The sequence below is a fragment of the Paralichthys olivaceus genome, chromosome 6 (genome assembly GCF_024713975.1).
Source record: "Paralichthys olivaceus isolate ysfri-2021 chromosome 6, ASM2471397v2, whole genome shotgun sequence".
NCBI lineage: Eukaryota > Metazoa > Chordata > Actinopteri > Pleuronectiformes > Paralichthyidae > Paralichthys > Paralichthys olivaceus.
In genome coordinates this window covers 7,161,064-7,263,099 of record NC_091098.1, presented here as the reverse complement: position 1 = coordinate 7,263,099, position 102,036 = coordinate 7,161,064, and the positions used below count along the sequence as shown (strand labels likewise).

The following is a 102,036-nucleotide window of genomic DNA, read 5'->3' as shown; positions in this document are numbered from 1 at the left end:
GGCTGTAGAGTGGGTTTTTGTGAGGTGCTCTCGCGCTCTTGTATGTTGTCTAAGTCATCCACATTCTTGAATCCTGTCCAAAAAAAATGTTTTTGTTGTATTCCCTCCTCCAGGAACACATATTGGGCAGAAAAGCTGAGTCGAAGATTGTGATACCAAATTTTGAATTGCCTTCAATTTCATGTACCTATATCACCAACTTCTGTCTGTATGTGGAATGCTTATCTCGTGAATCAGTCATCTTATCAGCTTCTCACTTGGCATGTGTATTAATGGCCCAGGGAAGTGATGATTTTGGTGCGATTTGGACAAATGATATGTTCAATATTAATAAAAATTAAAATAATAAACAGGCGACCAGTACTCAGTGGGGATGAGGCAGTGTGCCTTTAGTCTGTGGACTGTGTTGAGCGTATCTTCACCTACAACCTTGGTAAACTACAGCAGTGGTGGCCGCCAGATCATTTTGATAATTTTGATAATTAATCACAGTAGAGAAATTAAATGCACCAACTGCTTCATGTGAGTTTTGATCAAAAGGCCCAATGTCAGTGAAAACAACATATAGTATTTCATGATTTACTTATTCCATGTTCCAGTTTTGCTCAGCTATCAATTCCCTGTCTGATTGGAAAGAATGCAGCGACTTTGTTGTGAATATGGGTCGAGTTTATTAATGTTGGAAGCTGTCAGTGACATTGTCAGGGAGTTGGAGGACGAGGCAGAGTGGAGGAGCGTACTACACATTTGAAATGGGGACAGAGGAAAGGCCTGGTTGTTACCGAGGCAGCGGCCTCCCTGGACTGTGTGATCCTCTGTGTGGACGTAAGCTGCCCAAAATGCCGCTGCGAGACTTGTGGCATGAGGATGACACCGCTACCAATCTCCTTGACGCACACTCCAAAGTGGATCAAACAGTGTGTTTGCCAACTGCTGCAGCATTCCTTTAGGTTTGTGCAATTGCACTGTTCCTTGTGCGTTTTTGACTGCAGCTGAGAAGCCAGTGTGAGGACTGCATTCATCCAAGTAAAGGTCCAGTCATTTGTGAGAGCCAGCGGGCCAGGGCTCGGCCTGCTTGTGACTATTTGCTTTTCCAGCTGTTTCCTAGGCTCGCCCTGCGAGTGGGAGAGAAAGTCTGGTGTGTGTATGTTTGTGTGTCTGTGTGTGTGTGTTTGTGTGTTGGTTATGAGATGGGGGCGATGGAGAGATTCCTAGCTCTAGGAAGGAAGATAGTGAGGAAGAGAGAGCTACAGAGAGTGTGTGTGTGTGTGTGTGTCTGTGTTTGTACAGTTTAAGTGAGAGTGTCTCCTCTTCCTGTTATGCCGTAGTGCGTCTGCACAGTGGAAACACCCCAGATAACTCAAGCACCTCATACAGAATATGTTCTCACTCCCTCTCTCTCTCTCTCTCACACATACTGTACATACACACAAACACACACACACAGACACACACACACACAGTTGGTGGATGAGATCCTGTGTGCGCATGTGCTCACACAAACACGCCCATATGCCTGGCTGCCCCTCATATAGACTGATCCGCCTCTCAGACACAAAGCCACAAGGGATGGCCTAGATTCCAGCACATGCACACACAGGCAGGCTGAAACTGACACTTAGATATGTGAATGTCAAGCATATAGATTGTATTTATGTACACACCCCTTTAGTTTACCTCAGTATATTCAGTCTATAGTAACCCAGAGAACGGATTTATTAGTTTGTTTGTGTTTGATGTTCATCAACTGGAGCCAGTGTTTTTCCTATAATCTAGACAGGACAGGCTGGTGTGAGCTGTGCAGAGCCACATTGATTTAAAAGGGATTCAATCCATTTATTGCTGCTAAAAAGTTTTTCAATTTGACTTTTTGTCTTCAATTTATCTTGTAGTGAAACAATTTATTTACCACTGTATGACTATTTGTGCATTATACATTTAGGGTGTGACATTTACACAAGGCACCTAGCAGATAGTCCTAAAAGATTAACGTCATAAGTATGGCAGCGGTTCAATTAGCCGAAAGGAAGTTATCATTAGAGCCAAAGAGCTCTGGCACAGTCCCTGTAATGCAAGTACAAGATTAAAAACAAAAAAAATAGGAAGAAAACATTATTTCACTCAAATCTTTCATACACACATTTGAACTTCCCACTTTTCCACTGGTATCTAGTCATGCAGACTGTTTTACTTTCTGTTGCCCGGGGTTGCCAGCCTTGCCCAGATTTTGCAATCACAATGCAGTTGACATAAAAAAAAATGGGTTTTTATGATTTCAGTAAACAGATTTATACAATATCATAGTAAGAAGTGCATACACTGGGGAAGCCATAATAAGTTATACTAAATTATAGTATAGTATAGCATAATATAGTTTTATATAGTATAGTATAGGATGGTATAGTATAAGGTATACACACTCCTGTATATAATATTGTAATATACTGCACTGTTGTATAGTATAGTATAGCACAGCATTGTATATTGTAAATCACTACATCGTTGTATAGTATAGTGAAGTCTGATATATACTATAGTATAATAGCACATAGTATACTAAAGTGTAGTGGGACATATAGTATAGTACAGTACAGTATAATACAGTAGGGTGTATCCAATAGTATAGTATAGTAGGGTATATACACTGTTATATAGTAGGTTATAGTATTTTACAGTGCTGTAGAGTATATACTATAGTATAGAAGGGTATAGTATAGTACAGTGCATTAGAGTATAAAGTGTAGCTCAGTATAACAAAGGTATAAACTATAGTAGGGTATTTTATTGTATAGTATTGATACATACAGGATAACAGCAGCTGTAAGCAGAGAGGACATTCCATACATTCAACTGTGATCATTTCGATGATGTAACTGTAACAACATCAAACTCCATATGGGATAGATACATCTCCACTTCTTTACAACAGTCAGAGAAGTCAGCAAATCGTATTCTTAGACAGGCAGCAGTATAAGTTGCATGTGGAACTCATTCACACTGCTTTTAGAAAGGCAGGAGCTAGTCTTCACATGACGACACAGTTGTTTATAACATGTAATAACAGCACGCCACATATCACATAATGAATGAGGAGGTTGTTTGTCTCTTTAAAGCCTTCTTTCACACAGCACAGAAAGTAAGCTTTAAAGAAAACCCCTAATCCTTTCACAGAGAACTCAAAGCCTCCAATAAACAGGCTTCGAGTTGCCTTTTTTCCATCTGTGAAGAAAGGGGGTAATGTTGCCGGTCTAATTTGTGTTGTCTGAAATGTAGGAAAGTTTTGGATAATTCATTGACATGTTGCCAACATGGCCATTCTTGCACTGAATCTTTGTAACAGCCAAGTCCAGTTTCCTTGATAACAAAAAAATCCATCTCTTCCAGGCAGGACCATCCTTAGAGATAACGAGAGATGTTTTTTAGAAGAGAATAACTTCTAATTAAAGACTGGATAATGTGCTGATAAAAAAAACCCTCCCAGGGGGTGACACACTATAGCAACAGCGCAGTACAGCCCTATTTCGTTGCCTCTAAATTCTTCCACCGAGCAGAGAAATGATCTCTGCTGTGTCCCCATATAGATGCTGTGGACACACATGTTCTTGGTATGTGTAAACTATCAGTTACCACCAGTTTCCAGGACAGAGAGATCTGAGGGGAGAAGAGGATGGTGGAACTTTCATATATTATGTATAGGTAAATCATCAATAATTCATGTCAAGAAATAACTTTCAACATTCAAAAGTATTGCAGCATTCCATAAAACGCATATTTAGTCATATAGATGTGTGATAACAGTGACATTTCTCACTGTGACATTTCATATGTTTTCTATGGGAAAACAGTCAATAATTCATGATGAGAAATAACTTTAAACATTAAAGATCATCAGACAACATTCCTAAAGAATATATTTTCACACGTAAATGTGTTAAAAAAAAAGTAATAATAGTGAGATTTCTCACCAGTGCCATTTCAGATGTAACACATAGATAAGTAAGCAACTATTAATGATGAAACATAACTTTGACATTCAAAGGTATTGCAGTATTCCTAAAACACAACTTTTATACATAATAATAATGGCATTTATCACTGTGACATTTCATATGTTTTGAATGTGTAAATAATCAATGATGACGATGAAAAAATAGTTTAACATTTAAAAGTTTGCAGCATTCCTAAAACCCAAATGCATACACTCAATGTGTGTGTGATATTAGTGACAATTCTCAACATGTCACTGTCACTTACTCAAGCACAAAAAAGTTGATAAAAGTAATAATAGGGACATTTTATACATCATGCATAGATAAATCATTCACAGAAAATCAAAACGGGTTTATTGCCAAGTAGGTTTACACTTGTGGGAGTGGTGTGTTTGTGTAATTATAAATATAGAAAATATTAAAAAAATAGGAAACAAAATTACATCGAAGAATAAAAGAAATTAGAACTCAATATTGCAATGACGTTTCTCAACATCTCGCACTCTATATGAAGGAAGACAAACGACTGCACTGAGCCCCACACGCTGCAGATCTGCATCTTGTCGACGTTTTCTTCCTTTATTTTTTTTTCTTCCACTTATTTCTGTGACAACTCTAATCAAATTGTTTACTACCTTACCCAGGCCGCCTGCTACGTCACGACACACCCCTATATGGTAGGCAGGCAGCTGGAGACTGATCAGCTGCTGGACCAATGGGCGCGGACTGGAGCCCCGCACTCGGCCGCTGTGATTGGTCGGCGGGGCTGGATTATATATATATGTATAGATATGAGTGCCTGGTAAAGCAAGGGGGGGGCGGGGATTAGGGAGAAGTGCGGTCCTGCTGCTGTGTTGATTCAGATCTAAAAAAACTGGACTAACAGGGAGTCGCGTCGGTCGCTGCTCGCGTGGATTAATGTGAGTGAATTTGCACTTTGCTGTGTCCGTGGGGGCGTCGGGTGTAGGGACGTGTCCAGTTCGTGTCTTCGTGTGCTCTTTCTCGCGTGGGTTCTTACTGAGAAGTGCTTTTCCAGGTCGATACGCACGCACGCACGCACACACGCGCTGATTTAGGCCAGCAAAGTGAGCCGCTGGTATCGTAGCTAGCTGATGTTAACGCAGTCTCGTGGTGCTGCAGATATTTTGACATGACTGGAACAATGTACCCAGTCAGCCCGGCCCTAATGCCACTGTGGAGAGGCCATTTCCCCGCAGCCTCCCGTCACACAGTTATAATCACCGTGATGATAGTAATTCACCGTGTGTGAATATTCAAACGTTTTCGTGGCGTTTTCTCCTTTTTCCGTCTACGTTGCGTCCGCTCACGTGCGGAGGAAAAAGAAACTGCGGGACCGCGGAACTCCCTTCAGAAATGTGGCAATTGAATATGGCCGTGTTGTGTTGGCATACGAGCGAACTAAAGTGGCAGGACCTGAGACGTGTAGCAGATATTCAGCAGGCTTCGTTCAGAAGGACGCCCGCGAGCGAGCACACGCTAACTTTAAAGCTGCACTTCTGCTCCCGTCGGCTCCGCACATTGTCCGAACATTTAAACTTGAAAGTTGCGTTGCGTCAAGTGTTGCATCATGTGTAGATCATGCGCCGAACGTCCCGCAAGTGTGTGAGTGGTTCGTCGAGGGTCTAAAGTCCGACTCCCGGAGGTGTTTATCTGAGCCCGAGCGAGGCCGCTTCTGAAAAGCCAGATTTCTTGAATGGCGTTTGGCGTGACAGTGTTTGTCCAGGCAGCTGCGAGGGATAACGGGACCTCTCCGGGGCTCTTGTCATTACCCAGCTCCCAGACTGAGCGTTACACGGCCCTGCCTAATCACCCACTCCCCTCTCTTCTTCTTCTTCTCCTCTCTTGACAGTTTTGTTTTATAGGGGAAAAGTTTTTTCAGCGTGGTGGGAAATTGTTTTAAAAACCTGCCTTCAACTCCACCGGCTCGAGGGGGAAACGTTCGGCGACCCTGGCTGCGACAACACTCGGGCCCCCTCCCCTCCGCTGCTGCACAAAGTGACGGTTGATATGCCACATCAGGTAAGACCATCCGCCGGTGATGTTCCTGTGACAGAATAAGCAACCGGTTAGCAGGTCCCGAGCTAGCTGCTGCACAGTAGCCCAAATGCATCCTGCAGCTTTCCTCTTTGTTTCCACGCTGCACTCGTGTTTACGTGCGTGCAGGCCTCATGGCATTTCACGTTGCATATCCATCTCGCATATCAGCAAACTTCCACTGCAGCCCGGCTGTGTTTTGTGTGTGTGGTGTTATTGTTATAGGCGGGTGCTTCCCTCCACATTCCACATGTGTATGTCTGCCTGCTGCAGGGCCAGTGCGCAAATCCCTGCCAACCCTAAAGCACCTATCGAGAACGACGGTGTTCTGGTGGTTCATATGAAGCTGGATGCTTTTTTGATGTGTTTATTTGGAGAGTACGGCGGTGCTGCCTGTCATTCTCCCTGGAGAGGCGGTCAGCTGCTGATCAGGAGGGAGGCTGCTCCTCTTTAAGCGGGGAGGACAAAGGAAGCGATTAGCATGGAGCTGAGTGGAGCAGAATGGACACGGGTTGACTCCAGTCACTTGCTACATAGTTCCTCAATAGTCCAATAATGTAGTGAAACATCAGCATCTAATGCTGCTGAGTTTTGATAATAATCATAATAATCTGCCATATTTGATCACAAAACATTACACCACTCACAGGAGGATTTGTGGCAGGGCTGTTGTATAATGCTGCATTATTTTAATTTAGTTGTGCCTAATAAATTAGCTAATGAGTGTAGATTAATTTATTCACTGCGTGTGATAACATAGTCCTTTCCCATAACTGGATAATCTGTGTTTATACTGAAGAACTTGATTTAGAATTTAAGATTGGTAGGACATGGGTGGATTTCAAGTAAAATGTTTGACACAAATTACAGTCTGTATTAGATATTTTTTTATTTTGCTAACTCACACATGGATGTTAAAGGTACAGTGGGTAGAATTTTGTGATATCTCGTGTTGAAATTGCATTTTGCAGCTGAACACCCCTCACCTCACCCTCTCCTTCCAAACATGAACAAGAACCTGTGGAAGCCTTCAATTGTCATTAAAAACTCAAAAGGTGTTTAGTTTGTCCAGTCTGGACTAATGTAAAAAACATGGCGGCCTCCATAGAGAGCACCCCTCGATGTAAATATAAAGTTTTTAAATATAAAGGGACTTTTCTGGGGTAAAGAAAACTACAATTCATACAATTTAGATGAAACGAACTAGTGAAAACATCACGAAGATTATTCTACATTAAATATTTGCCAATAGTTCCCTTTCACCTAAATCTTACACACTGGACCTTGAAGAGAAACATATATATATATATGTTCATATATACATAATGGCTGAATAGAAGCGTTGGATGATGCATGGTGCCATGCTACATTACCATAACAGCAGTCAGGCGAAAATGACATGATAATAATTGTAATATGTAATGCTCGGTGGGTACGACGAGTAAACACAACTGTGCCCTCTTGCTGTTGCTTCGTCTAGAAGCGCTTATGCTTCATGTGACCGTGCATAGATGTTGTACCTCAGTGATGAGCCATTTCCATGTTGCAGATTATTGGCTTTTGTCTCAGATACTCCCAACAACAGGGGATCCAGTGCAAGGTTTTGTAGCTGCAGCTTGCTTTGATGGTGGGCAGCCATCGTTGTGACATGCTGTTGTCACAATCAATGATATCAGTTTTGTGGATTGCGTTGCCTCTGCACTAACTGTCCTTTTTTAAAAATCTCTTGAGCTGCTTACCCGAAAAACTTTAGTCAATTATATACCCGCAAAGTTTGTATGAATCTTAGGAACCATGGACAAGAGTGGACAGTACAGTTGTGGCCAAGTTCAACTTATTTTATTCTATTCTGCATCTTATGATTCATATCCTACATTTGTACCAGATAAAAGCAATTATCAGTCAGGATTATTTTTTCTTTTTTATTGTTCATACTATCTCGATTGCATTTGTAGAGTTTAAATGTCATGATCTCAAATCATGATCTCAGTGGCTAATGCCCCTGATCAAATTATTTTCATATGAAATTGTCATTCAAGTTGAGGCTTGAATCTAAACAAAATCATCAGTCTTTGAATAAGAAATAATATTTAGTTAAATCCTGTTGCACAGTATTACTATCTTTAAATAATAATGGAGATTAAGGGAAAAGCAGGTTTCCCCCTTTTTTTCCAGCATAGTATGTAAAAACACTGCTTTGTTTGTGGTGACTTAAATGGACTGTTCCAGCCTTCTTTTTTGTAGTGTTAGCTCCACTGAATTGATGAAAGAAAATACACCTTTTTAAGATTTGACACAACGGTGAGATTATAAAGTTAATGTCTTTGAGGGTCATGTTGTTTTGCCTCATTGTGGTTTTGTTACACTATTTGAATGTTTGCTTGGTTTAGCACGTTGTGATTTTACGTGGTAGCTGGCCTCCTACATTTAGTAAATACACAAAAACACTACAACCTGCAATAACATGATTCACTGACCACTTACCTCCCACTGCTTCTGGGCCAAAAGCTTCTATTTCCAGGACTGGATGGTTTCATGTTTCCGGCTAAAAGGCATACAGTGCAACATGCACTGGATCTTTGGAGTCAGCATGCTGTTGATCACACTCCTATGAGTCTGGAAAATGCTGGAAAGGGACAATCACACTGTCACACAGGACAAAAAAACTCACTAAAGTCTTGCTTTTGTCTACAGTGGGAAGGGTACAATCGGCATTCTTTTCCATGTTAAATTACTCTGTTGTAGCCACGGGTATTTATCGGCTCTATAGTTCCGATTGTCAGTGATTAAAGCCTGGCACCCAGGTGGACACCTTACTCTTTGCTTTTGGTAACTTCTTTGTCTCTGGTACAAATGCCATCTGTCTCCATCCAAGCAAAGCTACAATATCATTCAGTCGGTACTGACTGTTTTAAAGTTAAGCTAAAAGGTAAAGGAGTAAAAATAGTTTTCTGACGCATTTGTGACTGAATGTTTCACAAAAAAAAGAAAGCTTGTAGTAGTCAATTGCGTTTTAGCAGGTTTTCCTTGTTAAAAACCCTCACACATACGTGCTAAATTTGGTGTAATCTGTCACTGTGTTGACTCCTTCATCTTAAGCCTCCCTCCAGTATAAAGGGCCTTTTTCTGTAATGAGGTGCTCAGTGGAGCACATTATGCTCGGGAGGTTTGTATTCTGCTGAGTTACAGGCAGGTTGTAAAATGATAACAGATGCACGGGGCCTCAAGGTGCAGCACACTTTTTAAAAACATAAGCGAATTCCCGATAATATGGAATGCTTGAGTGCAGTTGTTCATGAACACTCAAAACACATTCACACATTTGCACCAACAGGTCTGCACACTTACACATGTGAGTTAAAAGTTTCCAGTGTCTTTGTTCGGTTTATCGGGTTTAAAGTCAGTGCTGCTTCTTTTTTGCTTTTAAAGTCGTTTTTGTAGTGATGTGTCATTGCAATGCAAATAGAAAGCTTGTTTGTCAGCTAAGACTGTTCATTCAGTTTGTTTAAGTGGATCTTAGAGGCAGACATTTAAAATAAGTAGCGTTGACATACGCAAGGTGGGTTTTATCCTGATATGGCAGGATCACACTGAGTTTGAATCTAACCTGTAGCTGCGGGGCGAGGTTGTGATGAGTTCTGTCTGCCTGTTGAGAACTGCATGGCTGTCGCGGGAACATGCACAGCTTAAGCAGTATCTATCGGTGTAATGTTGAGTTCTGGCGGTCAAGCGGGCCATTGATGTGGCAGGATTCCTCCCAGTACTCATAATGACTAGTCCAACTATAAGAGAAAGGTCTATTATCAATGTATTTGTGAGAGAGAGAGAGAGAGATAGCAGGACAACAAAGGACTGAGCAAAGTGTTTGCACTGCACACAGCTTTACAATGAAGCTACAGTACAAAATGCTACATTAGACATCTTTTTATGCTTTTATGAGAAGTGTAAACACCTTTACTTTTCATTAAGAAACTGTAGCAGACAAAGTGCACTGGGCTGGATTCCCACTTTCTAACCCTTGGCTTTTAATACAATAATTAATGGTCTATAAAAATATCTTGTAGTCCAAAACAACAGTTAACTGTTAAAGAAGATAAAATTAAGCAACATTGTCAATTAAACCAGAGAAACAAATATAGATAGAAGATAAGACACAATTATTTATCTTTATTAGAATTTTTTTATTTACATTCAAGTAAATATCTATTAATAATCCGAAATACGGAGATCTACAGTCATTTAAGATAGTATGGCAGAATATAATATGTTATGTTGTCTCACTTTATTTCAATATTGGTCACCCCAACCTAAAATATGCTGGTATCATTGTTGGCTATAGCTACTGTTAAAGAAGACAGTTCTGACAGTACGTATTTGTGGTGACATGCTGGATTCATGCAGATACTGTTATTTGACAACTGTGTTTAATCAGTTGGTTATTACTTGGGGGTATGTTGCTCTCAGTGTTTTTTATTTATCTTTGGAAAGCTGTGTTAGTTGTTTGTCTTGGTCTTGTCCAGAGTCAACGCTGTGGTTATAGGTCTTCAAAGTTCAGGCAAATATTTGTATACTGATTCCAGTTTAATCTGCATTTATCATCTGAGATTTAGATAATCCCCTGTAGCAATATGTTGTCAAAGATAGAGGATCAGGCTCAGCGTGGGATGCAACTGGTGATGTGTAAGGAAGTTTTTGTTTTGTTTTGGCCTAAATCCCGATCTAAATTTTTTAATATTGGGCATATCCAATTCTGAGTCCTATCTATACCTCTCTTCAACCAACTGTTGATTAATCTTCACACATTGAAATATCAGCTGTAGCTACTGAACCTGACAGACCTTATTTTTCACATTTCTACCTGCTACAAGCTGTAGAACTCATCTGGTTCTCTTATTATTTGTGTGATTTGTGCATGTTTATTTGTTTGGTGTTTTCATGTTTCTATAATTAAAGGAAAAATATAATATAATCTCATCAGGACAATGATAGGACCATAGATTTTTGACTTTATGCGCTTGCAACAGAGGATATGACCCATATAATACACATAAAGATTTGAAGTAGTCATTCAAACCGCTCTGTATGCTGTTGTCTCTTCTCTTGAATTTTTTTCTTTGTCTGTTCAACCATGGTATTCACACTGACCAGTTTCTCCTCTGCCACAGTCTTTTTTTTTTTTTGCCCAGGAAAGACCTACCAGACACCAGGTGCCTGCTATAGCAGAATATAAAAGCTTTCCTGAACTGGTCAAAGGTTGAATCATTTATGTGGAATAACTCAGCAGTAGAGAGGCGAGAAAAAGGACGTTTGGTTTGTCTGCTTTATGACATTCACATGTAACACATTATTCCTTTTTTTGTTATTCCTTTATTCCTACAGTCACAGTCTCCTTCTCGCCTCCTCCCTCCTTAATGTGAATGTGCTAAATGGGGGCTAATGGATTCCTTATGAGAGGTAGTTGTGTAGGTACAACATAGATGCAGAGGCTCTGGTGTTGTGGCTGGGGTGATTAGGGCTTGTTTGAAGTCCCTAAGGGGCTTGGCGAGATAAACGTCAATAGCGGCTCACCTCACTGTTTAAGGTCACAAGACACCATAAGAGTTGTGCTGACAGAATTGGAAGTTCTCAGGCCTCAACAACTGAAAATCATGGTGGTGGTAAATCTAGGCATAGACCATAGCGATCACAGTGTTCATGCAGCATGTGGTTAATGGTAGCTAAACATACCCCAAACACTGAGAGGGTTAAGTTCCCATGAAACAAAAATGTATTCACCATTGGAAGTGAAAGGCTATTTAGATAATAGCTTCCCGATCAAGATGCAGTGCATTGCCCTCGTTGTTTTGCCTACAGAGACATGGCGTTTTTGGCAGTTTGATTCTTGTTGAAATCCATCCCCTGATTGTGGAGTGTTTCTCCAAGAGCCATTTTTATTTCATGCAGCTTTCAAGAATGCATGATGGGATGGGTTGAATATGGGATAAGCCTCTGTGTAGTACAGTGCAGCTTGGCTTTGAAAAATACATCAATTCAAGGATTGCATTTATGTGCCTAGAGATAGTGAAACTTTGAAATACATGGATTTCTTATTCCCCTACTCCTGAATTCTACTAAATTGGCTGTAAGTGTGTTGAGCATTTGCCATGGCAATCAAGCCATCCCTTCAGGTGCAGACCAGAGACCCGTTAGTGATTCAAAAAATGTTCATAAGCACACATTTTACCTGTCAGACTGACTGAAGATAAAGCATAGGCCCACTTTTCCTTTAGCAGGGTCATGTGGGGCTTAACGTGGCCAGAGAACAGCTTAAATGCTTAACAAGAGACTAAAATCACCATCAGTCTGACTTTGCAAAGGTGACTCAGATAACAAATCTTAGTTGTCGTTCAAGCGACTGCTACATATTGAACTTCTGGTCCGAAATTCATAAATTGATGTGGCACATCAAAGGTAAATACAGACGATGCAAAGACTGAAGCAGTGCAAACATGTTTGTCTGAGTTACTGAAAATTACACATTAAGCTTTTAGAAGTTCATTACTTTAAAGGAATGTAATCAAGGTATTTAAATTGTCATGGATTCGGCCTGTTGCTGTGGAAGTAAAAAAAAAGGTATTCAAAGTTCTGTAAATGTCAGGAAAGTTTGTTTGTCACCTTTGTCTCACAGTGAGAGAAATGCAGGGAGAAATTTGGCCACAGTTTGGTCAGAGTTTATTCATGAAACTTGTATGACATGATGGGAAAAGCCTTAAATTTTCCTCTTTAAAAAACATGTCACACAAACAGCAGGCCTTTGAACAAGAAGCAATCAAAGTCTCCCTGCATTTTGATTTGGTTTAATTGGAATCAGACTAGCAAACTGCAGGCTAAAGCTATTTCCCTTATAACCATCACTGCCTTCTGTGTGGATAAATGGACTCTGTTTCCATTGATTTAAATGGAGGCTTTTTAATTAGACTGATGTGAGACTCAGGTTGCATGTGTTTTACTGCCACACTAAAAGCACAGCTTGCTCATTAGTGCAGCCACTCATTAAACCTGGAAGTGTGTGTTTGGACACATATGAAGTTGCCTGAGACTTGGAGTGGAGAGTGACAAGCCCCTTTTTAAATGGTCTGTTCAAGGTGGTGATGTTGTCCCCTAATTCCACTACGTCGTTCTGAGTTAAAGGTACAAACACGTAGGGATGAAAAGGTTTCTGGCTTTACGATTAACCACGGTAAAATTCCCGATGATTAGTATAACCGTGTGAAATTTAAACAATTTACCATGGTGTTAAAGCTGGTAAAAACCGTCCAACAACAACCACAGTGAACAACGGTGTCCCACACACAGGCGCACTGATGCTGCCTGCGACACGTGTTTGTTATGTGCGAGGTTTACTTTGTGTTTGTTTGATTCAGATTCATGATCTGACATCATCGATTAATAACTTAATACATGTTTATACATGTACATCAGTTTGACTCAGAGACACACACAAACACTCCTGTAGATGGGGGAGAAGTTCTTAATATAATTATAAAGATCAGTTCTAGGTGATTAGAAAAGGAGAGGAGCAGAGTCTCTTGCTGACCGGCGCAGAGTCATTTGCATCAATGCTGTGGTTCTACCAAGGGTGGCCCGCGGGGGCCAGGCCTACAATGAAACATTAGTGAATCTACACTATAGATTTTATTATTTATTATCAATAAACACATTTATTTAATTTTTTGGTGGACTGCTCCTGATGCTAAAAAAAACAATCCCATGATAATACTGATAATCCTGATCATTTTGGTCACTATAACAGTGACACAAACTTGTCATACCGTTTTCATCAACACATAATGCAGGGGGTTATTCAACCTTCATGTTGACGATGCCGGTGGTCACTGAGCAGAATACGTCACAGTGGGATAGATGTAAACACTGTTGTGTAGCATGTCCCATGATTCTGGATGGCTGACATACTGTGTAAAATCAGTTACTGCAGTGACAATATGCAGGCTGGTTTGGTTGAGGATTAACAAGCAACATGTCTTCTTAACAGCAGTATCACCGGAATATCGATAAACCTCTTGAGAAAGGTTGCGTTGTTTTCGGGTGGAGTCTCAAAAATAATTGTAATTTCACCACAATTGATTATCTGTTAAGTGTCATCATAACACATAAATACATTTCAAAACATTTTCAAAAGTTACAGGGTAGATTCCAGTCAGACCACGACTTGTTTTTATATCTTTGCTTGTATACAGATTGAACATGACACATCTTTTTAATTTGGGAGCTTTTCAGAGAGAACTAGCAGCTGCTCTCACACTTGAAATAAACACACTCGGAAATAAAACCTTCTTGTGACGGTCATTTTTTAATATCTTTCACCATAAAAAGGGGCTCTGACATTTCTGGATGTTTTTTCGGGAATTGCCACGGAGTGACGAGGAAACATTTGTCTCCTTGTTGCTCGCTCTTTCTGTGTCTGTCTGTTGAGGCCCCAGTATAAGGGGCTTTCAGCGAGCTGCTAACCCTCATTCTCAACCTTTTTTTCCCCCCTCCGTTCCTCATTTTGTCTTTCCTGATGTTACTGTAGCACAGAAAGGGAGAGACCACCCCCAAGGGCGATTGGTTGTAGCTCAACAGGCCCCCCACAGCAGGCTCCACCCCTCTCGTCCTGTTTGTGGGACATGGTGAATCTAAAAGTGTTGTGGATGACCAGGCACGAGGCTGTACACACACACACACCCACAGTTCATGTCAATATCTTGTCACTATATAAATATTTAACACCTCACTGTGTTTCTTTGACATCTTTTTGCCTGCATCTTTTTACACGTGTACATTTATACATACACACACCATGAATCCAGTCCGATTCTAGAACAGCAGGCCAAAGCCGACAAAGCATGTTGTAGCTCACAGATCTAACGCTTTAACTCTCACTCTTTCCCACTTACATAGAGTTTCTGATGTTTGAATTGTTAGAATGTAACTGTAAGATCTACAATGGCTTTTTAGGATTGGATTTAGTACCTCCCATCTTTTTGTCGAACAAGATTTGACATCTGGTGTTCAATTTATTATTGGTTTTAAAGTCAGGTGTTAGAAGGGCTAAACATGAAATCTGGGTTTGTCCTCTTGTTTTTTTGGAACTTCCAGTCAGCATGAGCATAATATGATTGAAATACTGAACCAGCGTTAATGTCAGATGATTGTGCCTGAATTGACTTTGGTGGAATTTAAATGGGTTAATATCATTCTAGAGGTAAAAATCCCAATGAATCAATTTCAATTTTGTTTTACACATTTCTTTGTCTTTCATCCGTTTTTTAACTTCGACCGCTTTATTAAATTGCACTTCAACAATTTGTGTACTCTTTCCCTTCGCTTTTCTTCACCTCCTTTCTCTTCTCTTCATCTAGCTCTTGTACATTTAGTGCAGCCTGCTGCTCTTCTTTATTTTAATCTGTAATGTCCTCCTCAGGAGCGTCAATTACCCCCTTCATGTTTTATTATGAGGTCCCATAAAGCTTTTCATATCTGATATTCCCGCAAAAAGTTTTATTTCCCTGTTGAGTCAGAGGGTTGGTGCTCATATCCAGGATGAGTTGGAATGGAAAACAATCTGTACCTGCTGTGCATAGTGGTGTTACATAAAGATGGATCTCAAAAATATGTTCCATATTTATCTAAATCCACAAAGTTATATTAAAACACTGATTCTAATTTAAGTCAATATTATTGAGTAAACTATTTCATCACACCAAAACAATTTATAACAGCAGCATAAATTAGTAAAGCCATCTGGCAGATAAGTCTTTTTTATCTTTAGGGCAATTTAAGTTTTTAATCTCACCTTAATTTACCTCCAGCTTTATTTGTTTTAATTAATTAGTTTGCTTTAATTTTAAGTTTATGTATTATATTTATTCCTAAGGCTTTTACTTTTTCTATAAACTTTGCTATTTTTCAAACTTTACTGTTTCTTATTTCTGTTTTCTTGGAATGTTTTCTGGACTCTGCTCATTGTAAATTATGTCTCTGCCTCAATGTATTTCCGAGTTAAGATAACGGTTGAATTCATTTTTAGTGTCATCTTGATAGAAATATATATCATCAAAATGTGGGGCTATTTATTAAGATTTTTAAGCAAGCAAACAAACAGAAAGAAGCGGACATGCAGAAATGTTTGTCTTTATTGCTTCACCTCAGGTGGTCAAAGTAAGTTTTATTTGCATAGTTGTTCACTGTTAAATGAAAACAGGATGGGTTTAATGCAACACAGATTTCTCTGTTTTTTTGTTTTGGTTACAAAATTGGTCTTAAATCAAATTCCTGGTAGCAGTAAAGTCTTAATTTGCCTTTAAACTTGTTCCTCTTACAGTCCGTCTCTGCCTCATTTCTATCTGTTGTCGTTTTCTCTCCTCCCTCCCCTGCACCGCCAGCATTTTACGCTTGTTATTGTCTTCTCTCTGAACCACTGTCTCCCTCTCTCTGTCCTTACTTTTGCATACTGCATTTTTTCCCTTGTTATGGGTTTTCTTTCTTTTTTTTTTGCCTCTGTTCCGTTCCCTGTTTTCTCTCCTGCTGTGTGCTGTATTATGTAGCATTTAAGACTCTATTTGCTTTTGGCAGGAGCTGTAGTCTGCTTGGGTCAGATTTGTTTTACTGCTGCGCTGAATGTAGCTTGTAGTATATGCCCTAAAGTATGCAGCAGAAAACACACACACACACACACACACACACACATACATATACATATTTCTCTAATATACTGCATTCTGCAGTGCCCCTCTTTTTTGAGTTTGTTGTGACTGTTTTTTCAAAGGGGGATTGAAATGATTTAAATCTTAGAGTGAGTTGCTTAAAAGCATATTTTGTGTGCTCCTGTTTTCCAGACATTTTTAAAAGAGTTATGAAACAGTTTAAATAAAAGGTGGCTTATACTATGATCTCACTTTCAAATTGTACATTTACTTATTTAGTTACTTTCTTTATGAAATTTGAAAGATTATTTCATGTTCACCGCATGCTATAAAATCATGAAACCTGAAACAAATTAAAGTGTTACAAGGTAACTATTGATTGCTTAAAGGTACAGTGTGTATAATTTAGTGACATCTAGTGGTGAAATTGCATTTGGGAGCTGAATACCCCTCACCTCACCCTCCCCTTCCAAACATGACAGAGAACCTATAGAAGCCTTCAGGTGTCATAAAAACTCAAAAGGTTTTTCCAGTCTGGACTAATGTAAAAAAAACAAACATGGCAGCCTCCGTAGAGAGGACCCCCTTGATGTAAATATAAAGTATTTAAATACAAAGGGTCCCTTCTAGGGTACAGAAAAAACAATTCATACAATTTTGATGAAACACTATGAAAACATCACTCTGGTTATTTTATATTCACTTTGTGCCAATAGATTATTTTCTCCTAAATCTTACACACTGAACCTTTAAGTGCAGCTATTTTGATAAATCACTATGGTAATGCTTGGAGCAGAAATGCCAGCTTTCTCTCTCAGCCTCTTAAATGTCTGAATTTTCAACTTTTGTTGGTCTTGTATAAACTGAAAACTGGGTTTTGGGCTCCTTGGGCTGCAAGGAATTTTAATAGGCATTTTTCATTTAATCATCAAAATATTTAAGTAAATGAATAGATAATTTTGTCAAAATGACAAAGGGATAACAAAGTATTTGATGTGCAGATTTATTGAAAATAATGAAAAAAATCTAAGGCTGCAGCTGTAGCTCAGAACAAGGGGGTTAAAAAAAATGAATCATCAGAATATGTGAAGCAAGAGGAGCGCTGCTTTATTTATTAAGCTATTTGGGCTGTTAAACAAGGTTGGAGAGAGAACACAGCCCCACACAAGTGGCACACACACACACACACACACACACACACACACACACACACACACACACACACACACACACACAGACAGTTGGCAGGGAGCGGTGCACACCAGTGTTAAAAACATAAAGAGTGAGAGAAAGCGAAGGCCACCAAGGCTGATCTCATGAACTAAACCTCGCACTGACCATCACCTTATAACTGAGCACTCTATGAGATGTTCCGTTTGCAGATGAGCCCGCTGGGCTGTGTAATTGGAATTGTTGTGACTGCAGCCACACCAAAAGGAAAAAAACAGGTTTTATACTGATATATTAAATTATTCTATATATATATATATTTGTATCTTCTAAGCCAGACAACTTTAACCAAGCACACTGTGAAGTGATCCTCCTATTACTTTGTTTGGCACATATAGTGGAAATACTGGTTTAAATTTTAGGCCCCAAGGCAGTAAAATCAGAAACAATTTGAAAGGTGTTCAGACAATTGTTGTGTTGATATTTATAGCAGCGTGTTGACAGTGACATTTACTGTCCCCTCTCACAGTAGCTCGTTCTCTGGCTTTTGAAACAGACCAGTGCTGTTGGTCTGTTTACCAGGCCGGCTCTCACTGCACTCTCACTTTCACTTATCCACCATCTATCCTTTGTTTACATGGCACATTCACACTATTTATTACCTCCGTCAAGGAGGTTATGTTTTCTTCTGCATTTGTTACTTGTTTGTTGTTAGCAGGATTACACAAAAACTATCTGACTGATTCTCATGGAGCTTTGTGGAGGGGTGGGGATATGATCCAAGAACGAAGCCATTACATCCTTACTTTCTTTAACATTTTGAGATAGGATGTTTTTCAACATTTTCATTGATTTCTCAGAGAATAATTCATGGATCTTGATAAAAAAAATAATCAGGAAATGGTTAGGGGACTGATATTTATGAGTGTGTACAATTTGGTGCTAACGCCATGTCGGCGGTATGCGCTCTACTGAGTTCCATTTTAGTTCAGTTTGGGAAGGATGGATGAATTTATTGTGCAGTGATTCTGTGTCTTTGCACAATGTTCCCTCTTCTAGTGTATGTGACATGCTTTGGGACCAAAATATAGTTGCGTCTGACACTGGGATGTATTTGTGGATGTGGATTGTGTCAGCGTTGGCATGTGTGAGTCGTTGCATGCTTGGATCTGGCATGATGATCATGGCATGAACATGTATGTGTCTGTCATAATACAGTATGTCCATAAAAGTCATATATACTTGTTTGATTTTTGCCCATGCTCTGTGTGTGTGTTTGTTGGTATGTGTGTGCGAAGTATCCAGTGTGTATGCTGAAAGCTGACACAGCTGTTTCACAGTAACTGCACTGTTTCTCAACACTATCTACAGTTTCACTCTCTGGCTCTCCTCCAGTTGACTCCTGCCACTTCCCTCTATCACAGTTTTTCCCTCCCTCTCCCTCCATCTCAGATTTTCTCCCCGTGTGTCCTTCCACTACACCACTTGTGGTGCAAAATGCATTAAGAGAACTAGAACGTTTATCGTTTTCTTTTTTTAACTATTTAATCACACTCTTTTCAAAATGCTGATGAGTGTCAAATTAATTTAATTGTGCATTATAGCTTCACGATTAAAAAGCACCATCGTCAGTAGTTATTTCTGGAACCTAGGCTACAGAGAACACATAAGTGCGACCCCAATTAATATCAAGCACAATTTCTTGGTTACCCATTCAGAGATTGTCTGGTTTTGATTGGGCTGAAAGGGTCAGGAGAAAAGCATATGGAGCTCATCATGGTATTTCACTGTCAAGGACAGAAACCATTTCAATAGAAAATGTGCGATGAACAGATCTGCATTTTCATTGAAGTTATACGTTTTTTTAACCATAATTGAAGCAACATTGGAATTAAGTGGGTTGAACTGTGTTGTGACAAAGACTGGACATTGACTACTTTGTTTCCTTCCATATCATTGTCATGTCCATAGTCTCCTCACAAATTTGATTGTCGAATGTCTGTACTACAGTGACGTTCTTTATGTTAAATGATATGAAAATGGAAATATTAATCAGTTTGTTTCAATCTGATGCAAATTTGGAAAACATCGGTTTTATACTGTGAATATACGATGTGGGTTCACTAGTAGAAAAATGTAATTTCACTGTTTTTGCTCTGAAGCTCATTTGTGTTAAAATGATGCAGTCGCATACAGCTGCTTTCAGACTTCCAGACTGAACTCTGGATTATTTCCTGACTTTTTCCGAGCTGTATGTGAGAACTTAAATGTCTGAGGGAGAGGCTCCAGACTTGTACCTGCCAGCCCCAAAAACTCTGGAGAAAAAGAAGTGATGGTGTTGACCTGCTGTAAACAAAGACATGTGATCTCAGCAGTGGAATTAATGTTTTGACTTTCTGAGGCTGTTTACATCCATATTGGGTGAATCATGTCGTACATGTGTATTTCAGATTTTTTTTTTTTTAACAGTGGAACAGGACAGCAAAAACAATCGCCTAGCGTGTTTTTCACTATTGTGGCCAAATAGTGGAATATTCTAGACTGGTCAGGTTAGGTCGTCTGACTTCTTTCCAAGTGGAAATATTTTTCACAAAGTAGAATTCCAACTGAAGACAAAACCTCCTAAAGGAAGTAGGGAGAACAGATGCCTGGTTTAAGCATCACCACATTTCTGAGGGGAGGTATCACACAGATACTGTACTTATTTGATAAACTGTTGTTTATCAGCAAAAAAAGATTTTAGTTGGCTCAAAATACATTTAAATTCAATGTCACTGCAGCTGTTTTCTTAATGAAATTGCACAAAGATCCTTAGAAGGAAACCCAGCAATACTCAGTCATGGTAAAATAGAGGCTTTCAGCCCTGTCATCCAGCCTGAGGGGCCCCTGAGCTGGCTGTGAGCCAGTGGCAGCGGGGAGGTGAGGTGCTTTAATTCACCTTAGCCAGGAAAGGAAAGTGTTTACACCAGAGTGAATCAAACAATGGAAACAGCTTTTGTGACAACGCTGACAGAGGGAATAAAGAAAACAGTCTGCGTTGTCTCATAAAAGCTGTGGGCCCAGACAACTTGTGCAAACAGATTTGAAGTAACAGATACAGTTTTAAAGAAAAGAATGAAGTGTGTAATATTGACATGTTTGTAATGGTAAAGTTATGGCAGATGTGTTACCATTGCTTGAAGTGAAAAAAACTCCCCATTCCCATATATAGTGACAAAAACATGAGACAAAACACTCAAATGACTACATCTGAATGTAAACGATCCCAATAATATCCTCTCTGATATTATTATATTATCAGTGTTGCACTTTTGCATTCTGTGTGTAAACCCGGTTAGGTGTCCAGAAATGCTCACATTACTGGTGAACATATATAATGTTAGGCCTGTAGGCAAAAAGAAGTTTGTCAATAATGTCAACTGTTGAGTTGTAAGGTCAGAAGTCTGAATGAATACCTGCAGCAAAGCCACTGTCATCTCCAAGATGTTGAGGTTTATTGTGGACAGGTCAGAACAGTTAAGGTTCAATTTCCTCTAAAATAAAATAATGCAAGTTATCACAGTCACAATTCCATCTTGCTCATATCCTTCTTGGATGACTCCGTGGCGTTCATTGGTCATTAATGAATAAATCATGAAAAAAATAATAGCTCATAACTTACAGAACTTATGTCAGAAATGTCTTGTTGTCTGAGCCATTAAATGTAAAACAGGTTGTGTTTTTCTCATAATTGATAATTTATTGTATGCAGATGAATAAGTTATATTTTTCCCTGCGTAGCTGCTTTGCAACAGCTGTTGCGCTGTAGGATTTATGTCCTTAATGCGGTGCTGACATTCGATACAATGCCAAAATGAAGAATCTAATTATATAGAAAGAGTCTATAAAATAAGTATTTCCTAAGTTGTACTTTAGCTGAGAGGCTAGTAAACAGTGAGGTCAGACATTTTTTACAAACAACATTGTGCAGTATGCGTTCATATCAACACTATGCTGAATGAATGTGAAGGTCTGGCTGTTCAGAGGCTCACCGTGCTGGTAAATGTGCTTTAGGTATGAAAGGAACAGTCTGCAGAAACAAAGCTGTTGCACACACATTTTGTCTTTGTCAGGGCTTTTATTGTCAACATGTGTCACTCTGTATGTATGTGCCTGATGTTGGTGATTGAGGTTATTTCTTCTAATATCTAACCATAGTCGTAAATTTAAAAAAAAAAAAAAGCCAAGAAGAACTCGCTCTCGCTCAGCCGCACATTTCCTTTCTACCCTGCCTCCCTTCTGGCAGCTTTGACTGGACTCTGCATCACTTACATAACGCTGTCATTCCAAGGATGCCTTGCAACAAAACTGTTTTTCTTTAACCATTCGTCTTTGAATCGAACTGTTCGTCCTTTAAAAGCCAGTGTAGGCTTTGAAGATGACCTGTTGAATCATCTTTCATGGTTTCCTCTGCCATTAGAAGACGTATGAATAGAACCTCATTATTTTTGTGCAGTGCTGAATAAACAGAAGAAACTGTGCTGGCTATGCTGTATTAACCTGAACATAATGTGATATGTTTATTCAGGACAGCTTGGAATGTCACAATACCAGAAATCTAGTAATAGTTTTTTTTACCAATATGGCTGAAATTCACTGATTCTTGATGCAAAATTTGTTAAGAATAGTGTAAGGTAGATGGTAATGCTGCACACAGTGTGATAACAAAAATACACTACACACCACACACACTTTCATATGATTTGTGCTTGCAGAAGATAAAATCCGTCCATCATCTATACCGCTTATCCTTTAAGGGTCGCAGGGGCCTGAGCCAATCCGAGCTAATATTGGGTGAGAGGTGAAGTACACCAACAGATTGGCAGCCCATCACAGAGAGAAGCAACCATTCACATGCAAACTCCAAACAGAAAGACAGTGCAACTGCACCATCTTGCTGCCCTGATGTTATATTTTGATATGCCAAACTCAATAACCCAGCTCACATTATGAGGTGGTACTACAATGGCCTCATAATGTATGGAGGTTTTTTTTTCCTATCTTCAATCAAGAGCGTGGTCTTTCAGTTCGAGCGCATGACTTGTTAAATTTATGTTCAGATTGTGTATTACTTTTCATCAAAACCCTGCCCTTGATCAAATAGTTCCTGTTTGCACTTAAATTTGCTCGAACTGAAAGACTTTGCTCTTGATTAAAGATCCTCCATGGAAACCTCCATAATATTGTTGCTCCTTGACATTGGTTGTAGCAATGCTCCACACAAAAATGATCTGAAGATGCATGTCAAATGTACACAACTCACCATGAGGTCTGCAGAGCTTTTGCTGCATCCACATTTGCTTCTGCAATCCTACATGTTATTGTCATGTCATGACTACTTCTTCTTCTCATTGAGTTATGATCAGACTAGAATGCTTGTAGAATTATCATGCTGCCGTACGCCACCTCCAGCAAGACTCACATCTCCAGTGCCTATGATACAATAGAAAAACAGTGAATTTTCCCAATTTTGGCATCAACTTGGTACTGATGGATCAGTTGCAATTCGTTACAATTAAATCACATTATGAGTGTGACTACAATATGGGTTTTATTAGGTTGCTGGAAAAATAATAATAATGCAGCGTTTCCCCCAGAATTAATTGAATCTATGGTGGTAATGGGGGAGCAAGTGCACGCCCACAAAAGTCACTTTCACGCTCAACAGATTCTGAGTGACAGGTAAACTGACTGAAAAAAGGTGAGAGAAAGAACTGCATAGCAAGCCTCAACTGGAGCTGAGACTGGGGTCTGACTGTCTGCGTGGATGGTAAAAACGTTTAGAGATCTAATTTTATGAGAAATTAAAAAAGGTTAGTTTGGTTAATTATAAGTTTAGATACTGAGAAACACTGTTGTAGCAATAACAGTAACAATAATAATAATAATATATGGTAATCTGAATCAAGTGACTGAATTAAGCTGCACAGTAAATCTCAGGACTGGTGTGTGTGTGTGCGCACGTACATGTTCCTGTAAATGTGTGTATGTATGCACAGCCACTGAAACCAAGAATGAGTAGTTTAGTTTTCCAAGGATGTATGCTAGTTTACCCAGAGAGGAAAAACCAAGCAACAAACAACAACCACAAGTCTAAACATGGGGTGATGATTTGTACTCCTTCTCCCCATTCTCTCTCTCTTCGGTTGTGGTTTTTGTTTTCTGCAGCTCTGTGATTGCAGTGATCTGGTGAGGACCTCATGCCTGGTTTGGAAATACAAGTCACTCAGCCTCTTCCGTACATGCACCATACAAATGCAAGTGATTACACACATAAATCCATTAATTCGGGCACATTGGCAGAAGGAAACAGATGAAAGCATGACTTGACGTCTGCACACACACACACTTTGCTCTGTGTGAGCCCTCCCTTATTCCACTTGTTTACAGTTGTGCTGGTCACCGCAGAGTTGAAGCTGTCACTCAGAATCAGTTACTACTTTCACATGTGGTGATTCAGACCGCCTGTTTAAAAAAGAAAAGACAGCCTGCATTGAAAGACGTGTACGTTATGGCTTCACCAGAGACTTGATCCGCAAATCCTGTTTTGACAGTTGCTTGTACTGGTGATTATGTGTTTGTGTTCTAATCATACAAATGTGAAAGTTTGGTTGGTGGGGTTCTTGCGTGACTTTAAGGGTGTGTCATTGTCTGTAATGCCTCAATTTTCCCTCTCTCCTTTTTTGTTTTTCTCTCCTTGGTCGTATTTCAAGGACAGCAGATATGCCAAGGAAAATAATCCATAAAAGCAGCGGCAGAGAGGACAGCTTCAATGACATGTCTTGAAGAGAACTTAGTATTTTTCAAGAAAATTATGACATTCTATTTTCATACACAAGAAGTCAGGATATGAAAAACCTTTCTTTTGAACAGATAAAAAATACTCTTAGAGAACTAGAGAAAAACAGTGGCAACCATTTAAACAAATAACAATAAAACTAATAAACTTTCTTGACAGGCTTGGGCACCATCCAATATGTCAACACATGAATAATTAAAGTAAAACACAAGCGTTGAAATCCTATTAAGAGACACAAACACCAATAGAAAATGTAACAGTCATAGTTGGATAGTTAAACCAAGTTTAAAATCAGGTTAAGTGGCATTTACACCTAACATCCAACATCTTCATATGTTAGATGGTCAGACTGTTGTTACTTTCTGACTTTATCACAACTTAATAAATATCAAGTATATCTACTGAGAGCAGATGATAACTCTATGTATTACCTGAAATGCAAGCCTGAAACAGAGCTCAAGTCCTGCTGCTTCACCCAGTAAAAATTGCCATGTGTGAATGTGAAATGTTATTAGGTCTCATCAATATTGAGCTGCAGTTTCTTTGTACCCGCTTCGAAGTCGCTGTTGTTGATTATAAAGGCAAACAATGTCTGGGTTCATCCTATCAGCTGTCTCCTGTCAGTTTGGGGGTCATCACTGTTTGAGAGAGAAGAACCTCCACTCTCTAACAACTCAGTTTAAACACGCAAGTTCCAACAAACCCAACAGAGTGACACTTCTTCTTTTAGAAGAATCACTACAAATCACTGTCAGGTGTGGTGATCACTTAGCTGAACTTTGGTTCATATCATATCGGCAACTTACACCTCAAAACAACTGTATATTTTTAAACCAGGACCTTCAGTAATTGGAGGTACAAGCTCATCGGGAACTACGAGCCCATGTGCTCATATGTTGCCTTGTGAAATGCTGGATTCTGATTGGTCGGTTTCTGTTAACTTTTAGAAATCAGATAGTTAAACTGGACACCTATGACGTGGGTGTTTGACTGCAGTTGTAAATGAATGTGCCATGATTAAACTGTAGGTAAAGACAGGAACAGCTGAGCCTCAACTAAAAAGAAAAAAGGGGGTGAGGAGATTCTCGATGAGAACCGTGCAAATGTAATTTTAAATGTGTATCATGTTAGCATGAATCTGGAAGTCCAGATCAACAAACGATATGAAGAAGAAAGAGGGTGTCAATGGAGGAGTTATATAACATTAGCTGTGGTGAAGCTGGTAGCTTGAGTCCAAGGGACAGCTGCTGGGGGGCGGAGAGGAGACTGGGGGAGGAAATGTGACTGAAACTGCAGAAAACCAAGAGATATGAAGTTATGGGTAAGAGTGAGGGACAAAGAGAGAGTGATATCATGACAGAGAGAGGAAAGAGAGAGGCAGGCTGTGCAATATGAGAGAGAGAGAGAGAGAGAGTGCTACTGTAATATAATCTCTTCTGGACAGACAGTTTTAATAAAGTGTCTTAGAACAAATTGTTATCGTCTGTTCTTGAGATTGGCTGCAAACTGTGAAGCGTCTTTTTCCTGGATTTAAAACTTGTCAGGACTAAAACTCACTTATATTACTGTCATTGTACAGTGTATTGTACTGTCTGCTTTAATTTGAAGAAGGAAGAAGTATAGGACCAGTAGTCAATGATTCATACCATCAGTTGCAGACCCATCAGTCAACAGTTGAAGTCTAGCAGTACATTTTTCTTTTGTCTGTCACTGAGCAGTGTTTCTTAGTGGACAATTAAATCCCTAGAAGAAGCTGCAAACTGAGCGCTGCTTGCTTTTACGCTGTGCTCTTCTTCACTTGGTGAAGATGTCTGTTATAGGTACAAGTAGCTGACTGTGAGTCTGAGTGAGATGGAGGCAGTTGCTCTGTCAAAACAGTTATCTTCTGTCTTCTGCTTAAAAGTGGTGAAATTACAGTTAACAGCAACCTGATATTATGTTTTTGTAGTTAGTAAGCATAAGCTCAGAGGGATAACTTTGCTTGTCATCAATCAATCAAATCCCATTTTATTAGCATTTTCACAAATCATTGTTTGTCTCATAGGGCTTTAACAAGGTGGGACATCCTCTGCCCTTAACCCTCAACAAGAGTCAGGGAAAACAACCAAAAAACCCTTTGACAGGGGAAAAAGAACGTAGAAACCTCAGAGAGAGCCACAAGTGAGGGATCCCTCTCCCAGGACGGACAGAAGTGCAATAGATGCCACGTGTAATGGAGAACATCAGAAAAATAAGAGTAGTTACAGCATTGGTTAGAGTAAATAATTATAGGGAAGGTAAATGAATGCTTGTGTACTGTAATACATGAATGTCGGTTCCACCCTAAATGTCCAACCAAACGCTGTTCAAAAATCTGTCAAATTAGATATAATTGAGTTCTTAATCGAATACAGCCCAAGAAGGTATAATTTATTGTCTACTTAACCCTGCAATATATAGATATATTCTTAATTTACTTATGTATCTTCGCTAATAAAGAAGGTCAAAATTTACAGGTCCATTCTTCTGCTTGTCGAATGCAAGAAATACTCAGCGATTTGAGATTTATTTTTCAATGTCAATAAAATGAACTGCGAATAGACTCCTGCATACTGTCCAACTTGCAATCAGTGATTTATTATACTACTTTCATTAGGCAAACCATTATATCAATTTTATATATAAAACAACACATTTTCCATTATTGTTTGTCCTGCCAGACAGCTATTATTTGATTTGAGACGTGGTCCAAAAACTGTCTAAAAATCCGCTGACGTGTATTGTCCTGGCTGGCAGCTTTTTTTTTCTTCACACAATGAAGACAATTCTGTCTTTAGTTTTCAGACCAAACAACTGTCTATAAGTTGGGCAACAGGCAAAGGTGCTGACAAGAGCAAAGCAGGGGTTATCAAGCCAGCTGAGGCTGGAGTCGTGTTGCTGAAGCTTTCTCTGCAGGAACCATGCACACACTGAGCACACTGTGCATGGACTTGCAACACACACACACACGACGCAAAGCAAAGGAATTTATATTATTTTTTTAATGTAATATATTACTCACTATATTTATCAAATGTATATTAAATGGTTTCTTTTGTGCCACTTGGTTGTTGTTTTTTTTATTTGAAACAAAAAATGTGTGAAAAAAAAACTATATATCTTCTGAACGTGGTAGACGAAGCTCCCATTCATTGATCTGAATGATATGAATGTCCAGGCTGATTGTCGTCCTTGCCATTTACAAGGAACTCTCTCCCCATGACTTCACCTTGATGCCTGTATGCATTGTGAAAGTATTTCATGCAAACCCTTCTGATGAGCACAGCATGTTTACCTGTTCAGCCTGAGCTCTTATCTTACATACCTAGCAGGCATCTTAACACAGTATCTAATATGCTACAAAGCATATTTAAGCAAGGCACTTTTTGTGATAATAGTCAGATACAGACAGTGTTACAGAACAGTTAAAGGCTACATTGATAGTGTTTTACTGTTACCACGTACACTGGGCATGCGCATGCCAGTGTTAAAAGGAAGCATTTGGTTGTTAGCTGCAGAAAGAGCGAGGCCTCAGATGAGTACCAGCAATGGTGACTAACAGCTTGTCTCCTATGCCAGTAAGCAGATGTATCATTGTAAAATGCAGAATTGAACTGCACAACAGCTGTTAGCAAACCCAATAGGGTCAGCAATGCTTGTTATTAATTATCCATGTTGTGTTCTCAGCTGGTAGCCGGGGCTAATGCTTGTTGTTTTCTTCCAGAAAGGGGTCATGTGATAGGAGCCTGACAAATCTGCAAAGGCTACGTTACAACCAAAAAGACCCAATCAGCAAGCTGTTTTGAGGGTCTATGTCATAGTTTCCAAACATCTTCTTCTCTGCCCATTCAGACTAAGCCCCGGAGTCCAAACAAGTCCAGTTACCTCTGTACAGAACTTCAGAAGATATCTTTAGCAGAGTTGGAGCCTTTGAATTTGAAAACCAAAGTAGTGTGGATGTAGCAAAAGTCTCCATAAAAGTGCTTCCAATCCTACCTGATAATATATAACCAGTTGAATGACTTTTCTGGCCTCAAGCTAACACAGCTGAACATCTACTCAATACTTGTTTGCCAGTCACTCTGTTTCTCTCACAAATGTGTTCATTCAAACCTCTGACTGTTCACTCTGCAAAACAAGACAACCAAAACCTTCTTTATCTCCAGTGTGAAATTCCCTTACAATTCCTTACAACATGCTGTGAAATGTGTATGTTCTCAGCATATTCTGCATATTTTTGATGATTTGAACCTCAGTAGCACCCTGGGTATAAGAATGCTGATCACGTGGTTCCAATATGAGAGGGGGAGTCTATTCTCTTGGTCAAATTCTCTTTATAGTTCTTCCTTCATCCATTGTTGATGTCAGAATATATCAGTTGGTGAAAGCAAACTTAGCTTCTATGGCCACATAGACGCAAATCTATCCCTCCTCCATGCTACATCTGTGCTCCTCTTTTCCGTGTCTGTTCATTTTCTAATTTAAAACAACAACAATGCACTTGTACATGTACTGCCTATTATATCTCACTGGACACTGTGTTTATTATTTAATTTTTATTTAACAGTCTGCCCCTTTAGAACAGGGCACAAATGTGTGCAGCGTATTAGTGTCCTCGTTGAAGTACAGTTGTTTTTTATGTACAGGATGTGCTAGAGCTGGTAACTAGAAAAGAGGAAGGGAGAGCGAGAGATGCAGGGATGGAGCGAGAGATGAGTCATTTTCTCTGTCAGACTCTGTTGTTTTCCACTAAGCCCTGTTATTTTCGCTCATAAAAATCGATGCCAGGTAGTGGGTGGAAAAAGACTCCCTTTTTTGTTTTCACATTTGGTGTAATTTTATAATGGGGACAGACTGTGGTCAAACTTGAAACATTTGCATGGACTTGTCCCTGTGTAACCCTCATCTACGTCTTTATATAGACCAAAACGTATTCTGAATCGGTTGGCATAAGATTAAAATACATAATTGTTATAAGATTTCAATATGGTGTGAGTTCCTACAGGTCTGTCTCTTTTCTTGTTTTTAATGGCCTCTAGAGGGCTGCTCGAACACAACACTGACCTATTCCTACCATTTAAAGTTTATATGGTGGCATTTGCATATTCTCCCCCTGTCTGTGTTGGTTTTCTCCGAAACTTAAGCTTCAGATGCAGATTGGGGTTAGGTTGATTGAAGTCTCGCAGTTGACCATAGGTATGAATTCGAGTGTGAATGGTTGTTTGTCTTTGTAGAGCTGCTTTCAGACATCCACTGAACTCCGGAGGATCTCCGCAGTTTTTCCGGAGGAGTCTATGTTTGAACACAAAAAGAAAACAAATATTTCCCGCTGAAAACTAATAGTACAGCAACGAAGATGTCAAGAGAGTTTGTGGTGATAACAGCTGATCCAATTGTCAATGTGCTGTAAACAAAATCACATGACCTCTGCAGCAGAATCGACTTTACATCCTGCCTCTGCCTGCTGCACAACCCTTAACCTGAATCATGCGGTGGATTTGTCGTTGTTGTAAATGTGTCAGAACCCCCCGCTACGTGCTGCATGTGTGAAAGGCAAGCCGTGCAGATCCTCAACAGGAAATGGATGGATGGTTTGATGGATGGATGTGTGGATGCTGAAGAGTTGTCTACTTATACGTGCAGCCGGTACAGAGCTACATTAACATTCCTTTGTAGTTATGTGTTTGGCCAACTGAGGGAAATCCCTGGCTCCTAAATGCACCACTATCTGAGGCAGTCGCTCAATTTAGTTATATTTTTATTTCTGGCCAGATCATGTGCAGTAGGTTATAAAGAAAATGTCCCTTCCAGTGTGTGCTGCATGAATTTAGCCTGATATCAGATTGTCGCTGCATGAATGTCATGGCCAAATGAATGTCATGGCCAAATTAATTCAAAATGGTTCTATTGCCCCTCCTATCGTTATATGTATACATCTCCTGCATATAACCAATACACCACACCACACCGAGCAGCTCTGACTGCGCTCTGTGTGTGTTTTGTAGATGACAGACAGAACATGTTGGTTTCTTTCATTTTTCATGGTTTTGGACAGTGAAAGAGAGAGTGGAGTTCTGGGCCATTAAACCAAAGAGCTGAAAGACATTATGCTAATGGTTAGCACATTTTCCATGGAGCCAAGATTGATATTTGGTAGCTACCAGTTTTAGTAATGACATTGTGTGACATGTCTCCTCACAGGATGTGGCCAGTAAAATCATCTGCTGTGGTTATGATGTCATGAAATCTATGAGTAATGACTTAAAACTGAGTTCAGAACCTTTATGATCTCATGGAAGCAGTGATGACTTGATGATTTTATAACCAAATTAAATTTAATGAATCAAATATAGATAGAATGGGAATGAATTAGACAATATAAGTGTGATTTAAAACTTGTTTCTATATTTGGGTCTGAATGATCTCATTCAAGATGCCTCCTTCACTCCTAAGCTACTTCTGAGAGTTTCTTCTATCAAGGTGGCTAATCTCTTCCCTGGCTGCACCCACTTCTTTCCTGCCATGATTCCTCTCAGATTATGATCAGGCTCACAATCATTAAATGACAGCCTGTCTGTATATTACTGTTTGCAAACTTTGTAGCCTTTATTACTTGATTGAAATTTCCCAACAGCCTATTTTGTGACTTTATCCCCTCTTTAAAATCTATGGAGCCAATGATATTGCTGGCAAATTAGCTACCAGCACAAACACGCACACAAACACACACACACACACACACACACACACACACACACACACACACACACACACACACACACACACACACACACATAAAGGTGTGTGACCTTTATTTGACAGGATCTCCAAATACACATATCCCAAACAGCTTCTATTATATAACTGTGTTTAATATTTTTGCTGTAACTGGTTAGCTGAGGATATAGAGGTTGATGTAAACAAGTGACCTCAATCCACCACACCACTGCTCCTTCTGTTTGTCTTCTTACGGTTACAATCACCTCATTTCTTTTTCTTTTCTTTTTTTAAAAGAAACATTATTGTTATTCTTTTTTTCACTTCAAACTCTTTTGTCCAGGATAAGTTAACCGTAACAGTATTTTCCACCGAATCAGATTTTATCTGTAGCAGTAGCTGGTGGTGGGTGGCAGGGGCACTCACGGGTCACATGCAGCATGCTCTCATGGGGGTAACAAATGACAGGTAGTGTAATCACAGAGGGCTGATGATCCGCCTGCCTGTGGAGAACCTCATGCCCACTGGGAGGACGCTCACAGCTCAAGCAAAAAACTTTAGGGAGAGAATATTTTCATTTTTTAAACTAGCTTTATGTTGCATTTAATCTTCACTTTCTGTTATATCCGAAATATATTGTAAAACATAAAAAAAGGTAGACCAACTTAATAAAATTCAACTCCTATTTTTATTTCAGATAGATAAAAACTACCAGCACTGACATAACACAGCACTCATTTATTCCGTCAGTTTTATAGATTGACATCCTCATGTAAGGAAAACCCAGACCACTTGTTTCTCTTGTTTTCCATCGACTTACCTCGAGACCAGAGATTTAAAGTGCGGCTGGTCTGTGTGTGTGTCAATGATCAGGTGTTCATGTGGTTAACTGTGATACCTTGCTTGAATTAGTCTTTAAAAATTCAGGCCTATGTGATTACACCTTGAGGTTGATGTGGGAATGAGGAAAGTGATACCTGATCCAGCCCCCTCCGGATGCAACGCTGAAATAAGACACTTATGAACAAGCTTCACTATCGTTTTGTATTTTATTATAGAAGATAACCCTGTAGTAGATAGCCCTAGATTTTTAATGTTCCTCTATCTGAACTACATAACATCTGTATTGTATTTTCATCGTGGCAGCTGGTTTTGATTTTGATTGAAATGTGAATAATTTTTTGTCAACATTTTAGTTTTGTTTTCCTCAGTGACTTTTCTCATTTCCATCATTTAGAAATGTTATTTCAATACATGTGGAGTAGCTGGACTTGCGTACAGTCACCATAGTTACAGGTGTCTCTCACAAAATGTCAGTGTCACTGTCCTGTGCTGTAGTACAGACTGATTTACCTCAGTAAATCCAGTTAGTGTTTCCAAACAATGTCCGTTGAACAGAACCATGCTCCCTAATCTAATCCAGTACAGTCATTGCTGGCCTTGTGTGACGCTGCCTGTAGATTCATTTGCTGACTAAAATACTGGTCTTGTCCGTTTTCTACTTAGTTATTCTTTGTAGGTATTATTAGAATATGTTTAGAAGTGACACTAATTCATCAGATAACATCAGGACAGTTCTTTGTTCTGCGAACATCTAGGACCATCAACCATCAGAAGTGGAATTAGCTGAAGTAAATGTTGTTACCTCCACCACACTCTAAAGTTATTTTATAAATATCAGTGTGCTGCCTACTTGTTCTTATAGTTCTTAGTAGATTCAAGAGTAATCCAGTCCATAAATCTGTTTCATTCAAGAAGAGACAATGTCAACTTTCTTATTGAGAGTGGTATAACAGAAACTTAGTGAATTAGCATCAAAACTATTGTCCATTTGTCTCTTTCTTATTATTGTTTAGTTTTTATTCATTCATAAAATATAGTGTAATACACGAGTCTTACTTTCATTTTTAAATCTAAAGGATTTTTTTTTATCATAGACTGCATTCATGGTCACTATGTCCTGACTGTTATAGAATTTTGAAACATCAAGTTTCTGTGTTCAGGCATGAACATCATATCACAGTTTCAGTATCCTTTTCCCCTGTTTTAAAAAAACAACTTATTTTACATCTTATCACCCACTCACTCTTATTTACCCACTGCTAGCTACCTACGCAGGCATGGCTTCATCCAAGTGACTTTGCATAATCACAATCAGTGGCTGCAACAAAAGTGTTCTTCAACAAAAAACTTCTTCAGCGATGAGAACACATGAGTTTGACTATTTTAAATAAAAAAAACTAAATGTATTAATCTAGTTGGGGTGTGATACAGGCTTATTTAAATCATCGGTATTCAGGCTCAGAGAAGCCAGTTTTCCATTCATACACTGCAAAACAAATAGCCACATGCCGCTGAAAAAGCAATACTAGTTCTGTCTAGCTTTCATTAACCCAATAAACACTTATGTCCTACATCCACATTCAATTGTTATCCACCATGGATCTATTGTCCATGTCCAACTTTCAGTTTCAAGCTTTATTTATGTCTTATACTCACTTAACTGTTTGTTTTATATTAACCTTCTTATACCATGTGATGTTGAAGGACATTATTTAGAGTTTTGAAACTTGATGTGTTATTTCGACAGACTAACTAACATTCATAAATCAGAGTTGAAAGTTTGAGTTCATTTTCTTTTAGCCCCAAATTCTCTGGAGCCTATTTGTAACAGGGACTCCTCACCTTCCATATGACATCATCGATGCCAGTAAAGAATCTAGTCTGTTTCTGCAGAAATTGTGTGGATTTTTAACACACCCTTTTATCTTGAAAAAGTCAGACCCTTCTCCTTCAGTAAGAGGCCCTTCTGCTTCACTGAGTGCCAGGCCCTTCTCCTTCAGAGCTCCTCTCCCTTTAACAGCTTGCCAAGCCACATCAGGGAATGTGAAAGAGTCTGTTCTCAAGCACAGACTGAAGATCCATCACTTCAGTTTATTATATCCCAACCCCTGCCCTGACCCTGAACCACGTCCGCTATGACAATCACCTGTTTTTTTATGTGGCGGTACTCTCACATCTAAGAGGTTTCAGTCTGTTCTTTGTTATTTATTTGTTTTTTCCTGTTGAAGTGAATGTTTGTTTAAGTTTGTGTAAAACTTCTGAGTGAGTGTGTGCTGGTGGTGGATGAGGAGGGGAGTGTTATTGATTTTTACCTGCATACTTGGCAGTCTACATAAGCTGGGAGGAGCCCCTTCACACAATACCACCGTGGAAGATAAAGTGGTCTAATGTTGCCATTGTTACTATTATTACCTGCTCGATAACAATGCTGGCAGCTATACAGAGGCCGTCAGTGAAGACATTTTTGGGGCATGCTAACATGCTCGCGTGTCTCTAGAGTGTGGTCTTAACATGTAGTGGTAAAAGAATACAGAGTTCTTGGCATTGAATGGGAGCATTAGGTCTGGTGTACACTAGAGGATTTTCCGCTCTCAACCAATTGTGAAAACGTGAGAGACCAAAGACATAATGACAGACTAAACCAATTTTAATATTATAATCGTCCGAATGTAAGAGCACACACTTGTCATATGTAGGAAAATGATGAATGTCAATGGTGATTCCAGAGTTGTTTGATCAAATGTGACTTCAGAAGAAAAACAAACATGGAGGAGGATTGACATCATCAACTTGTTTGTGTTCTGTTTTGCAGCGAAAAACAAAAATATAGGGGAAAAAAACTATGGATTATCTTCAAGTACGCAACATCTGGTTGGTGACGCTTCACGGTCGACTTGCTTTCATTGGCTATTGCGAGTTTATGCAAACTAAGTTCATTGTTAATATCAAAGATGTTTAATTTGATATCTCGGAGGCTCTGACACATCGGTAGCATTAGGATTATTTTGTAAAACCCTACACTTCAGGATTATTTGGGCAGATAATCTGCTCCGGCTAGCCTCAAATCGGGAACGCCCCCACGATAGTCGGAAGGGTTAAAATCGGCCTGTATCTTCTATGTACATCAGCCATTAGTGGTATAAATAGTTTTTAAAATAATTATAAATTATATGGTGTGTGGGTGTGTTTACACGTTTCTATCCATCTATTTTACCTCAATTCATCGCCCACCACCATTAACACATGGAAATAATACACAAAGGAATTCACCTATCTGTCTTCAGAGAGGATGAAGGGATCTAAGGACTCGAGTTGCATACCGGCCGGGCTTATCCTCTACTTTTGGCTCCTGTTGGTTCCTACACAAATGGTCTCCACACACACACACAGCACAGCAGACACAGCTTCAAGTTAGGAATAAACAGGGTTGGATTTCCCTCCAAAGTCCAAGTAAAAAACAGAAAGTGAAAGGATCCGTCTTGTAATTCCTAATACAAGATGTAGTCTAGCAGTGCACAATAGAAATGTCCTTGTTTTGATTCCAAGAGAAGTGTGAAGGTTTTTTTTTAGAAGGGTGACTGTTTCTATACAGTGGCTATTTAGTGGTCTTTAGCATTCAATTCAAACACATTTGTTAAAGTTTAACATCACATGCTTACCCTTTGTTTTGTGACCATATACCAACAAAAGTAAAGACTTTCCCTTCTTACTCAGTTTTACTTCAGGGCTAACTAGCCATTTTTGTTCTTAGGTGGAAATAATGTCTCTATTTGATGCAGATTTTAAGCCTTTGTCCTAGAGGAGCAACAAACTACAGCTTCAATTGTTTTAGAAATGCCACAGAAAGTACAGCTAATGGAACAATTTCCCAATACCATTTTGATATTAGTGAAAGGAAACTATTTTCGGATGAGTTTGGTTTGGATCCTAAAAAGATTTAGTGAATGAAAAGAGCTCCCTCAGTGTGTTGCCTGGCCACATTATGCACCTTACATTTCACTGAGCTAATATGTTAGTCTTGGACTGTTGCCTTCAGTTTTTTTTCACGTTGACATGCATGGAGGTTTTGGCGGAGAGAGCTGTACTCTTTCCCTTTTTCAACTTTGTTGGGGCTATAATGTTGCGAAATTACAAGGACTCAGTTTCATTAAATGCATTTAATTTTAAACAAAAATAAATGTAGCTAAATTTAATTAAAGGTGTGATAATGTCAAACAATGAGGATCATTTATATCAAGATTTGCGGTCTCAGAATTTCTTTGATAACTTCTTTAATTTACAATAACTTGCCTTGTAAAAACTCTACAATATGTAGTCTATTTTGTAGTCATGTCACATTTGACATTTCACAATAGCATACAATGATACAGAGAACGCACATTGATACATTAAACTGCTCAATAACTAAAATAATCAAATTTGACCAAACCAGAGTCAGTTGTGGTAGTCACTGAATTATTCAGTTCCTATGTTGTGGAATCTGTCGGTTGCTGTCAGAGGAACAATATGTACTATATATCAAAAGGTGTAGCTCTCTGCTATGTCGTCCTCCATACATGTATGCCCTCTTATTTTCAGTATGTTTTCATTTATAATGGCTTAGCTTGGTATGGACTTCCTAAGGCTATTTGAGGCTTAGGAAATTCCCGGTACCAGAGGTTCACCATCATACAGCATTCCAGTGTCATGTGGCTCGCATCATTAGTTCATAAGGCCAATTTCACTAACATAAGAGAGTCACCAGACCCGTCCCCCACACATATTATTGAGGTCATATGGCTTCAAAGAAGACTTCCAACTTGTCTCGTGTTGATTTCAGGTTATTGCTCAATATTCAACTGATCTTAGATTTTTAAAAATATACTCACACCAGTGATGATACATACCCTAAAGTTTCTCTAATCAATATGTTACATTAAGGTGCATCAACTGACTATGTAAGACCTGGCTTTTTAGGGACAATCCCACAATCTTGTGCACTTCCCTTCACTTCATCAGAGTATTTCAGTGTTTTTCAGCTTAATCTTTTTTGCACATCACTTTCAAAACTGGTGTCACTGTCTCATGATGCTGTAGATAGCAGTTTTCCTTAAAACACTGCTATGCTCTACCTACCAAGTGCCAAACAACAGGTTAAGTTAGATTTATATCTTGAAAAAATGCCATAGGTCAACAAAGACTAAACAAAATACACTTTGATTTGGATTAATAACATCAAATCAAAATTTAGTTTAATCTGTTTCTTTCTATTCTACGCACCTGTCTCATAAACTGCGTTTCTGTCTTCTACTTAATTACCATCTCAGTCTAAACTGGCCCCTCGTCCTGACTTGTAACAGGGATGTGATACTGCCAAGATGCAACATTGTTTAGCTTATTTCTCAGAGGTTCCTTTTGAGTTCAGGGAATCCTTCTTTGTTTTTGTTTTGCTTCTCTTCTTTCAACCCCCTATTTTTCTCTTTCTTAATACATCACTACCTCTTTTTTAAATCTTTTATTCTACATGCACTTTTTGTACCCCCCCTCCTTTTCCCCCCTTTCTTTCCCTTCCCTAAATTCTTTCTGCATGTTAGTCATGGCTTTTGCTGTATTTGTGGAGTTTGCCCTCGCCCCACTGACCCCAATTATCAGGTTAATCATTAACCTTCAGGTTTCACCTTGCTGGCCCTTTGCCCTAACCCTGTGTCATTACTGACATTTCTACAGGCTGTAATATGCAAGCTTCTTCTGCAGGAGAGGGGAAGAGGCATAAAGGGATGTACTTTGTGATGAAGTAGAGGGAGGTAACAATCAAGGTGCTAAGGAAGAGACTAGGAATGCGAGTGAGTATCATTGAATATCTGAATCATTGAAGCAGCTTCAGAGGTAAAACCGGAGGAAGGAGAAGCATGTAGAGGGATTCATGCCTCTGGAACAAGTGGAATCTTGTGTGTTGGTGAGTTGAATTTAAGCTGCAGTGTTTGGCTCCTGTGAGGAAATTAACAGTAGTGAAAGGTCTGTCGTAGCTGCCAGTGCTACTGGGTTGGATTAGACGTTATATTGTTTCATTTATATTAGATATAATTAGATTTTTATTTATTCCTGGCAAGTCTGTTTATTCCTCTGGGATTCAACTTAATCAGTGTCGGTGTTATCTTGCGTCATGACAGTGTTATAATTAATTGTTTGTTAATGTTAATTATATGCTACCACAATGTTTTCTTACTAGGATGTCATTAGAATTTTACCTGCAATATATACATATAGATAAAAGGCAAAATAAAGAGGCAATGATCTACAAATTGAATATATTTTCTGATTTTAGTATTGTTTTTTGAGTAATGTATGACTCATCACAGGATATGCCCAGAAATGTATTTTAGTCTAACAGGCATGGTCTGTTTTGCAATTAAATCAGCATGTATTTTGGAGAAACAAAAGAGGATTCACCAGAACTAACCCAGATGAAAACAAAGTAAATAGGGCTGGATTGAAACTATGTAACAAACCGAAAACATTTGTTTTTTTTACCTTGGACCTCCTGGATTTTGATTGCAGACAAGTAAAGCCCTCACAGATGAAAAGTTGCGATATTTTATAAATTTCCCATGGAGCACTGGTACATAGATTGACAGAACTGATGAAGAAAGCACCATAGACCTTTTACATAATGCTGTGTGCTTTAGAAAATCTGTAGTTTAGAATACATATTTAGAACAATATCATTGTATCTATGTTTGAGGAGCAAATATCCACTTACAACCATTAATATCTAGCTTTTGTCTTCAGTAGGAAAGCTTGCAAGCATTCACTCTTGCTCCAATGGAAACCTCACACCCAGATGGGTACCCTGGTTCTTGTCCCTTCCCTAGCACAATGCTATGACAAGTCTGTTTGTTACTTCTGCCATCTCAGTCACAAATTCCACCATCTTTCTCCAAGCATCGCTCAAACGTTGAAGAGGCTACATACATGCTGCTTTCCACTCTTTACTTACCCTGTTTGTAGAGTGTTTGTGACATAGAACATGACAGGACAAAAAAAAAAAAAAACACAAAGGAAAACTCTTCTGTTGGCTATGGTAAAGGGGTGGATCACTCTGGGTGGACAATATGACCCTAAAATTAATATCATTGGTCAGGTTCAGTCATGTTTGTTGGGCTATCTACTTAATTCTTTTCCACTGTGCATGTGTGTAATCAGTAAATGCAAGAAATAACCATTCATGTGAGAGACAGAGTTAGCTGCTGGTAAGATTTACTGTACTGCATCCTTCTCCAGTCATCATGTCAGCAGGGCCTCTGCAGAGCTGGTGGGTAGGGGACTGACCTTCCCCCAAATCATTATTGGTTTGGACTTTGTCACTGTCTGCTCTGTCTGCCAACTGAGCTGCAGTAACACTACATGTGAAAGGGGAAAATAAGCTGCTTAACATTGTGCCATGTTTTGCGGCGTGTGTGCAGTGTTTCATTATGTTGCATAATGTTTGATGTTTTTATCAGATCCTGATCTAATGCTAATATGCAGCGTATTCTCTGCAGCTCAGCATGTTTTGCTCACAGATCATAGAAAACAAGCTTTTCTGTTTTCCTCATTTAATTGTCATTTAATGTAATTAGAGTAAGAGAGTTGTAGTTACAGCAATATTGGTTGTCCCTGCTGGAAATATGGATCCAGCTGCTTTTGCCAAGTGCGCACACATGGACAAACTGTACTAACAGTTTAATGGGATGCATGCTTAGACTGCTTCTCTTACCTGAATTAGTCAGCTACGTCTTTTGCCCGTTATTTGCATGAAAGTTTGCTTATGCTCTATTTTAAGTGATGTTTCTCAGTGGAATTAGTGGATTGCATATGACAACGTCATATTTGATTTTTTTGATATGTTGCATGTAATTTTCCAGACACTTTTATTCACCAGTGTAGACATAGACACACACAAATGTTACATTCAATTCCCACTGCTTGTGCATTGCTCACTATCACCAGATCACAGTTAACGTCATCAAAGATCTGGTCTGAATTACGGCCTGTGCTTGTTTGTTATCTGTTTAACTTGGACCACCTTTGAGAGAAGGCAGAGGCAAATTCAAAATCAGGCGCCCATTGATTCTATTGTCAGACCACAACATAGAAACAGTGGTGTAATACAGGTCATCAGGGAGTAAAACGAATTACTAAATTTAAAAAAACATTATGTCTGGGTTGGTATTAGATATCCAGTTCCACTCCAGCACTGGACAATGGCTCTTTGTGTGGTTTATAAGATAAAATCTGTGAACATCTCGAATATTAGCTTCGAGAATGAAATGCACACAGTATGACACAACAGTTATACAAAATAAAAAAACTGTATTTAAATCCACCTACAATTACAGGAAGTCGCATATTTTACACTGAAGGTCACCCAGATAAACATTAAATCAACCATTAGAAGTATGGGTGTCAGTCAGGGCACTTTGACAAAACGTGTCAGATCTGAATGAATGAAGCCTTGGTAGAGAACAGGAGGCAGCTGAAAACAATCAGACCTCGGCTATAAACAGATACAAAATTTGCAGAATTTAATATATTGTCATTCATGTCATTAATAGTCTTTTAAATAATGTGACAGTCACATGCTTTGCAACAATGGTGAAATTGCTCTTTTAAGCCCCACAGTATTAAAAAAAGCACAATTTTAAAGCTTAATATTTTAATTGATCTTTGGATTCCTGCCTCACATCATTGTCAGGGCTGTTTGTGTGAAGCTCACATGCACACGTTGTGGCTGCAGGATTTCTCCATTGGCACTGCATGACATGATGTACAGTCAATCAGCTGGTGTCCCCTTGCCCTTATTTACATACTGTAGGTCGGTAATTGATAAGAACGTATTGATCACCCATAAATGAGCTTCAGCTCCTCTGTGCATGATTATAGCGGGAGAGGTTTGTCTCTCTGTCTCTTCAGTTAAAGCACAATCCTTGTCAAGGATATAGATTTTTTGGGGGAAATTCATCATTAAGCATAATTAAAAGTGCATTGATGATGAGGTACAAATAAATTGTAATAAAGAGTTAGTGTTGTAAGCTAAGTCATAATGTGTACACCACACATTTGTCTTTTAACACTGGAAAATAACAAAACGAGATACTCTTATAAGATAAAGTACTCTCTGCCAGAAATATACTGTCTGTTTATACTGTGTATACCTTGCACTTAGTACATTACCGCCTCTGTTCTCACAAAGCAATCACAATTAAGCTGCCAGGAACAGGGCAGATCATATGACACCCTCCGGCCCCAGTTCACATCCATCACACAGGAGTGTAAACTGTGAGGACGTTTTCCTGATTTCAAAACCTATAAGTTGTGGGCAAAACTTGACATTTTGCCCCAAGTTTGGCACTAGAAGAAACGCTTGTCTGGTGAGCGATGGAAAGAATTTACCTTTTTTTTCCTTCATCCTCACGTGCTTTCGTCTTTTCTTTTCTAATACCTGTATTCCTTCATTACATTTCTTCACTAGCCTTGTTCGCTCTCTCTTACTCCTTTCCTTTTCTCCATTACCCCTGCAGCCCCTCTTTCTCTCCCTCTCTTTCCCTCTCCCCTTTCAGTCCCCCAGTTCCCGCCGTAATTTTTTTTCATTACTTCATTCCTTTCTTTACAAGCTCCTCTCTGTCTCCCCCTCTCTCCCTCTCGCTCCTCCCTCTCCGTCTCCTTGTCAGTCTGCCAACAGACCGACGGCCTGTACGTTTTCATCCTCTGCCTAGAAAACAAGGTCTAAAGTTCAAAGCTGCTGTTGCGGATCGGCGGCAGGAGAGGGAACTCGGGAGGAGGCCAGGCCAGGGTCAGAACACATTTGAATATTGTCTCCCATGTTTTTCGATTTAAGTCCATTTAATCATTTGTAATTAGATGAATAAAACAGGAATTCATTTCTCATAAATTCACGGGTTTCATGACAGAAGAGATTAAAATTACATGTGGAATTTTAATCTAGTAAGTGTGGAAATTCACCACAAACGGCCTGTAGAGACCATCGTAGGACGCTGAGGATTAGGGGCCAGGTATATTGCCAGACAGTGTGTTGGTCCAATCCTAAAATAACTCTGAAGGCTGATAATGAAGAACTTTGTTCCTCAACAAAGTGGGGACTTGTCAACTTGCAGAGTAGCTTTCAATCCAAACACAATACTCATCTTTGTGCAGTCACATTTGACGAATTATTATATAGTATTATGATCATTTTTGAAAGTTTTATTTGATTGTGTCACTGTTTTAATTCTGTTAGTTCTTCTAACTGTGTGTGCGCGTGCACGTGTGTGTGTGTGTGTGTGTGTGTGTGGTATAAATTCTCTTCAGATGATGAATGAAGGAAATATATTTTGACAGTTGTCACTTAAACGTTACCACGTCCTGCTAGTGCTTACCTACCACAGGTCTTGTGTGTGATTGAATGTCATTAACCTCTTATTCATTTGCACAGCTGACTTGTTCCAAGCTGTTCCCATGTTATAATCTGCGTGTGTTTGTTTGAGACAAAGGGGAGCGTGTGCGTGTGTGTGTGTGTGAGTGTGTGTGCACTAGGCTACTCACTTATATTTATCGCAGCTGAGCTTCCTTCAGCCCCTTGTTATTACAGTGTCTGTAATAAACCCCCTCCCTCTAACTTGCACACCCACATCATCCAAGCAATTAGCAGCATCTTCAGCTCTTTTCCTCCTGGTGAGTGGGCATGTATGAAGGAGATAAAACAATTTTCTGGTTTTGCTGTGAACAGTGCATGTGGTTATATGATGTGGGGGAAAATGGAAGCTCAGCATCTTACAGTAGAGCCTGTATTTATAGTTTATGAACATGAGGGCATTGTATAACATGCAAGTGCTTTGGGGAAGTTATTTTTTTACTCCTTGATTAAGATCGTTGCATTTTCAACCACATTTGTAAAATGTGATTCAAAACTGTGTGCTAGTCTGGCAATGGTGCTGCAGTGGTCATCATTATTGGAGCATTTGTAACGTAATATGTTTACAACCATGCTTTTTAGTGGTTTGATATGACAACAGAAGCTTGATCTGCTAAGGTGTGAGACCTTGTTGCTAAGTTTCTACAACCCAACGGACAAGTTAAATAGTTTAAAAGTTGCATTTGCAGCGTGGAATTCAGAACAGGCTGAATCTGAAAGCTGTAATCAAACATGTATTTTCAAGTCAGTGCATGCCTTTCAATGACAACTGATAATGAGATCATTTTCAGTTTTTTTAGTAGAAAAAAGTATTTCTTTGGTTTGAAATATTTTGTATACACTGAAGTCTGATTTCATTTTGATTACTACGATTTTTAGCGTATTTGTTTCACATGATGCACGATTGTCTGAATTTATCCAAACTAGTCGAAGCAATGGCGTGTTCACTGTATTTGGGCATGAATGGAGGGGTGCGCCACATACCAGCCAATCGCTCCAGTCCCTCTGTGTAGCTTACTTCTGCAGCCAATTGGGACAGTATCTTTCAAATAGACCTGGTACACACACACACACTCATACACACACACACACACACACACACACACACACACAAATGCACATGCATGCTCAAAGCTCCCCCTCCTTCCTTTTAATGGCCTCAGGCTCATTTGTTCTTTGTGCAGGCATCTGGTTGGATAACATTGAGCACTTTCTTCTGTCTCCATGCTTGATGTTTTTTTTGATCCTACTGTATTGTGTGTTACTGTACTGGGGTCCAGTTCGACTAATGCATACTGACATTCCTGTCCTGTTACGAGGTCTCCTGGATAACATAAAGGAGTTTGTATTATGCATTAAGTATCTGTTTGCTTATTTCACATTTTCAGTCCTTGTTTTTTGCCTTATGACACAATCTACAATCTATATCTACAGTAAATTGTTTTCCCTATATGGTTTACAGGGACTTTTTTGCTGCAAAACACTCCACCTTTAGTACACACATTATTACACTAATTTAAAAACCTGTGATTAAAGGGACGTGGGAAAGTTGGGGGGCATACCCGGAAACCATAACCCTCCACTGTACACCAAATCATGATTCATTTGCGCATAAACTTGCTTTGATCATTGTGTCCCTCATTGAGGCTTGGAGCCAGAGCAGGGTTTTTGGGGTTCATGTGCTGCCTCTCCTCTTAACTTACCTTTTGATGTAGAGGATTTATGGAGCCAAATAGGAATCAGATACCTGGGGCTCACCCTCTTAAAGAGAAAGCTCACCCTATTCAGACTGAATTTCACCTGTGACTTCTGTCGTCCAGCTCGGCAAACAAATGTAGTCAAATCTAAAGACGACAGAGGCATAAGTCTCTGTGTGTCATCGCGTCAAGAAACATGAGGAGCGGACGTTTTTGAGAGGTGGGATTTCGAGTGTGTGAATGTGCTTGAGAAGCTCTGGCTCGGCTCCCGCTTTACTGTATTGTACTGGACTGGAGTTTATGGCAGTTAGCTGTGAGTGAGGCCCACTGTGAGGCAGCTGGTGGTAAAAGTAGGCCATGTTCCCTGTTGTGCCTCCTATAGAGTGAACCCCATAGTGCAAGAGATTCCATTTCCTATAGACTTGTCCTATACGAAGCCTTATACAGGACCGGCCAGTACTGGATTACTGCTGAGCTTTGAAGAGAAACTACATGAAAGGAGAGAGTGAGGCCCCTTTTCAAGTCTCTCAAGTTTTTTTTTTCCCGGAAGGAATTATTGGTGGAAAATATTTAATTCAGCTCTTCAGCCTGACATTCGTGTTATGAACAGAGACAGAACATACTGAACATACTGCAAATTTAACTACAGATCAAAAACTGTTAAATAGAATTGATAGCACATTTCAGTTGTCAAGACTAAATTGTCTTATAATATTAATGTATCTGTATTATTACAGTGTGCAGCTGTATTATGTCTGAAGCTATGAATGAATAAACAGATGTTGAGTAAGACTATTATTACTAGTTTGAAACTCACATCAGGACTATCCGTCCTGAATAGATGTAGGTGGTGATTTATCAGCATGACGATCATGCTGATTTATACTGCATCTACGTTGGTTGCAATTGCACCATAACTTCAACAGAAGTATAGTTGCTTCTGACATATATTCACAGCTTTTTATGTGTTATGCATCAGCAAAACTTCCAAACTCAGAATTTCCATTGACAGTGTGGGTCTGACTAAAGTCAACAACTTCAGTTCTGTTCACCAATTGACCCAAGATGCCCCTCTTTCAAACAATTGTAGTGATCCTCTATCGATCCCTGAGGGGAATTTGTCTCTGCTCTTGCCACCTCAGCTTGGAGGTCAGAGGTTGGGGTCAGCTGCAGAGCAGCAGCCTCGTGGCTGGGAGGGGTTCAGGTGCATTAGTTCAGGGACACTTGGGTCCTTGGTTTAGGGACAATCACTTTAACCTTTATGCTTCCTTGTTGCCAAGTTCAAACCACTTAAGTAGCATGTGGCCATTCTGTAAACACCAGTAAAACAAGGCTGCCAAGCCTTCCTTTTACTGCTAGGATAAACAATTTTCACGAAATCTCCAGCATGGTAACTCGGTATACACTTCGCTATGCATTAGGGTTTTCACAATTCTTCAAGTCCATGATTTGATTACATTTTCTATTTAAGCAACTTTTTCAGCACTGCTGTGCAGCCGTCAAATATTGATATGCTAAAATCAACAGATTATTAATCATATTCCCTTAACTGTCATTCACAGTCTTACAAGATTACACAACCATTTTTGTTTGGAATGTACCACACTAAGGCCATATATGTGAAATTTAATTTATTCAAGATGCACCAGTAACTTGTATCACACAAAAACAAGTCCCAGAGTGCGCCCATTTGCAGTGTAGTGACTTTAACTGCAGTGTACGCTGCTCACATCAAACAACAGCAAGTGCCATTCAAATTGCTGTCATAGTTGACATACCTTATAGGGACCACAAAATATTTCCACATCTGTGACTTCAGGTTAGCAGGAGGATTTTCCTGTTTGGTTGTTGGATCTGAGTTATCTCTGCCTCTGCCAGTAACCATTATGTCTCAGATGTTCAGTAACAGGTACCTGGTAACTTTTGCCCCTTGGCCATGTCTGGCAAACATGACCAAACAACGTGTGGAAGGAAAATAATACTCTGAGAATCAATGACCCTACTTTTGGTCACTTTGATCGATTTTAAATTCAAAAAGGAAACTGTGACACCTAACCTAACCAAGCATATTTTTTAGTTAAATGTCATATTTGAGTGCTTGAAGACTACACCAGCCACAATTGACTAAAATAACTTCCCTTTGGATTGTAAATGATATTTGCAGTTCAATTTCCCTACACTGGAATATATATCACACTAAATCAACAGTAGAATCTCTTTAAGGGCACACAGGGTATAATGTTTCTGGGCCCAAACCTCCCTCTACATTATGGCCAAGTTTTGAGAGATGTCTCGATTGGAGCCTTTATTGAAACAAAGGAGAAATAGTCAAAAGGTCTTCATACACTGCAGTGAGGCCCACACCCTGCTGATCTGATCCAATTTGTTATCCAGCGACTTCCAACACTTTTCTCCTCAACAAAATGGATGATGATCAGCTGTGTCGGGCTGCAGTTTCAAGATGCTGAAAACAGGCAAGCGCCACCAGATCGTCATCAATCACCAGCCTTGGTCTCAGTGTAGTAGTGACAAAATGTTCAATCACGGTAATGATATTTGATGGCACTGGCACAGATTAATCAATACATTGACAAACCCACCTCATGCTCCATTTGATGGAAAGCCTCACACACACTGACAGTACATACTCATCGTCATTAATGAGCATGTGACACATTGCTCTCACGGCTGGAGGTCTTATTGTTTTAGCAGCTCAAGGCTGTGCAGGTTTTGCACACTGGAACATCAGATTTATGATGGGAAGCATGAAGACAAACACAGCACAGCACTTTGACTGGCCTCCAAGGGCCACAGAGGGGGCTGTAGTAAAAGAGTGAAGAGAAGCAGACAGAAAGTCACAAGATGACTAAATGCAGTGTTTGAAGGAGGTACAGCAATTTCCACAATGTTGGATAGGGGCCTGGGTGGGCTGTGTTTATGTTGTGTGAGAACTTTCCAACGCAGTAGGGAGTGTTTATTGGTCATCAATATGGCAGTTATTGGTAATAATATTGATGGATAACTATGCATTTTTGCAGTTTTAAAGAGCATCTGTCGGCACTAATGTGGGACTTGTTTTCTCTCTTTAGTTGCATCTGTGGAAAAGCCACAGAAAGAGACCACACTGGTCAAAGCCTGGTCCTGAAATATCTGTCATTATGTTTGAGAGCTTGAGTGGGTTTGCTGCTTCAAAACAGGCATGGCAATATTTTGATGCATGAATTAAGTGCGTGCATTTCTGAATTAAATTTCTGTGGAAATAAAAAAAAAAACTGTGCTCTGTTGTGATTCAGTAAAAAATGTCAGATTTCCTTAAATGAATGTTTCTCGCACACACTGCATGGTGATGGGGTCTTAATGGCCAGCCTCATGGGACCATGCTATGGTAGGGGGGTTATGAATTTTAACACAAATAGATGGCCACTCGGTTGCAACTCTCAGCATCAGTAAAATCAGACAGAGCTGTAATTCGACCTGTTTATCCCTCTCACTAAATGTTTCATCTGTTGACATTAGATGTCACTCTGCATAGCTCTCCAAAGCAACATGGACAAATGTGTTTACAGCTTAGGATGGAGAGTGACATTAGGGAAAAAGGAGGTAGAGATGAATAGGAATGCAAAGCCCAAATGGAGGAGAGAGAATAGAGGGATAATAAAAAGTGGGATGTGGGGTGGGAAGAAAGGCAAACATGCAACAACAAAGTGTTTTTTGTGTATGTATATTTGCGGCAGTCGGCAAATGTCTACCTCTAGTGTTTGACTTCAACGTAATAACTTATATAGTGGATTGCTTGCAGAACTGAAGGTTTTGTTATTTTGCAATACTATTGACGTAGCATTGAATCTTATTATTGTGTCAACAAGAGCAAGGGCTATAGACACAGTGAGTGAAAGGTGTCACAGGGATAACAGGGGAGACGAGGTGAACAGGGGTGGACTTTGTAAACAGGCCGTCTTGGGACAGTCGGCTCGGTAATGACCCCAGTGACTTATGTAGCTTTCAGACATGCACTGCTCTGCAGTTTCTATTCCTCCTAGTGTAAAGTCTGTATGAAAACACAATATCTCCTGGTAAAAAAGCAGTGACATACCAGTAGAAGACACAGACAAAGATGTCTAGAGAGTTTATGGTGATAAGAGCGGATGACGGTGTCGGGGTACTGTAAACAAAATCACGTGATCTACGCAGCAGAGTTAATATTTCACTTCCTGCCTCTGCCTGCCTGTACCCAGCTGCTCCACCTCTCGCCTGAATAATGCTGAGGATATGTTGCTGTTGTCAACGCGTCTGTGGCAGACTCTGGGTAAACTCACTAGCCAATTCTCCTGATTTTACCCAGAGGTCATGTCTGAAAATGGCTTTAGTAAGATACTGTATAACAATGCTTCTGTTTTATGCAGAGTCTAAGACTGCAGCTAATTATTATTTCCATTGTCACTGATAGTTTTCTTGATTATTTGGCCTTTTCAACGTCATAAACTGGTTAAAAATACACATCAAAACATCCTAGATCTGAGGATGGTATAATCAAACGGCACATTTTCACATTTGAGAAGCAGAACCCAACACTGTCCTTAAGGCACAAGCCCAAAAATAATGTATGCAAAATCAAAAGTACTGCTTATCAATCCTTGTGTTTACTGTCCTAACTCTTCACATTTCACAACTAAAGAGTCAGAAGGACTAGGAGACTTAGAGAATCAAAGTCATGGTAGGATATTTTTTCTTTTACTTCTTCCCATTTTCTTTTTAAGCATTTAAAGATGGGCCTGCATTAGGACCTTTAGTGAGTGGTTAACACTGTGGAGCCTTTCGCCACAAATCTGAACCTATTCTGTGTCAACAGCCTTTAAAGTGATATCAACAATATAACTAAGAAGCCAACAACTATCAAACTACTCAATAACGTTTCTCAAGTTTGAGTGAGGACTGAATCTGGTACAGTCCTAAACTCACCTATAGTGCTACCAAGGCCAAAGCATCTGACAGGTGGGACAGTGTATTTTCAATGTGAGTGCTGGGATTTTAGTTTTACTCAAATAATATTAGAATTATTCAAAATCAAGCTAGAGCCTATTCTAGATGACATCTTCATTTTTCACTTTTGTTGAATAAAAAGTTGGCTGAGATGTTAAAGAGCATGCATGATTACATTACCATAAATAATAGATTGTCAATAGTTTTGCAGAGTTTTTTTTATGTCATACATTATTTATATATTAGTCACTTTTTTACAAAATGTGGTTTTATTTTTGCCACGTGAAACAAGCTATATGAGCTCTGTAAACCTGTGTATGTGTTTACACTATATTATGTCCTCCTCCTCATGCACAGAGTAAATGTGACCTCAGCTGTGTGATGCTGAATAAACCAGTTCACCAGTGTTGTTACATACTTTATTTCATGAAAATGGATCCATGAAAAATCCATGGTCCACAGCTGAGGCCTGTTGTGTCTAATGACACTGTTTCTCTCGCTCTCGTTATTTTGTTGTGTCGGCACGAACGCACACAGATGGATATGAACATTTAATGAACACTTACATACTTTTACAGTTCATGCAAACAAACAACACTGGTTTAGTGAGTTGGAATTAGTTTAAAACTAGGATGAACTAATCTATTTATCTTTCACAGCTTATTGTGTTACTAACCTGACTGTTGACTATTGAAGAAGTAAAAGAATGACAGAAGATCATGAATAAAGTCGATGATAAAATACATGGTAAAACTAATTGCATGGGGAATAAATGGAGCCGAAAGAGAAAGTTGGAACTACCTGTCAGTGTACCTCTTGTTTCCCAATTAATCATATTGACCATGAATAAGTAACAATGCTATTTATTAAGCAGATTAACAAATGAGAAACAAGTAAGAAAGGAGGAGGAAACAGTAACAGAAGTGATTAAAAGGGAAATATCAGCAGAGTTGTTAAGTACAGACATGGAGCCCACTGGCAGTGTTGTTAATCAGCACCGCTAATGAAACTGCAGGTTGTTATGTTGTTTTTGTAAATGTGCTGAGATGTTTGACACGCTCAAGTTTGACCTCACAAACTATTTCATTATTCAGTGGCTGCTGCATCATGGAAAAAAGCTGTTTATGTGACATGATGACTAATAGTGTGTCTTGTTTTTCGTGCACATCTGTCCTTTCAACGTTCCCTCGCCCACCTGAAATTACCAATACTAGTAGAGTGCCCGTTCTAAACTTGCCTGTTCGCTTGACCTGTGTTAATGCTGCAGAGCTACATCAGAATTATTCCTCATCATTAGCTCCTCCAACAGTTCTACAATATGCTTTCACTTTGTATTGTTTGTGTGCTGGACATTGTGGGCAGAGAACTAAAGTCTGTGGTGGAGAGTGAAGTTAGAAAACTATGTGTTTATCCTACATGGTGTATCTGCAATGTATATTTTATACTCAATGTTTTTCATGAAATCAAATTCTTTATCGCTGTTCATCAGTGACACAATCTTCAGAATAAAAAAAATATATATAAAAGCTCTGTAATTCAGCTCGATATAGAGAATTTAAGTGACAAAATGAACTTGATTTAATGAATGCTATTGCTGTGATGTAGAAGAAGACATCTACCCAGTCCAGACTGTTACCATGTTGTCCCACCCCCAATAACTGTTACAGAGCGCTGGTCTCCTGTGTGTCCAAATCACACCACATTTGACACTGTACTTCCCTGGACCTTTAAGAATACATATGCCAAGTGTGAAGACGTTAAGATAAACGGTTCGCGAGATATGCGTTCCACTTACAGAAAGACAGACATTTGTGCAATTAGTAAGCAGATGTTTGTTAATGAGAAAACCTGTGTGTACATGTGAATCACACACAAACATCCACACAAACTAACTAATACTCCACCAGCATTGTGTATGTTTGCGCTTGTCCTGCTTGCCTGGTGCGGTGTGTTCTGAGTAATGATGCTTCACAGCCAGAAGCTCCTGGCTGCGTGCAGATACCTGTTTATATTTTCCTGGGAACTGATGCTGAATCTTCCATGAGATGTAATGAGAGCTAATGGAGTCTGTCTGACTATGTTTGTCTCTGTCTTTCACTTATGCTCTCACCTGCCTGTCCACACACACTCTTCCCTCTTTCATTATTTCTGTCTCGCCATCCATCGCTCCACTGCACCAATTACTCGTATCTCTTTGTCCTCGTTTGACGTTATCCGAGTCCTGCTTCTGTGCACGTCAGCTCCCCACAGGCTATATTCTGCAGCCATGTGACTGTTTTCCCTGCTGTGCCTAAGTTCAGGCACCCCCCCCTTACTGTCCTCATTTGGTCATCTTCCCCTCACCTGACCCACCCCCCCACACATCTGCTGGTCCTTTTCAAGGTGACAATACTGAAAACATATTTTTTGAACTGTAAAATATTTTTACATATATTTCCAACTATATTTTCTCTCTGGACTTTTTTCTTTCACCCATGGTAATTTTTCATTGTCATAAATACATTTCTATTTATTAGTGTGATATGAAAGAAGGGCTGCATGAAATGGCTAAAAATAATATCTAGATATGTTTTTTCATATCTATTTTAATAAATGTCCCTCACAATATTATTTATTTTATTTTGTACATTCTAATAATTCGTTCTTCAGATTTTGCTCCTGAGTGAATTTTTTTTAACTTGCCTTTATGATGAGGAAGAGTGAAATCTGAAATCTCTACATATATTGCATCTTTTTACAGTGCTAACAAAATACATGGGCATTATATTGATGTAGTTTTAATTTCCAGCCCTATATGAAAACCAATGCAGGAGAATAAACTGTTGTATTATCACATGGCGTTTGCTGCTCATTGGTTTGAGTCAGACAAAATTCAGGTTTTAAAACGGAGTGAAATCTGAATATTGGTCCTAAATAAAATGGAGACAGTGAAATGAACAGTTTCACTCGAGGGAAATAATGAGGCATACTAAATTAATATCAAATCTAATGTACACTATTTTTCTTCTTCCTGAGTTTACATTTCATTGCTTCCATTAGACTTTGACTGAGGTGCCTTCAGGGAAAGATTGAAATGTATTAGTTTGCAGCCCTGTCGGTGTTTGTTACTTGACTGCTGATTATTTCATAGGGGATGGCCAGATGGTGTGTGTGTGTGTGTGTGTGTGTGTGTGTGTGTGTGTGTGTGTGTGTGTGTGTGTGTGTGTGTGTGTGTGTGTGTGTGTGTGTGTGTGTGTGTGTGTGTGTGTGTGTGTGTGTGTGTGTGTGTGTGTGTGTGTGTTAAAATCAAGACAATATTTCAGCTTTGCAGTATAATATATATCTGTCATTTCTTAGCCTTTGGTGAATGGCCATCTTTCTGTCATTAATTTTCTTTCCCATTAACGTTGTAATTTCATGATTCCTCTGTTTTTCCTTGTTTCTCTATGTGTGTGTGTGTGTGTGTGTTTGTGTGTTTGTACCTGTCTCTGCTGAGTCATTTAGCCAATGGCTGCGAGTTGCAGAGTGTGGCTGTCAATGGTTTATACTAAATATGCTAATAGCCCGACACCTGTTTGTATAAGAAGAGGGAAACACACACACCTCCCCATCATGCACACACACACTCAAACACTCCCACACAACATTAGAGCAGGGGGAACAGAATTTTCTGTTTTGCTTTTGAGGGTGATTGAAAACACATTTCTGTCTCTGCTATCGTTTTGTGTTCATGAGTCTCACTCCAACAAGGAGCTAGGTTTGCAGTGTTATACAAGCTCTAACTTCATCTCTCCTGTCTCTTCAGTGATGGAGCCCATGACGGTGACAACGTCCATGGTCGGGCCGGACGAGTTCGACCGCAACGCCCCGCGGATCTGTGGCGTGTGCGGCGACAAGGCCACCGGCTTCCACTTCAATGCCATGACCTGCGAGGGCTGCAAGGGGTTCTTCAGGTGGGTGTCACCCCTTAATGTAAACACAATGTCTGTTTGAGTCTTTAGGTTGGGGGATGATGGCATGAAAGGACATGTATGTGTGTGTGCGCATCTAATGTATTATGAGTGATTTATCTGTGTGCCTGAAACTGAAGCATTGCATCTCTAATTTTCTTACTGTTGTTAGTTGCATTCAGTGAAAAATCTGACCTTTATGTGGTTTTCTTTATAAAAACTTTTAATTTTCAGAGAAGTTGAATATCTGCCCTATTAATATACAGCTCTGGAAAAAATAAAGGGACCACTGCAATATATATATATACTGACAACATATATCCCAAATTCTAAATTTATCAGACATTTATCATGAATGAAATGTCTGTCATACATGTACAGATTGTCTTGTCTCTTTTTACATACACATTTAAAGAGGGTTTGTGCATGTGATTGTCTTGATGATTTTTCTGTCTGGCTTAATCCTTTCACCACCACCACCCATCCCCCCTCTTTATCACTCGCTCTCCACATTCACTCACGGACAAAGATACTGTAGATACACAACACAGATATACTTCCACCTCCATTAGGATGACAGATAGGATTCAGTGATGAAGCAAAGTAATACATTTTAGTCCCGGCAACCAAAGGAAAAAGGAAAAGACATCATCCCTTCAAATGGGAATTTAAATCATGAGTGGAAGAAGCTGGTTCAGGTAGTTTAAATAGGAATTGCTACAAACTGTTGATATAAAATTAATGTCAAATGTGTGTAATGTTAAGTCCAGTGCAACTTATTTGCTTGTAGGGTTGCAACCCAATTGCTTAATTATTTTCAGTAAGTTACATATTATATGGGTGAAATATATGCACTGCATAAAATTAAACTTTCATGAATCACCAATGACATTATTTTCCATTTCTTCTCATGTTTTTATGCTGCATGAAACCATGAATCCATCTATTACTCAATACATTTGAGTCACCACAGGAAATAAATGCGTCGAAATGAACTAATGATTCATTTTGAACTCTTGTAGGCGCAGCATGAAGCGCAAGGCCTCCTTCACTTGTCCATTCAACGGAAGCTGCACCATCACCAAGGACAACCGGCGCCACTGCCAGGCCTGTCGACTCAAACGCTGCATCGACATCGGCATGATGAAAGAGTGTGAGTTAACCTTTTTTGCGATGGCTGACATCTGAGCAGTTCTGCTAATATGATGGAGTCAGATATTGAGATGGAAATACAACTTGAGCTGGAAGTATTTCACTTTCAACAGAAGCAGAGCTTGATGTTATGCTGTAATGTGCTGTTAGCCATTTGTGCTTGTAAATACAAAGCTAAAACACTGACTGATGATTAGATAATTTGGAGTTTTTTCAGCACTTGAGGTGGATCCATTGCTGTTCATGCCATGTCACATGATTAACCCATGGGGACCTAAGGGGACAGAATAAAACGCACTCTTAAATCACTGCATTGTTTGAAAACAACCACCTAAAACCAGGGCTTTCTGACGAGCTGACAGAATTGCACATATACAAAAAATTTAATTTCCCAGCCTCTGAAGCAGATTAAATAAAACCATTTTTTTTAACATTTGGCTTTCATTGTAAATCAAGTCTAGTATTGAGTAATCGCCCTCCTTTTGCTTTTTGAAGTGTAACTTCACCCCTAAATTGAGCTGAAGTGAAGTGTATCACAGAAAATTCAAAAAATGCCTTGAGAACACATTGCAGAGAGGCGGGTCCAAGATGGTTTGAAATACTGGGTGCGTTCAACCCACAAGTTTAGATTTTTAAAAATAGATTTGGTGATCATTGTGGTATTAACACCAGCATTAATGTGCTTCATTAATGTCATATAATTCAGATTACAGCTCAAATTACAAACAAGTGTGAATTATCTATTTAATATGCTATCATCATCATTATTAGAGTTGAACCTAATAGTGTTTTGATTTCTGATGCTGTCTGTGTACGGAACAGTCAAGTAAATGCTCTGGAAAATTTTAGCTGCCCTGGCTTCCTGGAGAGATAAACATAAGGTTTGCTGATGCTCACAGTAAACTGGCTTCCCGCTTGCACCGTTTATAAATTGATATCTACAAACATTCAGGAGGAAGAGCAACCAATTGAATCTACGGTCAGTGTAAACTGATCTGATTTGCTACAAGATGTTCTGGCTATGCATGAGGCTGTGCTGTGCCATATGGTAAATTCTGGCTTGGGTCAGATAATAGCTGCAAACAATAATAATAATAACAATAGAAATACATTAAATCCTGCTTTTTTCCTTCCAGATGGACTGTGTATCATTACCACAGCTGTGATTGTGTTAATCAAATCACAGTAATATATCTCAACTATATAATCTTTTATGTCTGAAAGGCTGTGTGACACAGCTGCGCTCGTCGCCATGCTGGTTATGCATACAGTAGCAGCGTGTAACGCAAGTAGAACGTGCTGTGAAAAGAGAATGAGACATCAGTTCACCCCACGGTAACACAAGATGACACCTTGTCTTAACACATTCATAATGATTAACATAGAAGCGTATCTTTAATCTGCATGTTGACAAATTAGCACATTACAGCCGGTAATCATTACAGCCGGTAATCATTACAGCGTCCCTGCCGCGTTTCGCTTATTTAAATGTAAACGAGTGAGGAAGTCGGTGTGTATGTGAATACTAACGCAGCAAGAGGAAAATAAAGGAGAGGGAGGAAATGAAGGAAGGGAGGTGGGGGGGGTTAAAATCTTGCTCAACAATGGCTCTTTCTTCAAAGAGATGCACAATGGTCTTTCCCACATTTCATTCACAAACAGGCTGTATGAATGTGTGTGTTTGTATGTGAGCTTGTCTGTATATTCCAGTGGGGACTTAAAACTGAATGAATTCTAACCCATGGCGACTCTTGTTACCTTGGGGACAGAAGTTGAACTCCCAATGGGTAGAGACTGGTTTTTGAGAGCTAAGATGAGTTAAGTTGTGACGTGTGATGTGCTCGTCTGTCTGTGTTTGTGTGGAACATGATAACTATTGACCACAAATAGCCACATGACACTGGAAGGTCTGTGTTTCCTTGAGAAAATATGAGAGAGGAGTGAGCCAGAGGAAAGAGAGAGGGTGAGACTCTTATCAGTATAAAAGAGTGTGTTGTCTCTCACAGCTACTTCACAGCTCATGTGTGGAAGGAGGCCTGCAGTACTCACTGCTGAGTGTTACAGTGGCTCTGCTTGTCTCCATATGGAGACAGGTTGTTTTTTTCTGCATGAAGATCCTAAAGGCTGCTGTGTTGTTCTTGTTAAACCAGTCAGGCAGAATCAGTCCAGGATGTTGTATGGGATGTTGTGCATTTGTATTTGTAAGGTAAACATACTTTAAACTGTAAACAGTTAATAAGTTACATTTTAGCTTCCAATTTGCCCTGGCAATAAAAATCCATTCTCAGTTTCAACCATTGTTTCATGCTTTTTTTTTTTAAGAAAAAAGTATCGGTTCTGGCACCGTTTGGGAACCAGTACTGATTTAGCAGCAAAATTGGGAAAAACCCAAACGATACCCAGTGTTTCTAGCTGCTTCTGAAATCATCCTTATGAAACTGGAAAATAGAGAGGAACAGTTATGGTGTGGATAACTGGGCATTTTCCTGACCGGAAGTTTAAGCCACAGTCCATACACTCATTGAGCCAAAGTCGCTCAGTTTATTTTCCTATTTAGAATAAATAAATCCAGGGTAAGTAGGTCATGGTTGAGGTACCATCTTTGCCTCATTTTGAGCCAGGAAAAATCCTGTGTATCCATTTCACTGTGACTACTGTCTGTGTGTGTGTGTTCTTTGCATACGTGCCTGTTTGTGCGTGTGTGTGTGTGTGTGTGTGTGTGAAATGCTCTAATTTAAAATATTTCTCTGTGTAAAGACCACAGCTCATTGGGATCTCTCAGGTCAGACCACAGTGTTTTGCCAGATATAGTCTTACCAGGTTATACTCATAGCATCTCTGATCGCTCGCTTGGTGTTGTTATATATTTTGTGTGCGCGCCTACAGGTTGGGTGTAAGTGTGGCACTGATGGGTCAACACTTGACTGTGTCAGATTAATTACAGAGGTTTTGTTTCTCAGATGGACACAAAAACAGATAGGGAGCGCACACACACACACAAGCATGTGGTGTTAATAAAAGAGATTCTTATTTCTTGTCATGATCGGTCTCCATGTTGTCGTATGCCTTTGGCGATCTGTTGCCAATATGACTTCAGCAAGGAAAAGAGATGAATGCTGTCTGCATGTCTCATGTTATTCATATGTGTCTCCTGTTGTGTCTCATCAGTCTGTCTCACCATGAATCTTGGGACAGCACTGATGAACATGATGAGCTTGGGAACATACTTCCTGCTCTATCCTGGATATACTGATATGTTCACCACCTCACGCAGGATGTCGCAGCACTGGTATTTGTGTTTACTCCTAAACTACAGAAAGTAAAGGTATCGTTTTTTGTTCAAAAATGTTTTATATCTTTCAAAATGTTAAGTTGATGAGGCTGAATTAAAATTCTTCTGACGTTAGGACTAGGTTATAATGTAACCTTTAATTTTGAATGGAAGATCCTACATTATGTTCATGAATGCATCTTTTGAGGTTTAATTGAAGTACGGTTACCCACTGTTTGTATGTGTTTGTCTGATTTTACGCCATCCTATCTTAAAATTGGCAGAATGGGCAAAGCTTCACTAGCATTCAGATTAGAACTTTGTGTGTGTGTATTTGTTTGTGTGTGTGTGTGTGTGTGTGTGTGTGTGTGCACTCTGTGAGCTGTGCCAGCTGAGTGCGTATAGTAAACACCCCTACGCTGTCCTTGTTTGACAGAGGTTAGAGATATGCCAAGAAAAAACCTTCCCACTTGTGTGAGTGTATTTGCATTCTTGCAGTGTTTTTGTGTTTGCACGGATGTGTATTTGTAACAGGATTAGAATCACACCAGCGATTCTGAAACGTTGTCAGTGTCTTTCAGTAGCAAAGCTTCTCCTGAGGTTTCTGTCCTCCCTAATTCACATTCTTCATCCTCTCTCGGACTCTTTTGTATTCTGTCCCTGTGACAGCCTTTCTGTCAGGTGGTCAAAGTCTTTGACATCTGCATTACAATAAGTGCCAGATGCTCCATTTATAGTGGGATACACAAAAACATAACAATGTAAGTATGAATAACTCCAAACAACTAAGACTTTATAGCCCAGAGACTATTTGTATATTGTCTGAAAGCATTGTGTAATGTGAACTTCAAAGATGATTGAAACACACTTGTTGTGAACCCCTTGGATTTCTTCGTAAAGCCTCTTTTCCACTGATCAAAACACCCACATACATCTGGCTTTTGTCTGCAATGAGAAATAATTTAATCAGCATTCACTCCCAGGTCAAATGTCTCTGCAGTAGGGCTGCACCTATCGATGTTTTTGTTTTATCGATTAACCTCACAATTCTTTTTTTCGATTAATTGATTGATCTAACACTTATTTTTTATTACTTTATTAATGTAATAATGATTCTTTTTAAATAAAATATTTTTTCTATTTAATCTATTTATTTAATCAGCTTCTCTTAAATACAAATAAATTTGACAAAAAATTAACTATGTAGTGCAAGGCATTATTCCACAACAAAAAATAGCCCAGTCTGAACTTCTTATCAGCCGTTTACAGTCCCATATCTCTCCAAAATATAGTTAGTGCAAGAGCTTGTTCCATTCAAGTAAAGTGAGTTTATCAATCTACATTAAGCTGTCCATCAACAAAATAAATGAAAGCCAAAGTAAAATAAGATCAAGTAATCTTCTGAAATTTTGCCTTTTTCTTGGCCTGTGGTAATGCTGGGTACAGCTTTCTTTCTGAAATTATAAAAGGGACCTGCTGTTGTCCTAATCTCCAATGTCACAGAATGTCCCAGCTGCTGCAGAGCACTGGTCCCCCTTTTTATTCAAAGTTTATCAATATTGATTGTATCACATGTCCAAAATGCACCAAATTCAACGCTGCACTTCTTTGGGCCCTTAAGGATACACATGCCATATGTGAAGTCATTAAGATTAACCGTCCTAAAGATGATTGACAGACATAGATAAATAAACCACTGTTGGAAAGATTTCGTCAGTAATTTCTATTGTAACATTGCATCATTATGCAAGAAATTACAAAGTAGACATAATCAAGTGTCACCTAATGTCTTTGTGCCCCACTCCGCCCTACACTCCACACTTTCATTGTGATCTACTGATAAGCCATTTTGTGTGACACTCAGCATGTGTTAATGCACTGATGCCTGACTGACCTGAATTTACCCCTTCAGCGTCACAGGCCTAAAGCAGTAGTGGAAAAATCTTCTCCACACACCAAATCCAGCTTGACATATATCACACCAGATCTGAGTGTTCGCAGCCTTCATTGTACTTTAACTGGTCCGCTGGCTGGTTAATGAGTAAGCCCGCTGTGAACCTCAGGCCTCCACAGAACTCCTCAACACTTTTCCCCTCGTCGTGAGTGTGGCATTACTGGTGTTTACCAAACTTTTCTTTTCTGTTTTCTCCACCAACTTCACTGTTTGCCTTTTCTTTCTGTCCTTCTTTCTTTGCTCCTTTCTGCCATTCAGGGCACCACATCACCACATCCAATCAGTCCCTGCCCAAACAGCAAACTTTCTTTGGTAAACTGCTGTGTGTCTGCCAAGAACTGTGGGGTGGTCAAATGTTCTTTTGATGGTCGGTTGTTTTTTGTGGACTCCTGCCTTGACGATGCCATCCAGGGCTCAAACTTGGCTGGAAACTCGGCTTGTTCAATCATGTTCCAGCCTTAGAATAGCTGCTTTGACAACCTGTGCCAAACTTTGACCAAACTGTGCCTATTCATGTTCAGGTTGCATGCTTGGATGTCCTCACCACAAGGAGTGGTTCTGGCTTGGGCTCGGATAGACACTGGAGAAGAGCCAAAGCCTAATTAATGATGGTGGTTTAAAAGAGATGAAAGCCAAGTAAACCCTTTGGTTAGTTAAGCAGTCCGACTCATTCTGTTGCCTTTATTAAGTCTGTGTTGCCAAACTTTTGTTGTTTGCATCGCCACAACGCACATCATGCGCTTACGTAACGCTGTGTCTGTGGTTGCAATCCAGGGTGCAATCACTGGAAGTCCACTTCAAATATAGTTGTTTACAGCTTCCAGGAAAACAACCAGCATTTAGTATGAAGTGCATGATCTGAGCACCGTTTAATTTTGAGTCATCCATGCCATCTCATAGATCTCTTAAATGAAAGGTTACTGTGAAGCATTTATTTATTTGGTCTAATTATTGCTTTTAGCCAAATATGCACCTAAAATTGTAAAGGCTGAATAACATTTTCAGAGTACATTACAGAAATTGCTGCATTAACTGATAAAGACAATAAAACAGTTCAGCCAGTAGACTATACTTTTTTCAGACTAGCACCTAAACAAATTGCATTATGCAATGGTGCTGAATTAGATGCCTGCAAAGTACGTTAGGCGAGACGGAGTCTTTGTAGCTGCCAGATTGTCGCAGTCGTATCTGTGTATTTTGACCTCATGACTCTGTGCCTGTCACCCTTTGGCAGTTGTGGTATGTCTGGCAGTCATGCTGTCCATCTGTCTGTCTGTCCGTACAGTTGAGCTTTTCATGGGTAATCGTAGGTCCCTGTGGCAGAGAGTCAAAAGAATAATACAGGCAGAGGCATTCAGGGGTCAGCGCATTACCCCAGCAGTAATGGCAGCGACTATCCACAGAGCCAGTCCTCAGATGGATGGCAAAAATGTAAGAGGGTGTAAGAAGGAATTAAATTTCAGTTCTTTTATTTAACAGGATACAGGAACAGATTTGATTTTCTACTTCATGCTGTGTATTTTTTCCAGTGTGCCATTTTTACTTTGCAGCAGTAGAAAGTAGAAGAAAAGCCATCTGCAATCAACTACTATTATATATATATATATAGCACATTTCAAAACACTTATTAGGGGCTGTATGAGTTAAAAATAAAATAATTGTAGGCAAACAGTGGGAAACAGTCAAAAGATCACTCAGCGTTAGAGCAGAAATGCAGAAATTAAAAATGTTACAGATGATAAAAGAGTAAACAGGATAAAATAAACCATAAAATGGTTGGTAAGATCAAAATAGGAGAAAGCACAATTATAAAAATGTGTCTTTAAGAGAGATTTAAAATAGGACAAGGAGTTTATGAGATGGAATTCCTCAGTGAGATTGTTCCAAAGAGTGGGAGCCCGGTCATCTCGGGTCCTCAGCCGGGACTGTGGAATGGCGAGCAGGGCCTACGCTGAGGACCTCGAGATATGACTGTGCACATATGGTGTTTAAAGATCTGAAATGTGGTTATGTGCAAGTCCAGAATGGGCCTTTAAAGTCAGCAATAAAATGTTAAAATCAATTATAAAATTTATTGGAAGCCAATGAAGAGAAGTAATGTGCTCTATTGCTGCAGATTTAGTGAGAACTATGGCTGCTACATCTCGGACGATCTGTATTTTCTATAGACTTTGTTGTATCAGGCAGGTGAAAAGAGAGTAACAGTAATCCAGAATAAAGGGAAATTATGCCATGAATGATTATCTCTAAATTTGTTCTGTGTGTATATATAAGGTTTTCCTGTATATATATATATATTAAAGCAGTGACAGTAATAAACTGTTAAAATGTGTTTCAATTCAAGTAATGAATAGGCTGTGTTTGCAGTAATAGTCAAACAAGAAATGTAACACAGAAGGATTTTTTTTCAAAACCCCTCATTACAGATGTCGCATTCACACACTGAGCTTTCGAGCCACCTGTTTTTAATTTTGCGGAATATCTTCAGGCACAGCTTGTAATTCAAGGTTTCCTGTTTCACACCATCAGTGGCCGCTCCGCAGCACACATCCAGATGTAATCGTCTTTAGAAGACAAATATTGCACTGCAGGAATTGTGTGTTTGTATATGACTCATGCTAAAATATATCAAAAAAATTTACAGGGATACAAAATAGCTTCCACATACTGGGCCCGCACAGAGCGAGGGCAGCCGCCGGCTTTAAGGTTGGTTTAAAGACCTCTTTCATAGACTCCACATGTACTTTAAGTCAAAGTACATTTGACAAACATGTGTCAAGTGGTGTCATTGTTTTACTACGTAATACATGTTGGTGTGTAAAGCTGGATAAAAATGTCTACATCTTACTGTAGACATTTTTATTGTTTGTCTGTGAGTAGATTTATAACATAGCACGGACAAAAATATTTTAATGATGGCGCTGACATTTCTCAAAATATGCTTTATCATGGCCAAAGGGCTCAGTTTCCTCCTCTTACTTATTAAAAAAAAAGTAATTGCACAGCTGTGATTTTTTGTATTTCTGCAGGAATAGTATTATAATTCCTGCAGAAACTAATGTAAATTGGTTGCACTCTGTCATAAATGAGTCTTGTGAATATAATATTACAAAGTAATATAATGCTTGAAGACAAGTGGTGTGCAAACCTAGAAATAAGAATAAAAGATTATCTTGTCTAGTCAGAATTAAAACGTCACTCTGAGCAGTGTGTCTAATCCATTCTGCACCACTGTGCCACTCTGCCTGTGGTCTTTACTCCTTCAACATCAATAACGCAAGAAGCACTTTATTGTCCAACACCCACAACATCAGCTGCATAAGACGCATTGGACCTGACAGACCCTTTCTGCGTGCTGAACAGAGATGAATGGTCCATGTAACCTGAGATGGAAATATTTGGAGTATCCATTAGATCTCCCTCACCTATTTTTGAAATCGTAGTTTTACTTCTTAATGGTTGCACTCATCTACCATAACATGCTGTTAGGAAACACTCAATTATAATACTGTAATGTCTTTACTTCATCTAAAGTGTTGCGAAGGAACACTATGAGAACTGCTTTTTCCTCGTCCAACCGGTAATTCTAGGAAAAACAATCTAGTTAAACTCAAGTCCGGAAAGTGGCAACATTTTCAAGTACTTGGATTAATGAGAAGAAATGGCAAATTTAGATGTAAACGAGAAGGGTGCTTGGAGAGCCTATACCCTATCTCACTATATAACAAAGGTGAAAAAAACAAATTGGTTGGACATTGGTTCAGCAGTTTTTGTGTAATCCTGCTGACAGTCAGACAAAGAAATGCTGTTGGAAACTCCTTGGCTTGGGTAAAAAGGATGTAAAAGTAACCTCCTAAAGATTCCATGCCTTGTTTTCTACATATAACCATTATGAAACTACTTTGAATAGAGCACCACAAGCACAAACTGAACTGGAACGTGACGTCAGCCTGAGACACTATGTTACTACAGGATTTGATTCATAAATGTTCATGTTTTTATTCACGTAAACACAAACACCTTGTGACCATCTTAAATTTGTTGTGTGTCAAACAAATTAATACTGTCAAAGCTCCTCCAGTGGGATTCTATGCTTTGTCTATAATTATACCTTTGGCATGTCTGTATGCATAACAACATTGGTACCCAGACAGTGTAAGGAGAGTGTGGTTTCATTACACACGTGTGTGTATAGACCCATTTGTTTTCACTGAATGAGATACACTTATTAGTCAGTTAGATGCAATGAGAACAGAGACGCCTCTTAATTTGAGATACATTTGTTTGTAACTTTTTTTTGATAAATTCAAAAAGTTGATTTCAAAATGCAGATTTTTTGTATTTGTGGAATTCAGTTTTTGTTGTTATATGAATATGGGATAAATTCTGTGGAACATTTAACTTTATTTGTTTATTTCCGTCATCTAGTCTTTTTTGCTGCTTTAGTATCAGCGCCTGTGTATATTTGTGTTGGCTGTTGATTTATTTTTGACTTGATTACAAAAAAGTTGAATATGTCTTCTCCCCCATCTTCAGTCATACTGACAGACGAGGAGGTTCAGAGGAAGAAAGAAATGATACTGAAGAGGAAGGAGGAGGAGGCGGCCCGGGAGGCGATGAGGCCGCGGCTGAACGAGGAGCAAGCTCGGATGATTTCCTCTCTGGTGGAAGCTCATCACAAGACCTATGATGCCTCCTATTCTGACTTCTCCCGCTTCAGGGTGAGTCCACTACAAAGTTTCATCCTTTACCAAAGCCACACTCACAGTATCATCGATGCAGCCAAAGATGCTTTGTTCTCCACCGATAAATGTGGGTGGAGCAGGTCAGAATGTAATTCGACAAAAATTGGGTTCCCTGCAGCACATTATCCAGACACGATACAAGATTTTATAAAATGCAAAGCGATACACAACTTAGCAATGCACAGGTTATGTAGAGTTTACTGTTATCCTGTCACCATAAACTTAATTTGAGACTAAAAGACTTTTAAGGCTAAATGGTAAAGAACTGTCAGAATTGGTTATGGGTATAATCTGACCAGGTTTACTACCACTCTTCGGTCCGTGGCATTTGTGCCCTTCAAAAGTTGGGCTGGTGTGAAAATGTTTATATCAGTTTGTTTTTAAAGCTACACTATATAACTTTTACTGAGCAACAGCGCCCTCTGCAGCCAGATATAGTGAATAGTTCTGGTGGGCTCTGTGTCAGAGTGGAGCTCTGACTGCGTTGTTCCATTCACTTAACTGAAACACTACACTGGATTTAACCCCGGCTTCCCGAACCAAAAAAGCTTCCTCTGTAACAAATACACTTAACTGTACAGTTCTTGATATTTTAAAGTATAATCACTGACTGTTGTGAATAAACTCGGTTTTTTAATGACCTCTAAGTGTTTTTAACTGATCTACAGTCCAGCTTCACTTGCTGGTTCAGATTCTGTCAATTCAAGCTTTGATCATTCACCCAATCACGTTCAGGGTGAAGAGTTGGAATGAAGGCTACACTATATAGAGAAGTGCAGAGTAAAACCACTCCTGTGATCTAGAGATACGTGTTAGTAATGTCTGTAGACACATTCATATTTACCTCACACCCACATGTTAGCTACATCACCTGTGTGTGTGTGTGTGTGTGTGTGTTTTCGCTTCACACAAGTAACACACGTCGCTAAAGGCGTTTCACTGCCTGGCACTGGCATCACATTCTCTATCTCAACGTCACTATTGGCAGGTGACATTCTCTCCGTGGACCACAGCAACTGGGTCGCCCCAGTAAATGAGATTGGATGGAAAGAGAGTTTCAGAACACTTCTGTGGTCTATTAGTGTCATGTGTGATTCTGTCACACTGCAGCAGACAGCCATAACCACACTGACCAGAGTTTTTCAGCTGTTGCTTTGTGTCTCTTTGAATTGCATGTGACCCTCTACAAGATGTTAATCCTTCATATAAACCAGGCTAAAACCTGAATTAATCTCTGATAAGACTATAAAAACTAAAGTGGGCTTTGGAATTGATCAGGAACTGGAGTAGTGTAAACCTGCCTGTTTGAAAAGGCTGTGTGTTTGGCCTGTGGTGATGCTGACTGCAGCTTTCTTTCTGAAACTGTAAAAGGGACCAATGATCAGCTGGATTCTGTTTCTTGCACCGATTTTAAGACATTTGTGAAAGAAGTAGGTAGATGGCTATTTGTATATGGGTCTAACCAGAAGGTCTTTTCTGCCCATAGATGCAGTGTATGAATGTGTGTGAGAGGGCAAAAAACTGTACTGTAAAGTGTTTTGAGTGGTCATCAAGACTTGAAAAGTATTATATAAATACAGACCATTTACATGACACCGCATGTTGCAGCTTTATGAGGAGTAAACATAAAGACTATGCACATTTTGATTACAGAACATACTTCCCTCAATTTAGACAAACAATCAAACAGTGTGTTTGAGTTCATCATCGGGTTTTATACAGACCTCGAAACATTATACAAACCTGTCAAACATTCTGTTTGAGTTTATCATCTGGTTTTATAAAAACCTGACAAACATTATTTTTAATGTAGCCTTCCAAAAACGTAGTCAGGTTCTGATTCCTACAGCCTGAATTAGAAGTTAGAAGGACAACCAGTGTTGTGCATTACGTTTTTGTGAACGACAAACTGAACGAATCAGTTTACATAGGATGTTCACGTACATTTTTTAAATAATCTTCGTATTGGGCCATCAAGTGAAATACCAGGAGCGAGAGAACATTTGAGTGTGTGTGCTGTCTGAGAGCAGGCACACAGGCCTGGGGCCCTGCCCCCACTCACCTGCTCAGAGCAACACACGTAGTGAGTTCAGAGGAGCGTTACCGTGAAGCAGCCGGTGAGTGACTTTGTTGAGTAACAGTGGAAACAAACAGTGAAAACACAGAGTTTCTCTGGTCACATCTGCTCTATGATCAGCTGCGTAATGTTCAGAGCAGAAGCTGCAGTTGTTTTGTACCGAGCTGGAGTTTCAGTTTTCTCCTCCTCTCTGACCTGCTCTCACTTTAACTAATAAACTCTCATCACTCGTTATCAGGACTTGATCAGTACATGAAGTAACTCAGTGTCTGTTTGATTCGCTCCAGAGTTTATGAGGTTGCATTTTAACATCATGAAAAATGACTTGTCAGCATGTTGTGCTCGGTACAACACGAGATGAGATGTGAATAGCAGGACTCAGTGTTAAAGTGACCGGAGAGGTCCGGATTCATGATCCGACACCATCTATTAATAGCTAAACACTTGATCATCACTTTGTCATCTAAATCATCCTAATAAAAAAACGGAACATGGATTTAAAATCCAGAACCTTCTGGATGTGTGCTGAGGAAATAGAACAGTTATAGTTATAACGGTTATAGGATTTAGTTAGAAAATGTATCCAGAGTGTAACCGTACATATGTGAGTATTTGCATTTGATTCTTTGCTCCAGGTGGCACAGATGCTTTCTTAAAGTGAGGATATTAATATCTGTGTGTCTCTGTGTTTGTTTGCAGCCTCCAGTGCGTGAAGGTCCAGTAACACGCAGTGCCAGCAGAGCGGCCTCCCTTCACTCTTTGTCCGATGCATCCTCTGACTCATTCAACCACTCTCCCGGTAAGACTCAAAACAAGTCCTCTTGTGTTTGATTATGTTTTTCATTCAGGGTTAACTTCAACAAGGTCCCCAAAGAGATCTGTCGATTTTCAGAACACAAATTTGGCAGAAACTCTTCTGCGGCGGTCTTTATCTGCCTCATGCTGGGTTTTACTATTGATCGGTTGTTGCTCTCAAATAAAGTGATTATGTTTCAGTTGTCAAAGAAAAAGGCTACAGTGATTTTAATATGAACCTGGAAAAATTAGATAGTAGAAATATGTGAGCAGAAACTGCACTGGTTGGCTGAGGCATACAACCGCAGTGCGGTAATTCTAGTTTTAATCAAACTTCAGTTACTTGATTTTGAGTTGGTATTTTCTGTTCACCCCACAGTTGCTCTTTCCAGTTTAGCGGGCCACTCTGCCCAAAAATTGTATATTTCGTACGAAAGATTCATATTTGATTTGTGTTATATTGATTTTAAGTTTTATTCTAATGTAGATTTAATTTCCATTTCCTTATTGTTTATCTTAAGCTTTATTTTAAGATCCAATTTAAGTTTATTGTGGATTGTTTTATATCAACCTGTTTTTTCTCTCACTGGTTCTTTGCTATGTCTCCGTGTAAGACCATTCAGTCGTCCAGATTTTGGTCATCCAAGAGAAGTTAAATCACAGACAACTGGAGAGTAGATCTGTTGTTTCATCTCTCATCCAATTATTATAGTTTTTACAGCTTGTGGGGATTCCCAGGTACATTGGTTTTAGGTGACTCTTGAGCCCAGTAACCAACTAACGTCATTTCCTTACTCTCCCCATCCCCTCTCCTCACTCCCTTCCTCTGCCCTTGTCTTGTCTCCTTATCTCCTGTCTAAAACAGAGTCCGTGGACACCAAGATGAACTTCAGCAACTTGTTAATGATGTACCAGGATGGCGCCAGCAGTCCAGACTCCAGCGAGGAGGATACTAAGCTCTCCATGCTCCCCCATCTGGCCGACCTGGTCTCCTACAGCATCCAGAAGGTCATTGGTTTTGCCAAGATGATTCCAGGCTTCAGGTACCAATTCAAACAGACTGCAGTGATTGAGTTCAGCCAAGGAAAAACAGCTCTTTGGCCGATTTAAGGAAAGTTTAGTAGCTGTTTGGGATGGTGTCTTTTTTTGATCCCACCACTAAGTGATTTCTAGACGTTTTTAAGATTTCCTTGTTCAGAACTTTTTGATCTAAACAGTAAATCCTTCAATGTCAGTCAGCTTTACTTGTGCATCTAAATGTATCAAATTTAATTAATTACCATAACGTTGGGTTGATTGACAAAAAAGTACAAATCTGCTTCTAAGTGATAACTGGTTCTCCATGTAACTCCATGATAAGTGATTCATAATTTGAATCATTAATCAGATGCCAGACATTTGCTTTTATTTGTAAATTATGCTGTCACATGAAATTAATTCACATTATCATACACTGTATATATTTACATTTTTATAGACATAGGGATTCATATAATACAAATAATTGTAGCCCTAATTAAATTAATTGTTTGTTATGTTAAAGTGAAAGCTCTGATAGTGATACACTGAATATTTTATATTTCTTTGATATTGTAGCCATGGAGAAAATTAAGCATTACCACCCCCGCTGCCATCTTGTTTACCCACTCCTCTGACTATTTAGTTGACTGGTAAAATTCTGCTGCATTCAACCAGTAGCACGCACAGACACAAAGGCTGGCAGCCTGAAAGAGCCCCCCCACCCACACGCCGAGCACACTGACTCACTGCCCACATGTGTGCAGCCTATTACCAGGGTAAGATGAGATGTTATTATCGCTCCCAAACAAACAAGCTCCTCCAAGAAAGCGTCTGGAACAGGCTGTAGCTTTATAAACAAGCTGAGCAAAGAGATATGCACGTACACAAGACCATGTAACAAAAGAACAGAGAAGACATGTCTGCCACATGGGTTAACATGACGCATACACGAGATAAAGAAATGGAAATGGAGCAATGTTTGTTGGTGTTCACGTGGCTTTGTATGAATATCCATGTATTATCCACTGCTGACATTGCTGCTGTGCATCATAGGTATACATTATTATTGAAATATTGAATATAAATAAACCCCCCAAGGGTTTTCAGATTGTTTGCTTATGATTGAGCAGTAGATAAACTCTGATTAGACCTCAGCCCTCATGTTGTCCCTGGGCCCTCATTTAAGAGGTTGTTGTATTTCACTCACTGTTTCTTCCCTTATTTTCTTATTTCATAAACTTTAGAGATATTGTATAATTTGAGCTTAAAATGTATACCTTTTTTTTAAGGGTTTTAATTGTTCGTAGTAATAGGCATTACTATTGTAAAATTATTTTACCACCGTCTATACACGCTTTATATACAGCAACACTGCAGTAATTCAAACTACAGCATACTCAGGTTAATTGCTTCAAATAAATCAAGCAGTAAATTCTGTTAAGCACAATACTATCAATTAAAGTGACGGTGTTCCCTATAGCAACTTCTGCATGAAGCACATTTAACAGTTAACAGTTTTTTCTGCAGGTTTATCACAGCTTTGCAACAGCATCTACAAAATGTAGAAGACAGTGAACACATAACAAAACAGGAGAGTAATGAGAAATGCGTAGAATATGAATGTGAGTCCTATTTTATTTCTAGCTTATCGTTTATCAAATGTGTCTAAGTTCTGTAGAGAAAACCCAGAAAACCTTTTACCCATCATGGAGGTAGTGATGGTGTTTGGTCCTAAAGCTGTATGTGCATCTGTCAGCATGTGGAGACAAAGCCAAAGCCTTGGGTTGAAAGCGCTGTTACTATAGTCACTTCCGCTTGCATACACATTTACAAGTGTAGGCGGCCTTATTTAGATTAGGAATACTTAATTCAATACAGTTTGGACGTTTCATCCTGGACAATTTTTCATGTTCACAAATTTTTTGCTTTAACCCCTGTATTTATTTTCTTGTGTTTCGATTTTAAATAATTAAAGTTAAATAGTTGTCAAATTATATTAATGTGACATGAATCTCCCTTTGCTTTGCACAGATACAACCGGTCGAGGGGGGGAAACTTTCAATTTTATATAGTACATTTTACAGCCTGTACTTTTATACCTTTTACCTGAGTAAAGAGGTTAAATCAGATCTTTTACTTTCATTTGACTCTTGTTTAATACAAGTATTTGTACTTCTTGAGTAAAGAATGTGTGTACTTCTGCCACCTCTGCTCATACTGTGCATGTGTGTGTATTCCAGAGATCTGACAGCCGAGGACCAGATCGCTCTGTTGAAGTCAAGTGCCATTGAGATCATCATGCTGCGATCCAACCAGTCGTTCAGTCTGGAGGACATGTCCTGGAGCTGCGGAGGGCCCGACTTCAAATACTGCATCAATGATGTCACAAAGGGTTGGTTGCATCTCACCATCGTAGCAGTGAAACAGGATTAGTGGCTTTGTTTCATGTGTTCTAACTCCACTACATAAATCACACACAAGGAGCAGCATGTTCAGACTCTTATACACAAACAGCATGTCAGAGACTTTGCCTATTGAACACATCTCTCCACATACACACACACACACACACACACACACACACACACTCACACTCTGTTTATCAAGTGGCCATGATGGCTGCAGCATCAACCACACGTTGATAAAATGTGTCCTTGTATATGCTCACACTCAGGGAGAGAAAAGTGTTCATTGTTGCAGCTGATGACACAGCTGTGATGTCTTTTCCCCCCACTTTATATAACCGACTCCTACAAGGATCACCCACACACTGCTTTTCTATGCACACTTTCACATTACTGTGAGGTTTTTACTTCAGGTATTTTCATAGAAGCAATAAAGCAGCCACAAATACACACACTCAGTGCTTGTTCACTCACACATGCAGGACAGGAAGTAATGTTCTCTGTCAGCAATGTATAAACAGAGCAAGAGAGAGCAGTGGTTCTCTTCTGAAGCCCCTCTGCTGTATGTGTGTTTTCATTCATAAGTCAATAGGAAAGCACAATATGGTTCTCTGATGTAACAGACTGTCTCCGTGTTGTCCTCCCCAGCGGGCCACACTCTGGAGCTGTTAGAGCCGCTGGTGAAGTTCCAGGTCGGTTTGAAGAAACTCAACCTGCACGAAGAGGAACACGTGCTGCTCATGGGCATCTGCCTGCTCTCCCCAGGTACTGCGTGTGTGTGTGTTTGTTCATTTACACATGAAAAGCTTTTCTTAATAAAGCCATCAATCTACAAAACATTTCACAGAATGTTTTCACCGTCTAACACTGAGGTGAGTCATTGAGTTAGTGCGTCCTTCTGCCTCAAGGCTTGTCTGCGGCTCAAGCACCAATCCTTTCTAAACTGGTTAAAAAAGATAGTCGTGAATACACAGCTTGCAGGCTCTTACAGTAATTGCATTATTTCAGTTTATATACGAGTACATACTGGTCAACATCACTAAATTATTAAATGTATTTATTACATTTGTCTTTAGCCGAAGGCTAAGATGTTCTACCATCTTTCACAGATACACAAACCACTTCAACAGTGCAGTGCATTGTTTTTAACTTTTTATGTGTGTGCTCTTGTACAGCTATCTTTGTGAGGACCCGTTTGAGCCTACACCCTACAGAGCGAGGACATTTTGGCCAGTCCTCACTTTCTGACCCACCTTTAATGGACTGTTTGGGGGTTAAGACTTGGTTTTGGGGTAAAGGTTAGAATAAGGTTTAGGTTAAGGGTTAGGCATTTAGTTTGGATGGTTAAGGTTAGGGTAAGCGGCTAAGGAATACATTATGCCAATGAGTGTCCTCACAAAAATAGTGTGTTGATGGTAAAATGTGGTACTGAAGCAGAGGTTATTTCCCGTCTCTCAGTCACAAACATCTTAGCTTTTGATGAAACTTAGTAATGTGGTTGAGGGTTTAGGGTCTGGTCCTGGGTTGGAAGGGTTGGAACCTGCATATTGATGCTTTTGGCCACATGTGTTCTTTTACAACATCAATAACAATAACTACACCATCACATGCCCACAAAATAAATGTATTATACTCATCAGGTCCTCTCATTTAACGGTGGAATTATCATTGCATTATTATTTTTCTGGCCTGCATCGCTCTTTTAATGATCAAGTTTTATTATTCCATCATTAGTGACAATCATACTTAAATATGTCAATAATGTAGCACATATTAAATATAGCATATATAAATATAGCTACAGCATCTGCCTGTTTGCATTTCTAGGTTTTCTAGCCACATATCAGCACACTCATTCCTTCATCTTTCAAAGCTGAGCGTGATCGTGACAGTGGTAGTCCCAACCAGCTCCACACAAAACAGACTGGATCCCATCTGATCCAAGCACATTTATATTGATTTCTTCCTACTAAAGAATGTGCTGCCAACATGCATCAGACTTCTTTTAATTCTTAAGGTCATTCTTGGAGCTTTGTGCTGCTTCTTGAGTGATGGATTTCTCCTTGAAAAGTGTCTATAGAGGTTGACTTCATATAACGTCCTTCACTCTGTCTGATCAGTCAGAAAACCATAGATTACCATAGAAAAGTCCTTGACGCAAGTCAGTAACAGTTAACAGCAAACGTTTTCTATGTAAGGTTGAGTGAACATTGCATTCAAAGACGTTTGCTGCACTTTCTATAATTATGGTTCGTCTTACACCTTCCAACCACTGCTGCAACTGGGTTTCAGCCTCTGTTCAGAGACATTCTGGTGCTCTTGTGTTCTCAACCTTCTCCAAGTCGTCTCACAGTCTGGTTTCCAACTTGTTGAAGTATTTCCTTCCATGTGGAGCCATATTGAATTAGACACAACCCAGATCAAAACAGAAAGATGTTCCCTATATACATGGTCACATAATTAGTTTTAATTCACAGTAATTACATGTGATAAAATTTGTTGCAGTGGCCAAAGTTGTTCTCACCTTTTCAGTGTGGTCTACTTAAGAAAATGCTTAAGATTATGTGTACATGCAGAGTGCAACTAACAATTACAGCTAAACTAGTTCTTATCTAATTTATCCTGCCATTAACACTGTAAGTAATGATCAAGTGAAAAGCCTGTAAATAAAGGCACAGTAAAACCCAGTAAAAACTGTATTTAGGTTCAAATAGGAATGGCAGAATAGAACACTTTATAAAGGAGCACAACAGAAAGAAAGTGGTTGTAATATTTTGTAGTTTGTGCTGGAAACCGTACATACTAAAACTAAATACTGTTTAAATTTATGTTAGATCTGTGTTTATTATTAGAGTGTGGTTGAGGGAACAGCTCCATTCAGTTTAACAGTGACCATTAGATAGACCATGATCACAATTCATTAACTTTTAACATCTTGTTTGTGGCAGTAGCTTAAATGTTGTGTGACACTTTCTTTCTCTTTCCATCCATCAACCACCCCACCTCAATCTCCTCTTCTCTTTGACCTTCTCTCCTGATGTACATGTACGTTCTCCTATTTTTCACTCTCTCCATTTTCCCTTTGCAGATCGTCCAGGTGTCCAAGACCATGCTCGCGTTGAGCAGCTCCAAGACCGTCTGTCGGAGGCGTTGCAGGCCTACATCCGCATCAATCACCCAGGCGGACGCCTCCTCTACGCCAAGATGATCCAGAAACTGGCCGACCTGCGCAGCCTGAACGAGGAGCACTCCAAGCAGTACCGCTCGCTCTCCTTTCAGCCTGAGCACAGCATGCAGCTCACCCCGCTGGTGCTGGAGGTGTTCGGCAGCGAGGTGTCATAGCAGAGGAGGAGGCGAGTGTGTACACATGTACTCCCTCATCACACACAGGATGATTAACCAACCCTTACCACCTTTTTCCCCCAAGAAAACCCTGCCTTGATACATCCCTGGACATGTGGGAGAAAGATGGATAATCACACAGATGGTAACATTCACCTCTTCATCATTGGCCCATTCTCCTCCTCTTCCTCCTTACCTCAAGGAGCGATACTCAAATGCCTGGACCTCTGGATTTTTGGATTTATTACACCTGATGAGGCTTTGGATCTCTGCAGCACTTTGACAGGCCTTGAAAACACAGTACAGCATCACATTTCATCACATCATGCAGCTGTTGTGATGTCTGGAACAGATTTGACATCCAAAACCTCTCCACATCCACAAACTCCAGATTTGCCTTCTCTCATCACCACCTTTCTCCAGACATCACTTCTAGATCTCTGCCATATTTTTACAGTGGAGACAGCTTGATGGATGTGACCGTCACATCCTTTGGTTTAACCATCGTCTTTATAACATCACTTTAGGTTCACATCATCAGCTCCATCGATTAACTACGCTGGCACTTGTGAGGGACAGTTACATTTCTAGCAGTGTGACTACACTTGTGTTACTTAGTTATAAACTATTATTGATTTACAGTTTGTTGACAGCAAATACATCCAAATATATTAAACATCAACATGATGATCTTACGTTAATGTATTTAGGGATGCACCGATCCAACTTTGTCACTCCTGGTGCAGATATTGATACCTGGGCCTTGGTTATCGGCTGATAACGAGTATCAATCCAATATCAGTGTTGAATTAATAAGAGAACAAGCTCATTCTCAGCTGCAGAACCTTTTGGTGTAGCAAGAATAAAACACCTCCAAAATGACCCCCCTCGATTTTGCCTCCCTCCATGCTTTGTTAGTGAGCAAAATCTACTGTTCTACTGGCATGCTGCTGACACACGATGAATTGAATAGAATATATTGGTCCTATATATTGGCCCTATTGTCACCAATACCCCATCCAGTTGGTCAATATCGGTGCATCCCTTGACGTAATGGAAATACTTTGTTCACTGTTTGAAAAGTACTGGTGAGGATGAGAGTCCAGCAGGTGTCTTCTCCTGCTCAGCCCCGTGTCTGTGTGTAGGAGACATCTCAGATGGTGGAAGCAAGTTTAAAGTCGGAGGGTGTGGGTGAGATTTTGAGGAATGAGTGAAGGAGATTGGAGAGATGGAGGATGGAGATGCTACAGTTGAAATTTCCTGCTCACAAGACTAAAGGGAAATTCACACAACAAGAATGTATGTATAATGCTATATAAATATAAATGATACGTATAAGCTTATATATATATCTATATAAATATATATATATAGATATATTTATGAGGGCAAAACAAGTTTGCTTTCATGGAAGCTAATTGTTCTGACTGTTGTATAATGTAGAGGATTTGAAGGCCCCTCCTCAGTTGTGTGTGTGTGTTCTGTATGGAAAGACAGAGGTACACACACATGAGAAAGCACTGAAAAGTGTGTGAGGAGTCCTTCTATTTTTGTGATGTGTGTACAGTGTATGAGAATATTGATGGACCACAAGGGGGTGTGTGTACAGGCTCTGACTGAGGGTTCAGTGCAGGGAAGCACTTTTCTGTTGGTTTTTACTCGTTATTGGACCTGTGAAGTTTGTCGACTGACACAACGTCATGTTACGTGGATAGTGATTATCCCAAAAAAGAAAATAATAATAAATCTTTGTCCGGCTGGTTAGATTGCTGCTACGACAGTTAGAGCTAGATAGTTGGATAGAAACCAACTATCGGCTTTTGCCTCAGGGAAAAGTTTGTCTGATGATATTGTGTATGTGGTGTTTAGGTGTGTGTGTGGCGTAAGCTTACAATCATGAGACGGAGATTGTTTTTGAAGCTCTAGAATTCACTGTGATTTCTAATCATACTAAAAAACAGCGTAAGTAAGCTAAAAGTCAAACTTTTTAAAACGATTACCCTAAGATTTTCATTCCTTAGCTTTTGTTCATTAAAAATATAAACTCCTCTTATGAAATGGTTTGCATTATCGTAAAATGCATTAGAGAGCTTAAAAAGTACATACCCATTAAATGGCTACATTTAAATAATAGTAATCTGTGTTAAAACATTGCTTGATTAATATCCACCTCATGTGTAGTTTGTTATTTTTCTTTCTTCAGGGCAAATTGAATATTCTACAGATGGTAGCAATATACAGTAGCAGAGCAATGTATAGTCTAGTGTTTTTTGAATGCAATCCTTCAGATGGCCATAACAGCAGGACAGAAATGTAAAGACATGAGAAAGATGCTTTTTGTATTCACTATCAAAACCAAGCCTCATACTGTTTTGTCAGAACTTTATAATTTCAACACCAGCCGCATAAGCGAGGTTTTTAGGATGTTACTTTTAAACATCACTACATATCATATCACCTTTTCTGTTGACACGGTGCATGCTCTCCCCTCATGCAGGCCTGGATCGCCCCCTTGTGGACAAACCTTGTAAATACCACTTGCTAAGTCTGTACATAGTTAGATATTAATGTAGGCAAAATACTAAGAGAATTCAATTGTTTGATGGAAAGATGCTCTGGAGATACAGCACTATATGCAATTAGGAGATGGACTCTTAGGTTGTATTTAACTAGGACGTGCAGGGGCGGCAATCCTGGTGATGTCACTGAGTTGTTTCAGGGAGCACTGAGAAAACTGTCAGAATTAGGTTTTCCCTTTCACAATAAAGTCACACATTCAAATTAAATCAATTTCATATTGAAAAGATGCAGATTTTGGTCCGACCCTTTGGTTTGATGCTAAAATGAACATTAGTGCAATGCTGAGACTCAGAAACCTAAAGATTTGTACCTGCAAAGGCCTCATGTGACTGAACATTCCCAGTGGTGGTTGTGTTGTCCATTCCAACTGGCTGAGTCTCACACACACACATACACACAAACAGTGTGATCAATCTTAACGCTCCGGCACCTGACAACTCAGTCCGTCACCACAGGAAGTGTGCCCTCTCTGTCCGTTCCAAGCTTATGGATGTATGTTCTATTCTCTCTGTCTCTTTCTAAAGTCAATCGATAAGCTTTTGACAATTATACAGTATATCCATAATGTTTTTACTTTGGTGAAAATCTCTCTTTTTTTTTTTTCTTCCTCTGTTTTGTTCTGTTCAAGATTGTCGATCAATGTGTTGCAGAGTTTGCTTTCTAGCTTGTGCTTTGCTCGCTGCACTGGGACGTCATTTAAATCAAGCAGAGATGAGCAAAGTGGACTCCTGGAGCCTTTTCCAAGTGCAAATGAACAAGCTCCCCTTGTTCCCGTGATTTCAGCTGAGTGGAAACATAATAGCCATTTTAAAACTTAACGACGTGGCTTTAACTTCATGTACAGTCAGGGAATGGACACTGGCAACCGTTGTCCTTCTTTTTTCCTACTGGAATAACTTGTCAGTGCGGCCATGTTTCATCTGGATCCGTCACCTGAGGGGAAGGAACACGGCAGAGCTAAGTCTTTGTTAAAGGAAAAGAGGTCCCCAGCCCTGTGTTTAAAAAGAAAAAAAGCTACATCTGCTTTTCCAGAAGCAAGGTGTCAAACACAATCAAGTGATCATGAACTAACACTGCCTCAACTGACTGACACAGGATTTAGCCAATGGACACTATCGCAACAGCTTGGGCGTGCCTCTTCATTCATCACCCAACCATCTAACCGCCTCTCCTTCTGCAATAGCCAATTACAGCAGGATTACTCTTCATAGCTTTAACTTGACAGCCAGTCAGACTCTGCTTTTTTTGGAAACCGTGGTGCACCAAGGGCTGATGGGAGTTTTGCGAGACAGCTGCTTCGGGAATCGGACATTTTTGAAGACACGCATGACGACACAAAAATGGCTCCTTCTGTCCCGCCCAGAAAAAAAATCTGAGTGGACATCCAGAAGAACTGTGTAGAAAATGTGTATAGAAGATCATAGGAGATACAAGTTTTTTTGGTTTTTTCGCCACAGGCAGATGTAGTGACACGGTGTACAGGCAGAGGGCGCAGTGACTGATGAGATGTCGCCTCCTAAAACCCAAAGTGTGACATTACCTTTCTCACTACTTTGTGTGTCTCTCGCATTGCAGCTCTTGAAATTTTTACAAAATAGTTGTTGAATGACATACAAAAAAACGTGAACTTTTTACATAAAACATCGACACGTACATCATCTGTTTGAAAAAGAAATGCAGGATGGGGTGATGGCGGGGAGAGTCTGCACCTTGCAAGAGTTCCGAGAGTCAAACCTCACCGATTTTACTTTGCTATGCTGCTTGTGAACACGTCGCTGATTCTCCTCTGTGGGTCATTTCTTAATTTTCCATCATTTTTAGCTTGTTCATGGAGAACGCCACGTCTGCATGACATGCCTGGCTTTAGCGTTCTGACACTAAACATTAACACGAGGACAGCAGACGATGTTAGGAGACGTTAAAATGGAACTGAGCAATGCGGATGTCTCTCCCCCTCTCTCCCTTGTCCTCCCCTCAACCCAGGTCAGCAGCTCCACCTCAGTAGCCTTACTAACGGAAACCTCACTCAGCTGGAAACATTGAACAGATACCTCAGTAATTTACAGAATGACTTTTTACCATAGCTTTTAAGGGAACCAAACATAAACTCTCACACACACACACTCAGACTCACTACAACTCTCTCCTCAGTCTTTGCAGTGTTATGACGTCTGTCTCTCTCTCTCACACACAGACATACACACACAGTAAACCAGTTGCCAGTTGTTTTATAAAGTAGAAGAATGTCCAGCAGAATCCTATTGCCAGTAGACCAGTCAGTATATAAGTTGGATCCCAATGTTTCTAAATGTTAACGATCACTCTCCAGTTTTTCTGCTTTACTCACGTGATCCTCATCTCTGCCTCATTCTGTACTTTCAGTCTTTGTCGTCTGTACAAACAGACGATGCGCCGCTAAGCTTTGGCTCTGCGTTTAACCAAACATACTACCTCTCCCTCCTGCACATACATACAAGCATTTTTTTTTTTTTTTTTTGTCAAAGCATGATTTTTTTTTTTATTATGAGGCATCCGTTTTCATTTTTAACACTAATTTAGGGAGGTTTTTTGTGTATATGTACAGTTTATTCCTTTTTATATGGTTTCTCTTTTCAAATGCTGGATCATTTTTACCTCAGATCTCACTACAAGCCTACAAATCTTAAAGTCATTACATCAGAGGCCTCTTCGGCATCGTGTTCCCACTGGACTGGCATAAAAACATTTTAGAGTCTCTGCACGGCTGTGTTCACGTAGCAGCTAAAAGGACCCAGATTCTTTCTTCATGCGACACAGATCTGATATTTTCTAGGTCAAGGAATTCAGCCTCAATTAAAATAAGATGATGCATCCTTAAATAGAGGTGTTAACTAGATCAGTATACTCCAATACTGTAATAATAGTATTAATAATAATACCAACCAAATGAATTTGGTTCATAAACTTGAGTTTGTAGACAATGATGGAAACAAGTCAGAGAGAAGAGCAGTTAACATTATGCTAAATATTTAATTACATCCTGGACACGGTAGCTCAGTTTAGCTTAAAAAGGTAAAAAAAAATCACCTCAGATTTTGTACAGATAAAATAGAGATAATAATACATATACCTTTTTTACACCGAAACTAGCAACGTATGTAAACACCAGTAAATATTGCCAATAGAGGAGTCCATCATTCTTTCTCTTCTTTCACATTTCCATCACTGCTGATCGGAGACGGTGAAACCTGTGTCTACTGCAGAGTGGTTTAACCCAGGAGAGAATACTGATTGTATCCATTCTCATTGCAGACAAAATCCAGATGTTAATGGCTGTTGGTTGTTTTTTTGACATGTGGAAAAGATTTACAGGTGCTTTTAGGCCACATTGTTATTGTGGGACACAGGCAGTCTTGCCGTTTCCCCCTGTCTCCAGATCACATTAAGCTCTTGCTTCACATTGTAGTACAAATGGTAAAGAGCTGTTAAGCTTCTACTTTACAAGAAATAAGCATTATGTCCAACATCTAAAGTGATCATTTACATATCAAATCTAAAATTTCAAAACAAAAGAGGCAAACTGTCAAAGTTAAATTAAAATAGCATTAAAAGAGACGATGGGTTGAGAAAGTCTTTTCCTAATTCAGATCACGCTGGGACTGAGATGAAAGCTGTTATGTGAACGCAGCATGAAACCTCCGAGGTAACGAGCAGACGTGTGTCTGCTCATCCCAACGTTGCACCAAAAGAATTTGGATGAAGGAGGCAGGTGGTCCTGCCTGAGCAAAGCAAAGCCTTCAAAAATACTTTGAGGCTACTATACTAACATGTTCTGTCACAGTAAAATGCCACCTGGTTGGCAGAGGACTCCTTTGTTGGTCTGATGGGACGCCGCAGAGGATGTTTCTGTTAAGAGCTGAAGCGATGTCACACAGTTCAGAACCCTCCATCAGGAGAGTTCGAATGTTCTCGGCTCTTCCACAATCGTTCAGAGATGAGAAATGGAGGCATAGATACGTACTGATTTAAACAAAATAAAGGGAGTGGTAGTTAAACTTCGATAACTGCTCTGTCCTAACATCTCAAATGTAAAAAGTACTGAACAAGATGTTGTCTTTCAGTCGGCTTTGTCTCACAGGCTTCCTGTGCGTTTCTCTGTAGCTGTTTTCCTTCAAAAGGTCTGAATGGCTTTGTAACATTGGGATCCTGTTTTAGATTTTCTAGATACAAATAGTGTGTAATGAAATTTTGTTTCTGCTCAGCGGCCAGATAAGTCTCACACACCCACTCTCCCCCCGTTTCTCAGCACTCTGCCTTTTTCTAACCTCTCACTCAGCTTCCACGTCACCAGGCCTTCAACACATATGCTGTGACTGACACACGGAGCCTTCAGCAATCACTCTTTGTATAATGATGACATCACCTCTCAGCTCACAGCATGACGACGTCACGGCTCCTCTAAGGTTCATTTAACACGATCAGCTGCTGTTGATAGACAGATATGCAAATATCACAGAGTTCATTCAGTGCGTAGAAATATTTCATAATGTAATGATTAAATGTTTTTTTTAATCAACGTAGTCATTGGAAAGATATGGCCTTTTGGGGAAAAAGATGAAATAAGATACGACACCCAATCTGCCAGTATTGAAGAAAGGTTATTTGTTGTTTAATGTTGACAATGAAATTAGCTGTATCCTGAAAAATGGAATGAAAACAGACTGAAAATTGAATCTTAGATGGTTTGACAGATTTTTGAGTGATCCAAGTTTGTAGCAGCCTCAGTTAAAGTGCCCATATTATGTTGTTAGTTGTATTGTTGGAACAGGAGTCCTTCTTTCCCACAGAAACCGCTGCTGCAGCGTACGGTCTGAAGTGATGTGTATTTTGAATATCACAGCATGTAAAGATAGTAGATCCCAAATAACAATGATGAACCTGAATCTGTTAATGACACAATGTGGGCACTTTAAGGTCTGCGGCTCCTGCTGATTGGTTGAACCTGAAAAGAGCAGGTGGACAGAAAGTTTCTCTTCTGTCAGAACAGACGAGCAGATATCGTTGTGGATCCGCCGTCATCTGTTGCTCTGGTTGCATTTCTCTGCTACCTCTTTAAATATGCGCTTGCTCATACACACATGCACTTAAACAGCTGCACTCACACACGAACATACACTTATACCGACTGACTGAAAAGGCAGACGGTAAACACAGCACACACTCGCTGATCAATACACACACACACGACGCACACTTGTGTGCACTTCTTACTCCCTCACCAGCAGTTATTGCCAATGATGCACTTGTGTATTTGTCTCTAAATGCTCTGCAAAGCGTGTGATGTCAAAAAAAATGATCTGTTGTCATCTTTTTTTTAACTCTGATCTCTATAGTAAATCCTGGACTAGCCAGGTGGTTAGAAATGAATTGAACATTAATTAGTTCAGTACATACAGAAAGTTTCATGTCTTTAAAAAAGGAAAAAAAAAAAAAACATAAATGCACATATTGCTCAGCTCAGTTGTACCTTGGTGTGCCTAGAACCCACAGCCTTATTTTGGGACAATATCAGGGGTTTTAAAGCAGAATACAGGACGATCCGCTCTCGTATTACTGGTGACAGTTTCATTGAGTTTTAGTAGCTGTTTTTTCCTCTCTTCATAGCCACGCATTTGTTATTTCTTAAATTGTTGTATCAGTTGTATGAGTCAGCAGTAGCGTGCTCGTGGGAGGTGTTGTCTGTGTGTTTCTCTGCTGGGTGTTTTTTTATTTATTCCCCTTGATTGTTTTCCTTTTTTTCCCCCAGAAACATAAACCCTATCTGGTTTCTAAAAATATAGTCGTTTTGATTCGTGCTGATGCAACAGTTTAAAATGAAAGATTTTGATTACTTCTAGAATATCCAGCAGCAGACTGTGGCCTCCCACAGCACGACCTACTCTCATCATTAGGAGAACAAAATCAGAAATGTTTCAAATCAAAGTTTATCTAAGTAGAGTCCCAAGATAAGATACCTTTACCCTCACCCATGTACACCACATTGCAGTAAACCCACCAGACCTCATGCTTCTAGCAGAAACTCGTCTTTTCAACATTTACAGTTGCCATGGCATCGCTGTTGATGGCACCATCAATAGCCCAATACCATAGTAAATAGTGTAATACATACAGTACCTTAACCAATGTCTCTCTTTGTGGTTAAAAATCACCGCCTGTTTTTTGTGTTGCTCTTTTTTTCTTTTTTGCTCTTCTCTTTGAAGTTGATCCATTGTACTTTGATTACATGCATTGTATGTAGTAAAATACTGATGATGTTTTGGGGAAATCACAAATAAAACAGCTGTACATAATGATGCAAAACACCTCTGGCCTCCCTGCTCTCTGTGTGTGCTTCGTCTAAAGCTCTTGTTTGGCGACGTTGAAGGAGACGCCTGGGTTGTATACGGTTAAACGGTTAAAAGCCTGGTTCACCCTAATGATCAGAGCACATTTTCTGTCTCAGTTGTACATGTGTCAACAGAGCGGATGTAAAATATTCAAGTTAACCCACTGATGCTACAAAGGCTGGGGACTGTTTCTTTGTTAGATCAGTAACAAGTTCAGAGAAATTCTCTCATAAGACACGTTTTGTGCTTCGTGAACACAATATCTCAGGGATTCTCTTCAAGTTCGATGCAAATGTTAACTTTGACTCAGAATTGAACTGATAGAGATTTTTGTGGTCGTATAGGCAAAGGTGAAGTTCACAGTGACCTCATGTTCTTTGTGAATGTGATATATCAGGAACACCCAAAGTGAATTTCTTTAAATCAAGCACATTCAGTAAAATTAAAAAAAAACCGAACTGAGTAGATTCTGGACTGATAGGACTGAATGATTATCTGATCACATGTCAGTGGTCAAAGGTAGGGTGACAGGTTTGTCCCCAGCACCAGGTGTCGGGCTCCTGATGCTTTACAACCGAAGCACTTCAGCTGAAATGTGTTGTCCCTTTAATTGACCTTTAATCTTAATGCTTTTAATGCAGTGAAAGTGAAAAAATAAATATGCAACGGAAATGTTTAGTTCCTGAGTTTAGTTCTGTAATTCTATAGTTCTATCAAACATTTGATCCAAAACAGCTAAATATCAAAATAATTTTTGTTTTGCCAGTTGTATCTGAATTTCTGAAGAATATGAAATTAAAGGGTCAAACTTCCGCTGTGAAAAGACTTAAGGGTTTGGTCATTGAGATACACAGTTGTTTGTGCCCTTATACCATTCTAGCAGAAGACCAACCATTGAGAGAGCACCAGTCAATTCTCAAAAAACGTGAAAACCACGATGAAAATATGACATTTCTGTTTGTCTCGTGTTGATTTGATTTAATTTGAAACAAATAGTTTCCTGACGCTCCACACAGATCTGCTGCAGGTGTCCGGGACCACCGTCTGTGCACCATGAACCCAAGAAAGAAGCTCGTAATAAATCTGTGAGATCGATGATGGAGCAAACACAATCACAGTAATAAAACAATATAAATGTGATTATCAGGATCAATACTCTGCACTGATGTGAGGATGATTCCTGGAGCACAAACACCACCACGTCCTCACAGGAGATTAGAGCTCGTTAGGGACGTCACACGCAGTAACTTCATTAATAGTTCAGGAAGTGAACAAACCAACAAAGCGGCTGGAAGGTCTGACTCCGAACTGAGCATGTTGACACCGTAAATACTCAAAGCAATAAAGTCACAAGGAGGTCTGTCACAGGGTCGATACCTGAGGGAGTAGAAAAGGAGACGACGTGGTACCTGACACTCAGTCTGCAGGTGCTGTGCAACATCTGTCCAGGTGAGTCTGGAGACGTAGTTTTTAATTTGAACCTTTGTTTTATCTGAGAAAAGTGTGTTTTTGATTGAGTGTTTTATTGATCTCAGACAGACAGACAGCTTGTTCAGTGGAAAGCGGTTATGCCACCTTCATGCTGTAGTGTTGCAATTTATCTTTAGTACATTTAAAAGGACCTAACTAAACACAGAGAGATCATATTTACTTGTCTCTTTAGGAAATCCTCAAACCTTCACCACCTTCGTGATGTCTTCCGTCAGTCTGACTCAGGCGTTCCTGCTGTTGGCCCTGCTCCATCTCACCACGGCACTTCCCCTCAGGTAAAACATCTCTTCAGTCTCACACACACTGCTGAGAAGTCAAAAGTCTCATAAAATGTAAATCTGGAAGAACTGCAAACTTCCGCCAAAGAAATCCCCTCATGATTCTTCAAGATATCAAAACACACTCTGCTCACACATTTTATCAAACAGCAACATTGTTTTTGATGCGACTTACTGTTAATCACTTTAAATTGCTTTGGTTAATGAAATGAAACAAATAAACCTGCTGTGTGACATCAGTGATAAAGATGAAGTGGAGAGTTTCCTGACTGAGATGAGACAACTGAACGCACCATGGTCTCTGTCAGGGGTGAATTCTGCAGACACTCTGCTCGAGGCTAGACTCAGGTAAATGTACACACACACACACACACACACACACACACACACACACACACACACACACAAGGAGGAAGTATCATTGACATGAAGTATTTCCATAGAATGACATTTTTTTGGTTTAATTTAAGTTTTAACTTTTTTTTACTTTTCTCTCTCTTTATTTTTCACTTTGGATGGTTTGAACAAACAATGTGAATCTGTAAAGAAGATCTGACTGTTGTTATAAGACAGCCATGCAAAATTGGTAAAATATTCTTTAAGAGCCAGTAAACCACAAATCCAACTCGTAATGAGGGAAATATAAAAGATGTATACTTTCAAATACTAAAATTCAACTTGACATTGATTCATATTGATCTGATCGTCGACTTGATTGTGTTTCAGGCGCCTGCTGTCTGCAGGTCTGGACCGCAGGAGGCAGCTCGGAGACATCGAGTTCTCCAACAGATACGCAGAGTTTCTGCGATCTAAAGCCAAACACAGCTCCATCTGCTCCTTCCTGCGCCGCATGCAGGGCGTCAAGAAGAGGTGTGAGACTCCAGACAGCAGAGATACAAACACGTCTCCCTAAAGGGCTGGGCAATTAAATCTAAAATATTATATTATTATAACTATAATCATCACAATATGATTTTCATCAATAGCAGCATATATCGATGTATTGCTGATGTATTGTACAAGCACAGTGAGGAGGTTTAACACATAATTGGCTTTAATGCTCGACCTCACATTTGTAAAATGTTTTGCTGTTTATCAAAGAACCAGAAACTTCCCTCAGGAGCAAAAATGAGTCTTTTAAATGATGTGATATTTATCATGACAATTATCAGTATTGACTGATGGATCAGTCACAGCCCTATGTCCTCATCTCACTCTCAGCGTTTTAGCTTGACTTACTAATCTCTCTAAATGAAATTTTCATTTCGTTGAGCTGCAGATAATCAGAGATGTTGATAAAGATGTTAATAAATTATCTGGGCTGATTTCAGCAACTACAATTCACAAGGAGCATGAGATAGGACTCAACTCTGTCTTCTGATTGTTGGAGGTTGTACCTGCAGACATTTGAGTAGTTTACTTATGTTATTATTATTTTGTATATCATATTTATAGTATAGTAAGGACAAATCATACATAAATCACAGTAAAGATGACTCTGCTATTAATTTATTCCATTTTAATATGTTATCTGTTTATGTGTGAACATGTGAATGCAGGAAACAGCTCTCACATATTTGTTTCTGTCCACAGCAGCGTGGGGGGAGACGTGGAGAGAGTGAACCTCCTGCTCAACCAGTACATGTGTCCGTCACTCTACAACAACTGGCCGACCGACCTGTAGACGACACACAGCAGAGCCAGAGAGAGAGAGAGGATACGGTGTGAGAGGGACAGACATGTGGCTGATGTAGGTGAAGGTGGAAACATGGAGATCTTTGTTATTAAAGGAGATTTTTTGATTTACTGCAGTTGTTTGGAGTGTTTTATGTGAACATTAACAGGCAATGAGGTCCTGGTCACTGTGAAAGAGAGGAAATAACATAGGGGCTATAGATAAATATACTTTTATCAATAGTGATTAAGTGCAACCTATGCATGTGTCAACATGAGACTCACATGACAAGAACAAGGAGAAGAGATCAGGGTTCTCCTATATTAGCTTCACGACACTGGCTTCCTATTTTCTCCCCTGTCTTTTATTTATTTTCATTTATTCATCATTTTTATTAAACTAATTTACATTAATTACTTGTTTGATTATTTTATAAATTGTCATTCATTTTTAAACTTTTTTACATTTCATTTAGTATATTTTATTTATTTGATTTGATTTGATTTACTTTTATTCAGTCTTTTTTGTATTAATTGTGTTTATGAGAAAACAGAAAGTGACTTTCAATACTATTCTATGTTTTAACCCTCACACTCAGAATTCAGTGAACACTTCTAACTAGGTGTGAAACAGACCTGGGTGTTTTCATCCCAGAGTCCCATGCTTCCCCTCTTTCTTCTCGTGCAGATGATAATAGTCGTCCATACTCATGTGCAATTTGAAGTGGTTGAACATGCTGCACATACATGCCTGTGGCCGATAGAGGGCACTGTGATACATGATGTAGCCATGAACCACTGACTTTTAGAGGGTCTCTATGTTTGAATGTGAATGTACATACAGAAACAGCTCTACCCATATGTTTTGAATTCTTTAGTCTGGATTCGATTTCTTTAAAAAGTACAAGCTGATGAAATTTTCGATTCGAACAGAAGAACAGAATTGTTCATTAACAAACTGTTCAGCAGAACATATTGAAATGTAAAGGAACCTCAGCAGTTGAATCTCACCAGCAGCTACTGAAATAAAAAACATTTCAAGCTTTTACATCAAACACTGTGTATATTACGGCAGCGGTGTCACAAATGGATCCCGAGAGGTTAAAATCTGATTAAGAGATGAGAAAACAATAACACATTTACAGCTCTGCTACACAGAGCACATTTTATTTTTAGTATTATTCTTTGATTTATTTCTTGTGAAAATCTGAATATGTGTGACCACATCAGGCGTCTAAAATCCATCAAATTAAATCTCACTGGTTGAACTGCCTGTAACTACAATGATACAACTACACTGAAGGTTTGGTAAAGTGTCACATTAGTAAACATTTCAAGTCAAGTCAAGTCAACTTTATGATCAATAATGCCGTTAATAATAGCGTTTCCCTCTTATCCCCGGTGCAAACAGCATTAAACATGAAAATTGAATGTGAAATAATCCTTGTGATGTTTTCATAGTGTGTTTCATCTAAATTGTATGAATTGTTGTTTTCTTTACCAGAGAGTGAACCCTTTGTATTTAAATACTTTATATTTACATCAGGAGGGTCCTCTCTGTGAAGACCGCCATGTTTTATACAGTAGTTTAAACTGGACAAACTAAACCTTTTGAGTTTTTATGACAACTGAAGGCTACCACAGGTTCTATTTTAGCAGCAACACGCAACTTCACCACTAGATGTCACTAAATTCTACACACTAAACCTTTAATGGCTCATTGTGTTATTATTACAGACCCTAACTGGGAAGTCGTTCACTGCTTTTGTTTCGTTCAAACAGTAAAATCTATATTTTTTTTTATTTATAAACCTATATAACCTCTCTTTGATTGCAGACCAATCGTCCTCCGAAGATTTTCTAACTTGTCTGTGTAATGACTAACCCCACCCAACCGGCAACTCTGCGCAGGAGGAAACAAACGCACAGAGAGAGTTATCTGCAGACCCCGACGTGACCCAGGTCTGGGAGGGAGGGAGGCAGGAGGGATGACAGAGAGCCGGGCCTGTGATGGGAGTCATTCAAACATCATTAGGACAATCTCCTCCATGTGACCCCTGCAGGAGACTTCCTGCAAAGAGCAACAAACAAGGAAGAATGGTATTGATTGGCTAATGGGAGTTTTGGAAAGTGGATTATTTTGTGATTACTGACTAAATCTATCACATGACGAACATTACAAAAGGTTTTTGACTGATATCAGCTCAGTGAGTTTGTGCTAATGACACATCTCCCTGTGGTCGGGCGGCCGCGCTCTCAGGCTTGAAATGAACGGCAGTGAAGCCGCCATTAAAACTTCCACTATGTTGCACTGATTGCGGTTTTCATAAAAACAGCTTCTCCCACATTAAGTTTGCCTCCGACTGCCAACCAGACACTAATGGCTCGTGCTGCACTGTGTCGATCGACTGTTATATCAGTGGCTTTCACGGCTCATCTAAAGCCAGTTACAGCTGGAGATGAGAAGCGAGCGCCAGGCATCTCAAGTGTTTCTACAGTCACATCGCTGGTTAATGAACGCTCGCAGCCATGTTGGGAAACAGCTCTGACACAAGGATATGCAGAGGTAGTAACTACATGAACTAAAACGTTAAAAATATCCCCAACAGCCCTGCACAGTCATATCCTGCTCATGGTGACATGTTCAGTATGTCGCAACTCGACAAATACACAACTGGAGATTTTAAAAGGTCGTTAGGATCATCAGTTTCTTTTCTGCTCCTGAACAAGGGAGAGACACAGGCTGCTCTTTGGATGCAGCTACCAACAGAAAAAAGCCATTGATATCTTACCTAGGATTTTTATTTGACAGAAGAAAAACGCATGTTTCCTCGAATCTCATCCTAATCTCATTACATCCAAAATATTCCTTCAGTTATTAGTTGAAGGATGAGGCTGCAGTTCAAGTCCAAAATATAGGCTCAGTCATTTTCTATAGAGCCATGAGCCGGCAACATGAGTAAATAGTGTATTTGTTGGGGACTATTTTCTTTGGCGTATTGTTACACATTTGGGGAGTGAAAAAACTTTAAGATTACGTTGCTCAGTGTAGCTCATTGTTTGTTTTTAGTCTTTTTTGGTCTATGTATCTGAGCCCTGTGGCACAGAGGAATACGATATAGTAATATAACTTCATATAAAATATATCATTATTATAGTAAATACAAGAGTTGGGATACACAGACAATAACTTGTGGATGTGGTTTAAAATAAGAAACATATAAGTTATCATCAGTTGAATTCACACTGTTACTTTTAGCTGGCTGCTAATGTAGCATTAAAAGATGCACACTTCATTTATGTATGTTACAATACACTTCAAAGCAAAGAAATAAATAAGATAAAGAGACAATATTGGCTCCATGGTCCTCTCCGGAGAGGGGAGTCACCTCCTGTATTTCTTAACTTGTCTCATTTTCACTTCAGCACTTCCCCGTCAGGAGACATGTTTCAGCAGAAGAGACTCCGGTTCCTCCGGCCAAGAGTCCGACATCCACAGCTGCTGCAGCAGACAGATGGAGGAGGAGTTGGTTCTTCAGCGTAGCATTTATATTTATTTCTCACAATTAATCAGCCACATGCTCAAACAGCTATCTTCACACAGTAAATGTAACATTTACACACACACACACACTCACACACAGAAGTCTAACCAGGTCCCAACAACAAGATGTGAGAGGTGCTCACTTTAGCTCTGTGAAGGAACTGAGGCAGTGAAATAAAATGTCAACACTTTAAACTGCATTATTATTCGAATGTTCTAGTAACAGTCAGCTCAATTTCCAAGCTTATTTTTAAAATTTCCGTAAGAGATGACAAAGACATTTCCCATCATTGTTCATGGTGCCTCCCACTTTCTGTGTCAAGTCTCAAGGGATTTTACTGCAGAAATTTAGAGAATATTAGAGGGAAAGTCAATTTAAAGAAATTATTAAAAGAAATTTCTTAAGAGGTGACTGTTATGTTTTCTCTCTGCTCTCTCTCCCCAGTGTCCATTAAGGTTACACCCTTTTCCCTGCAGCTGCAGTGTGTGTGTGCGTGTGCATGCATGCATGCGTGTGTGTGTGTGTGTGTGCAAGGCTGGGCTCAATCACCAATCAAGGCCAAAGATGGTTAAGAGGCCAAGAAAAGCAGACATCCAGCCCCAGTGCCCTTGTGTGTGTGTGTGTGTGTGTGTGTGTGTGTGTGTGTGTGTGTGTGTGTGTGTGTGTGTGTGTGTGTGTGTGGCCTCACCTTTTAGAAAGTTCTTTTCAGTTCATTGTTAATAAATAACTATGTTTTTGAGTCTGCAGACTTCACCAGTGTCACAATGACAGTCAGCATCAACACTGAAGTAGCTCAATGGAATTCAGTCAACTTTATTATTTATATTTAGAATGGCCTCTGATGCCCTTTGACATATGTGGTCATATACTGATATTGACTTGCTGCACGGGGACATACACTCAACATGTTCCTTATGTTTTCCCAACATCTGATTCCAACTGGACATAATGCTCCACACCAATGAATGTGGAACCTTGAATACAAATGCATTTCACCATCAGATAAATGCAAACTAAAAGCAAACAGCCCCTGACTGTGCAACATGAGCTGCTGAAGGACCCACTCATGGATCTGTAATGATTTACCATTGTTCAACGTTTTTTTTATATGGGGCTAAGATATATAAGTGTATGAAGAGTTTTGTCACTGTATCTAAATCCATATACAGTATTTCCCATATTTTTACAATATAATTATTGTAAATGTAGCTTGCTGCCTTGGTCTCTTTGTATAACTCTTACAATGTTCCTTCTATCCACACATATAGTGTAGTTACATAAATATATTTTCATTCATGTTATAAATGTGTTACTTGTTTTCACATTCTTTTGGAGAATCTCTCCACTTCTGAACTGACTCTGAATAGAAGCCACAGCTGAATGTCCCAAATCTGAAACTGAAAGTTTGAGGGTGGACATCATTTTAAACCCAGCTGACTTTATTTGGAACTGAAGAGGAGAACAAGGGGTTGTTCAATAACAGGAGAAGAGGGGGAGAGCAAAAACAAGATGGATGGAAAGACGGAGGAATGAAGGATAGGGGGATCATCAAGGGAGAGGAAAAGAGAGAAGGAGGGAAGGGTGGGGCGCACAAAACAAGTCGGATCATGGGGTTGCAGAGAGAGAGTGAGAGGACTAGAGACGTTGCGGTAACACTGCTGACGCACATGTGAAACACGGGAGGGGAGGGAGGGATGGAAAGGAATCTCTGGCAGGGATGACCAAACCTCGAGACGAGGTCAGAAAGCCACTGGCGACATGACGAACACACACACACACACACACACACACACACTGAAGTTGGGGTAGTAATGATAAAAGTAATAATAGCAGTTTAATAGGTGATAATCATCTATTTGGTAATGATTGTGAAAACCACAAGGAGAGGATAAACCATACCCCCACCCCCCTCTCCCTATCTCTCTCTCTCTTACACACACACTCACACACACACACAAACACACACACACACACAAACACACAGTAGTGGTGTTAGAGGGATGTCCCAGAAAAATAATTCAACACACTACATTTTTGAATGTCTTTAAATAGGAAGTGTGTGTGTGTGTACATATATTTTGTGTTGGATGGTTTGTTTTAGCTGTTGTTTGTTTTGCTGAGCATTTCTATTGTGCAGTGTTAACTTTTAATAAAACACACATGCAGAAAGTCTACATGTCTTCTGCTGCTGGTTGAGAAGATGATGGTCTGATAACCATGAACAACTCTGGGCTATCAAAACAACAAACAAACAATAAACAAAGTTAGTTGCACTTGCATGTAGCACTTTGTAGTTAGGCTAATGTACTTACATGATTCTTCGTAAGTCCCTTTGGATAAAAGCATCAGCTAAAGGATATGTAATGTAATGTAACACACACACACACACCACAGAGAATGTTTTATGTTGTATGTGAATTGTCCAATAACATGCACACACACATGTGAGACTCATATTCATGTGAATATGCGTATTTGCATGTCTGAATAAATGCTTGTGTGTGTGAGAGCGTGTTTTTGCACGTGAGATCTCATGGATATGTAAACAGGGCATGTATGTTCAGTATGTGTGTGTGTGGTTGCATGCTCATGTGAGCATGTGTGTTCTGGCCGGTCGGAGCGTGGGAATGTGGTGAAGGATTTCTGTGGTATTTTTAATGTTTGTTATTAAATATTACCGCAAGGGACCACGACCAAACCACAGACACTCCCACTCTGCTCCTCCTCCTCTTCATCCTTCTCTCTCCGTCTCTTTTGCGCACCCCACCCCCCCCAAAAAAAATAACAATGAAAGAAAAAAGGCTCAGCAGTTGGTTTAAATAAATCTGACACTTAAGGAATAGGCCAAACAAACAAAGTCAGAACCAAACTCTGGCAGGGGTAAAAAGTTAGAATAACCAGGGTAACACAAGAATGTGGAGCAACTCAGAAGTAGGAAAACAGAACGAGTCTGTGTGACACACACACGGCAGCAGGTGGAGACACTGCTATGAGGAACGGCAGGTAAACTCACTAAGGACACTCACATGCACTAATTGAACTACTGCAGTGCCTGTTCTGAACCTGCCTGTTTGGAATCAGCTGTCCTCTCTTCTTGTGTTAAAGCTCTGGAACTTCTACTGAGTCCTCCTCAAACACTTCTTCAACATGCTGTCACTCTTTATTGTTTGTGTGCTGGACGTTGTGTGCAGAGATTTTTATTACTTAACTGTCTATGGTGCAGACTGAAGTTAGAACACTTTGTGTTCATCCTCCCTGGTTTATCTGCAGGGAAGATTTCATAATGAAAGTTTTCATGAATTGCTTTATGTCTGTTCACGTGTGTGGCTTGTATACAAATTCGAGTGATCTAACTGTTATTTATTTCATAGATTGCATGCCACTATTTCAGTGGTGTGCTAACGATTTGACATAATCTTCAGACCCAAGTTCACAACTTTTCAAACTGAAAGTAATTCAGCTGGATATAAAGCAATGCAGCAATAAAACTTATGTTGTGCTTTTACTTTGTAGACTAATAAGGAAAAAGAGAAAGTGATTCTATGAATGTTGCTTCCATGACGGAGATCAGCACCATCGACACCTGTGGATGTTTGTCAGTCTGATATGGATGATTGAAGAAAAACACATTTTCAAATGATCTGGCAGTGACTTTGGACCTGTGGTTTGACCCAGTGGCAGACCACTGCTGTAGATTATCCAAACATGTTCAACTCGATACGCAGAATAATCCTCATGATGTTTTCACTAGTTCATTTCATCTAAATTGTATGAATTGTAGTTTTCTTTACCCCAGAAAAGGTCCTTTATATTTAAATACTTTATATTTACATGGAGGGGGTCCTCTCTACGGAGGCCGCCATGTTTTTAACATTAGTCCAGACTGGACAAACTAAACACCTTTTGAGTTTTTATGACAATTAAAGGCTACCACAGGTTCTTTTTCATGTTTGGAAGGAGAGGGTGAGGTGAGGGGTGTTCAGCTGCAACATGCAACTTCAACACTAGATATCACAAAATTCTACACACTGTACCTTTAAGGCCCACGCCATTTGACCGACTGCTGCAGAGCTCAGGTCCCCTGTTTATTAAATTTGTATTAATATTGAATGTGTGAAATGTCCAAAGGCGACCAACTGCTACACTGCACTGCTCTGGGTCACTGAGAATACACATACCAGATGTGCGTTCTACTTGTACAGTATAGAAAGACAGATGTTTGTGGAATTAGTAGGTGAATAACGAATAACAATTTTTTCATAAACTCAAAACTTAACAGATGATGAACATTTTAATGCACAGCTTCTCTGCTCTGTTCCCAGGGCTGTTCCTAAACTCTTTTGCAGAACTGATGTGTTTCCACAGAGCGCTGCAGGACTGGTGTGTTTTTGTAGACCACAGCAGAAGTTAACATCACACTGGTTCCCTTGACAAGAAGCCAACTGGATTTAAATTAAATTAAATTTAAGTAAATGAAATTGGCTTTTGGATTATTTTACAGAATAAGCTTTATGACACTCATTAAAATCACCAGAGGTAAGAAGCTAAAGTTAGGCTCTAAACAAATCAAAACTTCAATTTCACCCCCACTATGCTTCTAAATGTAATTTAATTTGGTGCAATTACCCGTTCTGCAAAATTCTATAGTGATGGTTTGGAAGAGTGTGAGTGTGAGGCTGTTAATGTGGACTAGAGAGCAGGTCTTTTTTTTATTGCGTTAATCTGTTAATGTCCTTAACAACCTCTGTACTCTACTTGTGCCACTTTTTTAGCAACCACCATTTTTAAGGAAACACACAAACGCTTAAACAATCATGTGGCGTGAGTGTATTTACTGAGGTATTTTATTTTGTAGAATAAAACATCTTGAGCTTGTGTTTACCACCGACCTTATTTCAGGCATGTAACCACAGTCCCCAAGTGTTTGCTCGTTGTGGGGGCTGTTGGATTTCTCTAGAATATCGTATGGTCGATCTTACTATTTAAAGTGCCTTTAGATAATGTTGTGATTTGTCACCACACAAGTAAAACTAAAAACACTTTCAATCTTATCAACATGGGTGTGGAGGCGGCTGGGGAGAGCACCTTCACCTGGACCCGAGGATCAGTCAGTGCAGGTGAGAGCTGTTAGCTGATTGATGCTCTGGTACAAAAGGCAGCAGTGGAGAGACACGCAGGGAGGAACTGAGACACACGCAGGGAGGAAACTGCCACAGCGGGTATAAGTGTAAAAATGCAAAGTTATATTTTAAATATTTAATCCTCAGTGACTGTGAGACCCCAAATCTATAAGGACAACTATCTCTGGAGCACAGTTTTATCAAACCTTAAACTATCAATACAAGTAAAGACGGAGTTAGTGATTCTGAACGACTGTTGATGTTTGAAAACAAACACCTCCCTTCACTGCTCCCTCATGCATCGCCAAGGTGAACCACTCATCTCAACAAAATGGAATTAGCCACCACAAGCATTAACATTAACTGGAGACTAAATACGTCGTCCTCTCATCCCTCGATAGGAGAAGGCAGAGGAATGATCATATCCCATATATTGAGATGTAACAGGTGATGTTTCCATTTCCCATGATTTACAAAAATTGCTCAAAGAAGGAGTATAAGCGTACCATTAAAAATATAATGTTTATGAGCTTTTATATTCACCTCCGTCTTGCTCCCACATCCCCTGTTGCTAATTAGCTGGAACAGTCTTGTGCTTTCCCCAAAACATCTTTGTTTCCCAAATACAGAGCCTTTGTCTTTTTCTCTTAAGTCACCCTAAAATAGCAGAGGTTTTTTATTTATTTAATGATCCAGCAGTTTTAATGAAACTAGGTTCTTAATATGACTCTAAACTTGTTTTTATTCAGGCGCAAAAGCACAAAGGTAAAAATAACCAACCTATAAACACTGAGTCATGTATTCATGTAGTCACGTGATGCTAAATATGTTACATTACTAATATTAATTATTAAACTTAATTTTGTTTCCTCCCTAAATCTTATCACACGGTGCTCCTGTAGCTGGAGTCCTGTGAATCACAGTGGGAGTGAGTGAGCTGTTGGTGTAATGATGTGTTGGTCCAGTCTTAAAAACAGAAACAGGAGTAGAGAGAGAAGAGCGAGGGCAGTTTTTACAGCGCTGACCACAGTAAGCAGCTTGAGTGTTTATCTGATCCTCCCTGGTCTCCACTGTCGATCGTGAGATAACCGACCAATTTGTTAAATTAGCTTGAGTCTCTCCAGCTGAGATGATCGTCATCTTCTCGCTTTTGTCTTCATCTCCGTGTCCCAAACATGAGCTCAGAGAACCAGAGGGGTCTTTAGCAGTTTCCCAGAAGTTCACTTCAGTTCAGTATATATAATTTAATATTTATTAGAGATTAGATATTAGATATTCTTTGCTCGTAAATGACAACTATTAATCTAGTTCTTTTCACCTCACTGATTCTTACAGTTTGTTTGCAGACGGGTATCAAATCTCACCACACACAAAAAATCCTCCTCGTTAGAGTCGACATCTTATCGACTTTGGCTTATTTACAAACCGTATTTAAATGCTGCAGAATTTTTGAACACTTGAGAGGCTTTGTTAACCACAGAGCCATTTCATCCTCACTTTCTTTTCCCCTGCTGCCTCACTTCATTCCTCTGACTGCAGCTTGACTCGTCTGGCACGGAGCTGCACTACGCTCTGTTGTCACGGAAGAGAAGTTCAAGTTTTGGGTGGAGCCGACAGATGGAGGGATTCATAGCATACAGTAAACATCTTTTTGTTTAGTTTGTTTTTCAACCAAATGCAGAACCTCTCACACGGTCTAAGTTTTTAAAAATGTTCTGTGCTTGCATCTTCAGTTTGAATCACAAGTTCAGTTCCGTGGTTTAACTGCGACCGGGGCAGATATGATAAACAGCCGATCAGGTCGTATAAACAGGAATTCAGAAGTATACAGCAAGTCGGCCTGTTTTTACTTTAATATGCATTTTTCTGATTTCTAGACATAGGTAATGGAACTCTTTCTTCTTCTGGCACATTTTAAACTCTAAAAGCTTATTTTCTCCTTATTTTTAACTTGTGTGAGAAATGTAAATACGTTTTAAGTGTTTTTTAATGTGATGTTCAGGATGACTTTCATTCTTAGAAAAATCATAGTATTTATCATTGACCGCCCCCCCGTTGACCCCATCACTTGATATTGCAGTCCTAAATGTACTTTCTGGTGTTCGAGTGTTTGTTTACATGTTTTAAACTTTCTCACATTCCCCCCCATCAGCCCCAGTTTTCCTTTTCATGTCACCTAATTCCATCTGTTCCCAACTTTCCCCCATTCCTCTGTTTGTTCCCCTCATTGCCTCTCGCAGCTCGATCTTCAGTTTTTTAAGAACTATGTGAGAGCACAATCACGGCGACTCCAAGCTTTTCCGCACAAGCAGCCAAATTTATCCTTGTGGTTTTCCGCATGTTTATTTTGGGTTTTCTTGAGGGACGACATATCTGCGGGAAAACCAAACAGCCTGGAGCGGGTGCTTTCCCTCTGGGGATCATCTCGGCTCAGGGTAAAAATAGGAAGGTCTTTTTCGGGATATGGAATTAAGGATTGGTGAGTGCCTCCCGAGGGTCCCGATCTCGCAAAGAGAGATCATCACTCATTTTTCCTTTGTTTATTTGTCTGTGTGTGTGTGTGTGTGTGTGTGTGTGTGTGTGTGTGTGTGTGTGTGTGTGTGTGTGTGTGTGTGTGTGTGTGTGTTTTATTCCTCTCGTCTGCAGAGCATGTGAAAATAAGTAATTGGGTTGTGTTTCAGACACAATAGAAAATCACCACAACAGTTGTTCATAATTTTTAATATCACTATAATTTCCAAGAACAATTAGCACCAAAACCCCCACATAATTATTTTTCACACATATACTTAACGGGTGAAACAAATCACCTCGTCTCCTCTCCTCTTTTCTCTGCATCTGTATGCAAATCTACTTGGAGAATCAATCTCTGTCATCCCTTTACAAAACCCTCCTGAACTTTCTCTGCCTGTCTTTTCTTTTTTCCTCCAGCTGAACTCGATGGCTGTCATTGTAGGACGTGTGTGTGGGTTGGGAGGAATTCTGGGATAGGAAAAAACTCCTCCGCTCTGACTTCTCAGTTTGACCTGTGTTTAACATGCTGTCTGCTTTGGTAATCTACTACTACTACTGCTGCTGCTGCTGCTGCAGTCATGGAAATCATTCATGTGCGGGGTGGGCGACCTGCTCAGATTGCATCAAGGGAGAAGATGGGCAAATAAATCGTTGAGTTCACCCAGACTTTTACTGCAGAAGCCTTTCTGATATCTTACTCTGCTGATGTGGCCGTCATGGTGCAGGCTCCTCCCTGCAAAACATTTTACATTTGATAATCATTCTTTTTTTAAAGACCTCGATGTGAGGTTTCCAACCAGGTGAAAGGAGGGACACTCGCTTACTCGCCATGAAGCTGTCAACACACCAAAAAGAAGAATTTTATTACCGGACAGTTTTAGTGTCTGTTAAAATCCTGCAGCTAAACGCTGAACATTTTTCAACATGAAAATCCTCATATTACATCCTCATCTTGTACACACACACACACACACACACACACATACCCACTGCTCCATAGAATTAAGGGAACACTCAAATCACTCATTCAAGTTGAAAATCTTTACTGATGTACATTGTATCATTTGTTGAGAACAAATGACATAAAAATGGTAAATGGAATGATCAACCCATTGAGGGCTGGATTCAAAATCACACCCAAATCCAAAGTAAAAAATTTAAATCACATGCTGATCCAACTTGGGTGAATTTCATCATGGCAACTCATTATGTGACTCAGTACGGCCCCCCACGTGCCTGTACGCACCACCAACAACATCTGGACATGCTCCTGATGAGGTGGTGGATGGTGTCCTGGAGGATCTCCTCCCAGACCTGGATCAGGGCATCACTGGATAGTCATTGTTGGCGTCGTATGCACCGATACATACCATCCCATAGGTGCTCAATTTGATTTAGGTCAGGGGAACATGAGGGCCAGTCAATATCCTTAATGCCTTCGTCATCCAGGAACTGCCTTCACACTCTGGCCACATGAGGCCGGGCATTGTCCTGCACCAGGAGGAACCCAGGGCCCACTGCACCATTGTAAGGTCAATCACTCTGAGGATTTCATCCCGATACCTAACAGCAGTCAAGGCACTGTTGGCTAAGACATGGAGGCCTGTGCGACCCTCCAATATAACCCCCGGACCATCACTAACTCACCACCAAACCGGTCATGCTGGATGATGTTACAGGCAGAAACGTTCACCATAGCGTCTCCAGACTCTTTCACACCAGCCACGTGTGCTGTGTGAACCTGCTCTCACCTGTGAAAAGAACAGGGTGCCAGTGGCAGACCTGCCAATTCTGGTGATGTCTGGTGAATCGAGCTGCACGGTGCTGGGCGGTGAGCACAGGTCCCACTAGAGGACGTCAAGCCCTCATGCCTCCCTCATGGAGTCTGTTTCTTATGGTTTGGTCAGAAACGTGCACACCTGTAACCTGCTTGAGGTTATTTTATAGGGCTCTGGCAGCGCTCCTCCTTTTCATCCTCGCACAAAGGAGCAGGCACTGGTCCTGCTGCTGGCTTGATGCCCTTCTACGGCCCTGTCCGGCTCTCCTCGTGTAACAGCCGGTCCCCTGATGTCTCCTCCCTGCTCTTGAAATTGTGCTGGGAGACACAGCATACCTTCTTGTGACCACACATATGGATGTGCCATCCTGGAGGAGCTGGACTACCTGTGCAACCTGATTTGGTTGCAGGTACTGCCTCATGCTACCAGTAATGACAAGGACAGGTTGTCTTGCTTTTGCTTCTCCATTGCACCTGCTTCTTTTGCACCAAAGCAGGTGAAACTGATTCACCGCTTCCTAAACGGACAAACTGATATCCATAAAGTCCATATGGGTTCATTCTGACATTATCATTCTGACATTATTATAAGTTTTTACTTGGGGGCTGGGAGGAGAAACTGCAGCCTCTCACTCAAACATTGGCCTTCTCACATACAGCCCCTCTGGAGAATGTCTGGTGATAATCCATAGTTCATTACAAAGAGTTAATGACTATAGCATGTTGTTGTAACTTTTATTTTCTATGACAAACAAAAATCCCAAAATATATTTAATATGGTTTTATATTGAAGGTGGAGGTGTACTATATATACTAGCATTGTGATGTCTGTGGAGGACTTGGGGACATTTCCAATGAAAAACAAAACTTATTGGAAATGTAGGACCCACTAATATCAGGAACTAAAAGCCAGGATGTCTCATCTGTTCTAAACGTTTACCATCATTGTCCCTGAACCAAAAGTGTAACATTAAATTGAACTGTGACAAATATCAAAATGATAATTCCCCTGCCTCATCATGGAGTTTCTGTTATGAAGTGAAATTTAGCTAGAAACAAAAAGGGGATGTCTGCGGTACGCTGGATATTATTATGATGCAAAGCTAAGGGAGATGTGTGAGTAATGTAATGTTCTAACCCCAGGAACAATTATCAATGCTCATGCTTAAACTTCTGTGCAGTAAGAACTCAGTGAGCAGCTTTATGTCCACGTCAACACTGACCAATCTACCGGTCATCTGTGTGTGTCTGGGACTCAGCAGGCTGCTGTCACTGACTAATAAGAATCATGTGCACGTGCATAAACACATGTACACGACTATTTTAGAGTGCATTTCACTCATGTTGATGTGCAACTCCTTAGAGGGGAGGCTGCACAGTGTTTGCTGGAGAAATTCATATTCAAAACATAGTTTGGATTGTGTTTGTTATACAAAGTGGTTGTGTGAAGGCTGTGGCGGTGATTGGAACCAGAAACCCTCAGAACCCACAGAATCAAAACACCCGGAGTAAAGACACAAAACTAACAGAGTGCATTAAAGTCTTAAAGTGCTGTTCGTGAAGCACTTTAACACTTTAACACTGTCACTCTTACATTCTCGGCTTCTCATATGTAAAAAAAGAACAATTCCAATAAATGTCTGGAGCTGATTCGTGGGAAAGACTTTAGAGATAATAGTTGGGATGTATTTATTTGGTAAAAAGAACTTTCTATACTGTGAATATCACTTTTATACTGTTGCGACTTTTACCTGCAGTCAGTTTTTTAACACCCACACATACTTCTCATTTGTGACCTTATTAAATTAAAGAAAAGACTTGATGCTTGGATCACTGGCCTTAGAAATCAAATGAGATAATCTCACTCAGTGTTTTATAGACCTCCACAAAAATGTCCATGTGTTGTTTTTTATGATGCAAGAAATGAGGCAGCGTAGTAAATAAGTAATGTTGAAAAACTGTGTCATGTCTGTTACAGAAGGTCCTAACCCATATCACCTCCTTTCACTCAGATTCGGAAATACGTCCAGTCATTTTGCATAGTCTTGCTTCCAAACAACATACAAATCAACAAACAAACAAATGGAGAGGGGTAAAACCTTACGCCCCTTGTTAAAGTAATTATTTGTTTAGCTGTTGTGATCATCTGTAGCTGACTTTTACCTTTAGTCCCCACAACAGAGCAGAGTGCATTCTTGGAGTTCCTTCTCTGTAGGTCAGGACGAGGTCTCTGCCCTCTGACCTGGTCAGAAGACGAATGTGTTTCTAGAAGTGCCTCGTCACGTCAGATACTGAGTGTTCCAGTCAGAACGATGGATGGACAGACTAAGTGGTTTCACTTTTTAAAGCAGGATATCTTGCATAGTATACGTAGTTCTTCTGTTATTCCGCATCATATGCATCGTTACAGGGGTGAAGACACAGACTGAACCAAATGTGACTTTGGGATCCACTGGTCTATGTGAGTGTGAAATGACCCATGTCTCACACTGAGTTCTGGTCTCAGTGATTACAGAGGACTGTAATGTGCAGCCACAGACTGAACGTCCCCCATCAAAGAGGAAATGGCTTCACGAGACTC

At 39.7% G+C, this 102,036-nt stretch overlaps 1 protein-coding gene across 1 annotated transcript; it reads left to right on the top strand.

The window, feature by feature from the left end:
* Positions 1 to 4,790: 4,790 nt before the first annotated feature.
* Positions 4,791 to 78,342, top strand: LOC109630952 (vitamin D3 receptor A). The gene is made up of 10 exons (XM_020089489.2): positions 4,791 to 4,909; positions 5,860 to 6,029; positions 53,206 to 53,353; positions 54,373 to 54,503; positions 64,264 to 64,448; positions 67,249 to 67,348; positions 68,210 to 68,387; positions 70,605 to 70,756; positions 71,418 to 71,534; positions 73,858 to 78,342. The coding sequence occupies exons 3-10, from the start codon at positions 53,208 to 53,210 to the stop codon at positions 74,109 to 74,111; spliced, it is 1,263 nt and encodes a 420-aa protein (XP_019945048.1). The 5' UTR covers positions 4,791 to 4,909; positions 5,860 to 6,029; positions 53,206 to 53,207; the 3' UTR covers positions 74,112 to 78,342.
* The last annotated feature ends 23,694 nt before the right edge of the window (positions 78,343 to 102,036 follow it).

What these genes read in the sequence shown, in the direction of transcription:
- LOC109630952 (XM_020089489.2), top strand. Translation starts at nt 53,208, where the DNA reads ATGGAGCCCATGACGGTGACAACGTCCATGGTCGGGCCGGACGAGTTC. An exon ending in CTCATTCAACCACTCTCCCG is followed by an intron (nt 67,349 to 68,209) that starts GTAAGACTCAAA and finishes TGTCTAAAACAG; the next exon opens with AGTCCGTGGACACCAAGATG. An exon ending in CATCAATGATGTCACAAAGG is followed by an intron (nt 70,757 to 71,417) that starts GTTGGTTGCATC and finishes TGTCCTCCCCAG; the next exon opens with CGGGCCACACTCTGGAGCTG.